The sequence below is a fragment of the Prionailurus bengalensis genome, chromosome D2, assembly GCF_016509475.1.
Source record: "Prionailurus bengalensis isolate Pbe53 chromosome D2, Fcat_Pben_1.1_paternal_pri, whole genome shotgun sequence".
In the NCBI taxonomy this organism is placed as follows: Eukaryota; Metazoa; Chordata; class Mammalia; order Carnivora; family Felidae; genus Prionailurus; species Prionailurus bengalensis.
In genome coordinates this window covers 87,084,746-87,219,908 of record NC_057351.1, presented here as the reverse complement: position 1 = coordinate 87,219,908, position 135,163 = coordinate 87,084,746, and the positions used below count along the sequence as shown (strand labels likewise).

Sequence of the window (135,163 nt, the reverse complement as noted above, 5' to 3'; positions counted from 1 at the left end):
ACGGGGGGCTCGAACCCACAGACTGCGAGATCATGACCCGAGCCGAAGTCAGACGTTCGACCGACTGAGCCACTCACGCGCCCCATGTGAGGATAGTTTTAGAATAAATGTTCACGTTGGGGCGCCTCGGGGGCTCGGTCCGTTAAGCGTCCTACTTTTCAGCTCAGGTCACGATCTCACGGTTCATGGGTTTGAGAGCCACTGTGCTGACAGCTCGGAGCCTGGAGCTGCTTCGGATTCTGTGTCTCCCTCTCTCTCTGCCCCTCCCCGGCTCGCTCGCTCTCTCTCAAAATAAATAAATGTTAAAATAAATTAAAATGAATACACATTCACTTCGATGATCTTTCTTCTGAAGCCCTGTCTCCACCTACTTGTATCTGGGGGACAGGTGTTTTCTTTCCATGGTAAACGCAGTGCCCTTGCCCTCTAGCATGACCTTGTAGTCCATCCATCATAGGACATCTAGTCTAGCCATTGTAGGACAACCCACATTCCTTAGGAACCCTTGTAGAATGTGTGTAAAGCCGATTGGCCTGAGATTCAAAGAGGCCTCAGTGGGAGACTTCTGTGTTGTCTTTTCTGTCTTGCTTGTGGATTGCAGTGCCTCGTTCAGGCTCTTCCGTGATCACTAAGGTAACTGATGGTGACTCAGATCCAGTTTGCCTTTGGTAAGACCAGCCATTTCTCCAGTAACGTTTCCTCATGGTCGGCCCTGTGTAGTAACGGAATTTGTTCCTGCTTGTCTAGTAACAATACCATGGGAACTTATCCGTATGGGCCCTTTGGTGTTTTATAAGGATGATTTTATTTGATCTCCGCAGTACCTCTATGGGTAGGATTTACTACTCACCCCTTGGCAGAAGAAGCCTAGAGAGATCAGGCTCCTTGCCGAGGACCTTACAGCCCAGAATTGGCCAAGTCAGGGTTCAGACTGCCTGGGACTCCGCAGCCCATGCCCTGCTGTGCCTCATGCCCATAACTGGTTATTGTGAACTCCTCCTGATTTTAAAAAGGTGTGCTAGTGACTTACGCACCAGCTGACGCTGAACCGTTCCGCTTTTATGTTTGAAGACTCCTGACTCTGGCCAGTTTTCGATGTTTAGCATGAGTTGATGATATTTGTATGTGCGGAACTTGTTTTCTGTCGCACAAGATTAGAGTCTCACTTGCCCAGTTGCAAATTAATATTCATTAGTTAATTAGCATATGGGTTGTGTGCTGTGTCTACTGCTCGTTTACCTCAGGCCTCGTCTTCACTAGAGCTGTTAGCACAGTCTTGTTTTTTGTAGACGGCTTTCCTCTTAGCTTTAGGAGAACATATTGTTGATGTTGTTTCAGAGCCAAAACTATGAGTGAGTTTCGGATTCACCACGACGTCAATGAGCTGCTCAGCTTGCTGCGTGTCCACGGAGGGGATGGTGCTGAGGTCTATATCGACCTGCTGCAGAAGAATAGGACCCCATATGTCACTACCACTGTATCTGCACACAGCGCCAAGGTGGGCCCCGTCCTGGTGCTGCATTGTGTGCACTGAACAAGGTGGGCCCTGTCCTGGTGCAGCGCTGTGCACTGGACAAGGTGGGCCCCGTCCTGTTGCTGCACTGTGTACACTGGGTAAGGTGAGCCCTGTCCTGGTACAGTGCTGTGTACTAGGTAAGGTGGGTCCTGTCCTGGAACAGTGCTATGCACTGGACAAGATGGGCCCCATCCTGGTGCAGTGTTGTACACTGGACAAGATGGGCCCTGTCCCTGGTACAGTTTGTGCACAAAGTTCATAAGCTTCCTGACTGAGCAGCCACAGCATTACCAGTGCAGATGGCAGACAATACTTGTCAAAGGCTTTTCTTGGACCAAGAATTCTGCTCAACTCCGTGCTTCTGATGCTTCCTCATAATGGCCCTTGTTACTCACTCTGTTGTACAAATCAATAAATGGTGGCTCAGGGAGACTGCTGGGCTGTCACCCTGACGTCAGAACCCAGGTTCTGAGTCCCCTGAGGAAGGAGACTCAGATATTCCTCTGGATGGAAAGGAAGCTTCTGTATCAACTGCATTGCAATCCCTCTAAAGCAGGTTTTCCTGTTTTTATTCAAATAGCATATAATTCAAAATTACGGATCTTCAGTACGAGATAATTTTGAAATTTGTTTTTAGAAACACTCTGTAAAGCTTGTATTATTTAAATAGCTTGATAATGGGGTGCCTGGGTGGCTCAGTCGGTGACGCGTCCGACTTCGGCTCAGGTCATGATCTTGCGGTCCGTGAGTTCAAGCCCCGCGTCGGGCTCTGTGCTGACAGCTCAGAGCCTGGAGCCTGTTTCGGATTCTGTGTCTCCCTCTCTCTCACCCTCCCCCGTTCATGCTCTGTCTCTTGCTGTCTCAAAAATAAATACACATTAAAAAAAAATTTTTTTAATAGTTTAATAATGGCACAATGATAATTAGAAAAATACACTGAACAGACAGACTGGGAACACAGAAGTGATCTTAATTTATTACAAGGGGAGCACCATAAATCAGTGAGTGAACATAACCGCTGAGCCTATCCCTGGTTCCAGAGGGAATAGAGTTAAATGCGTAAACTTAAAAAACATTTTTTTGTAATGTTCATTCACTTTTAAGAGAGAGAACACGAGCTGTGGAGGGGCAGAGAGCCCAACACAGGGCTCGAAACTCATGAACTGTGAGATCATGACCTGAGCTGAAGTTGGATGCTTAACCTACTGAGACACCCAGGCACCCCAATGCATATATATTTTTTAACGTTTATTTATTTTTGAGAGCGAGAGAAAGAGACAAAGTATGAGCAGGGGAGGGGCAAAGAGAGGGAGACAGGCTCCAGGCTCTGAGCTGTCAGCGCAGAGCCTGACACGGGGCTCAAACCCCCGGACTAAGAGACCATGACCCAAGCTGAAGTCGGACACTTAACCGACTGAGCCCCCCAGGAGCCCCTAGAGTTAAGTGTGTAAAGTGAATGCATAAACTGGTAGAAAGATCTAAATGGTCATTTCCTGATCTCAGGCTGAGGAAGCACACAGGAGGGAAATTGTGGGAGATCATGGGTAGGTTTAATGAGATGTTTTGTTGAGTTTAAGTTTTATTTCAGGGGTGTATGATTATTTAACCTACCTAATTTCACTGTTTTGGTTTTTGTGTTTAATTTTCTGGAAGATTTAAAAAAAATTGTTAACTTATTTTTGAGACAGAGAGAGGCAGAGCATGAGCAGGGGAGGGGCAGAGAGAGAGGGGGAGACACAGAATCCAAAGCAGGCTCCAGGCTCCGAGCTGTCAGCACAGAGCCCGACGCGGGGCTCGAACTCACGGACTGCGAGATCATGACCTGAGCCGAAGTCGGACGCTTAACCGGCTGAGCCACCCGGGCGCCCCTGGAAGATTTTTTAACAGTTGTTTATTATTGTCACTAAATCTTTCATGTTTATGCTTTTGAGGTTAAAATAGCAGAATTTTCTCGTACTCCAGAAGACTTTCTAAAGAAATATGATGAACTGAAATCTAAAAACACAAGGAACCTTGACCCACTGGTGTACCTGTTATCGAAACTCACGGAAGACAGAGAGGTAATGGCTGTGGACTCATCGAGAGTGTGATGCGTGCTCCTGACGGAGCTTGTGTGTGGAGCTGCTCTGATTAACTTGTTCTACGCACGTGGGTTGGCTCAGTTGCGATAACACATCGTGAGTCTGCTGTCGGACAGCACGTTTCTGCTCGCCTGCAGCACCCAGCACGGGGCTCCTCCCCTGCCTTGTGCTAGCAGCACTCTGACGTACCGCAGGGGTGTGTCGGTGGTGCATCAGGAGGAACAGTAGCTCATGTTGGCGGTGTCCCTGGGAAGTTTGACTGCGGTTACCCCTGTGGTTGGAGGGTTTTGTATTTCATAGTCTCACGCAGGGGTTTTGTCTGTTTTGAACGGGCATGTTACTTGTGACCCTAAGAAAAACACCTGGCGTCACGTCAAGGCCGGAGATGCTGTCGCACCCGAGGGCGTCTGGGGATGTGCTTGGGCCTCTCACTCGCAGGCCCAGGGTCTGGAGAAGGTTGTGGTTCCACACCAGGCATGTTTGACCGTCACACAGAGGGAAGAGCTCTAGCCACGTGCGGGACGGGAGACGGGCCGAGCGTAGAGAAAAGGCTGAGTTGGGAACAGGGTTTGGGAGTTGGGTGTCAAGCATCCAGGGATTATCTTCCTCTCTGTCTGAGGATGTGACACCTCACGGCAGAAAACACGGAGAGACTGCGGCCCACAGACTCGGGAGTTGCCGCTGCCCTCCGTGGGTGGCTGGGGTCAGGAGGGAAGGAGGGGGCCTGGCCGTGCCCAGCAGAGCACAGGCGTGTAATGTAGGGTCTCGTGTGTTTTCAGACCCTGCAGTACTTACAACAGAACGCCAAAGAGAGAGCCGAGCTCGCGGCCAGCGCTGCAGGCAGCAGCACCAGCGGCTTCAGCGGCCCCGCCACGGCCTCCAAAATCTCCATGCAGGAGCTGGAAGAGCTGAGGAAGCAGCTCGGCAGCGTGGCCACAGGCTCCACGCTGCAGCAGGTACTGCACCCGCCGTCCACGGGCCACGCCTGCTGGAGCAGGTGCGGCGATGGGTGTGTGCGAGCTAGAGAGGAACGTGGACGTGGAGGGGTTGCGGCTCGCTCCCGATGGGGACCTAGCTGCGTAGGGACGGCAGTTCTGACGCACGCTGCAGGTCAGAAACACGAGGCGCTGCGTCACCCGCACCGGCTCGCCTGTTCTGGGCTCGCGTGTCCGAGGCACTCGTGTGGGTCTTGCCCTGTATACTGTGATTCTCCGTTTCCATCCATTAGGTTTTCACAGTTTGTTTCTTAAGGTTGTGTTTTGTAGATAATTTCATCTACATCGTGTTCTATCTTCTCTGCTTACTGTTTTTCCTTGCTCTTGATTTCATGTCCTGCCCTGGTCACTTGAGGGACAGCTGTCTTCTCAGGCTATAACTTCTGTGGCTCTCAAGCTCCCTCAGAGCTGCGTCCCCACGAGGGTCTGAGCAGAGCACGTGCCTGTTGAGCACCATGGCTCTGACACATGACAGCCAGTGCCGGTGGGCGTGTCCTATCAGCACCTCCCGTGTCCCCGCACTGCCACCCTGTGTGATCGATGAGAAAATGGTCTGCGCCTGCCTCTCCCTGGCCACCTTTGAGCTGGACAGCCGGGCCACCTCGGCCTGCCCTGGTCAGCTTCTGGTGGCTGGTTCCGCAGGAGGACTGACGCTCCGGGCATATCGGGGGTCGGCCTTTCCCTGGGTGGATCTCTCCTCTACGCCCGCCCTTCTCCAGCTGGCTGTTGGGGGGGGGGGGGGTGGCCTGGTTTCCTTGACCCATCCGTGACCCATCAGGTCGTGACTAGACCTTGTGTCTCCAGGAAAAGTGACGGGGTCCGTGTGAGTTGTCCCCAGAAAGGTGCAGACTGTTGCTGGTGTTGCCGGTTTACCTGTGGGTTCTGCACAGACTGGGACCCTGACAAGAGGCTGGGTTCCCGTCACGTCCCCAGCTCCTCACACTGTGACGGGCGTGGAGACAGTCATCCGCTTCCTCATTTGCGTTCAGCGGGCGATCTCTCCAGTGCCGTATGTGTTAGCGTTAAGCGTTTGTACTAAAAGTATATATTTTTTTTGTTTTTTGAAAACACCCTCGGCAGTCTCTGGAACTGACAAGAAAGTTGCTTCGAGATAAGCAGAACAAAAAAAACTCAGGCCAGCGCCTCCCCGTCTTTCCACCGTGGGTATACGACAGACCCACCCTCCTTGGGGACTTCCTGCCTGGCTCAGGCGTCAACACGGACATGGCTGTGCCTATAGGTATGCGGTACGTCTGTTTCTGACATCTGGCGTGTGTGAGCGGCGTGGGGCACCGTTCTTCCTGTGCTTTTGTGCTCAGGAGGGCCGGGCTCTTGTGTCCTCCCTGTGTCTGCCCTCCCCCCCCCCCCCCCCCCACCCTCCTCTTCCAAGTGGTCCCATGGTTTGCTCCTGGGTCTCTTCTGATTGTTTCCCTCTCCACAGTGACCTTTTAGTTTGAAGGAATCATGCCCCTGTTGTGATCTCAGGTCTCTATCCCTAGGATGTCTCCCTGAATTTCGGCTCATGGGGCCAATTGTCTGCCGTTTGTGTCTACCGCGGGGCTCCTGACCTTCCCTCTGGTGTCCCCACTCCTCTCGTGGCGACCGGTGTCACTGTTTGTCAGGTCCTGGAGCTGGGGGTGGCCCCCGTGTTCATTTCCTTCCCGCTGCCCCAGCCTGGTCCCGGGCCCAGCCTTCACCAACCCTTCTTGCTCACACACTGTCCTGCCCTCACTGGCTTGGGCCTCTACCTCCCCAGAGTTTTCTGTGCTGAAGGAATGTTCTGGATATGCTGTATCCAGAACGTATGGTGCCATCAGCTGAATGGAGCTCATGGGCATTGAGATGCAGCTAGTGTGGCTGAGGAACAGGTGTTTTGCTTTCTTTACTTGGCCCAGGTGGCTGGTGGCACGGAGCCTCGTGTCCTGTCCCTCCTCCCTGGGGTGCTCTCCACAGTCCCAGAGCTAGCGGCTTTGAGCGGCAGGGCTGTGCCCCACGTCGCCTCTGCAGCGACTCCCCAAACCCTGGCGAGCCACAGAGACCCTGCTGGATCGTTCTCCTGGCCGCGGTTCGCGGTGCAGTGTCCCCTTTGGAGCAGTCCCTTCCTATCTCGCCTGCCTCTCAGCAGCACGGCTTGCGGTGCTGTCTCCCACACGTGGGCAGGGTGCTGGAGGGGCAGGGTGGCATCTGCCCCCTGAGGCCAAGGTCCCCTCCCTCAGGACCAGCTGACCTGGCGCTGCACCCCTTAACCCCACTGAGAGCGTGCGCCGGGGCTCTAAGTGGGGTGACGCTCAGGTTTCAAGTGAGCGGCAGCCGAGGCTGGTGGCCGTTCCCGGAAGACAGCCCTGCTCACGAGGAACGGGAGCTGTGGGTGATCTTGTCGTGACGGGGTCGTGGGGAGGAGCCAGAGCTCAGAGTGCGCCTCCGCGTGCCGGGTGACCCGGGCCACAGACGGCGGCTGCCTGCTCGGAGCCCGTGTCCTGCGTGTGTGGTGCAGCACCACCCTGAGCCGCCAGGCCCCGCTTTGGGGCACTGTGGGGCCGACACAGGCACGCGTGGGGCCGGCTGTGCGAGGCTGGGGTGGGGGGCGGCTTCGTGGAGACGCCTTTCTGCCGCTGCTGCCTCTGGCTGCCCGCGCACGGCGGTCTCTCCCGGCAGGTGTTGCTGGGGGGAGCAGTGGGGGTCGTGTCAGGGCCCGTGAGCCGAGACAGGCAGGGGGCTGCCTGGGTCAGCAGGTGTTTGGCGGGCGGCCCTGGGGATGGCTCGCGACTGTCCTTCGGTCCGCGGCGTGGCTGTGAGGGGACCGCCTCATCCTGCGCGTACCCGGTTTTAAAGTCTTTGAGGAAAATCTTTTTGTCGCGCCGCAACCCAGACTTGCTGGCCGAGACCAGTGCTGTGAGAACAGGTTACGGCAGAAGCGCTCCTTAACTCCTAACCACGTCCTTTTAAGGCCGGGCGTTCATCTGAGTGGGAGTTTTTCTCCGCCGGGGGCTTTAAGGCTGTGGCGCACCGCTCCGGGGCCAGTCAGGTCCCCGTCAGCCTGGTTCTCGCGCCCGTGAGCGCTGGAGGGCGGAGCCCCGGGGAGCCGGTGGGAGAGGGGGGTGTGTGCCGAGGAGATTCCGTCGGGAGCGGGGTCTGCGGGAGCGGGGACCCTGGACGCGAGGCCACGGCCCAGCGGTGTCCGCGGCCCGCAGGCACGCTGCCCCTGACCGCCCAGGAGTCGGCTGTGGTGGAGGACCTGCTCTACGTGCTGGTGGGTGTGGACGGCAGGTACATCACCGCCCAGCCTCTCACCGGGAGGCAGAGCCGCACCTTCCTCGTGGACCCCAACCTCGACCTGTCCATCCGGGAGCTGGTGAACAGGGTCCTCCCGGTGGCTGCCAGTTACTCCACGGTGACCAGGTGGGCGCCCGCCTTCCCAGGTGCTCCCGATCCCTGCAGCTCAGTCCTCGCGCCCCAAAAACAAAACCCCAAGAGCGCGCTTGTCTTGTCGTGACCGGGTTTCACTCCTGGCACGGTCCCGAAGGGCCTGGGGACAAGTGCAGGGGGCTGGTGTCTACGGGTTCCCTTCAAGGGTAAGAGCTTGGGTGGGGAGGGGACCCAGAGCTTGTGACATCTGATCTGAAAACTCAGCCTCACCTGCTCAGGTGCCCTCTCCCTCCTAGGTTCATTGAAGAGAAGTCTTCCTTCGAGTACGGGCAGGTGAACCACGCCCTGGCGGCCGCCATGAGGGCCCTGGTGAAGGAGTACTTGATCCTGGTCACACAGCTGGAGCAGCTGCAGAGGCAGGGCCTCCTGTCCCTGCAGAAGCTCTGGTTCTACGTCCAGCCAGCCATGCGCACCCTGGACATCCTGGCCTCCCTGGGTACGTGCCTGCCCTCCCGCCCCCGGGGACGTGCCGGCCCTCCCGCGGGAGCATCGGCAGGACCGGCATGTTGTGTGGCCAGAGCCCACGGGGCGCCGGGTGTTAGTCTGTGGCAGGAAAACTCTGGAAGCTCTTCCCGATAGGCTTTGGTTAGCGATCAGAGCGTTACGGTTTGAGTGTGTCCCACGAGAGCGGCACCTGTCCCCGGGAGACCGGAGATGAATTGAGGCCCTGGCCTCTCGTGACATGGCCTCAAGTGCCAAGGGCACCCCCTTCGCCGCACTGAGCGCCACCTCCACGTCCTTGCAGCCACCTCGGTGGATAAAGGCGAGTGTGTTGGGGGGTCAACCCTGAGCCTTCTCCACGACCGGAGCTTCAACTACACGGGGGACAGCCAGGCCCAGGAGCTGTGTCTGTACCTCACCAAGGCTGCCAGCGTGCCCTACTTCGAGATCCTGGAGAAGTGGATCTATAGAGGGATAATCAACGACCCGTACAGGTAGGGCTCGCGGGGCCTGAGGAGAACACCGGTGAGGTACGCGAGGGGCAGACGCCCACGCGAGCCCCGGGAGGCTTTATCTTGTCGAGCGGAGGGCGTCGGAGTCGCCCGGAGCGGCGGCTCCTGGCCTGAGCTTCCTTCCTTCCCAGGGGTGAGACTTGAGCGTTCCTTCTCCGCATCACGCGTTTAAATACGTAAACGGAGCTTGGGTAGCTCTCGAAGGAGTCTGTTGTGTTGAGGTAGATTTCTGAAAATACTTCAAAAATAAGTTTGTGGCTGGGGTAGTGTTTCTCTGCTAATGGTGCAAATAACAGTCTGAGGGGAGGGCCTTACAAGGAACACGATTTTATTTTTTTTTTTATTTTATTTTATTTTATTTTATTTTATTTTATTTTATTTTATTTTTTTTTTTTTTTATTTTATTTTTGTTATGTTTTTTAACGTTTATTTATGTTTGAGACAGAGAGAGACAGAGCATGAACAGGGGAGGGGCAGAGAGAGAGGGAGACACAGAATCTGAAACGGGCTCCAGGCTCTGAGCTGTCAGCACAGAGCCTGATGTGGGGCTCGAACTCACAGACCGTGAGATCATGACCTGAGCCGAAGTCGGACGCTTAACCGACTGAGCTACCCAGGCGCCCCAGGAACACGATTTTAAATTTTTTTTTTTTTTCAATGTTTGTTTATTTTTGGGACAGAGAGAGACAGAGCATGAACGGGGGAGGGGCAGAGAGAGAGGGAGACACGGAATCGGAAACAGGCTCCAGGCTCTGAGCCATCAGCCCAGAGCCTGACGCGGGGCTCGAACTCACAGACCGTGAGATCATGACCTGAGCCGAAGTCGGACGCTTAACCGACTGAGCTACCCAGGCGCCCCAGGAACACGATTTTAAAATTGTGCCTCACGCGGGGCGCCTGAGGGACTCGTCGGTTGGGCGTCCGACTCTTGGTTTCGGCTCAGGTCGTGATCCCAGGGTTTGTGAGTTCGAGCCCCGCGTCAGGCTGACAGCACAGAGCCTGCTTGAGATTCTCTCTCACCCTCTCTCTTTATTCCTCCCCTGCTCGCACTCTCCCCGTCTCTCTGTCTCTCGCATAAACTTGAAAAAACAAGTTTTAAGATCCTGCCTTGCGAGAGTGGTATCTGAAGCAGGTGTGCTGGGGTCGCGCCCCTGCTGTTGGGGCCGTGCGTTGTCCGTGTCCGTGACGGAGGGAAGTGCCGAGTTCCCCTGGGAGGGGTGGAGGTGGAGGTCCCCCTGTGGCCCCGTGGCCCCGGGTCTTCTCCGAGCCCCCGGTGGAAACAGCTGCCCCCGGGGGTGTGGGTGGGTTCACTGTTGCTCACAGCCGGGGACCGACCTGGGCGGCGGGGGGGGCGGGCTCTGGTCGGCCAGACCCCAAGAGCGTCCGCTGTGCCTGCAGCGAGTTCATGGTGGAAGAGCACGAGCTGCGCAAGGAGAAGATCCAGGAGGATTACAATGACAAGTACTGGGACCAGAGGTACACCGTCGTGCAGCACCAGATCCCCTCCTTCCTGCAGAAGATGGCAGGCAAGGTCCTCAGCACAGGTGAGCCTTGCGGCCCCGGTGCGCCTTGCGGCCCCGGTGCGCCTCTGCCTGTGGCCTTGCTGTCACGGCGCTGTTCCCGGTGGCGCCTTCCCTGCCCGGCGACCGTCCCGTCCGACTCCTGTGGCTCTGGGTGCCGTTGCTTTGTGCCCTGACCCTAGGGGTTTGTCTCAGAGACGCCTTTTCTTTGCCACTTCGCTTCTAGAATTCTGTTGTCACTGACAGGAAAGTTGCTTCCCTGCTCCCAGCTGACCCCAGACGCGGGGCTTTTCCACACCGGCATCCCGCTCTCCTGTTCTCTGTGGACACAAGCTGGGCGTCCTGTAAAGTAGCCCTCATCCCATCCCCCCGGGGTTTGTGGCGGGCTCCTTGGTTTGAGGCTCAGTCCTTTGGGGCGGCACACACATCGGCACGTACTGGGTCCTGTCTGAGCGGCTGCAAATGGGAGGCTCCCATGGCCCCCTCCTCTGGTGTGACCATTTTCGAGGACGGCTCACAGAACTCAGGGAAACGCTTTACTCTCTAAATTAGCAGTGTGTTATAACGGATGCAAGCGAACAGCCAGGTGAAGGGTCCCGTGGGGTGAGGTCTGGGCAGGTCCCGAGCATAGGGGCTGCTGTGCCTGTGGATTTGGGGTGCACCATCCCCATGTGGATGTGTACCCCTCCCTGGAAACTCTTCAGACACCTTGGTTTAGGACTTTTATGGAGGTCCCATTATGCAGGCATGATTGATGAAACGATTGACCGTTGGTGATTTATTCAGCCTTTCCCGATCCTGACCTCAGTGGGCGGTGATGACAGGGTTGGGTCCCTGGCCACCAGCCCTCACACTGAAGCTGTCTAGGGAAGCTGCCGAGAGTCCCCCGCTGGCCTGAACTCAGGTGTGGTCAGAAGGGGCTTCATGAGTAACAAAATCCCAGGAGTTTTAGGAGTTCAGCGCCAGCAACCAGGGACAGAGACCGAAGATCTGTTTCTCACTGGGTTGGTCTCATACCATGACAGGAAAACAGCCAAGGATGCAGGCCTCACTGGGCCAGTGATGCTCCTGTCACCATCACATGGACCGACGACGTACCTGACACGCTGCTGGCCAGGAACTCGGCACTTTGGTTCTGGGAGCTGTGCTGTCTGGGATGGGGTCGGAAGAGGGTTTAGAATCTCCTTCTCTGAAATATTTTTGAAATTATTTCTGTGTTCTTAGAAGATCTGGAGAGTCCAGCCTGTTCTAGCACTTAGCGCTCTGTGCTCCGTGGGTGTCAGTTGGTTGTGTTTCTCTGCCACGTGTAGAGGGTTGTAGGCTGTTCTCAACCTCTCTTTCCGGTTCTCTAGCTACTGTTTGGGTTACAGCATCCGAAGTTCAGGTCTGTGGTTTATTGTACTTATGGTGAAAATTTTAATTTGCTTTCTCCCTGTCTTTTCAGGAAAATATCTGAATGTAGTCCGAGAGTGTGGCCACGATGTCACCTGCCCGGTGGCCAAGGAGATCATCTACACTCTGAAGGAGCGGGCATACGTTGAGCAAATCGAGAAGGCTTTCAACTATGCCAGCAAGGTCCTGCTGGCCTTCCTGATGGAGGAGAAGGAGCTTGTGGCGCACCTGAGGTGTGCCGTCTGCCCTTGGCCTCCTAGCTCAGCACGTGTAACCATCGGGGGTGTCTGACCAAGGCCACGAATTAACTTTTAGTGGCTCTGTCCGGTACTTAGGTGAAAACCAGCACACTGCCAGGTTGTCCTGCCTGACAAGACAGCCTGAGAACCTTGCACGTTTGTGACCCTGCCACTGTGGTCCTAACTCCCCGAGGCCCAGCAGGGCGGCGTCTGCCTGTGTCACCTTGTCTGCAGTGACACAGCCTCCCAGTCTCGCCCCCGGCCCCACCAGCCCCTTCCAGGCAGCGTAGCCGGGCACTGAGTTCTTTGCCCCTGCCTAAGAGCTGTTTGTTTCCGTTTGTTTGAAGCTGACCGCTGGTCTCCCCTTTCTAACCTGTTTCCTGGTGTGGGGCGCTGGCAGGCCGTGTGCTTGACACGTCCTTCCTGGGCCGTGTGGCCCCTCCTGGCTTCCCCCTGCCCCCCCCCGCCGCCCCCATCGTCAAAACCGCTGGTTCTGGTGGGAGCCCTTCGCAGGCACGCAGCTCTTCCTCGTCAGACGCCTGCCTGTCTCCGAGTCCGGGCCGCTGTGCGCGTCGGCCAGTCTTCCCGACGACCTTGCGTCCGCCCGCAGGTCCATCAAGCGCTACTTCCTGATGGACCAGGGGGACTTCTTCGTGCACTTCATGGACCTCACCGAGGAGGAGCTGAAGAAGCCGGTGGACGACATCACTCCCACCCGCCTGGAGGCGCTGCTGGAGTTGGCCCTGCGCATGAGCACTGCCAACACGGACCCTTTCAAGGACGATCTCAAGGTGGGCTGGGGGTGAGGGGGCGGGGGGGAGCACCTTTCAGGCCGCTCCCCGTGTCCCGAGAGCTGGAGCAGCTGCCTGAGAAAGACATTTGAGGTAAAGACATGGGAGGAACCAACTCCTGACAGTGATACCCGCGGCCTGGGTGTGTGCACGTGGGTGTTGTATGGTACATGCAGCACAGTGACGTTTCCTTGTCTCTAGCTTTCTTTGTTACGAGGACGCACTGTGTATGGCGTACGGCACGCAAAGCGTGCGTCCGTCAGCTGTCCCGGTAAGGCTTCCGGTCGGCAGTAGGCTGTCGGTAGTCGGGGGTAGGGGAAGTCAGAAGTTGCACGTGGATTTTCAGCTGAACGGCGGGTTGGCGCCCTGACCCCCGACGTTGTTTAAGGGTCAGCTGTACTGTGTTTTCAGACCCACGTACGTTCTCTTTCAGCCTGAGCCTGGCACCTGCGGTAAAGTTGTAAACCTGGAGGGATTTAGGCCTTTCTGACTTCATAGCTTTTCATTTATATCGTCAGGTATATTTTAAATGATGTCTCTGTACGTTTGTTTTCCTACTTTGGTGGAGGAAAGACGCCTCCTTTTTGAGTGGGGGTCTCTTGGCAGGCGCTTGTTCTGCAAGCTGGGCTCGGAGACGGAGTCCACCGCAGGGACTTGCTTCTCCGGCCTGTGCTGCAGCTGGATTGGTGCCGTGGTCAGAGGACTCGACGCCATTCTCTCTGTCTTTCCAAGATTGATCTGATGCCTCATGACCTCATCACCCAGCTCCTGCGGGTTCTGGCCATCGAGACCAAGCAGGAGAAGGCGATGGTCCATGCCGACCCCACCGAGCTCACGCTGAGTGGCCTCGAGGCCTTCTCTTTCGACTACGTCGTCAAGTGGCCCCTGTCGCTGATTATCAATAGGTGAGCGTTGGTCCTTCCTGACCCTTCCAGCACTAGCTTCTCTAGACCTTACAGCAGGTCTGCCAGGAGGAAGGGACTGGATCCGCCCGGCGCCTGCCTTGTTCTGCAGAACGTCCAAGGCGCCGCCACACCCATTTGTGTCCAGGGTGGGCTGCCTGGCGCCTGGTGTCCGGAGCGCAGAACCGCTTCGGTGCCGCCGAAGCCCAGGCCGCCATCTGCCGCGAGCCTCATGAGCTCTGGTGCCGCCCAGAGGCCTACCTACGCGCCTGTCTCCTCCCGCTCCCTGCAGGAAAGCCCTGACCCGCTACCAGATGCTCTTCAGGCACATGTTCTACTGCAAGCACGTAGAGCGGCAACTCTGCAGCGTCTGGATCAGCAACAAGGCCGCCAAGCAGTGCTCCCTGCACTCCGCTAAGTGGTGCGTCTCGTCTGCGCGCACGCGCTCCCCTCTTGCAAAAAGGCAATTTGTCGCACACCTTTGTAGCTTATAGATCCGTGACATGTTTCACGTTGCGGAGCAGGGCCACTGCCGACCGCGGTGGCCACTGGCTCTGTCCCTCAGCCGTCTGTGCAGACGTGGGGGGTCGGGCCCGTTAGCGTGAGCCCTTCGAGGTTTGGGGGCGTGTGCTTCCTCCTGCTGGCTCACATGCAGCTGCTCACTGTCGGCCAGGGGTGCCCCACACACTGGTGGTGTTCGTGCCCACGTGTGGGCCCCCGTGGAGGGGCATGAGCCCGGAGCAGACGCCCTGACGACAAGGCGGGTGGCCCCCACATAATGTAGATGCCCCGACTCCCTGTCATCTGCGCTGAAACCGTCCGCTCGCTCAGGTTTGCCGGCGCCTTCACTCTGCGGCAGCGGATGCTCAACTTTGTTCAGAACATTCAGTACTACATGATGTTTGAAGTCATGGAGCCGACTTGGCACGTCCTCGAGAAGAACCTGAAGTCTGTGAGTCGTAGCTTGGCGTGTCGGAACGTTGAGGAGGCTCCAGCGGGTTCTTGAGGAGGGAGCGTAGCAGGTCAGGGGTCGGGGGTGAGAGCAGCGCCGGCCGCAGGCTGATGGGGAGGAAGCGAAGCCCTCCGCACACACGAGAGGCTTCCCTACGAGCACGGTGAGGGTGTGCGTGTGCGAGAGCAGGCGTGTTGGGGGTGATATTGTCCCTCAGAGGGCACAGGGTCATCTGAAAAATGGCGTCAGACCAGAAACGTGCAAAGCTGCACCCGAAGCCAGGCCCGCGGAGTCCCGTCTGCTTGCGAAGTCGTTCCCAGAGTGAAGGCCGGGTCCTTCTCTCCGCACAGGCGTCCAACATCGATGACGTGCTGGGCCACCACACGAGCTTCCTGGACAACTGTCTGAAGGACTGCATGCTGACCAACCCGGAGCTACTCAAGGTGTTCTCCAGGCTCATGTCCGTGTGCGTCATGTTCACCAACTGCATGCAGGTGCGGCCACCCCACAGCCCACTCGCCTCCTGCCATCTGTCTGCAGGGGTGCTGCTCTGAGTCCCCTTCCGCCGGTGTGGGCCTCTGTTCTGGGCCTTTTTCTGGACACCTGCTGTTCTCTTTGTCCGACTTGAGTTACTTGATTCAGTTACAAGCAGCTGCTCCGAAGTATTGGCACAGAATATAAGTGTTGGAAGGCAGAGGGGGTGAGGTGGGGGTTCACTGGGGCTTCAGGGCCTAGGGGGTCTGAGTCGGTGGGGCCAGTGGAGAGGGTGTGAGGTGTTGGCCAACCTCCAGAGGACAGGAGCCTGGGAACTGGTTCCTTAGACCTCTCGCGGTCACGTGGGGCTCCATCGGGGGAGAAACGTTCTTCAGTCAGTCAGTGGACCAGCCCTCGGGCGGGCGCCTGTGAGGTCACATGGGCACAGCAGACACCGCCTGGCTGTGCGGAGGCACACCCTTCACTTGGGCCAGGTGGGTTGACGCTAACAGGAGTGTTTCTTTCTGACCCCAAGAGATTTACGCAGAGCATGAAGTTGGACGGTGAGCTGGGCCGCCTGATGTTGGAGCATGGCACAATGCTGGGGCCGCCCACGGAGGCCGAGCGGGCAGAGGAGCGCACCCGCAAGGAGCTCGCCAGGAAGGTGTGCTTCGTCCGGCACCGCTGGGCCTGCAGCTTAGCAGGCGCACCTGCTGCCGCCCTTCACTCTTCTTTTGATTAAAAAAGTTTGCTTTGAATTAGATATTAAATATGAGTCCCAGAGAATCTTCTCGCTCGACTTGTCCAAACCTCAGCCCCACTGTGCTTGAGGGCAAGGCCACGGTTCCCCCAAGGGGAGGAACGCCCAGGTGTGGGCGCCCCTTGGAGGGCCTGGCACACAGCAGGCGTGGGGCTGTGGGCCCTGCCATCCTTATGGTCAGAGCCCAGCCTTAACTAGAGGGGCCTCCTTGGAGAGGATGTCGGGGCATAGGCCCTGCAGCACCAGCCCAGGCCCCTGCTCCCGGGCCCCTGGGTCCGTTCCCTCCACTGAGAGGGAGCCAGGAGAGAATGCTGCATTAGCTCGAAAACCTGAGTTGCAGAAAAAACACCCCAGGCGGGTGGGAGCAAAGCAGGGTGCCAGCTGCCCAGACTGTGTCTCTGTCCTGTGGTCTCAGGAAGCTTTATGTTGTCCTCTTTCACCTTTTATCACGCAAAAACTTGCCCAGATCCTTTCTTCTATTAGAGATAAAGGGACGGGGAAGCTGAGCTGGTGAGAGCAGTGCCGAGGCCGGGCTGGGGGTGCTCACGGTGCCCAAACTTGTCTTCTAGTACCTGGCTGAGCATGTGGACGCCCCACAGCTGGCCTCCAGCTTCGAGGCCACCATCAACAAGTTTGATAAGAATTTCTCAGCACATCTGCTTGACCTCCTGGCCCGACTGAGCCTCTATAGCACCAGTGACTGTGAGCACAGCATGGCCAGCGTCATCTCCAGGTGGGTGCGTCATCTCCAGGCGGCTTCCCGCGCGGCCACGGGCGCCCTCCTGTCCCTGCCTGATGGGACTCCCGGGTTTCCCTCGCCGGCTCCCCCTTCACCATTGCCACGCAGCCTTGGGCCACCTCAGGAAGGTGTCACTGAGGCAGGGTCTGCTCGGGTGTGAGGGTGTCTGTCCTTAGCCTCCTGTGCGTCACCCCCTGAAGTCACAGATGGGTGTGCGTAGCGGTTTGTGTTCAGAACGTGTGTGTGCGCCAGCGTGTCGGGCTGCCCCGTCAGTGCCCCCATAGCCCTAGGCTATGCACGGCAGCCGCGTCACCCCCCACCCCCTGCCCCCATTTTCAGATGGGCAGCCAGGGGGTGGCCACGGGAGGGAGGATGGGACTGGGGATGCCATTTCTGCCGTGGGCTGTGAGCACACAGTGAGGGTCGTGGCGGCACGTACTAAACCCGCCCCGTTTGGGCTCCTGGGGCTGTCTGTGCCTTGTCACTCTCGGGTGGTGGGAGGGGCCCCGTGGGGAGGGGGATCAGCAGGCCGCTCAGCCAGTTTGTGGTTCTGGGGCTGTCAGGTTCCCACTGCCCGTGAATCCTGGACACACAGCTCTTCCGAGGGGAGGCAGTGGCTCAGCTTCTTTCCAGGAGATTGAGGGGGTGTCCCTGCCTGGGAAGGTGTCCTGTGTTGGTCATCGGATGTCCTAAGGACAGGGCCTGGGATGCTTGTTGTTGTTTAATTTTCATGTGTGTTTGAGTTCTGGTGTCAGTATTGCTTGAAAAAGCGGACGGAGGCCGGATGGAGCCTGAGGCCCTCGTGTGGGTGCGTGTCCCTCGCACCTGGTGCAGAGACCACCCTTCCCCCTTTGTGGGGCGGACGGGCTGCCCCGGGGAGGGCGCCTCTGCACCTGGGGGTGCAGGAGCCCAGCCCCTCTCCTCCCGCAGACTTGACTTCAATGGCTTCTACACGGAGCGCCTGGAGCGTCTGTCTGCAGAGAGGAGCCAGAAGGCAGCGCCCCAAGTGCCCGTCCCACGGGCCCCCCCGGCATCTGCGCCCAGGGTTGCCGTCACCGCCCAGTGAGGCCAGCAGGTGTTGCAGAAGAATGAGTTCAGAAGCCATCACGTGAATGAATATTGCTGAACCACATGTGTTTGTGTGTGTCGTTACCGTTTAAATATAAAATCCGAGGGGCGTCTTGCCAAGCTGCTGTCATTGCTCAGGGCGCTAGGTTCCCTTCACAGCAGCCACCCGCACCGGGCCGGGTGCCTCCATAGGTGTGTTTGTATGAGTTCTTCTATTGAATAGGGTGAGTTTTTAAAAATGTTTTTGTTCTCAAATAAAGACAAAGTGAAGGACGCTTGGGTGGCTCGGTCCGTTAAGTACCTGACTTTGGCTCAGGTCGTGATCTCACCATTGGTGAGTTTGAGTCCCACATCAGGTGGGGACGTGTCCCAGCTCTGGGTGAGCTCGTGTCCCACTCCGGGTGAGGATGCGCCCTCTTCTCTCTCCCTCCCTCCCTCTCTCTGCCCCTCCTGGGATTCTCTCTTTTTCTCTCTTTCTCTGTCTCTGCCCCTCGCTCACTTGGGCACCTTCTTTGTCTCAAAAAAAGAAAAAAAAGGTGAAAACACGCAGCATTTGAGCAACTTCAGGATGATTATCAAGGTCTCACAGGGGACGAAATCCAAGCCTGGTGTCCAGCTGTGCACACCTGGTGTCCCAGCAATCAGCAAGGCTGGGCTCCGGGCACCAGGGGGCAGCACGGTTCTTGTCCTGCCGCCGGACTGGGCAGGAGGGTGGGGGAGTCCTGAGGAGCACCCGCTGAAGTGCAGAGTGGAACCCATAGGGCGGGTTCAGCCCTGGGTGGCAGAGCTGTGACCCCCCCACCCCACTGCTCCCCACTCCAGCCATGCTGCCCACCCGCCAAACGTCCTGTGTTGCTGTCCAGACTCGGCTCTGCCTGCCTGCTGCAGGGGGTCTTGGGGGGCAGGTGGAAGGGGCCGGAAGCAGGCTCCTGGAGGCAGGGTGGTGGGCACTCAGTCCAGCTGCTGCCTTGAAGAACAGGCACCACGGAGGGGATCCAACTCACAAGCCACAGACGGCTTTCTTGTCCAGGCCGCTGTGTGTGCGGTGGCAAATTCGCTTATTTGCCGCCAGCGTTACCAGAGCCCTGGTGTCGTGCTAACCTCTTCCCGAGCTGAGGAGCCCGCTGGCCCTGGGCTTGCCGCCCTCGTGCCCTGCCCTGAGACCCGGAAACTTTGTGTCCCCGTCCTGGGCTCTGGGCAACAGGCTTGCCCGCTACACCCTAGGGTTGCCAGTGGTGAGGGTGGGACAAGAGGAGCCTTGGCGGCAGGGGGGAGGGGGGTCCTGTGTCGGAGGAGGAGCAGACCCCTGCTGGTCTGGCTGCACATGGGTGGTGTGGTCCGCTGGCTGCGGAGCGAGTGCGTCTGCGGCAGCTCTGGGTTTTGCCTTTACGGGGACTGTTGCCTTTTAATTTTTGTTCCCAAATAATTGCACAGCTAAGGGAGAGAAGTGAGCTCACTGGGAAGGGGGGCTCACGAGCCTCCCTGATCCAGCTGTGTGTGAGCACAGGGACGGAACCCACACGTCCAGACCGTCTCTGTGTCTTGCTCTGCTCGCAGGGGCAGGGGCCCCGCCGCCACCTCTGCCCAAGATGCCTCAAAGCCCGCCCACCCCTGCTGCTTTTCCTTTCCTTTACATTTGCTCTGGGGTAACTACTGGGCTGTGAAATTTTGACCTCTGGTCTGGGACTGCCTGGGGCACCACACCCTCGCCCGAGGTTTGGACTTGCATTGATGTGCATCATTTCAGGAAGCCTGCCCGGAACGTGGCTCCAGGGCCACTGAGCTGAGGGCAAACCCTCTTGGATTAGCGGCAGATGACAGGGACAGCCCTCCCCCCACCCGCCACCGCCCGCCCGCCCCGGGGGGGGGGGGGGGGGGCAAGGTCAGCGTGGGGGCCGGCAGGGCAGGAAGTGGTACTGGGTCCCGTGTGGGCTTCTGTTCCCCAGGAAGTCCGAGGGTACATCCGCACCTGAGCACCCCCCCCCCCCCCCGCCCCAACCTCAGAGAGAGCCTTACTCAAGCCGCTGCCCCGCCAGGCTGCAGGAGGAGCCTGGGCTCCTCACCTGCACCGGGGAGGGTGCAGACTTGCAAGGAGGGGCCCGGCTTGGCCCGTTCGCGGCCCCCTTCGTTAGTGCCATCCACGTTTATGACGTTCCTCCTTGTGGACACCAGAGGCCGTTCGGGAGCCCCCCTCCTCGTGGACACCAGGGGCCCAGGAGTAGACGCCGTCCGGGCGGGGGACGGGGGCCTCCTCCCGCGGAGGCCCAAGCCCCGCCCCTCCGGCCGTCAGAGGGGCCGATAGGCTGCGGGCCGGGGGCTGGGCTCCGGGGCGGGGGAGGTCCCTTCCAGCGCAGAGCGCGGCGGCCAGACCGAGTTTCGAGCGCGGGGCCGCCCCCTGTTCGCGCTGTGTCCTGGACCTGGACCCTGGACCCCGGACCCCCGACCCCCTGTACGCTCCCTGTTCCCGCCCCGGACGCCTGTGTGCGTCCCCCATGCGCCGCCTCGGACTCCCGCTGTTCGCTCTGTGGCTGCAAGGTGAGTGCCAGGGCGAGGGGCTGTCCCCAGGGCGAGGGGCTGTCCCCTGGCCGTCTGCACCCCGCCGAGCTCTGGGAGAGACCCAGCGGTTGGGCGCTTGGAAGGGAGCCCTCAGCTCAGAGCCCTCAGGTGACAGGCGGAAACTTCAAAAGGGAACCAGGGAGAAGTAGCTTAGGGCGTGTCGCCAGCGGCGGTCCCGCCAGCGCCGGTCCCGCCAGCGCTGGTCCCGCCAAGGATTCAGGGCAAGGTGGAGAACCCCATGGCTCCCTACCCACCCCGGGGCCTTGGGGTGAGTGCCCACTCCCACCTGGACTCCCCAGCGTGGCAGGGAAGGGAGGACCGAGGAGCAATGGCCTGGGACCGGGTGTAGGTGGTAGTCTACCCCGCCCCCCCACAGGGGACCCACCTCTGGTGTGGGGAGAAGCCAAGTGTGCTACTGGCCCCAGCCCTCACCGCTGCTCCTGGGAGCTTTCTGGGCTGGGGTGCGGTGCTGTCCCAGCCCCAGGCTGGAGGGGGTCACTTCTCTGGCAGACAGGGCCCCTTTCTTCAGGAGGTTTGCGAGATAACGGTTATGGAAACACTTGGCCTAACACTTTGAGAGAGACCCAGAAAAGGGTGTGCTGGTGCTCCAATTCTGGGCCTCACCCCCACTCCCTGGGCTGTTTGTTGTCGGATACCTGGGAGCTTCTAGATCTGGGCTGGGTGAATGGCCTGCCAGGCAGGCCGGTGGGCTCCCCAGTTAGGCGCAATTATGGGAGACATTGAGATGGCAAGGAGGGCCCTTGTGCGCCCTTGGACCCAAGGGAGGGGAGGGGACGTCTAGGTCAGCCCTGGGCTCTGAGGGAGGAGCTGTCCTGGCAGCCAGGGCAGGGTCCTGTGGCCTCTGAACCCAGAACCTGACACCTTGGCCCTGGGCAGCAGAACTGGGTCTCCAAATCTCTGGTCCCTGTGCTGTTAGAGGACTCCCCCAGAGACAGAGATACAGACCCACCACAGGCCTGCTGACCCCCTTCTCTCCCACAGTGGCCGCCCCCAGTGTCCCCCTGCCCCATGTGGAACAGTACGAGGTGGTGTGGCCCCAACGTCTGCCACGACCCCGTGCTCGCCGAGCCCTGCCCTCCCACTCGGTAAGTCTCAGCCAGGGAAGCTGGCCTGGGGTCCCTCCTGTAGTTCCCAGTGGGCCCAGCCAGTTATGAAGAGGCAGCCTGTGGGGCTGAGGGCCAGGTGGGCTTCTGAGAGGGCTCACAGCCCTCCTGGGCCGCCTGGACTGCCTCCACCCCCAGGCCTCACCTTCCTACTTCCTGCCTCGCCCTGCCCTCTAGTGGGTGGGGGTGCCTTTCAGGAACCCTGCTGGCCCTGGCCACGCCCCAGTTTCACTCAAGGGCTGGATCCTCACATCCCTCCTAGGCTCGAGAGGATGGCTCACCAGAGGCGTGTTTATGGTGACGCACCTTTGTGAGGCATCTGGGGCTGGCCTGGGGTTCCCCAAGGCTGCCTGGGGGCATTCTTAAAATCCACGTGGGTGTGCCTGTGAGTGTGGAGACAGCCCTCTCCTGACCTCAGTATCCGAGGGGAAAAGCCTTCCCCCACCCTGGGCCCTCATCCCACCCTGGGGGCAGTACACCCTGGGGGCGGTTCCAAGGTCAGCGAGGTCAGCGGGCCCGGGCTCTCCCCTGGGGTGCCCCCTCATGGGCCCTGCCCCCACCTCCTCTGCTGCAGTGGTTCTAAGGGCAGCCTGGCGGGGCCATGTCTCTGTCTCCCCTCCCCCTGCTTCCTGGGGAAGGGGATCCCAGTCATTACCCTTGTGTGGACCGATGGGGAAAAAGAGATCTAGAGCCCCAACCTCGTAATACCGGCCTGACTCTGAACGACCCCGAGGCCTCCTCTGAGGGTCTTTCAGGTTTCAGCGTACTCCGGACTTGGGCAGCATCCCCACCCAGCCGAGCTCCACTGCCCCCAGGTTTGAGGGGGGGTACTCCCCTCACCCTGGACCCCTCCCTCTCCCCTGCCTCAGGACCGGTACCCGGAGAGTGTGAGCTATGTCCTTGGGGCCCAAGGGCACAACTTCACCCTGCACTTGCGGAAGAACAGGTAAGTGGAGGCCAGACCTGCAGGGTCTCAGCACGCCCACGCCGGTCCCACCCATGCCCCCAGCACCTGGTGGCTCTTTTCCAGGGAGCTGGTGGGCTCGGGCTACACGGAGACCTACAGCACGGCCAACGGCTCCCAAGTGGCGGAGCAGCCACAGAGGCAGGTACAGGCCCCTGGGCGGCGCCCCCCAAGGACGGTGGTGGGCAGAGGGAGCACAGGGCTGTGCGACTTACCCTCCCATCTCCTGCAGGATCACTGCTTCTACCAGGGCCACGTGGAGGGGCACGAGCATTCTGCCGCCAGCCTCAGCACCTGTGCCGGCCTCAGGTGGGTGGGCATTGCACACCCGAGGGGGGGGGTGTCAGCACATCAGTGCCTCAGCCCTCCCCCACGTGCCCCAGGGAGGTAAACCGAGGCCAAGGAAAGCGGGGCTTCACATGGCAGCCTTTCTGCACACGGGTGTCTGTCCTGTTAGAAGTCACGGGTCCCCTAGGCTACGCAGCTCTCCTAGGGCTGTGGGTGCTGTCCCCAGTGTACCACTTCCCTTGGGGGCCTGTGTCCTCGGGCACCAGAAGGAGGCCTTCTGTCCTGCAAGGGTTTGTCCTCCCCAGATGGGCATGGGGTGGGGGGAAATGTGCTAATTTGGAACCTGCTGGCTTCCTTCCTCCCTCAGGGGCTTTTTCCGGGCTGGCTCGACTGTCCACCTGATTGAGCCCCTGGATGGGGCCAGTGAAGAGGGGCGGCATGCGCTGTACCAGGCAGAGCACCTGCAGCAGAAGGCTGCGACCTGCGGGGTCAGCGATTCCAGCTTGGAGAAGGCCTTGGGGCCTCGGATCTCAGCAGCCTTCAGGCCCCGGGTGAGCGGGCGCCACCCCCCCCCCCCCACCAGCTTCATCATCTCCTGTCTGCTGGGGCTGTGCGTCCCCTAGACTGCAGTGTGGTCAGCTGAAGCTGAGTGAGGGTTCTGTCCACCATCCCCGTAGTCAGGGTGTCTCCGAGCAGTCCCCATGGCCAGTGGTCCTGGACCTGGCTCCACCAGCAGCTGCAGAGATAGCTCTGGTCTGCACTAGAGCCTCCTGGACGGTCCCCCCAGGAGTGAGCAGGGGCTAGTGCCAGCTCCAGGACCCTGGGACAGGGTCGGTATGTGAAGACTGGGCCTAGGTCAGCAGGGCAGTGGCTGGGGCGGCTGACCAGCTTCTTGTGCCCCCAGAACTGGCTGCTGCCCCGGGAAACCCGCTACGTGGAGCTGTACGTGGTCACGGACAGTACAGAGGTAGTGCGGGGTGGGGCGCGGGGGCGGGGGCTGGGGCAGGGGCTGGGGCAGGCCAGTGGGCTGCGTGCACCTGACGGTCTGCCGTCCTTCAGTTCCAGCTGTTGGGGAGCAGAGAGGCTGTACGCAGGCGGGTGCTGGAGGTGGTGAACCATGTGGACAAGGTGGGGGCCGCTCCCTCCCAGCTCAGTAGAAACCCTGGTTGTAGAGATGGGGGGGCACGGCCAGCAGGTGGTGGGCTGCTGGGCTAGGTGAGCAGGGAGTGGCCTCTGTGTCTTTGGCCCTTGCTGTCCCTGAGCTTGACCAAGGGGTTCTCTGCCCGAAGCTTTATCAGGAGCTCAATGTCCGTGTGGTCCTGGTGGGCCTGGAGATCTGGAACCACAGGGACGGGATTCACGTGAGCTCCCACGCCAACACCACACTGGAGAACTTCCTCACCTGGCGGGCGCAGAAACTGGCGGGGCGTTACCAGCACGACAACGCGCAGCTGATCACGTATGTGGGCAGTGGACGCAGAGAGCCGGGCCCTTGCAGCCAGGGAGGGCTGTGTGAGAACGAGGGGCACGCGGGAGGGAGGCAGCTTTCCGGGCATCCACGTCCACGCACGCCTCTTGTTTCCAGCGGGGTCGACTTCACCGGGACCACCGTGGGACTGGCCAAGGTGTCGTCCATGTGCTCCCGGGGCTCAGGGGCTGTGAACCAGGTGTGCAGGGGATCTGGCCTAGGCTTGCTGGCTTCTGGGTGGGGAGCCCGGTTCAGCGCTGGAGCAGAGTGCATGAAGGGAAGCCCCGAGGACCTAGGTCCACACGCTCGTCCCCGAGCCATCCACATGGGCTGGAACACCTGGATGGCCACCTCCCCTGGAGGATGGGTTGAAGCTTTAAGAAGCCTGGTTGGCAGGAGGCCGCGCCCAGCACCCAGCCTTACCTGGGGCAGTGGGGGTGGGGCGCGGGCAGGGGTGGAGGTGGTGCAGGCAGCACCAGCCAGCACAGCCTCTCCCCGTAGGACCACCACCAGAACCCCATCGGTGTGGCGTCCACCATGGCCCACGAGATGGGCCACAACCTGGGCATGGCCCATGACGAGAACATTCAAGGCTGCTACTGTCCCGTGCCGCGGGAAGGTGGCGGCTGCGTCATGGCGGCCAGCATCGGGTGAGGCCCGGGTCTGCCTGCGGAGCGGGGTGTCCCAGTGCCCCCCCCCGCACCCCCTGACAGAGTCACCCCCCTCCCCCAGCGTCAAGTTCCCCAGAATGTTCAGCCAGTGCAGCCGTGCCGACCTGGAGCTGTTCGTGGAGAAGCCCCGGACGGGCTGCCTGGACAACGCCCCAGACCCTGGCCGGCTGGTGGGCGACCCCGTGTGTGGGAACTGGTTCGTGGAACGTGGGGAGCAGTGTGACTGCGGCCCACCCCAGGTACACAGGCCCCCGTCTCCGTCCTGCAAGCGGGGGCGTCCACGCCTGACCCACCAGGTGCCCTGCGCGCCACAGCCATATGGCAGAAAACGCTCCTGTTCGCCGACGCCCGTCACCACCCTCAGGGGCTGCTGGGGAGGGGTCCTGGGGTCCACCTGGAGCCCGCTCTGAACTTTGCTGTGTCCGGCCCTGCCCTCCAGGACTGTCGGAACCCCTGCTGCAACGCCACCACCTGCCGGCTGGCCCACGGGGCCGAGTGCGCACAGGGCGCCTGCTGCCGGGAGTGCAGGGTGAGTGCGACACCTCCCGCCCCAGCCCGGCTGTGCCCGCAGGTCAGCGGGTGGGAAGGGCCCCGGGTACGTGCCTGCCAGCGCGGGAGGCACGGGTCTGTTTGCGGGCCTGTGTTCCCCAGGTGAGCTCTGCTCTTCTGGGCAGGTGACACCCGCCGGTGAGCTGTGCCGTCGCCCAAAGGACGCATGTGACCTTGAGGAGCACTGTGACGGCCAGCAGGCGGGGTGCCCAGAGGACGCCTTCCAGGAGAACGGCACACCCTGCCCGGGGGGCTACTGCTACAATGGAGCCTGCCCCACGCTGGCCCAGAGGTGCCAGGACCTGTGGGGGCCAGGTGAGGCAGGGGCCCCCAGGCCCACGGGCGGCCGCGGGTCCCGAGCGGGAGGACTGACCTCCTCCTGCCCCCACAGGCTCATGGGCTGCCGTGGAAACATGCTACACCTACAGCATCTCGCCCAACTGTAGGGGTGGGATCCCCCTTGGCTCCAGCAGGTGAGCGGTTGTAGCCTGACTGCCCTGGGTCCGGGACCACGGGATGTCCCTGTAAGCAGGGCTGCCCGGGGACCGGGTCAGGGGGTCCTCCAGGGGGCCCAGCCTGCCTTTCGGTGGAGTACCCGTCAGTGGACCCCACAGCCTGTCCAAGGGTTCTGGACCTCGTTTCCCGTAGCTCCCCCGGTCCTCCTAAGGGGGGTGGGGTCAGCACGCACCAGACAGGAGACCCAGCAGAGCATGGCATGTTCCTCTTGCACAGGGTCAACAGGTGTGGCGTCCTGTACTGTGAGGGGGGACAGAAACCCCCAGAGCAGAGCTCCTGCACCCTCACCTCCTCCTCGGCTGCTTGCCAGGCCCTCGTCCTGGAGGAAGGTGTTGGCTACGAGCCAGTGCCCGAAGGCACCAAGTGTGGCGAGGAGAGGGTGAGCGCCCAGAGCCCCCCTACCCCGTTTGCTGGAGGGCACATCAGCTGGCTGCAGCTTTTAGGGGTTTTGAGGGCTGTGAGCCCGGACGTGTCCCACATGGCAGTCAGGCTGCTGGACCCACATGTCCTAAACTTGTGATCCAAGGACTGTGCACAGGGACTCTGTCTTTTGTTCATGTGGTTTGTTTACCTTTCTCTTGGGCAAGTCCCCCCAAGGCACCCACCCCACCCCTAGAAGGGTGGGGCCAGTCCTCTGGCCCTGGTGGGCTGGCCGGCCAGCTGGCAGAGGGCATATACACCAAGCCTGGATGCCGGGACCACAGCCAATCTCCCCCAAAGCTCACCGGGCAGGCTGTGGGGCAGCTTCAGCCGACGTTAGAAGTTGGGGTACAGGGGCTTGAAGCAGCCCTAGAATGGCTGCCCGAGGAGACACTCCCTGCCCTCCAGATTTGCTGGAAAGGACGCTGCGAGCACCTGCAAGTTTACAGATCCAGAAACTGCTCCGCCCAGTGCAACAACCATGGGGTATGTGAGTCCACGGGACATCCCGCCACCTGCCTTTTGGGGCTGAAGGAGACTGGTAGGCGGTGCTCAAGATGAGCCCAGGTGAACAGGGGACGGGGCCAGCGCCCGGGGGGCGGTGCCAGCAGCTGAGGGACTGAGCTGGTGGGGATCTGGGCGTCCCACGTGAGCACTGAGGCCCAGGGCAGTCGTGCTGGGGAAGCTGTGGGCTGCTTGTGGTTGAAATGACCCGCTGTGAAATGTGGCTACTATGGTCAGTTCTCAGTAACCTGTGTGGTGATGCTGGGACCCAGAGCTTGAAACAAGGGGCTGGAGCGCCCCCCTCGGGGGCTCCCGTCTCAGGGAGGCCTGAGGGTGGGCCCCGAGCACGGCCCACAAGAAGCTGCCCGGCCTGCGCCTCCCGCGCATGCGGTGCTGGGAAGCAGGGCCCTCCTCTGTTGTCAGCATGTTCCCTCAGCCTTGGTCGTGGCAGCTCGTGGGTGAGCTCGGCCTGTCCTCCATCAGTGGGGGCCGCGGCAGAGCCCCTCCTGGGCCTGAGGCCTGGCCCTGACCCCCACTCACCCCCAGGTGTGCAACCACAAGGAGGAGTGCCAGTGCCACCCGGGCTGGGCACCACCCCACTGCACAGAGCTGCTGCCCTCCGTGCACACAGGTACGCCCGGCCGCCTTGGGTCCCGCATGCCTGTACAGCCTGACGGGGTCCAGGCCACATGGGCAGGGCTGACAAGGACACCATGTGCCCACAGGTCCCTCCGGGCATTGTTAGATTCAACCCCACGCTTTCTGGCCCCACAGGTCTGGGCCTGTGTGGCCACCTGGGCCCCAATGAGACAGACGAGAGGCCCATCCTAGAGGGAGGGCACAGGAGCAGTGACAGGAAGCGCTCGCCCCTTTGCTGGGTCCTCAGCCCCCTTCTGAGTCTGTGGGCCCCCACTGCCACCGTGTCTTCCTCTGCAGCAACCACTGTGCGTGTAGCCGGCCACAGCACCACCCCCTCCAGGGCCTGGCCAGACCTGGCTCATGGCACTGTGGGCCCGGGGCCAGCCACCACTAAGCCCTCCAACTCATCATCTGAGAGCCTGGAGTGCTGTTGTAATGTACTGGGTCTCTGGGCTGAGGGTCCTCAGACAGGCCCTGGGCTCTAGGGAGGGTCCCAGGGTTCTGGGTTCACTGGCCCTCCCAGCCCTCACTACCCTCTTGACGTCTGGCCTTGTGCACCCCTCCAGGGTCCAGGAGCCTCCTGATGGTCGTGCTGGTGCCTGCGGTGCTCCTGGTGGCTCTGGCCCTCCTGGCAGGTGCAGTCATCTACCGAAAGGCCTCGGGCCGCAACCCTTGGGGGTGAGCCTGCTCTGGGGTTGCAACACACACGTTGTCATGTGCAGGGAGACCTTCTGCTCACAGTTGGGTAATGCCCGCTGCTGTTTGAGGAAGAAGAAACATAGCCCTTCCTGGAGAGGGCTTTGGGGCCTCTGCCTCTCACTAGGTGGGGGGAACAGGTGATGACCTTTGGTGACAGGTGGATGGTCTGCCCCTCTGTCCCCCCACACAACCCCTCAACCCCTGCTGGCACCAGAACACGTGGGATGACGTGGGCTTGCAGAAGCCGGCCCGTACCAGCCAGGGTCCGAGCTGCCGTGGGACCTCACCCCATTTTGCTGGGTGCAGGACACGCTAGGAGCCCCTGGGTCCCTGGGTCAGACCCTGAGGCCAGGACACAGTGACCAGTCTTGCTTTCTCCCCAGGACTGCAGCACCCAAGACCGCCATTGGGCTCTCCAACCCCATGTTCCACGAGGGGCGCGGTGTGCCAGCCAAGGGTGGGGCTCCGGGCCCCCCCCACCACCCCAGCCAGCCTGCCAGGCCCGCGGTCCCCAGGGCGACCCCCAAGCAGCCGCCCCCTGCTGTAAGCACTGCATCCCGCTGTCCCCGATGGGCTTTGGAGGCCGCCCCATCCCTCACAACAGGGCTTAGAGCTGGCCCGCAGAGCAGAGGCAGGCTTTAGGGCCTGCAGTCTGAGAACCTATGTGAGCCAGTGACAGAACTGGAGCTTGAACTTGAACCTGAGACTCTTGGCCTCTGCACGGTCAGTCAGAAGGTGTTAAGGCCCAGATCCCCTCCGTTGCTGTCCACCCCCTCCGAGCCCCCTACAAGGCTGAGGAAAGGGAGCATGGGAGGCACAGCCGGGCTCAGGCCTTGCTGGGCAGCGGGGTGAGGGAGGGCCCTCCACGCACACTTTATTCTTGCTCTGGGAGGGGCGGGAACCTTGGGTCCTGCGCTGGGAGCGCAGCTGGAGGCAGGCAGCCCTCCTGTGAGACCCAGGCTACCTGTCCGTTCCCTACAGCCTCCAGCCACCACGTCCAAACCCCCCCCCACAGTTCCTGTGTATACCTGGCCGCCCCCAGACCAGGTGAGCAGCGGTGGGCCCGAGCAGCCAGGCCATCTGGGGACTGGATCTGGTGGGCGGGGATCTCAGGAGGGCTGATGGCCCAGCCCGGAGGGACAGCACGAGTGCGAGACCTGGGGCCTAGGTGGGCCGAGCTCAGGCCTAGTCTGATCGCTGCCCCTCCTTCCCACCAGCTCAGACCTGCTCCGCCTGCCAAGCCCCTCCCTGAACTGAAGCCCAAGCAGGTGAGAGCCTCCCCCAGCTACACCTGTGCCCCTCGCTTGTGGCAGGGGCTCCGTGGCCAGTGTCTGCGGTTTCTCTGCGTAAAGCCCTTGGCGTCCCTTCGGAGCTGATGTCTGGAGATGCTCTGAGATGCATAGCCGATTACTCCTTCCGCTGTGACCCCCATGTCTGTGTCTGTCCGTGGGCCTGGCAGCAGCAACCATTACTGTGGCGTGTGCTTAATGGAGATTCTTTCTCTTTGTAACTTTTTAAACTAACTTTAGACTTAGAGTAAAGCTGCAAAAATAGCCTCAGGAGGGACTTTGACAGGAAAACGGGGGCAGTTGGGACAGAAAGGTTTCTGGCCAAGGAGTGGTGATTGGGAACGGCACACCCAAGGCCTCCCCTGGGGATGGGTGACCAGTGCCCACCCCTACCTCCCCAGGCCTCCTCCTGAACCTGACCAGCACACAGATGCAAGTTTTAGTGAATTCTTGGCTTTTGAACTTCCCAAGACCCACTTTCTGGCAATTTAAGAGCTTTTCTTGGGAAACACTGGGCTGGGAGGGGTGGGGGCAGGGATGTCGAGGGAGAGGGGGAGGTGGTGATGGGCCCAGGAATGGGGTTCTGCCACGTTTGGGCTTCATGCTGCCCACGGTGGCAGCCACGGGTTGGGGGCACTCTGCAAGGTGCACAGGAGCAGGGCAGACCTGGGGAGCTTTGCACCAAGGGGCTGTCAGACGGTGTCCACCGTCTGCTGTGTCTTCAGGTTGTCAAGCCGATCTTCCCACCCCCGATGCCACCGGTCAAGCCTGGGGCTGGAGGAGCCCATCCTGGACCGCCGCCACAGGTGAGCCTCTCACACCCAGGGCTCTGGGTAGCAGGGTGAGCATCTCCCCCACCGCACTGCCCTGACACTGTCCCGACACTGTCCCTGTCTGAGGAAAGGAAAAGTTAGGGGCCGTAGATACAACATCCACTTTATACTCGGTCAGAGGGCTTTTCCCTGACCACCACTCCTACTGGCTGCGAGTCTGCCTTTCCTTCCTGTTAGTACAAGTGAGAAAGTCTAACGGCTACAAGACGTCAGCTGTCGGTCTTATGGCTTGCGGCCCTCACTGCTGTCACTGCACGGGAGCCACTGCATGTTGCATGAGCCGAGACCTGCATCTTAAATGTGAAAGGAAGTGAGATTAATTTGTGCTCCTGGCGAAGCTGGTGGATTTCGGCATCGGTTCTTTTTCCTCCTCCCAGAGCGTAGTCGGTCCCAAGGCTGCTCTGAAGCCACCGGTGCAGAGAAGGTGACTCGGGTGCCAGGCCCCGGCCGCAGCGGGGCAGATGTCCTTCATGTTGAAGGGACCGGGCCTGCCCCGCTCTCTGTCCCAGGGGCCGGGTCGCTGTGAGAACTGCTAACTGGGCCGGACTCGCTCTCCACCCCCACCCCCACCCCGCCCGCCGTGCCCCCTACCCGGATCCTCGCGCTCCCCCCACCCCCACCTCCGGGCTCCCTGCCTTCCGCCCTCGCCCTCGGAGGGGCCGGGTCCGCTGTGAGAAGTGCTAACGGAGTTGGCAGGGCCGGGACCCCGAGAGGCACCTGCGGCCCCCGCTGCTGCTCTGGAGGCCCCTGGAGCGCCTGCAACCGAAACCGCAATGAAAAGTGTGTATTTTATGACAGTTATTGATCAAGTTCTCAATGACGTGAGATTCTTATTAAATCGATGAAAGAGTGTGTGCTCAATAACGTGGAATTCAACTGGTAACACGTAAGGGCCCTGTGCTTGTTAAAATAAAATGAACACTGGAAACGGAAAACGCCAAAATTCCACCTTTTCTCCCACCCAGACTTCAGCCGGAAGTCCGCCGCCCCCAGGGTACCGGCCGGGGGGCGTGGCTGGCGACCCCACGGCCCTCCCCTTCCGGCGCCAGGCCCCTCCTGGGCGCCGTCTCCCGGCAACCGCCCCAACAGCCGGTCCCGCAGCCATGCTGGGCGCAGCCGGGCGGACCCCGCGGGCCTCGCCGCCGCCGCTGCCGCCCGGCGCCCTCCGCGGCCTCTGCGCCTGGCTGGACGGGCTCCCGCTCAGCCGTCCCAAGCGCCACTTGGCCCGGGACTTCAGCGACGGCGGTGAGAGCCGGGGAGAAGCCGGGGACAGCCGGGGGTGCGGGCAGGGGGCTTGGGGGTGCCTGGCCGGCCGTCAGCAGGCTCCCCGAAAGGAAGGAAGACACCGGAGCGGGGGGCGTGACGGGCGCCGTGGAAGGGAGGGGCAGGACGGCTGCACTGCCGGCCCCTGGAGGAGGATGCATGTGGCCGAGACGGGCCGCCTTTTGGGGGGAGGTCCCCTCGCCTTTCAGCATTCCTGGGGGAGGATGGGGGCAGCCTCAGGGTTCCCTCCAGCAGCTCCTCCGACCTCAGGCCGGCTCCTAGCCCGCCCCCCTGGGGCGCCCACACCCTGCTCCGGAGGCCCCTGTGACCGCTCCCCCAGGGCGAGGGCCCTCTCCGGTTCTCCTGCCATGGGAGACGGATGTGTAAGGAAAGGAGGGGCGCTAAGCTCTTCAGGCCAGCCCACCTTGCACCCCCTGCCCCCTCCAGTGATGCTGGCAGAGATTGTGAAGCACTTCCGCCCCCAGCTTGTGGACCTGCATAACTATGTCCCCACCTGCAACACTGACCAGAAACTCAGCAACTGGAGCATCCTCAACAGGCAGGCTTCCCGCCCCCCCTGCCTGCCCCCTCGGAGCCCCCGCCCTGCTCCGCGAGGACCCTGCCCTCGAGGCCGAGGCCGGCCTGGGTGGGCGGCCTCTCCCCTACCCTCCTGGGCTCTGGGACAAGCTCTCGGGCTGTTTCCCTGTCCGTGTGTGTCCCCCTGCCCCCTGGGGTCTGCCCATCAGCACAGACTCCCAGGGGCTTCCGGCCGAGAGGACTTGGCGCCGGCACCAGTCAGCTTGAGAGCCACTCAGCAGGGCGTCAGTCAGGCTCGTGCTGACCACACCTCTCACTTCCTGACTCCGCAGAAATTGCGGGTGGACGGCTGGCTTTGCTCCAGGCACCGGAGACACTGAAGTGAATGGGCCCCTGTCTCCATGGGGCTGGCAGTACAGTGGGGAGACAGATAAGTAAGGAGATGTAACCAGCATTAGTCGTAACGAGTGACATGAAGGACCAGGACCCTGAGAAAATGGGAGCAGAGTGAGGTGTGGGTGACCCAGGGGTGCAGTGGGGAGCAGGCTGCAGAGTCCTTTAGCCCCTGAGGCTGGACGGGGAGGGGAGCTCGGGCTTCCCCGGAGACTCTGGAGGGACTCTGGAGGCCAAGGCCACGACCTGGCTCAGACCTGGCTCAGAGCCTGGAGGGCTAGAGGGAGCACAGGGCTGAGACCTGGGCAGATTCCGCTGGGATGGGGAGGCAGGGAGAGGCCGCTGCTCAACTCCAGGGACAAAAGAGGTCGGTGGCTCTAGCAGTGTGTGGCAAGTCCCAATTCTGAGCACCTTGGAGGGGAACCAGCGGGACCTCCTCACGGGGCCCGGGGGCACTCAGCCCAGAAGGCCAGCCCTGCTGCGAGGCCCAGGCCGGGACACACCTGGCCTGACTGCTCTGGTCCCAGAGGGGACAGCTGGGGACAAGATGGCTGCTGGACTCCTCTGGGTGCAGGGCAAGAAGGGGCTTCGGTCCCAGCCTCTCCCCTCCAAGGAAAGCCAGATCCCCCGCCTGGCCCTACAGGTGCAACCCTGAGGGCTGTGGCCCCACTTCCTTCGCAGGAAAGTCTTTCACAAGCTGCGTTTGTGGGTCTCAGAGACGGATATCCGAAAGGTGGTGGCCAACACGCCGGGAGCCATCGAGCCCATCTTGTGTGCAGTGAGAGAAAAAGTGACGGATGGTGCTGCCCACCAGTGCCTGCTTGACCCGGCCGTACGTGTTGGTACCTTTGTACGGTCTCCGACCCTGCTGTGTTTGTCGTGCTGGGATGTGGCCCAGTTATCTGTCATGATAGTAAAATCAGGAACCAGGTGGTGATGAAGGCCCTGGTCCCCACGGCCCTGGCCTGCAGACCGCAGATACCTGCAGCCCTCTGGAGCCCTCAGGCCTCTTCCAGCCTCACCCACTAGGGCCATGATAACTCCCTGTGCAGAATCTCTCCCGCCCAGGCCAGCCCAGCCCAGCCCGGGCTCTCTCCACTCCTGTTTGCCACCCCCGACCCCCAGTCTGAACAAGGTCAGCCTCTCCTCGGCCTGCCCTTACCATATGACCTTTAAAATGTTTGCAGGGCCCAGGACCCTCTGGCGGGATTGCTGACAGACCACGGGCAGAGCTCACCGCCTCTCCGCACACTGGTAGTATTCCACATCCCCAGATTTGGAGAACTGAGGCCCATCAGAGCCTTCCACGAAGGGCTGCGTCAGAGATGAGTTCACACTCCGGGAGGGCAGGGGCATCCTTGCTCCCAACGCCCCCCAGGCTGCAGCTTCCCAAGGGGGGCCCGCAGCCCTGTCTACACCCCCACGCAGGTGCCGTGCCGTTCAGGGACATCCAGGCTGCATCTGGCTGAACTAGGCCAGACCGTGCCTGCATGGTGCCCTCTGGGGCTCAGTGCCCTGCCCCCACCCCACGTGCTGCCATGGGGCAGGATCTTCTGGGGGAAGGGGGGCGGACCCCAGATAAACATCTGCTTACCCCTTAGGCTTGCCGGGCCCCACGGCGCCCTCCAGTGCGAAGACCCCACAGAGTCCGAGGACTCCAGAGAAAACAGGCCGCTGTGTGTACACGGGGTAGGCCCCTGTCTCTTGACCTGTCTGCTGTTCCACCTTTACCCCACCCCCGTGCCCCCAGCCTATGGGTTAAAGGCTGGGTGTTTGCCTTCTAGTTGGGACCCAGCTGGTGGACCCTGGGGGCACCTGGACTCCAGAGTGCAGCAACTACTGGAGGAGAAGGAGCAGGCACTGGCCCTCCTGCAGGAGATGGTCAAGGTACAGGGACCTGGGTGCCCCGCGATGCCCAGATACCCCCCAGGAAGGGGAGGGACTGGTTGTAAGCGTTATAGGGAGGTGCTGCCCCCCACCCCCGCCTTCTTGAAACTTGGACTCAGTATGAAGTTTGGCAGTGCTGGGAGAACGTGCATTTAGTTTTATTGTCTAGAAACCAGCTTAATTATGGAACATTCCAAACATACCCAGAAGCGCAGAGGAGTATGGTGGACCTCCAGCCCCCTATGACTTGCCGCCCAGCCCTGCCGGTTACCAGCCCTCAGAGCCCACAGGGGCTTTGTGGACAGTCACAGGCGCCACCACCCAGAAGTGCTGGATCGCAGGCCCAGGGTCTGGGGGCACTGAGTCAGGTAGTAGGGCTGAGTCAGTGCAGGGCTGGTGGGAGGTGTGCAGGCCGCCCCAGTCGGGTCTCAGCGTGAAAGGGGCTCTCAAGAGTTGTGAAGACAGCGCAGTTCCCTAGCGGATGCCCAAATGTTGATGAGCTGTTTTCTTGAGGAAGCAGGAAGGTGATATCATCGTGCGGTTTGAGTTTGCCAAAGGGCAGCAGAGAGGGAAGTGATAAGCAGAAATGAAGCTGCTGCCGCGGTGAGGTCACCCTCGTGCCCACACCCATGGCATTGGGTGGCAAGGTGGATCCTGACTGCCGCGCTGTAGGGCGCCTGGAGGGAAGGTGGCTGCACTCGGCACGGTTGGACGCTGTCCCCGTGAGAGAGAGTAGGCTCGGGGTGGGGGGTGCGGGGGGTCCTGGGAGCAGCAGCTGTGGGGCCGGCAGGAGCCCCCCGTGTCAGCTGGAGCAGGACGTCCGTCACAGTGGACTGCGCTAGTCCGCGTGTGGCCCGGTGTCGGCGTGGGGCCACCGTGGCCAGCTGCAGGGGATGATGGCGTGCCGCGGCGTGCCGGCCCACGCTGTCCAGCGAGCAGGGAAGGGACTCGCCGGCTGAGACGCCAGCTGCCCGCCTTGACCGGCTGGAGCCATCTGTCCTTAGTTGGGGCATGGGCTGTCACGCCGTTGACCTCACTTTGGAGTTTGGGGGCAGACACGGTTTTTCACGTCCAGCTATTTCCTTTCTCTGGGCTGCTCGGGCAGGGTCTGTGCTTCCAGCAGGGAAGGTCTGTGATGTGGCTCGAGAGGGCACCCCAGGCAGGACAGCCTGGGGAGGGGGTGTGGAGCCTGGTGCTTCCTGTTGCAAGAACACGCGCCCGAGAACGTTTGCTTGGCTATTTCTTGTTTTTTCAACTTATTTATTTTTTAAGTTTTATTTATTTAAGTAACTCTGCACCCAGTGTGGGGCTCGAACTCATGAACCTGAGATCAGGAGTCACCTGTTCTGAGTGAGCCAGCCAGTCACCCTTAGGCTCTTAACACTTATTTATTTATTTATTTATTATTTATTTATTTATGAGAGAGAGAGAGAGAGAGAGAGAGCGCGCGCACACACAAGGAGGGGGGCAGGACACAGGATCCAAAGCAGGCTCTGCGCTGACAGCAGCGAGCCCCACGTGGGGCTCGAACTTATGAACCGTGAGATCATGACCTGAGCTGAAGGCAGAGCTCAGCCAGCGGAGCCCCTCAGGCGCCCCTGGCTGTTAACTTGTAGAAATAAATGTTGCACACGCTCCCCAGATGCAGTGCATACATTCGGTCAACATTAATTCCACAAGCATGCCCTGAAAACCTGCCAGGGGACCAGGCAAGGCTTTGCCGTTTGCAGAGGGGACAGGCTGGGGGGCTCCAAGAGGCCTTGCCAGCTCTGGCCAGCCGGGAGCCAGGAGTGCTCCAGAAAGGGTGAGGCAGGAAGACCAGCCCCTCCCATAACCACCCCCCTTCTTCTCACGTCCCGCCCTCCCTCACGCTGTTGCTACTGCTGGGAGCCCCCGAACGCTTGGCCACCCGGCTCTGGCACCCAGCGTGCTGCTTTCGGAGACGTGTGCTTTCCTGAAGATTTTGCAGATGAAGGTGGTCAGGCTGGAGCACCTGGTAAAGCTGAAGGACCAGCGGATTGGAGAGCTGACGAGAGCTGGGGGCGAGCCCCAGTGACCAAGAGTGGCAGCGGAGAAAGGCTCCTCCGAGAGGCTCGAGGGGCCACCCCCCCCAAGTCCACTAGACCTCGAACTTGAGCCCACACAGAACTCCCCGAGACCGGGGGTCCTTCTGCTTGTGGCTGTGCGCTGTCCAGCAGGCGCAGGGCGGGGACACCCATGTACAGAGTGCTTCAGGGGGCCTCGGCGTGTGGACGTCCACGCAGTGGAGGCCGGGGGTTCCAGCCCACCCCAGAGACCTGTTTGGATATGAAGACCTGGTCTCGTTCCCTTGAGCCCCTGAGGTGTCCTGTCCTCATTGTGTCTGTGAGCACAGAAAGTTCCGGTCTGTAGGGTGTTGCGTTGGTGTAGTGGCAGGGGAGGGGGGTGGCTGGGCCAGCCAGCAACATCCTGTGTCAGCCAAACCCAAGTCTCATGGAAGATTCTGGATCCTGTGGAAACAGCACACTGGGAAGTGTGTCCCTGGGTTCAGTCCTTTTTCTCCACGAAGGGAGCACGTGAGTGTCGGGAAGGGCCATCCGAGCCGCTGTGCAGGCACTGGGTCGGGGTGCCTTGCAGAGACCCCCAGATGGACCGACCGGTTTCTGCACTTTGCTTGGGAGAGTTTGGGGGTCAGGGTGGAGCTGGAACTTGACGCAGCATCGCTGTGGCCTTCTCCCCATGGGATAGACCCGCTTCCTCCACGTGGGGCCCTGTCCCTGGGTCGGGGACTTCGGGGCAGTACGCTGGAGGGGACAGGCAGGGGGTTGCATTGTCCCGCCGGCTTCTGGGTCCCGAGCCCCTTCGGGGACTCAGGAAGCTGCGTCAAAGCCACAAACCACCTCCAGGGTTTGAGAGTCAGCAGAGCCCTGAGTCAGACAGCCCATGCCTCCCTGAGTCAGACAGTGTGTCTCTCGGCCTCTGAAGCCACTGAAGCACGCACGGGTCCCGGCTTCAGGCTCAGAGGGTGGGTCCGAGGCTACTGTCGAGAGAACTGGGGCTAAACTGCTTAGAAGCACAACTGAGGCCAAGGATTTGCTCCCCAGCCAGGAGGCACGTGGAGACTCCTGGGTCAAGTGGTCTTGGCCAGCAACCAGGGCCCCAAGGTGGGCTGGGGCAGTGAGGGGTTGGGGGGCATACATCCAGGAGGGGAGCCGTTCTGGAAGAGCCCTCCGCTGCCAGAAGGGCCTGGGAGTGGCGGTCTCGGAGGTCTCCCGTGCAGCCTGCCCCTGGAGAACGAGGGTTTGGGGGGGTCCAGGCCTCAAGTAGTAGGGCTTCTAGACCTCAGTGTGGGGGCGTTCACAGCTCAGTTGGGGGGGGGGGCTTCTGCTCAAGGGTCCAGACCCCACCACTTGTGGGCATCTGGGCTACAGATGTCGCTTGTTCCTGGTGTCCGGCAGGAGCCAGAAAATCTGCCCAGAGATGGGGGCTCCCAGGGCCTGGAGCCTGAGTCAGGACAGGCCTAGGTGGCTTTAGACCCCAGGCCTGCTCCTGCCCGGGCCCCTGTGGGAGCCAGGATGTGTGTGTGTGGGGGGTGCTTCTGCACTCTGCTGCTTCGGGGGGACAGCGGGGGGACTGCCGATGTGCTCCAGGGCCCAGACGTGTGCGGACACGTGCTCACTCATGAGGCTGGTCCTTTGATGAAGCAGGGCTGTGTGTGTGCGTGGTCACACCCACATGCTCACTGGTAGAGGTGGCCCCAAGGGCTTGAAACGGAGATTGGAGCCGGGGGAGCGTGGCTGGAGGTGACGGTTTTGCCCTGACGGGAACCTGTCCCCCGCAGGGACCTGGGAATGGGCCCTGAGCATCTGGTGCCTGGAGGTGGGGGCCGCTTGCAGATGAGGACCCCAAACACAGGCCCAGCTTGCTGGCCTGCAGGTGGGCTTGTGGGCTGCACCTCTGCTGCAGCCTCGAGAGGGTCCGCCCCACGGCTGAGGGGAGAGGCAGGGGGCTGACCAGGGGCCAGGGGGGCACAAGGCAGGGAGACCTCTGGGTGGGGGGTGAGGGCCCCACCCTGGCTGAAGGAACAGCTCAGCCTTGTGCCACCAGTGCAGGCTGAACCACCTGAGGTGAGGGTCCGGGTTCCCAGGGGCACATCGGGTCAGATCTCTGGAGGGCCTGTGCAAGGCCCCAAGGCCACCCTCTGGCTTAGCCCAGCTCCTGGAGGGACACCCTTCCCCCACCACGTACACCCCGGACAGCAGACCTAGTGGACAGGTTGACGGGTTCCGGCAGTAGGTTCTGAGTTCCTTGCTGTGGGTGGAGCTGACTCGGGCCTGGGCCGGACAGTGATGGGGGAAGCTGTGAAGCCAGGACCTTGGGTTCCCACTCGCCCCTCCAGCCTGTGTTGGATCCTGGGCTACCATGTATGGGAAGCCCTTCCCCAGCAAAGACCCCCAAACTGGAGCTCCAGTGAGGGCACCCTTGGGGTCTCCCTCTGGTTTGGCAGCACCCATGATCTCGGGTGGCTGTGATGTCACGGGACTTCCTGTGACCAGCTTGCGTCTCTTCTGTGGGGTTGGGGTGTCGTCCAAGGTACTCCACGTGGGCCCCCAGGTCTGGAGGTGGGGTGAGGGTGGAGCCCCTGCAGAGAGCAGACCACCTGTGCCCGCTCAGGCCCTCCCCGGTGAGCTTGTGGCTGGGGGAGCAGGTGCTGGAGGTGATGGGAGGTGCCATAGGCTGCAGAGCTGGGGGCTCCCTTAGGGCCTGCGCAAAGCTGATGACAAGTGAAACATGAGGGTGCCGCTGTGGGTCCCCCCACCCCATTCTGTTTCCCCGGGCCCCTAGAGCAACCTCATGGTCAGGCCAGCACAACATAGCCCCAAGAGGCTTCTGGATCCTTCTGTGGGGAGGTAGGACCCTAGCACAGTGCCACAACTCCCTCTGAGGGTCCCCATCCCAGTTCTGGAGGCCCCCACCCAGGCCACAGGGTACTCCCCAGGGGACCACAGGGCTCTCAGCACCTGGGGTCTGAGCTGCCGGTCGGATACGGGCACACACACCTCGGGGGCTGCCGCAGAGGGCCAGCAAGATGGGACGCAGCTGTCGTGCATGGCTGTGCTGTGGGCTCCCGCCTGGGTCTGCAGCCCCGCCAGGAAGCGGAGGTGACCTGTGGCCTCACTGCCGGCTGCTCACCGTGGCTCAAGGCAACGGCCTGGATGAGCCGCAACTCCAAGGAGCCGTGTGGAAAGCCTGGCCGTGACGCCTTGATGACGAAACAGGCTGTGTGATAAACGTCATGCGTGAGTGACACCAGCCAGGTGCCGTTTCCCGTGTAGCCCTAGAAAGGACCGAGCCTGGGGTCAATTTAGGACAAAACTGGAAGCCAGGTCAGCCCCACCCTGCAGCTGCTCTGTGTCTAGTTCACGGTTTCACTGCTGAAGCAGAGAGCAGAGAACCGTCCACGCCCCCACGCGCGCAGGTGGCCTCCTGGAGGCCCAGACGCCATCAGATACCAATTCTTCCAGTTATTCCTGTGTCAGGTCAGATGCACCTGACACGGAAAGTGCTAGAACCAAGTGAGTGCCTTCGAGAAGGGATCCAAGATAACAAACGCCTTCATCTCTGTGTCCAAAGATGATGCAGAGCAAGGGGGCTTCGATGGTCTGAGTACAGAACCTCCGGCGCGTCCCCTCTCGGGGCAGGTCCCCTCCCACAGCGCCTCATGGGGCAGCGGGTTCTGGGCCCAGAGGCGGTCCGGCTGAGCCGCTCCCCTCACCAGCCCTGGAGACCCGCACACGCAGACCCAGGGTCTGGCCACGGGCTCCCAGCATTCCTAGTTGAGAGATTTAGGTCACTCCGGCTCTGTCCTGGACAAACGGTGCACACCACAAACAGTCATCTGAGAACGAACAAGAAGTTTAAAAGGAGTGCCACTGGGCGCCCCCTGCCTGGACAGCAGGAGGTAGACCGCGGGAGGGCGGAGATTCGTTTGGCAGGTCTTCCTGCGTGTGTGAAATATTTCGTAACTGTTAACACTCTTAAAGGGAAGCACCTAGGATGCACAGAGGATGCACGTGCGAACTGGAGGTCAGAAACCCACCGCACGGACAGCTGAGTGTGCAGCCGGGCGTCGCTGCGTGGCACTGACCCGCCCCTGCCTGGCGTCAGCCAAGATCGGGGGTGGCTTGAGTTTCCCCAGCCCACTTCCTCATTCATATAAAATGGGGAAGTGCAGGTTCCACTGGGCGGGGTGCCCCGCCACCTGCACTGCCCCACTCCCAGCCCCCATGGGCTGGCCCAGGGGTGCCCCCATGTGGTCAGTGTGGAGATCATGCCTTGTTGACGCTTAAAAATGGGCCATAGGCTGGTAGGGTTTGTAAACACCTGCAGCTCTGGGCTTTGTTGGCCTGCATGCCTGGCCTTCCCATCGCCTTCCCACGTCAGCCAGAGACCGGAGAGGAGAGGTCGCCGATGCCTGAAGGAGGTCGGTGGAGCGGGTGGTGGGAGCCCCCGTGTGGACAGATACCCCCACAGACTGCATGGCCTGCACTCCAGGGGAGCCCCCTGCCCACCCGCTGCCTTCTGCCTGCTCAGTGGTGTATATTTTCATAAATTTTGAAACAATGAATCCAACTTTCTCATCCTCTTGAACACAGGGTTCCTTCCCTGATGTGTTTTGTGAGTGAGTGCCAGAGGCTGGGGAGGCACTGGACAGGGTGCTGTGGGAGACACGCCTGGACGGGGCGGGGTGGGAGGGCGCAGGGGCTGCAAAGCTCCTTTTTCCTGCAAAAACCCTCTCCCTGCTGGCTCTGTTCCAGTCCAAGCCCTCCACCCGCCCCCTTGTGGCTCTGGTCCTCCAGCGGCAGAGGGGGCTGCAGGCAGGAAGGCGGGGGTACCAACCAGAAACAGAGCAGGGACCAGGAAATAATCAAAACAGGGGCATTGCAGAGGGGGTGGCCAGGGAAGCCCACTAAGACTATGAAGAAAATGTGGGCGTTGGTTAGGGTTAGCAGAGGTACGGAGGCCCCGGAGAACCGGGGTCAGGGGGCTCATGACCTATAGCCTGCGGGCGAATGGGTCACAGCTGGGCAAGCAAGAGGCTCAGCATTCTGTCAGCGTCCTTGTGACCGACCACAGGGTGTTAGGGCCTGGGGGCTGAGAGACACCTGGATGCCCCTGGTTGGACAAGGCCTGGGAAGCAGCAGCAAAGGTCTGAGCTGTCTTAAGGGAGCCAGCAGGCCCGGCTCCGAAAGAAATGTTAGCACAAGTGTCCTCAGCATCACTGATGAAGCACATTCAGAATTCCAGAAAACAGGGAAAGTGAGTGGGTGCTTTTACCAAAAGGTCATAAAGCTGTTCTCAGGCTGAATGAGAACCCCAAAGTGCAGGGCTCGCTTGGGAGGTTCAGACGTTGCACGAGCTCCTCAGGTTGTGTTTCTAAGCTGGAAAGTGGTTGCATGCGTGCCCTTCATAGCATTTAAGCACAGCTTTTTGCAGTGTTAAGTATTTTGTAACACTTAAAGAAGACTTTTATTTGTTTTCAGAAGGAGAGCACAGGTGCACTTGCTTGAGAGGGGGAGGGGCAGAGAGAGAGAGAGAGAGAGAGAGAGGGAGACAGAGAATCCCAAGCAGGCTCCCTGCTGTCAGTGCAGAGCTCCACGCAGGGCTCGAACTCATGACCCTGAGATCATGACGAGCCGAAACTGAGAATCGGGCGCTCAACCGACTGAGCCACCCAGATACCCCTTAAAAAACATTTTTAGGGAAAAAAACACCCAGGGATGCACAAAAGGTGTGGAAGTGTGAACTGACGATCAGAACACATTGTTGAACAATCTGCTTTCGTGAAACTACCTTATAAAGTTAAACTATAAAATTTAGATCAAAGCTTTAGATAACTGCAAGCAGCCAGTTAGACCAGTTGTGATGGGCTAGAGTTGCCTAGAAATGAAAGCACAAATGAACATTTAGGAAGAGAACTTGCCGGACAGCAAGCGTCCCTGTGTGAGGCCCGAGGCTGCCTGCAGACCGCCCGAGTCTCTGGGACCCCCCCCCCCCCACCGTGAGCACCGAGGAAAGCACTGGTGCTGAGCACGGGGGCCAAGTGATGCCTGGACCCAACATGGTGACCGGGGACCGCCTCGGGCCGGCACTCGGCGGTTTCTTGTCTGTGCTGCTCACGGTTTCCGTAGTAGCCACGTCTTGTTCTGTAACTGGGAAAAAATGAAAACGATGGTTCTGTTAAGCTCGCCTTGGAGACGCAGAACCCTGCCGCTGCTGCCGCCTCCCGTCTTCTCAGAGACTCTGCATTTTTTCTAGAAAAGAGAAAAATGCTCAAAGACCCATTAAACAAAGTGCTCAAAATGGTCAGGTGTGGACCTACTGCCCCGGGGCCCCACCCCACCAGGAAACACGGAGCCTTGGGGCCGGGACGTGTTTGGTGGGGTGTCCCGGAGGGTGGTCCTGCCCCAGGGGAGAGTGGGGACCCCAGGTCCAGAACCCGGCTTGTTCTCAGAGGGTCTTCGCCTCCTCCCCTCCTCCCGCGCAGTGAACTAAAGGGATACCCACCCTCTGTGCCCCTGACTTCATCCTTCAAGCCAGCCTAGTGGCTAAGAGGGCGTGTGGGGCCCTCCCTGGACACCCTCATGGAGACAGCTGCCTGGGTGTGCCGGACCCACGCCTAGAGTCCTGGATGGACCTGGTTGGCACTGTGCCACGTAGCCCACCCTGCCCCCTGCAGGCGGCCCGTGCCAGGTGGCTGGCTGATGGGTGTTGAGCCCTCCCTTGGGCTCCCGGAGGAGAGCCCACCCTTCTAGGCCGGGCCCCGGGAGAGACCAAGCAGGAGTGAGCGTCCCTCCGAAAGACCACCACAACACCTGCTTCCTGCTCCTGGGGTCCCCACCCCACTCAGGAAGGGCTCATCCTCCCACAGTCTGCCTCAAACTTTCCGATGGTCCCTTACCCCTCTACCCAACGTCCTGGTGGCCCTAGCCCTCGGCAGCTGCCCTGATCACTCCGTCTTCACGGCGTCCTCACACCCCTGTTTCACCCTTGCCCCCACCCCCCACTGTGGGGAAGAAGGCAGGGGCTCTGTTCACTTGCAATTTCAGGCCCAGAGGCCTCCGAGCCCTGGTCCTCGCTGCCCCCACACGCCCTTCACCGCCCCTCCCTCCGCAGGGTCCCCAGACCCATAGGTGCTCACATGTACTCACATGCACACCCCAAGTGTACACACGTGTGCCTGCACATGTGTAAGTGCACACTCATCCCCCCAGGCCTCTGTCCTTCCCTCCCACGGCCCATGGTCTCCTGCCCAGACTGTCTGGACTGGTCCTCTCCCCGTGACCCAGAGCCATATGGAAGAAGGCACAGGACTCCCACCCGCGTGGTCCTTACCCTGCAGCCAGGACCGACAGCCCCAGCCCCTTCCCCAGATCCAGGGGCCACTCAGCCTTTCCAGCTCCCACCCAGGCCAGGGGTCCCCGGGGAGATGGTGCCCCACAGCCCCCACCGACCCAGCCAGGCAGTTTCTCTGTTTACAAAGAGAGCAGGAAGGGGTCTCCTGGGGAGCACCTGGAGCTGGGAGACTATTGTGTCTGACCCTGGCTGGCCCTTGTTTCTGAACGCTAAGCTCACCCTACTCTTCTGGGCCTCGGTGTCCCCTCAGCAAAGTGGGGCCTAGGACCAAGGCCCCATAGGCCCAGCCGGAGCTAATGGAAGCAGCGAGTGGGTGGTCTGGGGCTGGATTCCCCAGCATTTCCAGTTCCTAGCCGACCTCCCAGACTTCCGCCGAGGGGCCTTGGGTAGAGATCCTGAGCCGGAGCCTGAGGGAGGGCATTTCCCTGTGGGTCAGCTGCCCTAGGACCCGAGGAGACAATGAGAGAATGGCAGTGGCCATTATAGGGGCAGGCTGGAAGGTGGCAGGCCCCTCTTCAAGCCCGGGGGGAGAGACCCCTTCTCAGTGGGAAAGAGGCCCCCAGCTCCCAGGTCAAGGAAATTAGTAACCGAGCTGGAGTCAAGGTGAGGAGCTGGACCTGGGCTGAGTGAGCCTGGTGTCTAGACCCAGGGGGAGGAGGTGGGAGGGGGGCGGGCCAGGTGTGTGCACGCACGTGTGCGTGTGCACATCTGTAGGACGGGCTCTGGGCTATGTGCTCAGAGGTGGGGCTGCCTGGCCAGCAGTGTCAACAAACTGGGCCGCAGTTTCTCCACGGGTGGGGGGTCCCGGAAAGGCCAAGCGTGCCTTGGGAGGGGCTGTGTGTGCAGTGGCCTTGGAGGGCAGAGGAACGTTCCCATGGCTGGGCCAGTGTTCCGATACGGCATGGGAGAGAAGAAAGAAAATATCAAGAAGCCACGATTATCTCCCCCGGGGAGGGAGTCACAGGAGCAGCCTTGAGCCCTGACGCAGGCAGGCAGGGGCCTCCCGAGCCTGGCTTAACCCTTTGCTCCCCCTCCCACCTCCTCCCGCGGGCCCATCTGTCCTCCTTGGAACCTCCGGGCATGGCCCCCACCCAGCTGGCACCCTGCACAACCTGGCCCGGAGCACAGGTTCTGGGGACCCAGCCCGCACGGGTGGCTTCCTAGGGGGTGCCCAGGGTCACGGGAGCCCCCAGCAGAGATCACACTCAGGAGACCCCGAGCCCAGGCGGCCCCAGGAGCGCAGGAGTCTCTGCCCTGGTGCCTCTCCCAGCCCAGGGCTGAGGGTGGAGACCCACACTGGCTTCCTGTGTAGCCCACCATTCGAGCCCTCATCCGGCCGTAAACGGGTTTAGGACACCCAGCTCAACGCCAAGCCAGATGAACGAAAACGACCCATGGTGACGATGTCCTCTGCCCTGCGGAGCTGCACCGCGTGTATCTTTCCCCACACCTCTGTGGAAGGACATTCTGGTTCTAGGGGCATTGGCCCCCTTCCTCCTGGCACACACCTGGGGTAGAGTTGCCACTTCGCAGGCACATAACGTTTAACCTCCAGAGGGGTTGGCCATTTTCAGCACCTCCACTGACAGGTGGGGAAACCGAGGCCAGGGGAGGCAGCCGGCCCAGCTCACTATGAGGCCACAGTCCAGGCTTCAGCTGTTCCTCTGTGGAGGGGCTGTGAACGCTGCCTGGCACCGGCTGGAGCTCTCCAGTGGATAATAACCCAGGAACTGCAGTGAATCCAAACAAGCACAGGGCAGCCTGGGGTGGGGGCAGGCTGGGTGTGTGGGCAGGCTGGGGGTAAGGGCAGTCTGGGGTGAGGGCAGGCCCGGGTGCAGGACAGGCCAGGGTGCAGAACAGAACAGGGGTGCGGGCAGGCTGGGGTGGGTGCAGGCTGGGTGTGTGGGCAGGCTGGGGGTGCGGGCAGGCTGGAGGTGAGGGCAGGCTGGGGTGGGGCAGGTCGGGGTTCAGGGCAGGCTGGAGGGCAGGGCAGAACAGGGGTGCAGGAAGGCTGGGGGTGAGGGCAGGCCGCGGTGCAGGCCTGGCCTGGGTGCAGAGCAGAACAGGGGTGTGGGCAGGCTGAGGTGGGTGCAGGCTGAGGGTGAAAGCTGGCTGTGGTGGGCAGGCCAGGGTGCAGGGTAGGCTTGGGCGCTGGGCAGAACAGGCGTGCAGGCAAGTGGGGGTTGATGGTAGGCCGGGGTGCAGGGCAGCTGAGGCTGAGGTCTCTGTGTCCCACAGACCAGCAGGTTACCCTCTCTGGGAATAGACTGGGAGAATCCAGCAAGGGTTAACACTAGGCTGACCTCTGGGGGCTGGAAGCGTGGTCTGAGCTGAGCAGACGGCAGTGGGAGCGCCCCCCACCCCCAGAATACAGCACAGGGAGGGAGCGTGAAGTCTTGAAGGCCAACCCTTATCGCCCCTCAGCTCAGTGCCAAGCACGTCCTCCAGGGACAACAGGGATGTTTTCTGTCTTATAGGCAAAGGGAGGCCCGGGCCCAGTGTGTCTGGTGTCACAGGGGACTCTTGGGGTCTACAGTGCCCAGGGTTTGACTGGACCTGGCAAAGGGCACTGCCCCAGGTCCTAGGAACCACGACACTGTGCCCAGGACGGCATGGACTCCAAGGAGCTGGCAAAGGGAAGGCTTCCTGGTGGTGGTGGCTGCCTAAAGGGCCCAGGAGGGCTCTGAAGAACACACATGACTTGCAGCCCTGTCCTTTACCTGGTGTCCCTGGAATCCAGCCTCAGCGTCTGCCCATCGGGTACTGTCCTCACCACTTGAGGAGCGGACTGTGCCTGGCGTGCCGAAAAGCCTGACCTGGGGTCCCCTGGCCGGGCAGGAGCCAGGCTGGGCGGCCCAGGGTGCAGGGAGGGGCCGGCTGGGCAGCCCAGGACAGGGCGGGCAGGTGGGGTACGCTTGTCGGGCAGTGCACGGCCCCAGCATTCGCCTGCGGGGACCCTCCTGACAGCTCCCACCAGGCTATCTCTCCATCCATTCCTTCACCTCCCGGAGCCCCCAAACACACGTGTGAGGGATGCTGAGACCCAAGTGTCGGGCTGTCCAGGGGCCACGGTCAGCTGGGCTGGCTGGAACTGGAGCCCCCACAGAGCATCCGGCTCCCCACAGCGGGCGGCGGTGGGGGGCTCCTGGGCACAGCATCTGCCCCGTCACCGAGTCCCCGCCAGCTCCCTGTGGCTTTCCGGAGACACAGACAGTGGACCTGACCCCTCCCCCCAGCTAGTGAGAGATCAGACACCCCACCATCAGGACAAACCCTTTGGCTCCTTGGAACCCCAATTGGAGGGAAGGTGGCTTGGGGGGTCATGAGGTGACTGGAGGGGGCCGTGGACACCCAGCTGTAGGCAGGTTAAGGCGTCCTTGCCTGACAATGTCTATTTATACCTTTCTGGACCTTTATAGGGCTTTATAATTAGCAGGCATTGATTTATAACCAAGAAAACAAGTCTGAGAAACAAAGTGGCAAAGTCCCGATGTTTTGGACCTGGGCAGGGTCTGTCCCGACCCCCGCCGCCTCTGTCTCCCTGTCTGTCTGTCTCTGTCCCTTGCCTCTTGCCTCCTCCTCTCCTGAAGACCCACTTCCAGGAGCCCAAGGTCAAGGGTGACAGTGGTTTCTCCGAAGCCCTGGGGCAGGTCTGAAGGGGGAATTTGACCCCGGGTCACAGAGCAGGACCCTGGAAAGTTTCACAGAAAACAGTGGCTGGGAGAGATGGCCCCTGAGTCACCACTGGGCTGGGGGGCCAGCGGCGAGGAGGGGCTTCACCCATCAGCCCCAGACTCAACAGGCGCTCCCGCTCCAGCCGGCGTGAGCAGCTGTGGAAGGGTTCCTCCCTAAGGTTCCCCCACCCCGGCCTCCTCTCAGCAGAGGATGGGGGCCGACACCTGCTTTGCCTCCTCATCACGGGCTCATCACGGGCTCATCACGGGCTCACGGAGCATCCGTCCCCCACCACCCACTGCTGGCCTCTGCGCCTCTGTGCCCATCAGCCCGCGGCCGAGGCCTGGGGCCCGCCAGCATGGGGGAAACCATACCCTCCAGAGGCCAGGGGTCTGCAGCTGTTCAGGCCCACCTCTCGGTCCAGGCCACCGTGGGGTGAGTCGGCAGGGCCCACACATGTCCACGGGACGCTGATGACTGTGCTCACGTGGGGCTGCTGTCCTGTACCCCCTGTGCCCACCGCGGGGTCCTGTCTCTGCCCACCCAGCGGCCAGTCCAGCTAGAGGTTCATGGGAGTCAGCCTCCACCCCCACCCTACAGTCGGGGAGAGCCTGGGGCTGCTGTGTGCGCACAGACACCCGCCTGGACACGTGCACACACACAGACACACACATCACCCCTCTCCTAGGCAGGTGCCCCCGGGCCAAGGATCTGAGAGCAGGGCAGTTCAGCTCCTGCCACGTGAAAGTATGTCCCCAGTCAGTGCCTGCCCAAGTTGGGGGACAGCTGCATCCACAGGGGCGAGTGTCCACCACTCTGTTCACAGAGCTTGCTGACTGTGGGGAGGGACAGATGTGGCAGCCTGGGTCTGAAACGGACACTCTTCTGGTCCCCACCTGTTCCCCAGGGGAACCTATGGTCCCCTGCCCTCCCCTCGGGCCCTGTGGTGTCAACATTACAAGTGCACGTGTCTCTGTCCTTGGTCAGCGGTCCCCTGGGCCATGTCCCTCGCCTGTGTCTGCATTCTCGCCCCCCCCCCCCCAACCCCACCACTGCAGAGCTCTGCCTTCTCCAGTCACCCCCCGGGGGCTCAGGAGCAGAGCTGAGCACACATCAGGTGTGTGGGGCCCTGGGAGAGCTGACCCACCTGACCCTCTGGAACTTGGTGCCCAGGGCCTGGGGAGGTGGGGGGAGGGGTGTGCACAGTGAGGCCCTGGGCAGGGAGGGAGGGAGAGGGGAGAGCCGTGCGTTTTCCGGGCCCTGACGCAAGCAGTAGCTCTTTGGCAGATAAGTACCGGCCAGGGCTGGCCCGGCCCCAGGTCCCGAGCCAGCAGCCCCTGGGCCCCGTGGGCCTCGCCGCCCTCCCGCCCGCCCGCCCGCCCGGCTCAGCAATGCACTCAGAGAAGGTCTTTGTGCCCCAATCTCGCAGGTGCGGGGGTGGGAACGGGGTCCTTGGCTCAGCTCGGCCTGTGACTACATGTGACAGCGGCTGCTGTGTGCCCTGCCCCAAGGTCTCTGCCTCACATAAAAGGGGCAGGCCGGCTGGCCGGGGCAGAGTCAGCAGAGGGGCTTTCCTCCTGCTCCATGCCTCTGCTGCCCACTCCGGCCGCCCAGGACTGGCTAGCTCCCCGACCCTCGTCCAGGACCCTCGCCCACGACCGTCGTCAGGACTCTCACCCAAGACCCTCGCCAGGACCCTCGCCAGGACCCTCGCCCGGGACCCTCGCCAGGACCCTCTCCAGGACCCTCTCGAGCTGCTCGCTGTTCCTTTTTCCTATGCATATACTTCTTTGAGGGTCAGGCCTAAAGAGGTGTAAGGCATGGGAAAATGGGGCAGCGAGGTCCTCCCCCACCGTGGAGCTGCCGCCCTCCTTCTTCCCTGGGGGACAAGAAGCCTGGGTAACGTTGGCTTTCATGTGCGCCCTCGAGGTGTCCGGTGTCCGGACCATGTGGTCAGGTCCTGCCCCTGGCTGACATCTGCCCCCAGGGCTCAGGACGCCTTCTGCAGAGGATGCCATGGTGATTTCTGCTTCCTACCCCTTCGTTATAGTTTTGTAATCATGGGTGTGCGTTGATTTTCTGGCCAGAAATGTCAATAAAACTAATTTCGCGTGAACTTAGTGTGACGTAGTTCTGACAATCAGAGTTTAAATCAAAGCTGCCACGGCCACACAGCAAGTGGGGTGGGGGCACGAAGAAGCTGCGGCGGCCTTGAAGGAACTGAGTGAGAAATCGTGGATGTGAAGGGAGTGAAATGGCTCCCAGGCTGGGAGGGTGCAGCCGCCTTTCTGAAAACCGGGGCCAGCCGGGCAGGCGTCCCCAGGGTGCCTGGGAGCAGATGGCGGGGTGGGTGGGCCAGACCTCACCCGCCACTGGCCCCGCGGGTCAGGGTGGGGGCCCTCGTCCCAGGAGCCTGTGGTCTCAACTTCCTGCTGTAGCAAAATGGACAGAAGCCCTGCTGAGCGGAGAGCTTAAACAGTGATTGTTGGCCTTTGTCAGCTAATCGGCCCAGCAATTACAGGCGCCCCTTTATCAGCCGTGGACTGGGCTGGCCTGTCCCTAATCTCATTTGGTTGTCCTTCCCTCCAGGACCACGGCCTCCTGGGAAGGGATGGGCTGGGTGGGTGGCAAGGCAGGGCAGCCTCCAGGAGACCCTCCCAGTGCCCGCTGCCCCTCCCCCCCACAACGGTGCTCGTCCCTGTAGGTGGGGGTGGGGCACTGGGGGCTGGCTCCTGGTTCCACTCTGTGTGGAAGCAGCAGACAGGGCTCAGCTTCTGGGCACAGGGAAGGGGGTCCCTCAGCATCGTCGCAGCTAGGGGTGGGGTCTTTGGCTGACTGGGGGTCACACGCTTCACCCCAGCCCTGGGGTGGGGGCCCCTGTCGACAGCATGGAACGGAGTGGGCTGCTCCTTGCGCAGGGAGGACGGTCCACTGGGAGGTGGGGCAGAGCCATCCAGGTCCGGCCGGCTGAGGAGCCCCCTGAGGCAGTCCCGGGGCCAGGACTGAGGCTGGAGAGGCCCTCAGAAGTGCCCACCAACAGGTCCTCAGTCCTGGGGACCTTTTCCCCCCGGGCAGTGGGGAGGGGTTCCGGGGACCCCTCCCAGTGCCTTCCTTGGGGAAGGGGTTTCTGTTCACCTGTTCCCTTGCCGCTTGCAGATTTCTGCAGAGCTGGACCTGAGGGCACTGCTGGGCGAGGAGGGACTCCTGGGGACAGCCCCTCCTCTTGCCCCGGGCGCCGTGAGATGGGATGTGCTGGACAGTCAGAGAGCTGCATGTTTTCACCCCTGTGGGAGTGCGGGGGCTGCACTGGTACAGCAAGCCCATGACTTCCGCTCTGCCTTCAGGGTTGTGGGGGTGGCCCGACTGAGAGCCCCCACCCCTGGGGCCCACCACCTCTGGTCTGGGCATGCCCCCAATCCAGCCACTTGCTGTGGTTTTAGACGGAGAAGTTCTCAGGGACAGAAGCCCCATGTCCACGGACGCACCACCCGGCTCCACAGCCAAGATGTTGCGTCTGTGCTCTGTTGTGTTGCCCTTGAACCCCGTGAGTGAGAGTTGCAGACACGGGACCCACAGATCATCACTGTCCCTCACCTGGTCATGTCAGCAGAGACGGGTGGGCCACCCCAGCCAGTCCTGGCACACTGGAGGCCTCCCTGCCTCACAGCCGTGTTCATGCGGCTCTAACCAGGGTTCACCTGGATAGCCGGGTCTCCCTGCCCCTCTAACAAGGGACTTCGGAGAAGCCCCGGCTGATGTCCGTTTTCTATCAACAGGAATTTAGGTTTTTGGCAAGACTATTTCATAGGTGCTAGAGTGTCTGAGCCACAGGGGGTGGAGCCCCTGCCCTTCTGAGAGGCCACGCCTCTGTGGGAGAGGGCTTAGGAAGCATGTGTCCTTCTGTCCACATCCCCGAGCCCATGGGGACTACTAGTCACGAAAGCCATTCGGGTTACAGGCAAGACCAGGCAAAGGGGTGTCCACTGCTCAGAAGTGAGCCGACGTTTCAAACATGTGATGCCCCAAGCTGGGCGAGTGGATCCTGGGCACAGAGGAGACAGCAGACCCACCTGGTCACACAGAACACAGAGCACACAGGACACCGAACACACAGGTCACACAGGACACAGAACACGGGACAGAGGACACAGAACCCACAGGACACAGAAGTCACTCAGGACACAGAACACACAGGTCACAGGACACAGAACACAAAGGACACAAACCATAGAAAACACACCGTGACTCAGTTTCCCCTGGAACAGCGGGCAATTTGGAAGTAACAAGGTAAGAAGACACTCAAGTTTTAGGGGTGTCGAAAGCAGCAGGTGGGTTTGAACCAGAGGTTAAGACAAATGAAAACACGAGCCTGAACAGCGTGTTTAAGTCCTGACCACAAGAAATCCTGGGTGGACAGCATGACAGGATGGCAGACGTCCCACTGCTGCACAGCAACCCCCAGGAGGGACACAGAGTCCCTACGGGATGGTTCGGTCCACCGGCGCTTATAACTGGCCCGTGGCTTTGCCGCCCCTGCCAGAGTTGGTTCTGGTGCCTGGGCTTCCGCTGCTGAGATTGGGTGGAGAAACTCTGGGCCGAGAACCCGCCTAGACAGCAAGCGGGGCCCTCGGGCTTCAGCCTCCTTCCTTGCAGGCGCCCAGGAGGCCAGATTGCAGCCCGGCCTGGCCACAGGGACCGCAGAGGGCTGAGCCCCGAGCCAGATGAGACACAGGTCTGGACACGCCGTGAAGAGCAGAGCAGCACACAGCACGGTGCCCTGAAAGACGTGGCCACGGAGGGACCTTCCACGCGGCAGTGGGCAGAGCCACCATGCCTGTTCCCTTCTGGCTTCCCACTTTGGGGTCACTGTTAACACGGAACCCAAACCCCAAGGTGATAAAAACAAACATCTTCACTTGGCCCGAATCCCTCCGTGGTTTCCATGGTTACACCCAAAGCTTATGATCATACAGCACAAGAAAGTATCCATCCTGACTTCTGAGATTTTATTTTTAAGTACTCTCCACACCCAACGTGGGGCTCGAACTCACAACCCCAAGACCAAGAATCACAGGCCCCACCGACTGAGGCAGCCGGGTGCCCATCTTTATTTTCCCAACACTTTCCATTGAATAAATTACCGCTGTATCATATGCTACAAGCCTGACACTTGGCGAGTCCACTTTTGGCACTGGATTCTGTTGGCTGACCCATCGTGTGTGGTTCCTAAACTGAACCTGCAGTAGTTTTCAACGAGGGAGTGGCTGTAAGAGGTCCTAAGGAAGGTCAGGGTTCCAGGTCCCACCTGTGGAGACACAAGGCTCACGCCAGATGTCACGGTGACAGCAACCACTGGTGAGTGTCTCTCCAGGGAGATACCGGGCACAGTTCTGCACACACCTACTGTGTCTGTGGCGGTGGCGGTGTGTGACACGTTCCAGCTGCAGGCCTCTGGGCCACCATGCTTCCTCAGAAGGCATCCTTGGTCTGGGGCAAGGCACACAGGCCCCACGGACCCCTGGACAAAGCTGGGCCCAGTGTGTGCACCAGGCCCCCAGGGTCTGGGAGGCAGCACACTGGAGGCTGTCTGCTGCACGAGGCCCACGTCAAGGCCAGGGAGGCTTGTTCCACTTGGCAGAGGTCCCAGAAGGAGCCAGGGGGCCGTCCCAGAGCCAGAGGCCCAAGCGGGGAAGCCCAAGGGTACAGTGGCGGTAAGCTACTGGCCAGGGCAGAGAGTGGCGGGCAGAAAGCCACTGGCGTATAGAGCGTTCTGGAGAAAGGGCAGCTCAGCTGAGAGTCCTGGAGCTGATGCTTGTGCTTCATGCGGCGGTTCTGAAACCAGGTTTTTATCTGTGGGGGAAACTAGATCAGAACAAGGGCGAGAACAGCCACCGCCCTGGCCCATGCGTCCCGGGCCCCTCACCTGCACTTGGGTGAACCCCCCTCACCTGCACTTCCGAGAGCCGCATCTCCCGGGCCAGCTTCCGGCGCTCCAGGGGGCCCAGGTAGCGTTGGTGCTGGAAGGCGCTCTCCAGGGTGCTGACCTGCTCCGCCGTGAAGGCCGTGCGGACCCGGGGCGCCCGCCCGCTGTCGGCCTCCTTCCTCACCCCTGAGGAAGGACAGAAGGCACTGAATCCTTTAGGATAAAAGTGCCACCCACGTGGGACCTGCTCCCCTCGCTCGGAAGTGCCCCAAGCTCTGTGGCCACAGGGACGAGAGGAAAGTCTGGGCCCTCCTCCTTCACTTTCACTGCTCTGCTGTCCCTCGCAGTCCTTGCACAAATGTGGATGAGGGGGCAGCCCCTCCTCCCCTCCCAGCTCAAATGTGGGAGGGTGGCCAGGATGGGAATACTGGAGAAAGAGGATTCTGGAATGGAACAGCGGTTCTGATGCAGCCCCTCACCCTTCCACTGGGGCACGTGGTCACTTCCAGAAAGGGAGCCTCACACATCCTTCCGGAAAGCAGTTCCTCTGGCTGCTCACAAGGAACCTGAACCCAGTCGGCCGTAAGGGCTTGGGGCCGTGGTCACAAGACCCCCAGTCTCCCCTGCCACCAACCATGCGTCCGTGGCCAGTCTGTGTCTATCTAAATCGGCGGTGGCAGATGGCACTAAGTACCCTGTGTGGTGAGGAGGGTCACCTGTCTTTTCTCAACACGTTTGGCCAGAATGTCAGATTTTACCAAGTCACTCTGAACACATACCCGGAGAGTGCAACAAGACGAGACACGCTTTGCTTTGGAGGTGGGGGTGGGGAGAGTGGAACTAGTCAGTGTGAAAGATTTGATGATTTGGTTGGCTTTTTTGAAGTGGGGGCGGCTGATTGCAGAAAATAAATTTAAAATTTCACTTCATGGAAGTATAAAATTTTTCCATAGGATTATCTAAACTTTTTCAAAAATGAAGGGCGCTCAGTCAGTTAAGAGTCCGACTTCAGCTCAGGTCACGATCTCATGGTTCTCGAGTTCACTCTGTGCTGACAGCTCGGAGCCCGGAGCCTGCTTCTGATGCTGTGTCTCCCTCTCTCTCTGCCCCTCCCACACTTGTGCTCCCTCTCTTTGTCTCAAAAATAAAAACATTAAAAAAAATTTTTAAACCTTTTCAAAAATGAAAACTTACAGATAATATCAACCCCACTTTGACTAGGCAGGGCTTTAAACTTAAAAGCAATGATAAAGTCACAAAGACTGAAAGAACAAACCAGGTTTCCTGAGCAAATGACAAAGGGTTAGACCAGGTTTAGGAAGCCACCAAAACCTCCAGGAGCCAAGCCACAGAGGCACTGGAATCCCTGTGAACCGAAGTGCCAGGGCTGTCCCCGACCCAAACCTGCAGGGGCTCCAGGCTACCTGTGAACAGAGTCAACTCTGCACGAGGCACCCAGCTTTGAGGGGAGAACCACAACGACCCCTCTGAACCCGGCCGGTTTCATTTAAGACGTGCGTCCAGAGCCCTGTGACTCGGGTAGAACTGCCCCGCCCCCCCAGACTTGCTGCAGAACTAGAAAGTCAGTTGCACAAAGGCACCAATGTCGCAGTCAGGGCTCACAGGACAGGAGTTGCAGCAGCGGTGGGACACAGTCCACAGGCAGTCAGGCCAGGAAGAGGCCAGGGGGTCAGCCCTTCTAGGAGGTGGGGGAAGAAGAGGAGCCCCCGGGACTTGAGGAGGGAAAACCCCCGTTGCGGCTTTCGCCTCCGAGAGGAAGCGCTTACTTGCCAGGGGGAGTCAGGTGGAACCTCAAATCCCAGCCCCCACCTCCAGCCCCAGTACCCAGGATGTGGTGGGGTGTGTTAGGGCCTCCCTCCTCCCGAACGCTCCAGGCTCCCGTCCCAGTCTGGGAAGAGGGGAGCACCCGCCCCACCCACCCCACACCTACCAGCTGCAGGTGTCCCTGGCGCAGACACTTCCGAGGGCTTCACCTCCTCCACGCCCACGGTCTGGGGGACCTCCCCGCTGCTGGACACCCTGGCCGGAGCAGACAGGCTCCCCCAGGAGAGTTCAGCAGGCCTGAAGGTGTGTGCCGGCCCCACGTGGCTGCTCCGGGAAAGCCAGTCCACTGAGCCAAAGCTGGATGGCTTGAAGCCACTGGGCAGGGTAGAGGAAGGAGACATGGCTGTAGGGGACAGACTGTGGGGGTGAGGCGCAGGGTCTTCCGAGGGTTTAGCAGGGCTGAGCTGCATTTATGAGCTCAGGAGGAGGGAGTGGCAAGCAGGTTTGCAAAGACCGCTCCAATCCTCCCCCCAGCCCAGATAAGTAGCACCTAATTGCTTCCAATTCAGAGGCACAAAGAAGGCCATTCACACCTCCCCCGGCTCCGAGATGTCTGGGCAGGGGCGGGGCTGTGTCCACCAGTTCGGGAACTGGTGCAGGTTGGGGACTTGTCACATCTTTTCATCTCCCCCCCCCGCCCCCCCCAACCCCTCGGCTGGCCTAGGCTTGGGGACGGTGACGATGGCCCCCCTCGCAGCCTAGCACTCCTGCCGGAGGCTTGTCCTCTCCCGAGGTTGGCCCTCCAACCCGCCCCTTGGATCTGCAGTGCCAAAGGTGACAGGTGTGCACACCTGAGGGAGAGGGTGCTTCAGGTAGGGGGAGTCAGCATTACTGCTCCCAGGGCCGGGTGGGCTCCCAGGCCAGGAGTCCCCTGCCTCTGGCTGTCTGGGTGGGATCCCGGAAGGGGACTGTGACCAGGCGGCGGGGCGCGTAGGGCTGCCCGGGGAAAACCCTCCGGTTCCAGTTGGCCTTTCCCTCTCAAATTGTACTCGGCGGCCCCCCCACAACCCCATTTCGCCCCAGGCTTCACTTTGGGGCCCTTGAGCTGGATTCCAGTGACAGGAAGGAGGGGCGTCTGCCCGCCGAGGGCATGGAGGACCCTGCGGGGAAGGACGGGGGGAGCCACTGCCCTCCACTGCAGCGCTGTCCCCACGGTGGCCGATGCAGGCCCCGAGCTCCGGGAGGGTGCAGGAGTGACTGGGCTTCACAGGCCTCCCCCGCGGGTGCTCCAGCGAACCTGCCGGGGCCCTTCGGGGTCATGGACCCCGTCCACCTTCCTCTCCCCCCGCACCCCCCCCCCCAACGCGTCTGTCTCCAGGACACGACCCCAAGCACCAGCCCGAGCCGCGTTCAGGGCGACCCGGGGCAGCGCGGCGGGAGCACCGACAAGCGGCGTGGTGGCCCTAGCCCACAGGCCGGCCTCCTGGGGGCGCCGGCGCCAGCCTGGGCGGGACCGCCAGCCTCTACGCCCTCCCCGCCCTGCAGGATCAAAGGCCCCTGGGGCCTCTCGGGGATTAACACCCCCAGCCCCGCCTCCCGAGCCCCCCCCCGCCCCCGGCCGGGCTGGGGGTGCGGGGGCGGGGGCTGGGGAGACTCCCGCGGGCACAGCGGGAACCGGCAGGCGCTGACCCCGGCCCGCGAAGGGTCAGAGGAGGAACCGCGACGCGCCAGCGGCAGTGAGCCGTCCCGCTACCTGGGGACAGAGGCCCCGCAGGTGGGGGCCCGCACCGCTCACGGGGGCGGCGCCACACAAACCCGACAAAGGGAGACACCCCTCCCCCCCAAGACTGCTCAGGCTGCGCGGAACTGGCCCCAGAAGCACCTCGAGAGAAAGAGGAACGCTCGTGGGGAATTCGTGTGCGGTGCGCCCACAAGCGTTAATTGATGAGATGCCAGAATTCGCGCACGCCACCCCGAAAGAGCGCCACACCTTTGCAAACCCAGTTTTCTCGTCTTCATTTCCAGTCTTTCAGGTCCCCACCCCCCAGCTCTGCTGGGCGAGTCCTCACTAAGGGGACCCTCCTGCCCACCCATTCCCAGCTCCGGGCTTACACCTTCCCCTACCTGAACCGCCGCCCCCCCCCCCCCCCAGCCCCCGCCGCTGCCAGCTGTGCCCGCGGTGGACCCTTCCTCCAGCACCTCCCTGGGCTCAGGCCCCCTCTCCCCTCATCCGGAGCTTGGTGGTGCTTCTCCCCTCCCCGCGGCCGTCGGGGTTCCCCTTCTCCCTGGCATCTCGAGCCAGTGACGAATGTGTCACCCTAACCTCAGCTTCCTCACTCTGGGGCTGCAGGCCCTGTCCCTGCGCTGGTTCGGGGACCTACGTCCCCGGGTCTGCTGCCCCTCTGCCGTCCTCCGCCGCCTCCCTCCGAGGCTCGCGATCAGACGCGAAGCGGCCTTGGCTCTGACCGCTGACCTCGCCACTGAATCCCGCACCTGCTCGCCTCGGAGACGGGGCTCCCCGCGCGGAGTCCAGTCTATCACTCCAAAGTCCTGGCAGCCCCGCCCCCAACTCGCGTCCAAAGTCCCCATCCCCCTGACCGGACATTCCTGGCCTCAGCCCCCGGCCTGGGCTCCGGGTCCACTGTGTCCCGCCGCCCAGACGCCTCCGCCCCGCCCCGCGCCGCAAAGGCCAACCCGGACGCGCGGCCGACGGAGGCCGGCCCCGCCCAAGACCCCCTTCTCCACGCCATTAGCAAGTGGGGCGGGCGGCGCGGGGTGACGCCGGCTAGTCCATTGCGGCCGCAACGCTGCCCTTCCGGTCCCCAGACTCACTCCAGCGCCGCGTGGCCACCCTAGCCTCTCGGGGAAACCAGAGCCACACCGCGCGGCCCGCCCGCCACGCCCCCACGTCGGATCACCCACGGGGCGGCTCCTCCCCTTCCCTCTCCACCCCTCCCCCTCCTTTTGCCCCCCCAGACTTCCCTCGACGGCCCCCTGCCCTTCAGACTCCCCTTCGGCCGGCCTCCCTTCCCGTGGGAGCCCCCTGACTTCCCTGTTTGTGCTTCGGGCGGAAAGAACCCAGGTGTGAGCGTGGGGCACTCAGCTGGGTAATAGTCTGGGAAGAGAGCAGAGTGGGTGGGGAGTGGGATTCCCAGGCTGCAGGTGTGATGAGGCAGAGGCCCCCTCCCCCTCCCCTCCCCTGCCCACCTTGGTGGAGAAGCGAGTTAGTGTCAGGGCCAAAGGACGCCGGACCTTCCAGCTCTGTTTACAAAGGCAGGTGGGAGGGGGACGCGGGAGTTCGGAGAACCGCAGGGTTGATACAGGTAACTCTCTGGTAGAAGATATAACCAGAAAACCAGGCGGGGTTAATCAGGTTCCATTGCATCAAAAGGAAGTGAGACCTACTGTTGATCCCTTTAGGGATCTGACGTTTTTGGGGAGGCCGGAAAGGCCCTTGAGGGACTATGTCAGAACCGAGGGCTCAGAGAATAAGGGAAGGAATGGAGTGTCCACCGGGTGTCCTGAAGGTGAAAGAAATTAGACTCACTGTATAGGCAGGAAAACCCGCTAGAAGGAACAGTGGCTTGTCGCATGTGGGTAAATGGCCAATGCTTGCACCCCAAGCAGACTCCCTACCTACTGGTGCTGGGCTGCATCTGGGTGTGAGGCCTGGGAAGAAGACCAGGACCGTCAGACTCAGGTCCGTGCCTGGGACCCAGCAGGGCTTGGGTCTGGGCCAGGTGAAGAAGGGAGTCTCACGCTGGCAGAGCCATGGGTGAAGCGGAAGAACAAAAAACATGTTAGGATTTCTCTAGATTCAGATAGCAAATGACCGTTCTGGGAGGCACTAGCACACGGATGTGAAGAGTGAGCTGCCTTGCTGGGCATCATGGGAAACAAGGTGAGAGACTGGCAGGGGAGACTTCTGTAATATTGGACTCACTGTTGGATTCAAATGCACTTGTTTGATAGATTTGACAAGTGTCTGGGGGAGCTTGGCTGCCGCAACAGGGCACCACAGACTGGGGGCTTAAAAGGACATTTCTTTCTCTGGCAGCGGGAGGTCCAAGATCAGGGTGTGGTGTGGTGGGGTTCTGGTGAGGGCACCTCCTGGCAAGCTGATGGCCACTCCCTTGCTGTCCTGTCTCAGAAAGCACCAATCCCAACGACGGGGCGCCGTCCTCAGGACTGAGTCCTGTCCCAAAGGCCCCGTCTCCTGACACCATCACACTGGGGGTTAGAATTTCAACATACACATTTTGGGGACACAAACATCCAGTCCATAATACAGAACAATATGGCTTCTAACAGAACAATTTAGCAGCAGAACCGGTGTGGAAGGTTAAGTAGCAGCCAGTACTATGGTCAAAGTGGCCGGCCTCCAGGGTGCAAAACCGGAGGAAGAAATCACAGACACTGAACCTGGAAAGAAAGGGGGAATTAGGCCTCTGGTAAGACTGAAGGAATATAGGAGTTTATCTTATCTCATTATAAATCATATGAAGGATAAACCAATTTACCAAAATCTTAGATATGTGTTCTTTGCGAAAAAAATGATAGGTCAAGATCACTCAGCCCTGTTTGCTTTGACTTGGAAAAAGATGCAGGTTTCAGAGCCCCCGCAGAGTCCAAAAGCAGCAGGTTTGAGAATGTTCCAAAGATCAATGTAATTAGGGACACAAGCATGGAAGAGACAAGAATCTGGACGGACAGACAATGACAGTCAAGAAGATGACAATTTCTTATTTTTTAAAAAAATTTTCATTTGTTTTTTTTGATTTACATCCAAGTTAGTTCACATATAGTGCAACAATGATTTCAGGGGTAGATTCCTTACTGCCCCTTACCCATTTAGCCCATCCCCCCTCCCACACCCCCACCAGCAACCCTCTGTTTGTTCTCCATGTTTAAGAGTCTCTTGTGTTTTGTCCCCCTCCCTGTTTTTTTTTTTTTAATTTTTTTTTTTCCAACGTTTATTTATTTTTGAGACAGAGAGAGACAGAGCATGAATGGGGGAGGGGCAGAGAGAGAGGGAGACACAGAATCGGAAACAGGCTCCAGGCTCCGAGCCATCGGCCCAGAGCCTGACGCGGGGCTCGAACTCCCGGACCGCGAGATCGTGACCTGGCTGAAGTCGGACGCTTAACCGACTGCGCCACCCAGGCGCCCCTCCCCCTCCCTGTTTTTATATTATTTTTGCTTCCCTTCCCTTACGTCCACCTGTTTTTTATCTTGAAGCCCTCATATGAGTGAAGTCATATATTTGTTTTTCTCTAATTTTGCTCAGCATAATATCTAGTTCCATCCACGTAGTCGCAAATGGCAATTTTCATTCCTTTTGGTCGCCGAGTAATACTCCACTGTATATATATGCCACGTCTTCTTTATCCATTCATCCATCGATGGACATTTGGGCTCTTTCCATACTTTGGCTATTGTGGATAGCGCTGCTATAAACATTGGGGTGCATGTGCCCGAGAAGACAGCAATTTCAAACATGAAGTTACAAAGGAAGTTTACCTCTGTTAAATTTTTTATTTTTATTCATTGATTGATTTTGAGAGAAAGAAAGCACGAGTCAGGGAGGGGCAGAGAGAAGACAGAATCCCAAGCAAGCTCCAAGCTCAGCTCAGCCCGACTCGGGGTTCAGTCCCAGCCACCGTGAGATCATGACCTGAGCCGAAATCAAGAGTAGGACACTTAACTGACTGAGCCACCCAGGCGCCCCAAGTTTGTTTTTTTAACTGTTACTTTTTAAAAAATGTTTATTTTGAGAGAGAGCGCGCAGGGGAGGGGCAGAGAGCCAGAGGGAGGGTAAGAATCCCAAGCAGGCTCCCCCGGTGTGGGACTCCCATCTCAGGAACTGTGAGATCGTGATCTGAGCCGAAATCAAGAGTAGGGCACTTAACTCACTGAGCCACCCACGTGCCCCAACCTCTGTTAAGTTTTGAGGCACAACTGGACATCAGAGAGAGTGCAGGTACCAGAGCTAATTACAGATAAGGAGTGTCGAGCTATTCGGGAGTACAAAAGCTGCCCCGCACATTGATAGGGTTATTTGCCTACTTGTAGAAAAATGCATTTAACATTGAGGTGTTCTCTTGTAAGCAACAGATTGATCACCAGATAAAGGTTACTTCACAAGGCCCTGGACAGCACTGGTCCTTGACGGATCAGCAAGATGTGAAAACACTCCTTCTGGTTCCAGCCCCAGAATGCAAAGGTGCTGGGCTGGGCTGGGCTGGGTGGGCGGCCCTGCAGCTGGGCGGAGAGGACCCTCAGCCACAGAGGTTCTTCGGCTGAACTGAGGAAGGACACAGGCGATGTGCACAATCCCTGGCCCGCAGGGCAGCACAGAACAGAACGGCACGACGGGGAGCTCCACACTAGACGGGTGGGTCGCCCAGGCAAGGAGGCAGTTGGGCACGACAGTCACTCTGGCACCTGCCAGAATGTGCGCTGTAAGAATGGTCATTGAAGGTGCACACTGCACAGCCACTCGGGTGGCTACTATAAAAACAATCTCTGCGTCAGCGAGGATGCAGAGAAACTGGAACACTTGTACGCGGTTGGCGGGAATGTGAAACAGTGCAGCCATGTGGACAACAGTACGGAGATTCCTCAACAGACTAAAAACAGAGGGGCACCTCATTGGCTCAGGCGGTTGAGCATCCGGCTTCGGCTCAGGTCACGATTTCGTGGGTTTGAGCCCCGCATGGGGTGAGCTTGAGCACGGAGCCTGCGTGGGATTCTCTCTCTCTCTCGCTCTCTCTCTGCCCCTCCCCTGCTCATGTTCTCTCTCTCTCTCTCAATAACAAAAAAAAAAAAAATTAAAATTAAAAGAGAAATGAAGGGTATGAATCTGCTGTCCAGGGCCCCTAGGGAGAGGGCACTAATCTGAGGAGTAGTCCTAGGAGACCCTGCTGGAGACACTGCCCTGTGCTCGTGGTCAGGCCCAGGGAATGGCCAGTGAAAGCATCGCCACTGTGGCGTGTCTGTCCCACGTGCCCAGAACCAAGCATAAGACACGCACATCACAGAACAGGGTGCGGACACGCCTCACCTCACTGACCCACAATATAGCCCCGGACGAAGGGGAGGGACAGCGAGAAGGGATTTGGGAATCTTTGGGGCATCCACAACAGCAGGTTTAAGGAACAGAGAACCCGGCCAAGCAGCTGGGTTGAGCCCAGGAAACATGAACAGCCCAAACTCCCCTCCCTAGGCTGGAAGACACGGAAGATGGGCAGAGAAGGAACGTTCAGGTTCCTTACTCCAGCACGAGGGGCCTGAGGAGGCCATGGGATGCACCCCATTTGTAAGGTGGGCAGTAAGGCAGATGGGTTTTCCGAGGTGCCTTCAAGCCTCTCAAACTCGATGACCTCCACAGATTTCTTTCAGCCACAAAATAGCCTTCCTCCAGGGCAGAGGGTCCCCGGGCATCACCCCCACCCCGGGAGGCTGACATATTTGCCCCAGCCTGTGGTTCTGACCTTCCAGCGGGAGGTGGCCTGTGGGGTGGGGGGGTAGGTCTGCAAGCTGGAATCACCCCATAGCAGGTTTTTGGCAGCCTAGACACTCTCAGGGATCATAGCATAGACAGCATCGTGAAGCAGAAGAAAGTGTGTCTTAAGTGAGGTGACGCTTTGAGTCACTTCTACAGTTTTGGTCTCACAGAGCCCCCGGGATCTGCCATAAATGTACAGCCCACGGGTGGGCTCAGCTTCTGGGGTCTGGGAGACCACTCCTGCTCCCATTTGGGGATCTCTGCAGGCCAAGGGTCCAACTGGGGTCTCTTCTCCAAAGATTCCTGAAAAGGGCTTGGGGGAAGGGCTTTATCCCCCACCCCCACCCCAAGCCCCAGGTACTGCTGGAACCTTGGAACACAGGGCCAGCAAGAACACCTATTTAGCTTTGTGGCCTCGGGGCAATCACTTGTCCCTGAAAAGAACCCCTACTTGGTGGAACTGTATTGTTATGCTGGCCAGTTGCCTCGGGCTACTTCCTTATCTCCCCAGGGCAGGAGCACCTCCCGGCCCACCCAGTTCCCATTCGTTGGATCCACCGAAAGAGGGTGGGGCTCAGTTACTATTTGGAAAATGCTCCCAGGGCGGTTTTGGTCAAGTCCTCTCAAATCTGCAGGACGTGGTCCTCGGCCAAAGTCTCAGAGCCTGGGCTACCCAGAGCAGTCACTTCCCCGGGGACAAAAGGAGCCCCTCTCCTGGTATGCGTTGGCTGTCCTGTTCCCAGCTGCCTCTAAGGAGTCCTGCTTTCCAGAACCCAGCCGGAAGGTTTAGGCCTGACTGGGGTCGGGGTGGGGCTCTGAGCACACCCCACCGGCAGCTCTGGTCAGGCTGGGGGAGCGTGCCCACAGTGGAGGAGACCCTCTAATGCCCACCCCCAGTGGCTCAGGCAGAGTCCGGTCACTGCTATTTTCCCTGGGGGTCCAATCTCCCCCCTGGTCCCGCTCAGTTGGGCTCCCAGGGAGGGCAGAAAATGCTCGCCCACCAAGGCTAGGCTGGTGCAAAGTTCTAGCGGGCAGGGTCTGGGAGGCTCCGGGGAAAGCCAGTGTTACAAGGACCCCAACTTCCCATTCGATGTGCCCTTGCCTCCTAGGGAAGGTCCTAGTCAGCATCCCAGCACGCCCCAAGGCACAGGCAGCCCAGGCCCTCCACCCCCCACCCCACAGGGAGACATTTTAACCTTATCAGGCCGTATTAGTAGGGACCACTCCTATCTAACACAAGACGTGCACGCGTTCACAGAATTATATCGGAAAAAAACAATCTTTTTATTGAACATACCTAGACTTGGAGGAGGGGAGGGCCGCAGGATGGGGTCAGGGCGGAGGGAACGTGATCGTACAGAAAGGATCGGGGCAGCCAGGCCTCAATCTCGCGGGTCGGCCAGGACGCCTCGCTCGGCGGCGGCGCTGCCTAAGATGAAGCCGACGGCCAGGGACACGGTCTGGTCGAAGGAGCCGCGCAGCTGCTCCACGTGCTGGTTCAGGGTCAGCAGCTGGTCGCGCAGAGGACCCAAGATGGCCACGATGTCGCCCAGGTGCCCCAGGGTCTGCAGAAGGGCGGCGTTCAGCGACGGGGGCGCGGACTGCGGGGGCGCGTGGTTTTCGGGGCGGCCGGACGGAGAGTCGGGGTCCTCCCGGGCGGGGTCTAGGGCCGGCGGCGGCGGGGATGCCGCGGCGCGGAAAGGCGCGTGGTCCTCGGGGCGGCCGGGCGCGGCGGCAACCGTGGAGAACGCCGTCGGGGAGCCGGGAGCGCGCGGTGCGTCTGCAGACTTGGGCGGCGTCGGGCTGAACCTCAGCGTCCAGGCAGGGTCTGCGTCGGGGTCGCGGGTGGCGGGCGGCGGCGGAACGTCTGGAACGCGGAGGGGGCGTCGGGCCGGGCTCCGGGGGCTCCACGGCCGCGGCTCTTAAGCCCAGGGGCCCCTGCTGCCGCCCCGGCTCCCCCACCCGCCCCCGCTCCCCCACCCGCCCCCGCTTACCCGGTCCCGCGGACGAGAGGTGTGCGGCGGCGGCCGCCCTGCGGCCGCGCGGGGGGCGCCCGGGCCCCGGGGAACGGCGGCGGCCGCGGCGGTGCCCGTTGTCGCCCAGCAGCCCCATGAGCTCGCGGATCTGCGCATCGAATGGCCCGGACGGCTGGCCCTGGGCGTCGCGGAGCTTGTCCTTGAGGAACTTGTAGCGGCGGCGGCACTGCGCGGGCGTGCGCCGCACCTGCTGGCGGGCCAGCGCGGCCGACACGCGGCGGTAGGTGGGCAGCGCCTGGCGGCGGTCGAGCAGCAGCGCGCGCCACACGGTGGGCTGCAGCAGCGTGCCCAGCAGCAGCTCCGTCTCGCGGGCGCTCCAGGGCGTGCGCTGCGCCGAGCCCGGGGACACGGGCGACCCGGGGAGCCCGAGGGACGCGGGGGACGCGGGCGCCGCCAGCGCGCCGGGCGAGGCGGGCCGCCGGGGCGGTGTCCCCGGGGCGCCCCCGGCCGGCCGCGGCTCGGGGTCGGGGCTGGCCGGCGACGCCGGCGCGGGGGGCGCGGGCGGCGGCGGCCGCCGCGGCCGGAGCAGCATCCCGGGGCCGGCGGGGCGCGTGGGGTCGGGGCCGCGGCCCGAGAGAGGCCGCCTGCACGGGATCAGAGGGTGCACGCTCGCCGGAGAAGGCGCGGGAGCCGGAGCCCGAGCGAGAGCCGTAGCGGGTCTACGCCGTCCGCCCCCGCGCGCCCCGCCCCGTCCCGCCCCGCCCCCACCCAGCCAGCCGACTTCAACTTGGGCCGGCCCGGGCCCTGGCTAGGAACAGCCCGACAAACCACAGAGGCTCTACTTTTTAAACTCTGGAGTTGACGAACAAACGGATACGGCAGCTTGCCCGAGACGCGCAAGGTCCGATTCGTTTTTACGCATGTGCCGTGCCCTTTCACCGCCGCGCAGACCTAGCCGTGGAACATTCCAGCTCCCAAAGGCGCCCCCGCGCCCCTCCCATTTGCCTCAGGCGCGTCCCCGCCGGTAGTTCGCAGAGGCGCTGGTGTTTGGGCCCCGCCCCCACCTGCCGTGGTTCTGGTGTGAGCACCGAGGTGTGGTCGCCGCTGCGTGCAGCCAGCTCAGGGCAGGATCTGCTGAGTTATGACCAGAGCTCAGAATTGGTGTCATAATTCATTCCCTCTCTCTCTCTCTCTCTCTCTCTCTCTCTCACACACACACACTTCACAGGAAAAAACTGCTTTATTCTAATAACTACCCTTAACATCAGATTAATAGAGAGTATTGAGCATTTCCTCCTGCAACTAGGAAGAAGACAAGGATGCCCCAGCATCACTGGTTCTATTTAACATCATTCTGGAAGTGTAGCCAGAGCAATAAGGCAAGAAAAAGGAGTAAGGTTTATAAAATTGGAAAGGAAGAAGTAAAACCATCATTATTTTCAGGTGATATGATTGTAAATGTAGGAAATACAAAATGATCTGCAACCACATTATTAGAATTAGTAAATGAGTTTAGCAAGGTCATTGAGTACAACAATAAACAAAAATCAATTGTATTTCCATATACTAGCTATAGTCGTTTTTACAACTTTTTCGTTTGGGGTAATTGGTGGCACAGAAGGGACTGGAGACCCTGTGCCCCTCCCCCCCCCCCCAGAGGAGCGTCTCGTGGGACCATGGCACCTTTGTCAAAGCCGAGGAATTCACGTTGGCAGGACACCATTGACTGAGCCACAGACTTGACTTGGGTCTTAGCAGGTGTCCCAGAAACGAGCCTGTTCTGTCCCAGGACCCGGTCCAGGGCACCGCACCGCGTGGGGTCGTCCCGCCTCCTCTGTCCCCTCTGGACCCTGACAGTTTCCCCCTCTTGTTGTCCATGTTCTGGACACTTTGAGGAGACTGCTCGGTGCTTTGTGGGTGTCCTTCACCTTGGGTTTGTCGGATGCCTTCTCATGATGAGCCCGGGCTTGTGGGCGTTTGGGAAGAAGGCAGACGTTGCCGGGGTGCCCGTCACCTCTCCACCGTCCGGTCACCAAGTGCACCCCTCGCGTGGGGGTGAGCGGGCTGCCCTTTGAGGGGGGTGGCCACGTGTTGTTTGGGGCTCTCCTGTAATTCTTCCTTATCAGTGGACTCGTGCCGTCCTGCATGACGGGGTGCCGTCCCATGCCATCGGCTGGAGGCGCCCGGATCGCCCCAGCTCTCTTCCTCTTTCCCTCTCGTCCTGTGTCCTTCTGACATGCCCCCCATCCCTGGTACTTCTCTGCTTTGTGCCGCTGCCAGAGACTTCTGATCATCTTGTGCTTTCCCCGCTCCAGCCCTAGAATCAAGCAATTTGCCATTTCTCCAAAAACCTGTGGTTCCTTCTTTTGGGGAGAGTGGTATCTGGAATCCAAGACCTGGAGATGGGTGTGCCTGCTGCTACTGGGGTGTCACTGCTTCCCAGCCACTGGGTCTCGGTGGGGAGTAGTCCCCCCCCCCCCCCCTGCCCAGGGTATGTTTGTTGATGTCTGGAGATGTTGGCTGTCACAACTTGGGGGCTGCTGCTGGCATGTAGGGGGTAGAGACCAGAGGTGCTGGGAAACACCCCACAGTGCACAGGGTGGCCCATCCAGCGCATCAGTGGGGCTGTGACTGGGCTGTGTGCTGGCCCCGTGGAGGGTGAGTTAGGAAGCATGTGTATGTGCACCCGCCCACGTGTCCACACCTGGCCTCCCCACTGGCTTTGCTGCAACTTCTTTCTCTGACAGCGGGAGGCCCCAGCTCCCTTATCTACAGCTTACGGATTTATGGATCAACCCTACTGTGCAAGGGAAGCAGCTTTAGGATTGCTGAGCCGAGTTCCCGGGAGAAGTCAGTCCATCGACTGGGGTGCAGGCCTAATATGGTCTTTGGCCTCGCAGTTTCCTTTCAAAACGCTGTTTTCCAGGGAGACTTAGGTCAGCCCCCCAAAGGGGTGGGAGGCAGCTGAAGACACCGGGGCAGCTCCAGGCACAGTGTGCCCGTGCGAATCCCTCCCGCCTTTAGAGCGAGCTTCAGACAGCAGTAGGAGCCACGGCAGACAACCCCAAACCACCCGTCTGGAGGCTAATGCCGGTGGGTGGGCCAGCTGACGGGGTCCTCTTTCACAGAGCAGACGACCACCTCGGCGCGGGGAGCCGTCTGCCCCTCAGCACGCGACAAGGAGCTGCGTCATGCGCCACGGCATAAGCGTTGACTCTGAGCAGTGGCCGGCGCTGGCCCTGTTTGGTTATGCCGCCGATTCCGTGGTCAGAGCTAGGACGAGGGTTCGGGTGGGCTGCTGGGCGTTCCCTTGGGACTGGGGCAGGCGGGTGTGGCACCGTTTCCGGGGCCCTGGCCTGGCTGTTTGGGGCCCCACAGGCCTCTAAGCGGCATGTGCTGGTGCCCGGGCGGCTCCGGGGCCGGCTGGCCGGACGTCTCTCCCGTCTCCGCTCCGTCCGCTCAGGACTGCTGCCTTGGGCCTGCTCCAGCATGGTGGTCTCGGGGTACTCAAACGTTGCCCGTGGTGGGGCCTTTCCCCAGAGCACGGATACACCGGGCCAGCCTTCACCGGCATAGGAGTGGACTGCCCAGGGTGGGGACCTGGGAAGCATGGCTCGCTTGGGGGCCTAAGGGGTCACTGGTTGTCAATTGTCCTAAAGGAAAACCTGCTGATTTGATTAGACCCAGTGCAGTGGAAGGAGATCCCGGTCCTCCTGTCTCAGGGGGGAAGAGAGACCAGGGTTTAGTGATTTTAAGGTGGGTAAGGACCCAAACCACCCACCCACCCACCCGTGACCGGGACACTGGGACCCACCCGTGCAGCCACCGTGCACGGTAACGTGACTCTAACAGGACGCTCTTGCCAGGCGGGGGACTTTACCCTTTATTACAGGGACTCCCCGGGTGGCTTTTCCACAGAAAACAACCATGTTTGTCCCCAAATTCTTCGAACCCCTGGTCTCCTGCCCCTCCTTTCGCGGTGTCTGGCAGGACCCCTCCCGGCGGCAAGCAAGCCTCAAGGAACATCCCTGTCTTGCCCTGGTGAGGGAGGACCCGGCCGTCCTGCCCTCAGGCTCAGGGTGAGGCCGGCAGCCTTCGGGTGGGGACCGGCTGGGGACGCCCAGTCCATGGCAGAACGAGCTTTGGTGGCTCACCTAATCTGAGTGGTTCGCAGGCAAACGCCTCCTATGGCAACGGAGAGGCCGCGCGCTCATGGGCCCAGCAGTTCTGGGATTCCGCTCTGGTGGGGCTGGAATTAAACGAGTTGGCAGACCTGGCCCTTCTCCGTGCCACCCAAGGACATACTGGCTGTGGCCGGGACTTCTCGTCCCCTGGTGCCTTCGCGAGCACCCCTGAAGTTGTCTTCGTCCGGCCACGGAGGAGCCCACGTGACTCCCGGTGCGAGTGTCAGTCTGGAGACAAGCCGTACGGAAGCCATCTTGGTAGAAATGACTTTATTTAGAAATCTGTACCAGTGACATTTGGGCGACATGCAGACGATCGTGCTTAAGCTGAAAGCCCAGTCACTTCCCCGTGAACAGACTGTTACGGTTGGAATGTTTATTTGCGCCAGACCCGCAGTTTCAGGCTCTGTGACACCACCTTTGTTAAATTCAGAATCTGAAAATGTAAGTGTTGTTTGGTAGAACATAATCCTCATATAAAAGCCAGAAAAAAACCCGAACTTGCGTGGCGGGGAGTGCCGAGTTCCTCTTATATTCCGTTTAAGCAGGACCTACGTGTCGCAAATGAGTTTGTGTGGGAAACACATCTTGACATTACAAACTCTGTATTTTATCACAAGTAACTGTTTCCCCAGAAATACTAACAGCTGGCTGTTCTAAAGAATCTCCAATTCTGAGACTCTAGAGAACAGCCTTGGGTCTTGCAACGATGTGCAACCTAAGATCGGTGGCGCCTGGGACGGTGCCAGGGGGCCTGATCTCCCCGTGTGGGGGCCGTGACCGCACCTTCCTGCTCCCTGTACACCTGGCCGAGGGGGTCTTCTGGCCGCTGAGCAAATGCTCAACACCAGCTGTTTGGAATCCAAGCCTCGGGGAAGAGCTTGGTTCCATCCAGGCGGCGAACGTCACCTCCCCCGCGGTTCTGACGGAGCGCTAGCGAAGGCAAGCTGTGAGAGCCCGGGCGCAGGCGTGTGCAGCGCATGCTGGCTGCTGGCGGCAGATGGACCTGGGCCACAGGCCTGAGGCCCCCAGATGGGGCTGGGGGAGGCTCTCAGGGCCCCCGAGGCCTTGAGTCGGCTTTGGAGCTGCTGTTTGTATCCTGTGTGCTTTGCTAGGAAGCAGAGCCTCGAGGGCCTCACCAGGAACTGTCCTAAGGGGTGGAGGTTGGGCAGGGGCCGCGGGCACTTGGGGGGCTGCCGGTGTGGAGCCGTGAGGTGCTCCCTCACCAGCAACCAGAGGCGGGGCTGCCTGCTGGGGCAAGGGCCGCAAAACTCAGGCACCCCCACTTGGCAGGAATGGGGGTGAGCTGAGCTGGGCCCCTAAAGGGGAGGTCTGGAAGGAGGTGGTCAGGGGAAGGGGGGTGTGGGGGAGGTCTGGGGGTAGGAAGGGGGAATTTGGGTGTGGGGGAGGTCTGGGGGTGGGGAGGGAGAATTTGGGAGGTCAGGGGGTGGGGAGAGGGAGGTCTGGGTGGAAGATGGGTATAGGTGTGAGGTGTCGGGGCGGGGGACGTCTGGGATGTGGGAGGAGATCTGGGGGAGGTCTGGGTGGAAGGGAGGGGGATGTTGCGTGTGGGGGGAGGTCTGGGGGTGAGGAGGAGGAGGAGTTGGGGGGATGGTCTGGGGTTGGGGAGGGGGTATTTGTGGGGGTAGTAGGCCTGGGGTGGGGAGTGGGAGGTTGGGAGACAGGGGTAGGTGTGAGGTATGGGGGAGGTCTGGGGGTGGGGAGGGGGGTTTTGTGGGGTGGGAGGACGCCTGAGGGTAGGAGTGTGGGCCCAGGCTGGGGCTTGGGCCACTGGGAAGGAAGCCTCAGGGCCCCAGGGGAAGGTTTCGGACACCCCTGGAGCCTATGGTTGGCACGGGGGTCAGAGGTCAGTTTGGTCCTTGGTTGCTGGGCAGACATAAGCCGGACTCAAGAAAACAATGCTCTGAGTCAGGGTGGGTGGCTGTGGGGTTTTGGGGGGGCGGGATCCCTGGAGAGTTGGCAGAGAGCGGTTTATCTCTAAGAAGTATAAATGGGTATGTGGCTCCCGGGGAGTTTACTTATTCTATTTTTGTGTTAATTTTAAAATATAGTTTTAAACTAGCAGCAATACCCCAACCTCCACCAGACCCCCATCCTCTCCCTCTCGGCAAGGCCCTCGAGCCTCCACCCCCCAGAGCCCCCCGGGCATGCACCCCGATGCCGCGGCTGGGCCCTGGCTCCTGCACTGGGGGTCCCCCGTCCGGGGCAGCAGACGCTGGGCCGCACGGACTTCCTGGGCCTGGACGGCAAGCGGGCGGCTCTTTTCTGCCCCAGTCCTGTCCCCGATTTGGCATTCTCATCACATCCACCGTCCCGTTACTGGAACGTGGCTTTCATTCTCCGTAACTTGTCCTGGATCTTGCGGGAGTGCTTCTCGCTGGTGATCTGGTGGAAGGAGGCCCTGTTGTCGGCCGCCAATGTGGAGATGTCGGCCCCGCTAAAGCGGGCGATTCTTTGCTTGAGGTAGGACTGCAGCTTGTGGTCGGGGGCAAACGTGTAGGGGTTTTCCTGGAACGCGTGGACCTGACTCACCACCTTGGCTATGTTCCTGTGTTGGGGAGAAGCGAACCGTTAGTTCGCACGAGGCCGTGGCTTGGGAGTTCCCGGCGCGTCACCGGAAACGTCTAACCCAGACCTCTTCTGGTATCAGCTCTGGGTGAGTTTCCGTATTTATTCTGACAGCCAAACCTCGTTTCGTTACTCAGGCCTGTTTGTCTACCCGCGCTCCCATCCGTCCCTCTGTCCATCCGTCCACTTTTCGTCCCACAAACATTTACTGAACGTCTGTGTCGGGTCTGGTCAGTGCTGAGGGTTCCGACGTGAATAGACCCCAGTGTCAGCCATCGCAGAGGAGAAACGGGAGGTAGGGAGATGCAGGGGCCACTGGGCACATGCTCCCCCCAGCTCTGTGTTCAGGGACATCACCTGACAGCTCAAGAGCCACCACCGTGGGGGCATTTACACCCCGGGGCTTGGCTGACACTGTGGAGCGGGGCTTGCCTCCCCTCAGAGCTGCAAGTTGAACAGAGGCCACACAGCCCCGGAGGTGGGGGTGGGGGTCGTCCAGGAAGGGGGGAAGCCGTGGGCTCCACACACGTCTTCCCGTCGCGACTGTGGACGGAGATGGTCCAGTGTGGGGGACCAGGCTCTTGGATCCAGACATACGATAGAGTTAAGAAGAGGCCTCATTAGGTCTCATCCCCTGTGCCTTCTGGGTCGTGGCCTGCCATTCTGCTGACACGGATTCACGTGCACTGTGGTGTCTCTTAAGCACTTTTTAAGTTGGTGACCGAAAGGAGGCCTTGCACATAGCAGGTTGGAACCGCTGGGCTCCAAGGCCCCTGGGCCGTGCCTGCTGAGGCCAGCCCTCCACCCTGAGTGCAGCTGGACTGTGGTCTGACCAGCTTCCACCTGACTGTGCACGTGGCTGGTGTGGAGAAGAGACGGGAGGAGAGCAGGGTGGGTGTGAGGCTGGGGGGGTTGTGTGGGGGTGGGTGGGTGCAGGCCCACTGGAGAAGGGCTGGCCCGGTCCTGAGACATGCGGGGGCGTCTTGGAGGAGGCCTGGAGCTCCCAGGAGGGGTGGGCTGGAGGCCGGGCTTCTCCGGGCATGCTCGCATCCTCCGAGGCAGAAATAAGCAATGGCCCGCTTTGGCTGGGACCGCCGCGGTGGCTTTCACAAGCGGCCCCCGGTCTGTACCTCCCAGGCATGCCGAGCGCCCAGGGGTGTCGGGCAGGGGAACCACGGCCCCGCAGGAGCGGGCTGTGTAGACAGCTCTAGCGCGAGAGGCCCATGGGGCCGTGGGGAGCAAGGCCCTCACCTGAGCTTGCTCCATCTGTGGGCCCCGTTAGTCATGGTGAAGCCCCCCGTCTCCAGCTGCTGGATGTGCATGGCCAGGAGGCGCGCCGAGGGCAGAGTGGGCTGGGCCCGGAAGCGCCGTCCTTCCATAAGACACAGGCTGTCGCTCTTCAGGAAGACCTGGGGGCCCAGCCGGGGGCGTGGGCAGGGGGAGACAGGTGAGAGTCAGTCCAGGGCCCTCAGCTCAGCCAATCCCCTGCATGGGGCTGCACAGCACTGATTTACATCCAATCCAAAGCGTGCCTGGGATGACTGGACGGGGGTCGGCGGTGCGGATGTCTGAGACTGGCAGACACGGGGGACCCGGACATCCAGCAGAAAGCCGCACGCGTCCCACCATCGTTTCCTAACCTACTCTCTGCCGGGCTCCAGAAAACAGACAGGTGACCCAGCTGCCCAAGTGACAATAAGACCCAGGCCGGCCGGCTTCAGGGACCTGTTTCCCGCGTCAACCGAGGACACGCAGCAGCCCTCCCGCCCTGCAGGGGGCCGGGCCCGGGGTGGGGGCCGCGGGGCCTCTGCTCCTGCAGCCGCATCTGGGGAAATGCCCACCGTTCCAGCGCTTCCTCGTTTCTGATCTCATGAGGCAGGTGCCTCTGTACTTGGGGAGAAGCACCAAGGCCAGAGGGCCAGCTCAGCTCAGTCTGGTCCTCTGGGCACCTGTACCCTGGGCACTGGCCCCTCGGTCTCTGCCCAGCTGAGTGGCAGAGGCCTCACGGGGAGGCGTGCAAGACCAGGCTAGCCGGGCTGCTCCACGCATGACTCCGAGGGGGCCGTGTGGCCTGGGGGCCACGACGCAGACTCTGCCCGGTGAGCCCCGCGGAGGTGCACACGGTGCGTCCTTAGGGGAAGCCCCAGGTGGACAGAAGCTGCTAGAAGCTCAGGCACAGCACCAGTACCTCCACGGCTTTCAGCTCTTCCATGACCTCTGCTATCTTCGCGGGTAGAATTCTCCAGGCCTAAAAGAAAAGCACAGTGAACCCCCGTGGCCGTGCCGGTGCCCACACGCCCGCCCCTGGCCAGCGCCCCCCGGAGGTGACTCACGGGGGACTGCCTCACTGCGAGGTGCTCCAGGCCGCCCAGGATCTGCATGGCTGTCGCAAAGTTCCTTTGCTCGTAGCAAGACTTCGCGATCAGCAAAAATTTGGACAGTAAATTCACCTGCAACTGAAACCAGAAAATGACACATTCGGTGTGTTCCGGGTTAAGACGAGCCGGTAGACAGCATCTGAGGACCCGTTAGAGTAACCCAGCACCACGGCACACAGGACAGGAGGCCCACCACCCGTGTGGGGAGGAGGCAGGTGGGCTCAGGTCTCAGAGGATGGCTGTGAGGGGCAGGAGGACGCTCATGACTCGGAAACACAAAACGAAAAGGCAAGCACCCAGTAGGCACGAAGATGTGAAAAGAAGTCAGCCTCCCTTCTCCAAAGCAAAATCTCTCCCAGGACAAACCTCTGCTCTAGGAGTGAGACACACGGGGCAGGGGGCACAGCTTTAGGACCCAGAAGGGCACCCCGGAGCCGATGCATCTCGTGGCCAAGAGCAGCTTCTCATCTGCGTGGCGCGACTCCACTGCAGGAAGGGCTTCAGCGCCTGACCAGGGGGTGGGTCCACGGGCCCCACTGCTCCTCTGCGGGTGGCCAGTCAGCAGATTTGGCAAATTCACCAGATTTGATAGGAACGCCCGGTGGGATTCTCATTCCTAACCGCGTGTGCCGTTTCAGAGGCCTGAGGTCCTGGGTTCATGGACCCACAGATAGCGCTTGGATTTCACACAATTCCAGAGGCTTCTAGAAGATTCTAGAGAATTCAGCTGACCCCTCATTTCAGAGCTGCCTCACCCTATAAACTGTCACCAGGGCCAGGGCCATCCTTTAGGCGGGAACAGTTGCCTGCCTGTGGGTCCCAACCACATGTCTTTCCACTGGACTTGACCTTGTCTGCGGTGATTCTGATGCCATCGAAGGTCACACAGATGGGCCCCTGGAGCTCATCCACCATGGTGGCCTCCCAGCTGTCTGGCCTGAGTGCTTCTTAAAGAGTCTTGGAAAACATTTACTCGCTCATACTTTTTAAGTTGACGTCCCACTTTTTTCTTCATATATTTAAACAGATGCAAAATAGGGGTGCCTGGGTGGTTCCGTCAGTTGTGTCCAACTCTTGATTTCGGCTCAGATTTGTGGGATTGAGCTCGGTGCCAGACTCTGCTCTGACAACGTGGAGTCTGCTTGGGCTTCTCTCTCTGCCCCTTCCCTGCTTGCGTGTGTGTGCTCTCTCTCAAAAATAAGTAAGTGTTTAAATAGATGTGAAGTATGTAATTTCCAGCACTTTCAGATAAAACTGTTCCATCACATTTTTGTTTTTAAAAAAATGTGGTAAAAAATATGCAGTAGAAAATTTACTCTTGTAAGCACTCTTAATAGAGCTCCGCAGCGTTAGTGACACTGGGTTGTGTCACAGATCTCTAGAGCTTTCTTCTGGTAAAACTGAGGCCACAACTGTCAAACAGCTACCCCCATCTCCTGCCCCCACCTTTCTACCTTCTGTCTGTGTGGCTGGAACCCCCCCAGAGATCTCCTAGAGCGGAATCACAGCATTTGCTTTCTGGAACTGGCTTATTCCCTGAGCATGACGTGCTCCAGGCTCAGCCATGCCAGAGCCTGTATCATGACTTTATTCCTTTTTTTTTTTTTAAATGTTTATTTATTTTTGAGACAGAGAGAGACAGAGCATGAATGGGGGAGGGTCAGAGAGAGGGAGACAGAGAATCTGAAACAGGCTCCAGGCTCTGAGCTGTCAGCACAGAGCCCGACGCGGGGCTCGTACTTGTGAACCACAAGATCATGACCTGAGCCGAAGTTGGACACTTAACCGACTGAGCCACCCAGGCGCCCCGACTTTATTCCCTTTTAAGGCTGAATACTATTCCATAGTGTGGATAGGCCACATTTTGTCTACCCGCTTGTCCGTGGATGGACCTTTGGGTTGCTTCTTTCTCTTGGCTGTTGTATTCTATCACTTGGAAAATTACCTGAAGAAGTCAAAATGCGGTTTTGCCTTCAAACCCACCATTATTCTCCGAAAAAGAGTCAACAAGTTTTTCTTGAAGGTGACAAACTCCACACCGTTTCTTGTTCTTCACCTCGTACTTCCATTCCGTTTTCCCCAGCGCGTCACGTGTGTGGGACGTATGCAGTCCCCAGGGCCCCGCTGCATTCTCTGCCTCAGAATTTGAATGTCGACAGTTTCCTGTGACCACAGTTGGCAAATGGAGAAGCCAGTCTTCTGGATTGTTCTGACATTACGGTAAATAACACACAACAAGTGAAACAACGCATACGTCGGAACGTGACAAACACTTTTGTCGAAGGTTCGCGTGCAGTTTCCTTGGAAACACGTCCCCCGATGAGCCGCAGAGGCTCTTGGCCCCGGTGGTTCCTGCATGCGGCTGAGTACTGCCCATTTGAATGATTCTGTCTTTTGCTTGTGGGGACACAGGGCCCGTTCGCGACAACAGGAGGCGTTCTGCCCCAGTGACACCATGGTCCCTACTGTCCTTCCAGGCTGGGTGCCCGGGTGTGCGCCCAGAGATCCGCTCCATCGTGCTGACCGCCGGGCCCGCAGAGGTGTCGTGCCGCTCCGTGTGGGCCTGCTGGGCAGGCACCCGCAGACTCGGGACACCGAGCTCACCTTCTCTCTCAGGCTGGGAGGGGGCCTTCGTCCCTCTTTTTGGGGACTCACATAGGGATAATCCTGGGAGGGCCGTGGAGTGGCTGTGGATTGTCCTTGGACCTGTCCTTGGAAGTCCTCGTGAGGACTAACCACACAGGCCCCTGTTTGAAGACCTGGTTTAGGGAAGCTACGTTCCGATGTCACGGTATTTGTAACGTCGTGGATTAGAACAAACCGGGTAAGCCCAGGCTCCCTGTTCCCACATCTTGGAGAAGTGAGGGCTAATAAATCTCTAAAGTGCGAAAATTCTCCCCTAAGGGGGAAAATGTGGAGAACTCTGCACTTGCTAACGGGTCTTGGGTTGCCCTGTGGGTTTTGGGGTCCGGGGGACGCAGAGAAATATTAAAAAAAGAAAAGAAATCGCAGACAGGTGCTGGAACAGACTTTTCTGTGCTTTGCCATGTGATGGGGGGGGGGGATGGTGGCCCCTGTGGGCTTGGGGGTGGCTCCGGGGGCAGAACGATGGCGTCCCCCACCCCTGAGCTCCCCTGTCGTGCTCAGCCCAGGGACAGCGGTGATGGGGATCTCGCAGGAGGAGCCCTACGTTTGGGCCAGAGTTTGCCCTCAGGTTGCTGCCGCCTGCGAAGTGGTGGGAATCCGCCCACGGGAGGAGCCCTTGTGGTCCCAACCTCATGCCTCAGCATGCCAGTGTGGCAGTTCAAGTGGGCAGGACTCGGCGATGCCCCGTGCCAGGGCTGGCCTCAGGTGGCAGGAAAGCGGAGGCCTTCGGGACGCACCGGGGCCCGGGGACTCCGTCCTCCCCCAGCCCCTCGTGAGTGAGTGGGAACCCGGAGGGAGGCGCCGGCTCTGAGGCAGGTGACTGTCCCTCCTGGCCTGCCTGGTGCACTGCCGGAAGCAGGTGGGTTAGTTCAGGCTGAGAGACTGGCCGTCAGGGGGAAGGCCGGCGGGGCGAAGAAGGGGCCCTAGAACGGCAAGACCTTCACCTTGACTGGACCGCTGACCCGTTTTGTTTATCCCACGAACCTGCTGAGAACACACACACTGTACTGGCTGCGGGGCTGTGACAGGAACCAAGCTGGTCCCCACCCTCGAAAAGTTCAGGTTAGTGGGAAGGCCGGGAGTCACAGTTCCCAGCCCTGCGGCTGCGTATGTGAGTGTGAGAGGGAGGGAGTGTGAGTGTGTGAGGGGGTACGTGTGTGAGGGAGTGCATTTGTGTAAGACTGCACGTGCACGTGTGACACTGTAGGTGTGCACAGGCACACGTGTGGAAGTTGCACGGACGAGGGGCCACCACGGCGCTCAGAGCCGGTGCGCATTTGCGGTGTTAAGGTCGGGATGTGACAGACGGTGCCCGGCGGGCGAGGCGGGTGGTGTGCCTGATGCTGTCGACAGAGGCTGTGACACGGCTCTCACCCTTGCTCGGGCGGAGTCTGAGGCTGCCCCATGCGCGGAGAACGGACGACTGGGGCCCCCCCGCAAGGCGCCGCGCCCCTGCGGCTACACCCTGGCCCTCCTGTGAGACGGGCACCCACCTTGGAGGTGTGGCTGGTCACGATTTCAGCGGCCACCCAGGTGCTGACGTCGTCCGCACTTCTCAGAAGCTGCAGCAGGTACTTGTCCTGGACGTAGTTGGGCAGAAATAAGCTGCACGTCTTGGCGGTCGGAGGCTCGGAGGAGCTGGCCCTGGAAGAGACAGGCGTGTGCATGCCGGCGAGGACGTGCGGCCGCGGCCCTGCCCGGGCCCCCGGGGCCGCAGGGGGCTCTCCGGACCCGGGTGGGGCCAGCAGGATGGGCTCTGCGGAGCGGGGAGCGTCTGGCTCCGAGGACGTTTGTGACATCGGCGTCTCCCTTTGGCCAAGAGTGTCCACGAGACACTCAGGGGAAGCCCCCAAGCCCCTGCCACCAGCCATCTGTCTGTCTCAGAGCTCTGGGGTGACGCCCCGCAGGTGCACACTCACTTGGGGATGGCCACGCTTTTGTCCATGACGCCCAGGGCCCGGGAGTTTAAGAAGTGGACGGGATGGCACTTTTGAAACAATTCCTGTCGGAGACAAGGACGCAGATGTTCAGGGCACCTTTCCCAGGGGCCTCGTGGACAAGGCAGCATCTCTGGGGGCCTCTTTGCCCAGCCGTGGTGACAGCAGGTAGGATCACTGGGTCACCATCACCACCTTCACTCGCCAAGTCACTTGGGGCCCAGGATGGCGGGACACCTGGGGGCGGGGCTCAGGGCGCCAGGAGGGAGGAGGCCCACAGGGCGCCCTCTAGCGCTCGCGAGGCGGGAGTGTCAGGGACGCGGGCGCCAGTGGGCAGGGGGAGGGGTGGGAGTAGGAGCAGAGTCCGAGCCTTTCCAGAGCGCAGCCCCGCCCGCCAAGTTCACTGCCCTCCGCACGTCCGCCCAGCAACTCCAGAGAGCCAGCGAGGGCCCCCGCGTCCCTCCCCGTGGCGTCCCTGCGCCAGGCTGGCCGGCCCCGTCACCTGCTGCAGCAGCGTCAGCTGGGAGAAGAGCTGGTGGGTGCTGTACTCCGTCAGGAAGTAGGGCCCCTTCTCATTGGCCTTGGCATAGGGGCCGTAGAAGTCCTCGAAGAAGCAGGGCTTGGGCAGGGCGGACGCGATGGTGTACTGGCGCTCCTTGTGGTGGGGCAGCGCCAGCCCGTTGCCCCGGGACAGCCTCCAGGGGAAGCTCTGCAGGGCGAGGTCAGAAGGTGCTAAAGGGGCGGGAGGAGGAGCCCGGAGGGGAGGGGGTGGGGGTGGGGAGGACCAGGAGGGCTCCAGGCCCTTGCTCAGAGAGAGAGAGAGAGCCGCAGAGCCAATCTCTGCCACCCACCGCTCTGGGACACCTGTCCTGGTCATTTCAGCAGGTCCCCCCGTGAAGAAGTGTGGCGCCGTACCCATATATTATGGGCAGGTCCCTTCAGACCCGGCCCCCGTCCTAGGCCATTTCCTGGCAATGATTTGTTCCACTCATCAGGAATGTGAGGTCATCTGAGCACCTGGCCGGGGCTCCTGCACTGTCCTCGTCCAGGGCGAGGACGGGCGGGAAGTGCCAGCCTCACAGGGCCGCGCGTGTGTCTGTACGTGTGTCCACACGTGTGAGTGCACAAGCGCGTGTGTGAATGTGTGTATGCATGCGTGCGTGCACTGCGTTCTCTGGGCTGTGCTGCCTCTGCCCCAGGAGACCCCCCCCCGTCCCCCCAGTCCGGGAAAGGCCCCCACCTTCCGGGAGATGCCGTCTTCCGAGAGCCTCTTACAGAGGGCGTTGAGAGGCCTGGTGTCCTCCTCTGCCTCCTTGGGGCCCTCCAGGTCTGTGCCACGTGAGGTGCCCTCGGCCCGCCGGTCAGTGCCCACCTCCAGGAGGCCCAGCAGGTGCTCTGCAGAGCCATCCAGGGGCAGGATCTGGGCAGAAGCACAGGGTGGTCACTCGTCACCCAGACAGGGCTGGTGGCTCTCACCCCGAGTCCTGCCCACGGGCATGCGGGGGCTGCCCTGGTGCCGGCTCTGGCCGCACTCACCTTGGAAGAGAGGAAGTCCTCCAGCCTGCCTAGGAGCCCGGAGTTCCGAGTGAAGTCCACGGTGTAGCAGTCTTCCAGCCAGGCCTGCAGGAGGCAGAAGCTTCGCTTGTAGATCTTGGTGAAGGTCGAGGTGGGGTCCTGGTGAGCCCTGGAGGCAGACGGCAGAGACCTAAGCTTTACCGGGTCTGTCTGCTGCTGGGGGTCACGCACTGCCCAGCAGGGGGGTGTGAGTGGGGTCTGAACGTGGCTCTGCCTTCGAGGGGTGTTTCAGCCCTATCTCGCCCGTGTCAGGGGACAAAAGAGAGAGGCCGTGGCCGCATAGCTGGGCCTCGGGCTCGGCGACTCGGGACAGGGGCCTGCTGCCTGTCCGCCAGCCTTGCCTGGCGCCAGTCCTGAGGCACCTGTCACCCCTGCAGCTCGGGCTGAGATGCCAGGGGTCTGGCACACGGTGTGAGCACACGCCACGAGAGGCAGAGTGGGGGCCTGGCTCCACATGTTCAGGAGTAAGGGGTACGGAGGTGTCCCCTGCGAGTCCCCGCCCCAAGGAGGGAGGTGATGGCTGATGGGCCAGGCAGGCGCAGGGAGCCTGTGGTGACGACAGGCCAGGTCAGAGAACAGGCCAGAACAAGTCCATACATCCTTCACTGACTGCAGTCCTGGGCTGCCTATGCGCTGCTGCTGAGGAGGGCTGAGGGCCTGCAGGACAGCACCCCCCGCCCCCCGTGCCCGCACCCAGGCCACCTGCCCCTGCCCCCACACAGGCCATCCCCTCCCTGCCTCCTCCATTAGCATCAGTGGTCTCTTTCGGCCACTCTCCCCTCCTTTAAACCCCCCCCCCCTTTTTTTTTTTTAATGTTTATTTATCTTAGAGAGAGAGAGACAGAGCGTGAGCGGGCGAGGGGCAGAGAGACAGGGAGACGCAGAATCCCAAGCAGGCTCCAGGCTCTGAGCTGTGAGCGCAGAGCTCGAACTCAAGAACTGCGAGATCAGGACCTGAGCCGGACCTGAGCCGGAGTCTGATACTTAACCGACTGAGCCACCCAGGTGCCCCAGCCACTCTCCCCTCCTGCTGCTCCCTCCCTTCTCTGGGCGCCTCGTCCCCTCGCACCCTCCCTCCTGCTCTGCCTTCTCCGGCCAGGCACAGCCATCATCCTGGCCAGGGTCGGCAGGGCCCCCCTGGCCCTTCACAGCCATTGACAAGGCGCCACGGGGTCCACCGTGCGCCTGTGTGGCGCCTCGTGGGCCGGGCCGTACCTGGACAGGGTGCTGTTGATGCGGTCCAGCAGGAAGTGCAGGAAGTCGTGGGGTGTGCAGAAGTAGCGGAAGGTGTACAGGAACTGCTGCACGTAGCCCTCCAGGAAGGCGTCGCTGGGGCGGAGAGGAGGTGCTCAGAACACCGGCAAGGCCAAGGCTCGGCCCCGCCCGCCCGCCTCCTAGCTCCATCCCCGGCCGGGCAGGCAGCTCCTCCCAGGAGACCTTACCTGTGCTTCAGGTAAGCGGGGAGGGAGGGCCCGGCTCCCCACAGCCCCCGTTAGCAGTTCTGAGGTAGATGTGAGAGAGAGAGCGTGTGAACGTGCGTGAGCGAGAAGGCGTGTGAGTTCCGCGTGTGTGAGCACGTAGATATGCGCGGCCCTTGCCAGGAGAAGCACTTGGAGAAGTAAAAGGTGCGTGCGGGTATTGGTAACGTTAGGGACTCCCAACCATTTCTGGCGGGAGGACCTTCTTTAACATCGAGTTTTAAGGCACCCTCGCTATCTGCTTCTAGAACCTGTTTGGGGGGACTCGTGTGCGCAGGCAGTGACCCCCGCCCCCAAACTGGAAGTCCCTACATTAGAAAGGAGAGCTGCTCGTCGTGCCCCAAAGTTCTCAGTTTCTTCAGGGCAAAACCAGGTAGGTGAGGGAATGAGTGTCCCCCGCCCGCAGGGGTGCCCCAGGGAGCCCCAGGGCAGGCGACAACCATGCAGGTCAGTGACTGAGTCCCAGAAAGAAAGGTGCAGGGGTCCTGGCAAGGCGTCCGGAAGGGGCTTCGGGGGTGGAGGCCTGGTGTCTGGAGGGTGAGGGAGCCTAGCCACCTGGTCACCCTGGGGCTCCTGGGAGCTGGGGGTGCTGCGGCCGGGGTCAGGTCCAGCCTGCCCCACGAAGGGGGTGCCTACGGGGTCTGAGCAAGGGCTCTCCCCTTGTTGGAGGTGCTGTGCACGCACATACACAGCACGCCGCGTAATACCCCTCAACACACACATGCACACCCCCCAAGCACACACACACCCCCCCCACACATGCACACATGCACGTCTCCTGTATTTGCACAGCCCGCCCTCATCGGGCGCGTGGTCAGGGCTGGTCGGAGGACCCCCGCCAGGGGAAGTCTCCCAGCACAGTCGGGTACAGCCCACCTCGGGAGAACACGGGAAGAGGCTGCCATCCTGGGAGGCCCAGGGCGCCTCTGCTCTCAGGGTACTTCCCTCGTCCCCTGACAGCCCCAGTGTCCCCTGCTGACACCTGACTATCAGTTCTGGGACCACCACAGCCTTCAGCTCAAAGAGGGCCCCGGGAGCCCCCAAGTGTGTCACGGGCCCCCCAAAGCCAGAACCGGGGGAGGCCTCCACCATTGTCTGGGAAGGTAGTCTGTACCCAGCCCTGACCTGCTGGCCCCCGTGGCGTCGGCCGGGCCATCGGGTCAAGGGAACCTGCCAGGAGGCCCTGTGCCTGTACCAGGGGGACACGTGGCTGTGCCGATGGACGGGGCGGGCACAAGGGAGGAGGGGCGGGGGCGGCCGGGGATCCCTGTGAGCCTGGGTGTGAGTGGACTGGTCCTCCATGCTGCAGGGTGAACGCGCCCCTGTGCACGGATCAGTCAGAGTGTCTGAGGCACCAGTGCAGGGCTCTGCTGAGAGGCGGCAGCTGCAGAAATAGTTCAATGAGTGGCTGGGACCAACCGCACTGGCAGTCCCTGGGAAGCCACACGATTAATTAAGGGGTGTTTTGACCCGGCAAAGCGGATGGAATCCAGGCAGGTCTCTGAGGCTCCCGTGTGTGTTTAAATTCAGAAGTCCCCTGGGCTGTTAACTGTGCATCCCACATCCCCTGTCTCTCTTCCAAGGCACCTGCCCCGGCACAGCTGAGACCCAGACGCCCAGGTCTACAGGTGCACGTCCAGCCAAGAGCCTGGCAAAGGAGGCCAGCGGCAGCTGACACGAGGCAGCTTAAAGTTCTGATTCAAAATTTCCTAAATCAAAAGAAGTGCCAACCCATCTCCGATGAGGCAAAGACTTTCACCTCATTCGCCTTCTGGGGGCCTGTTTCTTTGTTTCCATCTCCCTCCTGCTTTCAAAAGGCACGCAGGGGCCCAGGGGAGCCCACAGTCCCCCCCACCCCCCCAGGGGCCGGGGGCTGCACCTGGAGTAGAGGTAGGCCATGAGCCCCAGGGGCGTGCCGGCCTGCAGGACGCGGGCCTTCCTCTGCCTGCCGCCGCGCGGGTGCTTGCTGACGTTGTAGAAGATGAGGGACGAGGACTCGTCCAGGGGGCTGAAATCCAGCGTGTCGCAGTGGGCCGCCGAGATGTTCACGATCACGGGCAGGGCGCAGGGCTCCAGGCCCCACCGCTCGGCGTACATGACCTGTGTGTGGGGTGGGGAGCTAGCTGCCTCTGGTTGACCTGCTGCCACCGGGTGCTTGCAGGACATGGGTGCTGAGTCACTCTGCATGGCTGTGGCTTCTCAAAAATCGCGGCACGTTTTCATGATTTTTTTTTTTCCCCCAGGGACTGATTTCCCGGGTATCCACAAGAGCATGAAGGCCTCTTGAGGGAAGGGGAAAGATGGGAGGGGCAGGGACGGGAGGGGGCAGATATGGGAGGGACAGGGATGGGAAGGGCAGGGGTGGGAGGGGCAGAGATGGGGGAGAGATGGGAGGGGGCAGGGGTGGGAGGGGCTGAGATGAGGGAGAGATGGGAGGGGCAGAGATGGGGGAGAGATGGGAGGCGGCAGGGATGGGAGGGGGCAGATATGGGAGGGACAGGGATGGGAGGGGCAGGGGTGGGAGGGGCAGAGACGCAGGGGGACTTGCCTGCAGATACTTCTTGACCAGTCCAAGGAACTGCACCTTGCACTTCATTTCTTCTAGCTGCCCTTTCAGTTTGGACAACATGGTCTTCACCTCGGAACCTGGGGGCAGGCAGAGGTGGCACAAAGTGGTCCCCTGAGCTCCCCGGGGGGGGGGGGGGCTTTGTCCAACTCTGTGCTCTGGCATGTGGACACGCAACACTACCTTTGTTTCGCTTCTCTTTCTGTAAGAGCTTCTGGTAGAACTTCAGAGTCTTCCGGTAGTTTCTTTTCTCTATCATGAGCTGCTGCTCCAGCTCCTAGTGAGGAAAGAGCCCGTGAGCCCAGGCGACCGCCCTCCTCCCTCTGCAGGAGGTGCTGGCGGCCCAGGCTCCGCTCACAACAGGCTTTCCGTCTGTTGTCTCGAAAGCAACTGCTCAGCAAGGTCTACACAAGATGCACACACGGAAAACACGTTAGCATGCAGGGACACACATGTGAATCATGTGGAAGTTCTTGGGAGGAAAGCTGTCAAACAGCCACAGAAGGACTATCTGTGCCCGCGAGCTGGGATGTGAGGCCTTGTGCAAGGCCGAGTGCAAGGACACTAGGAAATGTGAAGGGAAACCGCGCTGAAACAGCGGGGGGGAGGCCAGCAAGGGAGCTCTCAGCCCACGGCCCGGTGAAGTAAAGACGCAGCAAGGACCTTGCAGGTGGATACACTTCACCACCCCGCTGGAGGAAGGAAGGTTTCCTCCTGTCCTGGCAACAGCCCAGCCAGTGAGAGGTAGTCATGGCCTAGCCAATGAGAAACTGCCAGAGCCCAACGAAGGCGGGACTGCCATAACCCGGCCAATGAGGGGCTGCCACAGCCCAGCCAATGAGAGACAGGGATTCCACTGAGCCACTTAAAGAAAATTACAGACCGCCAGGTCCCCAGCAGCCCCCGGGATGCCCGCAGAGGAGGGGGTTGGCGGACAGGGTCCACAGCTTGGGCCTCGCCCTATCCCTTTGCGACCCAGGCCCTGCCTCCTGGCCTTGGCTCCACCCCTGACACCTGCCCTGGCCCACGGAGGGTCTGTCCTTCTGGAGCGTTCTCCAGATACTACTTCCGGCCGGTTGGGAGGGCGCCTGGCGCATGCCTACCGCCTTCCTGGTCCTGGGAGGGGCCGGAGGGGGGGCACTTGCGGCCCGGGGAGGTCCCTGCACCCATGCGACCCCGCACTTCGGCCCCGCTGTCCGGGGGACCCCAGCACGGAGTCCCTGCCACAGACTCGGGGCGACTGGCCCCAGTTCCTGCCGCGGCCCCTCGGCCACCCCTGCGTGGGGACAGTGGCCTGGACGTGTGGACGCTGCCGCCTGCGGACCGTCCAGAGGGCCGCGGTGCCAGCGGAAGTTCCGCTGGGTCATGTGTCACTGCCCACCAGGGAGCCCAGCGACAGAGGCCCCAGCTCCCTCCAGGAGAATTTGCATCTTCAGGGAGAGGAGGCGCATCCTCCTGGGAGGGTCCACAAGGGTGCTCGCTCGGAGGGGCAGTATCCCTGGCTCTGTCCTCCAGGGCAGACAGTCTGGGTTCTTCTCTTACCCAGAGGGGGCAGGAAAGGCCACAGGGCAGGCCCGCTCAGGGCAGGGAATGTTGGAAAGGACCAGAATCCAAATGTGGCCCCTCCCTTCAAGGAGGGAGCTGACAGATACAGCCTGGCCCACTGCCCCCACCTGGCCAAGCCCAGGGCTGAGGGGGGATGTGACAGTGGAGCAGTGAGGGGTCCGGAAACCAGGCAGGTCCCTGGGAGCTGGCCTTGAGCATGGGTCTCCAGCTGGGGCTGTGGGTTTACTTTTCCTGTGGTGGGTACAGTGAGGGACCAGACTAGGGCCGGGGACCAGTGAAAGGTAGGCGTTGGCTCAGGGAGGTCTCAGACTCCCTGGGAAATAACTTCCTGTTAACAGGGTTCAAGGTGGCCCCAGAGCCCTGAAGCGGCCACACTGACAAGAACCTTAATCTGAAAGTCAAATACACTGTGGTCTTCACTTGGGGACATCTAAGCACCTCAAACCCAAAGAAGCTTTCCCCTGATCTTATCTAACTACAACTATGGACTTTGCTTTATTGCAGCATTTATGTCTGTATGATTTTGTAAAATAAAAAATGCAGGTGATCTTTTAATTTAAATACTTGAATCCCTTCTCTCTGGTGGTTTTACTGAAAGGAGGTTCACGTGGCTGTCTTCTTCACGCTGCTCCGATAACAACGGGGTGGCAACAGCCACAGCAGAGGGTAGGAGCCTCTAGGCCCAGGGCAGCCGGGGGGCAGGGGCCGTGCCTGGTGTTGGGAGTGTGGTGCAAACACAACCACATGGCCCTGCCACATCTCCGTTGGTAAATCAGATCCCCCATGGCCTCTGAGTGCAAGCTGCCGAGGGCAGGGGAGGAGTCACGCATGGGGAGGAGGTCAATCTAGACCTCGAGGGAGACCCTCGAGGGCAGGGGAGGAAGCTGCCGTTGCACCGTTTGGCTGGGCCTGTGTTTGAGCAGAGCGTGGGATTTGACACCACGTGGCCCCGGGTCCAAATCTTCCTCCCCTACTTGACAGCTGGAGGCCCTGGTCACCAGCCGCCAGGGTGCGGAGGAGAACAGGCCCCCAGGGTACACGGGGGCAGGACTGAAGTGCGCCTCCGACGTGGGAGCCACTGGCCGTGTGTGGCAGCTCTTCTATTTCAGTGGTATGAAAATGTCAATTCCTCGGTCACGTGGGCCACACCTCAAGCGCTCAGTTAGCCACACATGGCTGGTGGCTGCCCTGATGGATGGTGCAGATCTGGAACATTTCATCGTTGATGGCACAAATCTCCACACAGCGGCAAATGCAGGCGGCCCCGCAGAACTGTGTTCGCGGAGGACTCCTCCTCTGCCTTCTGGGTGTAGGGACCTGAGTGTCTCTGCCCTCCATGCATGCTTCTCTGTGACCTTGGCTTTCTGATGATGCAGTGGCCCCTGCCGGAGAGGGGAAGGATGGCCTCGGCCCCGTGTTCCAGGGCTCCCCTCCTCTTGCGTGGCTCAGAACAGCCATGGGGAGAGCACCCTCTGAGGCCACCCTGCATGAGGCCCTGTCCAGCCCTGTCGCCCCCTTGCATGCTTGTCCAGATGCTGATAAGATCCCTTCTCCTGGAGCAGCTTTGTGGGCACTGGGGCCGATGGGTCACACACCTGCCAGAACGGAGTTCACGCGGTCTCGTCCCAGGTGAGCGTCTCGGCAACCTCAGGTTTTAAGGTTGGGTGTGAAGTTTGTCAGTAACACCTCTCACGCTACTGAACTACAGACTGGTTCTTTGGAAAGGACCATTTTGATTGATTTTAAACTAAATCTATGTGAATTAAAATTCATGCAGAACGGGATGATGGAGAAGAAACATGGGAGCCGGGCAGCACGGCCATGGCCACACTTGGCAGAAGCAGAAGGCGTCCTGGACCGCGGGCTGAGCGGGTCTGGCTGCATCTAAATAAAACACCCAGGATCATTCGAGGTTAGGCGTTTCCCCTGGCCGAACCCAAGTGAGGGTTTTTTTCATCACACACCATGGTCCTTGATTTACACAGGCCTGAAAGCTGGCCAGTGCTGGGGAGGAGACAAAACCACAGTCGGAAGGAAGCTGGAAAAGCCAGAACTTGTAGGCAAAGAGAGAAAAGAGGGATTGAAAGGGCGGGCCTACGCCGGCCGACTCCATCTTGTTCTGTGTCCTCCACCTTGAGTGACAATGTCCCCGACATGACCCCTTTTCCGGGAAAATCGCAGAAACCTCAGACCACGCCTCCTCCCCTTGAGTAACCTCCCGCTCACCCGTTCAAACTTCCCGATCAAAACACGCCCGGCCACCTGCGTAACAGGACTCCGACCCTTGCCCAGCCAATTGGCCCAGGCCACGACCCTTCCCCAGCCAATCGGCTGAGGCCACAGCCATCACCTCACCAACTGCCCCTACACCCCTATAAAACTTTTGTGCTTTTGAAACTCGCTCTCTCTCCCCGGCATCTCACCCCTGCGTCGGTGCAGGTAGGGGATTGAGCTTGAGCTAGCTCGAGTAAAGGCTCTTTGCTTTTGCATCGGACTCGGCTCCCTGGTGGTCTTTGGGGATCACGAATTCTGGGCATAACAGGATGAACCGAGATCAGCACCATTCACCTCACCACTGAAAGCAAAGCCCGTTTTAACAGCAGGCGAAGGGCAACAAAGGACCTCTGCGCTGTGTGTGCCACCTCGGAGATGCTGCGGCCACGCGGAAGGCGGGCTCCCGGCCCCCACTCGCGGCACGTGCTGGGGCGCCAGTCGGCACGCACTGGGTGTGCAGGTGCTGCTGTGCGGTCAGGAACAGACAGAGGGAACATGATGCCCTCTGGTTGACCCCCCACCCCAACGCCTGACCTGTTGCACACTCGCTCTGTTTGGGCAGCAAATGTGGAAGTGTGTCTAATGGTTGTTTTATACCCTTCGAGTTTGTCTGGGGCTCCTGTTTTGAAACAGACACGGTGGCTCTCAGAGCGAAACGTGAAACCGGCGGCCTGATCCAGCCCACCCACGATGCAGACAAGGGCACAGGAAACTCACCTGGCGGCATTCGGGTTCCAGCAGAGACGCCTTCCCGGGCGAGCAGGAACAGAAGGGAAAACACGTCACTCCACAGCTTCCCTCAAACTGCCTGCTTCCTGCAGACCGTCCCCCGCGGGAGCCGCCCGCCGAGGACCGCGGGACCGGGCCCCACTCTCAGTGGTGGCAGGCCCGGGGAGCCTCGTCCCCACCACAGGGTCATGGTCCGGATAAGAACGGACGCGGGCGCCAGCAGCCTCCTGGGCTGAGCACGTCTCCGAGCCCACTTTCAAGAACAGTCTGCGCACGGTGCATGGGTCACCCACGCTCGCCAGGGGGTGCATCTCCCTGCAAGGGGCCACCACCCCGAAGACAACACAGAATTGAGGACAGGGCCCTGTCAGCCTGGGCCAGGCACTCGCACAGGTGAGAGCCACCCTCTGTGGCCCTGAGCTCAAGGGGCTGGAAACAGGGCAGCCGGTCCATAGCCGCCCAGCAGGCGTGACCTGTGATGTCAGAGGACATGACTTGTGACCGCAGAAGGTGACCTCCGACACAGGCGGCACAGCTGGACTTCTCATCCCCCCGTCCCCACAGCTGTCGGGGGAGTCGGTGTGGGCACCGCGAGCCGCCCTGGCTGCCACCCTTGTCCCCCGGGTCAGTGGGGCTCCTGGCTCGCGGTCCCGCTGTGGCCAGGGTGGTGGGACGGTGGTGGGTTGGGCTTGAGGGGCGGGCGAAGGGGGCTCCCCAGGGATGCTGCCCGTGTCTTCTCTGTCACTCAGAGCTTCACCTATGGTGACATCTGCAGGTGTCAGTTCAGGTCCCCGGGACCAATGGTCGTCGCTCCCCTTTTTTTCTCAACTAATTTTAAAATTTTTATTTAGAAATTTTTTTGTGACAAAATAAACATAACATAAAAGTTACCATTTTAACAAATTTTCATCGAGCTGTTCCGTGGCATCCAGTGTGCTCACCCCCCCATCCCCAGGACTGTCCCATCCTGGAAGATCTGTCCCCCATCAGACATCAGGTCCCCGTCCCCTCCCCCATCCCTGGCGCCCACTGTCCTCTCTCTGTGGCTGTGAACGTGATGGCTCCGGGGACCTTGTGAGGGTGGAGTCACACCAGGCCTGTCCTTTTGTCTCTGGCTTCTGTCACTGGGCATCATGCCCTTGGGGCTCCTCCGCGCGTGACGGGTGTCTCCCTCCCGCGAGGCTGGGGGACGTCCCACTGTGTGCATATCGTACATCTTCTTTATCCGCTCATCCGCTGATGGACACTTGGGCGGCTCGCACCTGCTGGCTCCTGGGAACACCGAGCGCACGCGTCCCCTCGAGACCCCGCCTTCGGCTGTTCCGGGTGCACAGATGTGGGGCTGCTGACCCACTGATAATTCTGTGCTTAGGTTTTGGAGGGATCGCCAGCGTTTTCCGCGGCGGCAGCGTCATTTTACGTTCCCGCCAGCCGTGCGCAAGGGTTCCAGCTTCTCCTCATCTTCCCAACACGTGTTCTTTTCTTTCTTTTCCAAGTTCTGGTACCGGCCACCCTACTGTGTGTGAGGTGGTGCCTCGCTGTGGTTTTGATTCGCTTTTCCCTCACGACTCCCGACGCCGGGCAACCTTTTCGTGAGCTTGGCTATTTGTGTGTTTTCTTCGGAGCGATGTCTGTGCAAGTCCGTCGCCCGTTGTTCGGTGCTTGTGGAGTCCTCTGTGTTCCCCACGTACTCTGGGGCCCGAGCCTTTCTCAGGCGTGGGATTCGTAACTGTTTTCCCCGGTCTGTTGGTGGCGTCCTCTGATGCGCAGGTTTTCGTCTTGATCACGTCCAGTGAATCTATTTTTACTTCTGTTGCCTGCGATCTTGGTGTCGTGTCCAAGAAATCATCTCCAAGTCCAGCGTCACCCAGCTCCTCCCCTGTGTTCCTCCATGGGTTTTAGCTCTTGTGCTTCGGTCTCCGATGTTCTGGCCAATTTTTGAAAGTGCCGTATGGTCCAGGCCCGACCGCTCCTTTGTGCAGCTGGACACCTGTCTTCCCAGCGCCATTCGCTGTGTGGACTGCCCTCTGCCCTCTGCCCGCTGGCCGGGCCTGGCGGCCTGTCAGCACTCGCGTCGGCGGGGACTTGTTTCGGGCTCCCCATCCTGCCCCACGGGCCTGTGCGTCTGTTCCGTGCCGAGACCACACGGTGGGGACGGTGGCAGCTTTGTGACAAGTTCTGAAACCAGAGGTGCGAATCCTCCACTTTTGTTCTTCTTTGTCGCGATCGTTTTGGCTGTTTGAGCTCCCTTGAGATTCCACGTGAACTTAAGGGTGGGTTTTCGATTTCTTCCAGAAGCACCGTTGGGTCCTTGCTCTCCTTTCGGGTCAGCCACCTGTCTCAGTGCGGACGTGTGGGTACGCGCCACTTCGAGTCAGAAAACACACCCGCGTGCTTCCTTTAGTTTCTCAGACTGCTGCCGCTCCGGGCACCGGAGCTCTGTAGCTGCTTCCTCTGACTTTGGACGTCTCCCGTCTCGTTTCGTCATCTCCTTACTTTCTGGCACGAGATGCCCCAGCTCCTCTTCACACGTCCCGGGGTCGGTGACTTCCCCCCGGAGCCCTGGTCCCTCTGACTGGAGGACAGTGTGCTCACTGCTGCTTCTGGGCCCTATCAGCAACACAGCTGGGAAGTGTGCACGCGTGAGTGTTCCGTGAAGCGTGTTTGTTCCTCACCGCCTCCCAGCGCTCACGGTCTCTGGGTTCTTCTCATGGGGACGAGCATTGGGACGCTCAGGATCCTGCGTCAGGGGAAGCTGTTCCACTCTTGGTGGCGAGGCCTATGCTCGTCTTGGGGTGCCATGAGCCGTGACCCCGTCGCTGGTGCCCGCTCTGTTCTCTCACCACCTGTGCAAGCCCCGTACCCTCCGTTTCCCACGACCGGGAGTCTGATGTGGCCCACAGACGTGCTGGCACCTTCTGCCCCTTGTAGGCTGTTCACTTTCTATTTCTGGGAAAGGCCCCCGCGGGTACAGAACCAGGGCTGCCGGGGCGAGAACATCCAGCAGCTCCGAGGGCAAATACACGGTACAGAAAAGGAAGTGTGAGCGAGGACTGCAGGCCCCCCAGTGGAAGGAAGGGGGCCGTCGGGCCTGGGAGCCGTCCCCTCTGCCCGCGGCACTGGACTCCCAACACAGTGGCGTGAAGCTTCCGTGTGGTCCCAGAGGAGGGCGCCCTACATGGGGGCCGCCCTGCGCACCGGGTCCCCACGGGAGGCCCCCAGCGCGCGAGGCCAGGCCTCCGAGTCTGTTGCCTGAGGCGGCACATGCAGGGCCTGCGGCACGACGCCGGGAGGAACGGCACGGCTCCACAGGGCACGGCCGCCGTCCACACGTGCGCCAGGACCAGGCAGGGCCCGTCCTCTGTCTAGCGCAGGGCTGAGCAGTGCAGCCAAGTTGAGGCAGTGGCCGGAGGCCAACGAGGCGAAAACACCTGGGAAAGGTTCCGATGGTGCCGTGAGGGCCGGGGCGACGCAACGTTTCTGGGCCTTGTGCTTGGAGGCCAGAGGAGGTGAGTCAAGCAGGGGCGGGTAGAGGCGCCAGGGCAGGATGCTTGAGCACTGACGGTTCCTTCCCGTCTGCTCTGCTGGGTGGGGGGGGGGGGGGTGGGGGGTCGCACCTTGTGCGCCTCCGTGGGAGCCCCTGGTCCCGGGGGGAGGCTACAGCCCAGGTCAGAGCGGCTGGTTATGGGGAACCTCGGGTCCCGATCTCTGGGGCGCTGCCCTCACCTAAGAACTTGCCTGGCCTGGCCACTCTCAGGTTTGTGCCCTCCTGTCACCCTGCTGACTCGGGAGGAGCCTGGGCTGCCCTGACCAGGATAGCATGGGGGGAGGGGTGGGCTGCTCACGAGAGAAGCTCAGGCCGGGCCAGATGGAGCCCGGGGCCGGCCTGAATGGACTGCCATGGGCAAGGTGTCTACGGCACTTTCCTCATCGCGGTGGGTGCGCTGCCCAAGGGGCAGGAGGCTGCCTGGGGGGAGGGAGCTGCACCTGCCCGGCCCGCCAGAGACACGGCCCGAACCCAACTGTGGTCGCCCTCACGAGGTCCTCTCCCGCCACGCGTGGACCACTTGCCCAGCTCACAAAGAGACAGAAGCCATTTCCTACCCCAGATGTGGAGGGGATGCCCAGGCCAGAGGGGGGCGCTGGTGGTGGCCATGGTGGGGGCCATGGAATGGGGCACGGGGAGGGGCTCTGTGCACACCATGCCCACTACCTGCCGCCACGCGGGGCTTGCACCCCCTCCCCCAGCACCGGGCAGCGGCCCAGGACTCACCGGGCTCTGGGCGTCGGCATCCATGGCCCCACCGGCTTTCTGCCTTGCCAACTCCTGCACGTAGCTGTAGACGTCGGCGCCGAAGCAGTCGGCCTCGTAGAAGGCACTGCACCAGCCGGGGCTGCAGCTCTGGAGGTCCGCCGGGCCGGGGTTCACAGCCAGGCTGCCGTCCTTGGGCCGGGGCAGCCGGGCCACTGCCTCGGGGCCCCCACCCTGCTGCCCGTGCTCTCCGGCTTCCGGCTGCTGTTCCCGCTCGGCTTTGACAGACTTCTGAGGCCGGAATCCCACCTCAAAGTTACCCCGTGAGAGCTCGTCTGCGTCCACGTCGGACAGTGGTGGGGGCGGGCAGGGGGCTCGGCTGACGCGAGCGGTGGCCGGTTTCTCCTTCCCTGCACAGGAGAGGAAGGCCACCCTCGAAAATGCAGCTCGAGCGGCAGGGTCATCACCAACTCTTTACAGAGAAGCTGATTGCGCTCAGACGAGCCCCTCGAGATGGCAGGGTGCCCCCCTGAAGAGGGTTCTGAGGGTTCAGGGCAGGGGTCCTGCCTCCCAGGAGGATCCCTCAGATCCCCTCCCAACACGGGCTGTCCCGGGGTGGGGGAGGAGACCCCTGGGTCGTGAGCTGCTTGTGTGTAGATGAGGAGGAACCAGACTGGATGGAAGGCCAGCAGGGCGCTGGGGGCCCGGTGGGCGCCCTCACTTTGCTCTCAAACTTCCTGGAGTGCGCACGTGGAGAAGGGTGGGGTGAGGTGCCTGTGCTCGCCACCCGCTCCGACGGCCATGACATGTGTGATCACAGTCACGCAGCCTGACTCCTACAGCCATGCCCCACTCCCACGGTATCCGTGAAATTACACAGATTTCCGGCATCCTGCAGCCTGTGCTAACAATCCAGGAAAATAACCCTCAGACTCTCTAACTGGCACATGTTTCCAGGAAAGAAGCAAAGATTTGTCCCATCACCAGGCTGCTGGCCAGCGATTCCAGGAAGCAGAATGTGACCACCCGGCCCCCAGTGCACTGGGCTCCTGTGTGCCACCCACCTGCGGGCGTGGGAGAGCCCCCCTTCCTGGCACAAGGTCCCCAGCTGGCAAGCCCTGCTCTGGGTGCCTTTGAGAGGACACTGGGGTACCCCGGGGCAAAGGGAAGCCTCTCCTGGAATTACCCAGCCACGCCAAGAGAGTCAACGTGGACCCCGCCATGGAGAGTTCTTGCCCCGATGGAGCCCGTGTCTTACCTGCCCCGTGCAACGACGGCCTTTTGCTGGACAGTGAGCAGCCACTTGGAGCGCTAGTCCCGTCACCCTGGGGCTGCGACACGGCCTCCTCTGAAGCGCTGCCATCAGAGGGAAGGATGCTTCAGATGCCCCTGTGGCCCGGCCCGTCAGCCTCCCACGACGCCACAGCTTCCCTGCACTGCTTTCCAGCAGGAGTCTCTGGGCGGATGTGCAGAAGCCCCCAGAGCTCACCCCACGTAAACACACCTGGGCTGTGGTGGGGGCCCACCGGTGACCTGGCCCTCCCCCCTCACCCCCCCCCCCGCCCAACACACACCACTTAGCAGAGGCCCCACCCAGCTTCCCGAGGACACCCTGACTGCGGGCCACAGACTGTCACAGAGCACCCTCCTTCCAGAACAATTAAGGGGCCCAAATGATTGGCACAGGGCTTTCTGGAGGTCAGTGCTGTGAGAATGCGGGGCGTTGGCGGCCTGCGGGCCTGTGAGTGTTGGGACCCGGGGGGGGGGGCAGGCACCGATTCGGGGTGTTCAGCGGTGTTGACCTGTCTGCACGGGGCAGGCAGTGAACACCGCAGGGCGGTCCCACGGCTCCCACTGCCTGGTGCAGTCACGGGGACGGGGGCGGGGAGGGCTGTGGGTGTGCCTGGGGCTCAGGGACTGGGTGTCGGGGCATCGGGCCTCTCCAGGCACCCCCCACATCGCTGTGGACAGCCCTCCAGGAGGGGGTGGGCCTGCCCCGGCAGAAGAGCAGCAGGACAGTCTCTGAAGGGGCGGGGGGGCGGGGGGGCGGGGGGACAGCACAGGGAGGGTCCCCATCCACCTGCTGTCACCCAGCACTGACCCGTTCCCTGGGGGGCGTCCTCCCCTCCGGGCCCCGGGTCACTCCGCCTCCTCGGGCCGGTACCTGAGCAGGGGCTGTGCCTCCCACACTCTCTCTCCCTGCCCATAGGAGCCCGGCGCCCGCAGGGTGGGCTGCAGGCCCGGCAAGGGGGACCCGGGTGGACAGCCGAGTCTGGGGAGGGCGGGGAGCTGGAGCCCAGGGGGGTGGGAGGGGACGCAGGGAAGGCAGCCCAGGGCTTAGAGGAGGCGGAACAGGGCCCCAGGGTGGGGGACTCACTTCTCCGGGGGCGATGCCCTCCCGTTCACCACGTGGAAGAGATTGTGCAGCAACTGTTCCCCCCAGTACAGGTCACAGAACTTCTCCGAAATGGCCCCACAGAACGTGGCGTAGGTGAGGTCTTTCAGGGCGTAAATGTATTCCCCTGGGTTTGCAAAATGACAGCGGCCAGTTACCACGTGGGAGAGCACCTTCTGTGCTCCCCGCTCTCCAGGGCGGAAGGAGCTGGCAGGGGGCCGGGCGGGGGCGCCAGGGCTCTAAGTCCCTCTTCCTGCCTAAGACTCTGCTGCCGGCCGAATCCTGGGGGGCTCAGCTCTGCCCCATGAGCTCTTGGTGCAGATGGATGAGTGGGGGGCCCCCTCTTTGTGACGACCCCAGTTCCCCCTTCACACGGGCCCCCTACAGTGTACCGCGTCCCCCCATGGCCTCTCCCTGGTCCTGGGGCTGCTCCGGGGAGCCCTGTGGTCCCCCCCGTGATACCCATGATCAGAGCCTCCAGCCCGTTGTCCAAGTAGCCGTCAAAGGCAAACTCCTCCTGGATGAGGCGCATGGCCTCCTGCAGCGACGGACAGGCCGTCCTCTTCGGGAGGGGTGAGGCGTCCACACTGGGCGGACAGAGCTTGTGGTCTGCTGGCAGGGGCCGCTCGCGGTGACTGTCTGGGGCCTGGTCATCCTGCTCTGGGACCGAGGTGCCCTTGGGGCTGTCTGGACTCGCCTTGGCCAGGGAGGGGTCCCTCGGGGCTGACGGGGGACCCCCCGGCTCCTGGCCTGGGCCCTCAGTGGCCTTGCTCCTGGGCGGCTTGGCTGGGTGACCCAGGTCATGGCGGGCTGCACTGGACCCTGGGGGCCGAGGCCTGAGGCCCTCGGAAGAGGCTCCAGGCAGGGCTACTGGGTCTGGCCCTTGCTCCGTGGGGGGCACCTGTGCCTTCAGGGGTGGGACAGCCGTAGAAGATGCGGGCATCGCTGGTGAAGCCTCCTCCGGCGGGCTGGCCGGGGCAGGGGGAGGGGTGCAGGGGTTCCCCTGGCCCGTGTCTCTCGGCACGGACTCTCTGAGAGGCTCTGGGGCTGCTCCCTGTGGTCCGGCACCCGGTACCAGCTGGTCAGGAATCTGCTGGCTGGGGACGGCTCCATGGGTCTCGGGAGCCTGCTTCGCAGCGCCCTCCCGGTCCCTGAGAGCACAGAGAGAAGGAGAGAGCACTGAGGAAGGGCTCGGGGACCCCGCCAGCTCCGGGGTGGGGTTGCTCACCTGGCATCACCTGCATCTGGTGCCAGTACAATGGGCTTGAAGTGTGTGGCTGCCGAGGTGAAGGCGGCTGGCAGGGAGGCAGCCGCTTCGCAGCAGGAGGGTTGAGTGGGCACGGGCCCCTGCACTGCCACCAGCCTGGTGTCCCCGCCGACCTGAACAAAGCCTGGGGACAGACTCCGCGTGAGTGCGGGTCCCGAGATGCCCTGGAGCAGCTCCCACCTCTGCCATAAGGTGAGCTGGCTCCTCCTCGCCCCCGCGGGTGCTGCACTCCTCCCCACCGCGGGGCTCCAAGGGGACTTTGACAGGCCTGAGGCTGCCGGGGTCAAGGGTGGCGGAGCTGGGAGCCACGGAGAAGGCCACGGACGGGAGGAGGGGGTCTTCTTTGTGCTGCAGGATGGGGGTTATCACCCAGACATGACAGGCAGGCTGGGGGGAGGACAGGGCAGGACAGGAGCTGGGCAGCGGCACGTGGATGTGGACACAGGAGCGTGACAGGGCCGTCAGACCAGAGGTGGACAGCCAGGCCGCCAGGAGGTCCTGGACACCCTGCTCCGGGGCCCCATGGTGGCTGCCTGTGGGTGTCCGCTCAGGGCTGGGGGGTCAGCAGTGGGGGTAGCCGTGGCGTCGGGGGCAGGAAGGGCCAGGCCCTGGCGGCTCACCTGAGCTGGGCCCGGGAGGCGGCATCGCACTGGGGTTCAGCTCCACCACCGAGAGAGCGTTCTGGAGGCCGATGGTCTCCTCCTCCTGGTCAACCTGAGGCAGAAGAACAGGATGGCCCCAGTCAAGGTGAGTCCAGGGGCCCGGCGGTCCCGAGTGGACGCCGTGGAGCGCTCCCCGACTTTTCAGCGGAGCTCTGAGCTGGCACTGGCTCACACACTGGACTTGCTTCTCTCTCTATTTATTTTTCAGATTTTATTTTTCAGTTATGTCTACACCCAGTGTGGGGCTCAAATGCACAACCCTGAGATCAAGAGTCCCCTCCTCCCCCGACTGAGCCAGCCGGGTGCCCCCTGGTTTGCTTCTCTTTCCAATGGGAGCCTTGGGGGCGCTTGCTTCCTAATTCAACAAAGTGTGGATAGGGTTCTAGGGCACCATCGCTGCGGGGGAGTGTGTGTGCCTGTCTGCCATCCACGGGGCCCGCCGGGTCCGCAGGCCCAGGAGGCTGACAGCCACCTGTGCCTAAGGGTCACTGTGGGGTATGCCCCCCCCTTCCTAAACTCGCTCTCCACCCGCACAGTAAACAGCAAGAACAAGCATCCTCGTCTCCCCAGGGCCCGGGCCCCAGCACAGAACCGAGGGGGCTTCACATACACTCTGCAGGGCACTGTCTTACCTTGCAGGTGGACGCCCTCAGGTGGGCTAAAATCTTCCTGCTGTCCATGCCTCGCTGAAGGAGGTAAGTGTTGCATATCTGAAAGAAGGAGCCCCGTGTCCGGCATCTGGGAGGCCGCAGGCCGGGCCCACGTCACTCCAAACGTAGAGGGGAGCACGCCTTGGACAGGAGCCCTTGAGAGAGTGCACAGCGGCAGGGAGGAGGGCCTGGGGGCTTCGTGTACAGGAAGCAGACCCCAGCCTCGGGCAGCCGGGGATGAAATTCTGCAGCCCCACGTAGAAGGAATAAAGGCTGAACAGAAATGCCCCCCACCCCTTGCTGAGGGGCTGCCTCAGCGCCGGAGAGGAGGGCACAATGACACATGACCTTTCCAGCCTGTCCCTCTAAAGACTTCAAGAACAGGTGATGCTACAGAACCACAGAGGAGTTAGGGGCAGACCAGTCAGCTCCCACATGCACAGACAGCAAACCCCAAAACTGCAACCTAAAAAAACAGGCAAGAGAAAACTTCTGTAGACATTTCCAATTAACTGCAATTTGACCCAGGCAGGCCCGAGTCCTCGGTGACCTTGACAACAAGGCAGTGGCTGCTTGCAGGACAAATGTGGATGGGGCCCAGGCAGGTTTGAAGCCAGCTGTCTGTCCCCGCATCTGTGCGTGTGCCCCGCCTGTGCGTGCACAAGAAGAAACGCTCTGGGATGGGGGGTGGACCTTGAAAATGCAGCTGACCGCTGGGAACCGACTCTACAAGCTCAAACATTCTGATATTTGGGGAAAGAATGTCACTGATGAGAACGTCTACTTTTCATCTGGGGTCATGGACGGTATTGACAGTGAAGATGAAGAAAGATAAAGATTCTTTTTTAAGCTACCGTGTAAGCACCTTCCCTCCCCCCGAACACCTATATCATTTCCTAATTGCTGGCGGGAACCCCAACCAAGTCCTGCACAGAGGCTGGCCAGCCAGAGCGCGGCTTGGGGCGGCCGAAGTCAGGGACGGCCCCGACCCCTTCGGGCCCCTGCCTGGAAAATCTCAGTTTGTTCGAGCCAATGCCAGGCAGAGGCTATGCCCTCCTGCCTTAGAGCAATTACTATCAAAGGTCACGGCTGTGAACCCCTCCTCTGCCCCTGTGGGGCGAATGTGACTCTCACGACCCAGGACGGTCTTGTTCAGGGGTTTATGCCTGATCCCCCGAAGCTCGACCGTCAGGAAGGGTGGGTCCCAGCTCCCAGCGTCCGTGTGCTGGTGCTGACCCGCCCCGGGGCAGTTTCCTCTTGTGTCCCCACTCTCCCCGTAACCTCCAGCCGCCTCCGTGCAGATCTGGAGTAGAGCGCAACTCCTTCCCCTGCCGGCCGTCCCCCGGCTGTCTGTCTGTCTGTGGCTGCTGGGTAGCGTGTCTGGGCATCGTAGCTGATGTCTGAGTATCTCTCTTTGACACAGGGCTCCTCCTCACTTGGTGAAGCAGGGCAGTCGGGGCAGAGGAGGCCGGCACAGGGCTTCTCCCTCCACAGGGTGGCCTTCCTGTGGCCTCTCCGTCACTGAGACAGTGGCCCAGTTCCCCCTCTGGCGTCCAGCTCTTGCTGGCAGACGCGGGCACTGTTGGGAGGGTCAGGATCCGGCCCCATCAGGCCCCCGCCCAGTCTGGAGAGACCAGAGGGAAGGCCGAGAGACCCTCAGAGGAGCTGTGGGAAGTCGGTTGTTGGGGAGAAGCCTCTGTCCCGTCTGGCAGGGCATGAGGGCAGGGGTCGGGCTGGCCCCAGGACGTTCCTCACCCACCCTGGCCCGGCGAACCCACGGAGACAATGGGGTGGTCCAGGGGTGAGCAGCAGACATCATCTACCGCCTGTTCGCAAATGAAACCCATGGCCGTCTGTCCAGTGCCCACTCTTCCTGGAAACAAGAACCTGGGTCCCCTGTCGGCCATCGCTCAGGCTCTGGACTGTGAGCCGGGGTCCCGACCGCAGTGTGCTTACCTTGATGGCCTCTGCCGCACACGGCCGCTCCTGGGCGCTGCGTCTAGCCATGTCCAAGAGGAGGGTCTTGAGCCTGCGAGGCAGGGCCAGCTTGTGGTCTCGGGGAACACTGAACTTGGCTGCCGTCCACAGGACCGCAGCCACACAGTACACGGAGGCCTGGGGGCGGGGGAGGGAAAGGCCAGCCCTGCTCAGCAGCACGTCCCCACCCGGGGGCCCCCCAAGGGCACCCGGGGCGCCAGCAGGACGGTGGCTCTGATCCGCGCCCCCGGTTCGCACCTCCTCGGAGCTTGGAGGTCCGCCAGACCCTGAGTCAGATCCCTGGGGGAGCGGGGACTGGCCTGGGAACCTGCGTGCTTACCAAGTACTCCCGGGTCATCACCCTCAGGTGTGAGCAGCCAAGACCTGAGGCCTCCGTGGGACCCTCCCACCTTCCGCTGTCCTCGGGCAGCTGGAGGCCGCGGCTCGGGGTTCAGAGGCCAGGAGCCCCCCAAACCAGCAGTGGGCTGCTATTTAGCAGCAGGTTCTCTGAGCAACAGCACCTTCCTCGGGCACCTGGGTGGCTCAGGCGGTTAAGTCCGGACTCTCTCAAAAGTAAATAAACGTTAAAAAAAATACCCGCGTCTACACACATCAGTTTACTCTAAACGTTCCTGATGCAAATGATGGGAAGCACCCAGTTTAAAAAAGAGGGTAAGGTGTGATACTCTTTTTCGTCAGCTGCAGAGAGCCAAGGGGTGTCACGGGACGTGGGCACTGATTTTCCAGCTCTTGTCCCGGAAGTCACACAGGTGGCCCGACAGGCGTGCCAGCTTCGTTTTCTTTTAACTCAACGGGCGGGATGAGAGCGACCCGAGGAAGGCCCGGTGCGAGCTTCGCTGCTGTAAGCCGGCCGCTGTCCCGCCACCAGCAGTTCTGGAGGGTCACGGCAGGCGCGGAGCACCTCTGCGTTCAGTTGCATCGTTAACGTTTCCTCCATCCCCTCGTTAAGTCTATGCAGCTGACCAGACCGCATGTGCCGATCTCCCCAGTGTGGACGCTCCCACGAGGCCACCTTCAAGCTGCTCAAGTGGTGCCAGTGCGCGGGGGCAGGGGCAGTGCCAGCGGTGCCCGCCAGGAGCGCTCCCGCCGCCAGGAGCACAGGCCACTGTGCACGACAGTCACGCACGAATGAAATTATCAGCTGTAGATACTTATGAACGTTTTTAAAAAGCTAAACCTCTAATTTTGAGATAATTATGCATTCACATACAGTTGTAAGAAACAGTCCAGAGAGACTGTGTACCCCGGACCAGTTCTGCATGATAGTCACATCTTGCAAAGCTGCAGGACAACGTCCCAGCCAGGACGAGGCATCCACATGATCAAGGTACAGAGCGCTTCCTGCATGAGGCAGGGCAACAGCCCTCAGCCGCGTGTACTTAATCCCTGGCAACTACTCATCTGTTCTCTGTTTCTTTAATTGTGCCATTTCACATAAAGGGAATTACACAATATGTGACCTTTCGGGATTGGCTTTTAATTAAGTGGAGATCCTTCCAGGTTGCTGCCTTATCAATACCCCGTTGCTCTGACCGCTGGGTAGCAATCCGTGGTGTGGAGGACCACAGCCAGTTTTACCATTCGCCCCAGACAGACATCCGGGTTGTTTCCAGTTTGGGGCTATTCTGAGTACAGCTGCCGTGGTCGTTCGTGTGCGTGATTCTGTGCGGACGTTTCGTTTCTCCAGGATAAGCACCCGGGAAGGCAGTTTCTGGGCTGCAGGGCGGTCAAAGAATCTGCCGAGCTGTCTCCCGAAGGGCTGTGCCCACCACGATGAGCGAGAGCCCCGCGCGCGGCCCCACATTCTGGCCGTCACGCGTGTGGTTGGTGTTGGGTTGTCGCCATTCCAGCCGGGGCCCAGGGGCCGCTTCCTGGTTTGCAATCCCAGGTGCCACAGGAGGTCGAACACCTTCCACATGCTCCTTAACCACACGCTGTCTTCTTCCGTGAGGGTCTGCACAGACCTTGGGCCCACTTTTTAAGCGGGTTGTTTGCTTTTTTACTGCTGAGTTTTAAGAGCTCTTTGTGTGTGCTTTGCAAATATTTTCTACCGGTCCCTGGCTTGTCTTTTCACTCTCAATAATATGTTTTGTGGAGCAGAAGTTTGAAATTTTACTGAAGTCTAACATCAATTTTCTCTTTCATGGATCATGATTTTGTGTTGCGCCCAGAAGTTGTTGCCAGATTTCTCCGTTATTTTCTAGGAGTTTTATGGTTTTGCATTTTGCATTTAGGTCTGTGATCCATTTTGAGTTAATGTTTGTGAAAGGTGCAAGGTCTCTGTCTAGATTCTCTTTTTTTTTTTTTTTTGCACGCGGACTTCCAGTTGTCCCAGCGCCATTTGTTAAAGAGACTGTCCTTCCTCCACTGAATTGCCTTTGCTCCTTTGTCACAGACCAGTTGACTCTATTTGTGTGTGTCTATTTCTGGGCCCTCTATTCTGTTCCATTTATTTGTCTGTTCTTTTGCCAACACCACCCTGGCTCGACCATTATTGCTCTACGGTAAGTTTTAAAATTGGGTATTGTCAGTTTTCTGACTTTCTTCTTCTCCCTCAATATTTGCTGGCTGTTCTGGGTCTTTTATCTCTCCATACATACTTTAAAATCAGATTGTTGATATCCATGAGTAACTTGCTGGAATTTTGATTGAAATTGCATTTGATTTATACATCAGATTTGGAAGAACTGATATCTTAACAGTATTGAATATTCCTATCCATGAATATGGAATGTCTCTCTATGTAGGCTTTTCTTCCATTAGGGTTTTGCAGTTTTCCGTATAGATCTTATACATATTTTGTTAGATTTATATATAAGTAATTTTTTTTGGTATGAATGTAGATTGCATTGTGCTTGTAATTCCAAAATCCAGTTGTGCACTGGTGGTAAACAGTAAAGCAACCGACTTTTGCATATTAACCTGCTATCCTGAAACCTTGCTATAGTTGCTTATTAGGGGTGCCTGGGGGTCTTAGTCAGTTAAGCATCCAACACTCCGTTTTGGCTCAGGTCGTGATCTCATGGTTTGTGGGTTCAAGCCCTGCATCTGTCAGTGCAGAGCCTGTTTAGGATTCTCCCCTGCCTCTCGCTCTGTCAATATAAATAAATAAATAAACTTAAAAAATTGTTTATTAGTTCCAGGAGATTTTTGTTGATTCTTTGGGATTTTCTAAATAGGCAATCATGTCACTCGTGAACAAAGACAGTTTTATTTCTTCCTCTCAATCTGTACACATTTTCTTTTCTTGTCTTACTCCATTAGCTAGGAATCCCAGTATGATGTTGAATAGGAGTGGTAAGAATGACATTCTTGAGTTTTCCCCAATCTTAGGGGGGAAGCATCTAGTTTCCTCACCATTAATTATGTGAGCTGTAGGTTTTAGTAGATGTTTTTTATCAAGTTGAGGAAGTTTCCCTCCATTCCTAGGTTGCTGAGAGCTTGCATCCTGAATGTGTAGTGAATTTCATCAATAGCTTAGCGTCTATTGACACAAACACAAATTTTCTTCTTTAGCCCATTGATGTGATGTGTTAAATTAACTGATTTTCCATTGTTGAGTCAGCCTTTCAGGCATGGAATAAATCCCACTTGGTCAGTTTTTAATTTTGATGAAGTTCATTTTGCCCACTTTTCCTTTTGTGAAAAATGTAAGGATACTGCTTCTGGTGTCAAGGATAAAAGCTCTCTGCCTGGCTCTCCATCCCAGAGGTTTTCTTGGATTTCTTTTGTCAGCATTTTGTAGTGTTCAGCATTCAGTCCTGTGTGTACTTGGTTAGATTACATGTAAGTATTTCAATTTTTGAGTGATTGTACATTTACATAAAGTTTGTATCTTAATTAAATTTATATTTATATGTATATTTCAGCTAGGACAATAGAAGAAATGATTTATTGTACACATGTTACATTCTGAGTACAGGATTAGTCCTGAAAATCACAGGTCCAGGGCAAAGGACCAAAAGGGACTGTTTTTGTATGAGCAAGGTGGGTCTCTCAAAGGTGGTTGTTGCGCTCAGAAGACGATGGGTGTTTCTAGATCCATTTGTTTCTGAAACAAGATCTAGAAAGTAGGTGTTCAGCCCAGTAATCGTGCCAGGGTCCCTGGCCTCTGGCTTTCCTTGTTTCCCCTCCCGTAGCTTCCATGGGTGCACAAGTTAGTGGTTTACTTGAACTTCTGCCTCATTGTTCTTCTTTTATGCTTCAGCCTGTGCATTTACTTCTTCCTCCACTTGGTTCATGGCCTGGAGGTTTCTGAGATGGTGCTAGTGCTGAGAGCACGCACTGTATTTTTAATTTTGGAGTCTGCATGTTCATTGCTAATATATAGCAATACAACTTATTTTTGAATGTTTATCTTATATCAGAACTCGCTTATTAATTCTAGGAGTCCTTGGGTAGATTCCGTGAGTTTCCTTGGAATTTTCCACATAGACAGGTCTTCTGCGAATGGTATTATTTCTTCTTCCTGGCCTTTATGCTTCCTACATGCTTTTTTTTTTTTTTATTATTATTGTAGTGGCTACCGCTTCCAGCAGTATGTTGAGTAGGAGCAGTGAGAGTGGAAATCCTTGCTTTGTTCCCAGTCGTGGGGAAAGCATTTAGTCTTTCCCCATTGAGTATGATGTTAGCTATAGGGTGTGTGTGTGTGTGCGTGCATGTGTGTGTAGATGCTTTTTATTAAGCTGAGAAAGTTTCTTCTACGTGTATTTTTCTCAGGTTTTTGTTGTTGTTATTATGAATGGGTGTTGAATTTTGCCAAATGGTTTTTCTGCATCAATTAATGTGATTATGGGATTTTTCTTTTTTTAGCTGGTTAATATGTTGGACTAATTGATTTTCAAATACCAAACCAGCCCTTTATCCCTAGAATACCCCCCCCCACTTTGTCATGGTGCATAGTTTTTATATATTGCTGAATTCTAGCTGCATATTTTGTTAAGGATTTTTGCCTTTATGTTCATGAGAGATGTTGCTGTGTGTGTGTGTACAGATGCCTCTATCTATCTATCTATCTATCATCTATCTATCTACATTGACAGTATATATATTAGCTTAATTAAATATATTGGGAAGTGTTTTCTCTTTTTTTCTTTTCTGGAAAATATTGCGTAGAAATGGTAGTAATTTTTCTTTAAACATTGAGTAGAACTCCCCCGTGAAACTGCTGGGCCCAAAGATTTATTTTCTGAGAACTTTAAAAGTACAAATTCAATTTCCTCAATAGTCAAGAGCTGTTCAAAGATCTATTTCATATTGAATGCATTGTGGTAGTGTATGATTTCTGAAGAACTGGCCCATTTCATCTAAGTTGTCGAATTTGTGTGTGTAGACTTATCTGTGGTATTCCATTATTCTTTCGATGCCTGAAGGGCTTGTCGGGGAATCCTCTGTGTCATTCCTGATATTAGTAATTTGTGTCTTCTTTTTATTGTTGTCAGTTTTGCTGCAAGTCTTCACATTTTGTTGGTCTTTACCAAGAACCACCTCTTCACTTCACTGTTTTCTCTATTGTTATTCCATTTTCATTGATTTCTGCTCTCGTCTTCATGACTTCCTTCCTCTGCTCTGGGTCTGTGTTGCTCTTCTTCTAGGTTCTTGAGGAGCTTAGATTACTGACTTGAGCGTTTACCTCTTTTCTCACATATGCAATTAGTGCTACGAATTTCCCTCTTAGCCCTGCTTTGGCTGTGTCCCACAGTGTCAACATTGGCATCTGTTGATTGTCTTTTTTCATTAGGTTTGAATCTCCCTGGTTCTTGGTGTGGCAAGTGACTTTTGGTTGAAACCTGGACATTTTCATGTTGTAAGCCTCTAGATCTTATTTAACTTGTTTTGCCTGACTTTCTCTGACAGCACTGTCCGGAAAAGGAGACACCATCTTGTTATTGCCAAGTGGGGGCACAGTCCATGTTCTGTATTTGGCCTCAACTGACACCTGAGGAGGGGGCTCCTCTTTGCTGCTGGAAGGGGTGGGAATCCTGGCTCCCCGTTGGGCCTCCGGTGTCACACCTCTGGCCGGGAGGGGTGGGAGGGCATCCTTTCTGCTCCTCACCTGCCTCCACTCCCAGCACGAGGTAGGGGTGGCCTTGTTGCCGCTGGGTGACGGTGGGAGTTCCAGCTCTCCGTGAGGCCTCCTTTGGCAACACTCGGCCTCGAGGGGCATTTGCTACTGCGGGGGGTTGGGTGCAGTCGTGGGGGTCCAGGCTCCCCACATACATGCTCTTCACCAGCTTAATGGGCAGGGGTCCCTGGAATAGACTGGTGGGGGTGCTCAGCCTGGGTAGGCCCGCCTGGGTTGGCCCGCCCCTCTCCTCACCCCTTCCTCTGGCTCGAGTGCGGTGCCTTTGCCTCCACGCATGAGGCAGAGAGAAGGAGCAGGTCCCTTACCGCTGTGCCCTCCTCACCCCGAGGCCCCGGCCAGGCTGCCTTCTGCTCTCTGCCTTGCACACTTCTCACGTTTGTTTTAGGGATGCGGGGTTTCTAGCTGTACTTAGTCGGGGAGTAGGGAGTGGAGTTCTACCTTGGTTTTGAATATAATTTACTTAATTTAAAGTTTGTATAATTTAATTTTTATTTCATTTTGTTATTATTTTTTAAAGTGGGCTCCATGCCCAACGTGGGGCTTGAACGCACCACCCCAAGATCAAGAGTCACATGCTCCACCGACTGAGCCAGCCGGGCGCCCCGTAAGTGTGTACAATTTAATTTTTAATAACACTCTGTTTAACAAGTGCCTTGTAAATATTCCTGAAAGTTCAGCCCTGGGCTCTCTTGAGCCAACACATACCGCCCAGAGCTGTCCATGCAGAAGCCCCGCCCCTGCCACCCTGGGGAGGCACCTGCTGGGTGGACGCTGCCCAGGCCAGGAGAGCCAGGGCTGGGGAGGCGACTCCTGCACTGGGGGAGGGCTCCCTGACTCCCCCTGAGTCCCGGTGAGGGGCCCATGCCTCACCCCCAACCCCAGCTCTCTGGGCAGAAGGGGGCGCCACTGAGGGTGTGGGGCAGGAGGCCCTGGGAAGGGACGGGAAGGCCCCAGTTACCTTCTCCGTCACCAGCTCTTGGTCTGCAACTTCAGGAGCCAGAAAAAACGTGTCGTAAGTGCCTGAGAGAGAAAGGCCCAAGCTCTTAGTTTCCCTTTCAGCCTTGGGGGTCTGTGGTGGAGCACAGCTCCTGAGGGTGTCCCCGCGTACGCACCATTGGCAGGGGGTGGGCCGAAGAGAACGGCCCCGTCCTCGGCCACCAGCACGGAGTCCAGGCACAGGTATGCTGCAAGAGAAGGTGGGGTCAGGGTGGCCAGACTCACCGTGGGGACCCGGCTCTCCCGGAAAACCCGCAGTGGTGTGCTCAGGGTGGGGCAGCTCCCCCCCAGCCCGCAGCACCCCGCCCCTGCCCCCAGTCTCCAGGGAGCACAGCACAGGGGCCAGGGGCTGGACAGGGCCCGGGGAGGGCTCTTCGAGGCTGCCCCGGGCACATCAAGCTGGGAACTGCAAGCAGCTCAAGGAAGAGGAGGGACACGGGGGGCGGGACATGTCCCAGCACCCAGCGCTGTCCCCCTGAGGGGCCCCCGTCGAGGCTGCACCCCCAAGGCCTGGGGGTCACAGGACCGGACAGCAGACTTTCTCCTCATCGCCCTCCCCAGGACCTGGTAATCTCAAGGGCTGTCGGCCACCACGCTGTCCGGGAGGGCTGTGCTTCAGGGGGCTGCGGATCGGGGTAGTGTCTGAAATCCCCCCCTCTCCCTGGCCAACGTTGCTTCCTTGGGGACAGTGTCGCCCCATTGAGGGGATGTGGGCCATCCACACAGCTCACACTCTGCCCTAGGCCCCTCCGGTTCTGAGACCAGAGCAGACATGTCCAGGGCACCGCTGGCTCACAGTGGGGACACAGCCGCCTGGCCCCAGGCCGGCCCCATGGCCCACGTGCTCCTCTTGGTCTTGGCCCTGGAACACATCGGGGGGCGGGCTGAACACGGAACCGCGGGGCAGAACTTCACCTGGGTGCTCGCTGTGTGCACGCAGAGCACTGAGACACGCGTGGGACAGAGCCCAGAGCTCATACTCCTTGAAGGGCCGGCCCAGCTGGCACAGGAGGTCCTGCAGGGAGATGCCCTGGTGGGGAGAAGTCACATCTCAGTGAGAGTGGATACGTGGGGTCAGCTCGGCCCACCGCTGGGGGAGGGAACTGGGCGGGAACCACCTCGAATCAGGGTGGGATGTGCCTCCCACACAGTGCACTCCTGACCAAGTGGGCCAAGTCCCTGCATGGACACAAGGGGGGAGGGCGTGAAGGATCAGAACCCCGTGCCCCTGGTGGCGATGTCAGACAGTGCAGCCGTGTGGACAACGGTGTGGCGGGTCCTCAAGATTAAACACAGAATCACCACATGATCGGGCGATCCCACTTCCGGGCGCCCCCCCCCCCGCCGAACTGAAAGCGGGGCCTCAGACAGACACCCCCGTGTCCACGGCAGCAGATTCACAGGAGCCCACAGGTGGAAGGGACCCGAGTGTCCACCGTGGACGAGCGGGTAAACGCAGCGGTCCGTCCACACGGCACGACGTCCCCTGGCCTCGTGGGAGGGAGACACCTGCCATGGGGCAGATGAGCCCTGAGGGCGCGATGCCCAGTGACAGAAGCTGGACACAAAAAGACAGGCCCAGTGTGACTGCACCCTCGCGAGGTCCCCAGAGCCATCACGTTCACAGACACAGAGGGCGGATGGTGGGCGCCAGGGGCGGGGAGGGGATGGGGACCTGATCGGGGACAGACCTTCGGTTTGGGGGAATGGGAGAGTCCTGGGGATGGAGGGTGGGAGTGGCCGCCTGCGGGATGACCGTGCTGGGTGCTCCAGACCGCATGCTCAACGGGCGAGAGGGCAAAGTTTATGTGACACGAGCTTTGCTTCACCCCCGTCCCTGCTACACACGGAAAAGTCCTGGAGTCAGAACGCACTCCGCTGGAAGGTAGTTCGCCACTTCGAGGCCACGGGAAGAGCTAGGACCACAGCCTCCACACTTGGGGCACAGAAGTGCACGCTCTAGGGAAGGTTCCAGAGGCAGTGTCTCCACCCTTGACCCCGCTCCACGCGGGGTGCAGCCGCCTTGCTCCTTCTAGCCCCGTTTCTGCAGTGCCTGGCTGGCGGCCCATGTTCCGGGAGCGGTGCACCCCAAGCCTCCTGCTACATGTGGGGATTGAAGCAGCCAGCTCTGAACCCTGTCCACGCTCCGCAGTGGAGATCTGGGTGCCCTGATGCCTGGGGCGGGGGGAGGTCTGCGTGGCCCTGGTCCCACGGGGCCTCTGGGGCAGGGAAGCCTAGTGGTCAAGACAGTAGCTGGGCTCCCAGTCAGCCCTGCCCCTCAGTGGCTGCCCGCCCTCCAAGAGGGCGCATGGCCACTCTGTGCCTCAGTTTACCCATCTGGAAGGCGGGCCGTTGTGAGGCTGTTGGGCATGGGAAGGTGAGCCAAGTCCAGGGCTAAGGTGTGTGACTGGGAGTTCTCTCTGCACAAGCTGGTGTGGAGGTCGGGTGGACGCAGGAGGCCAGTGGAGGCCGTGTGAGCTGAGTGGAGACACATGCATGTGCACGTTAAGCACGTGTCAGTGCACTGGGGTCGTCAGGACAGACATTTGCCTTATGGTAACTATGTTTTTTATGTAAATTACCCTCAGGTCCTTACCAGGATATGAATACAAATATAAATCACAGACTGTTGACCTTTTGTCCTTTGGGTCAACAGAGCGTGGTGGGAAACATGGCCTTTGGTGCCCTGGTGAGGGCCCAGCGCTGCCCTGCAGCACACTGGCCCCCCAGGTGGCTTTGCCTGAGGACCTCATGGGGACAGAGTGTTGGGGAGGGACCTGCTGAGCCCAGGTGTCACCACACAGAAGGGCTTAGGGCCGCAGGCCCCTCGGAGCACCTGTGGTTCAACTAAACACAGTGCAAACTCCCAGAACGGAGATGCCTGTCCGTCTCAGCAGATGGGGTGCAGCCACCAGGCCTGGGAGACCCCAGCTGCCCTGGGAGATCCCGTCCTGACAGCTGCACAGAACCCCAGCATCGATGAAGATCTGAGGGCGCAGGGCGCCACGCTTGACCCGTGAGCAACCCCAACTCGTGGTGTTAGTGCCTGACGTTGAAAACAAGCCTCATAGGGGCGCCTGGGTGGCCTGGTCGGTTAAGCGTCCGACTTCGGCTCAGGTCATGATCTCACGGTCCGTGAGTTCGAGCCCTGCGTCGGGCTCTGTGCTGACAGCTCAGAGCCTGGAACCTGTTTCAGATTCTGTGTCTCCCTCTCTCTCTGCCCCTCCCCTGTTCATGCTCTGTCTCTCTCTGTCTCAAAAATAAATAAACGTTAAAAAAAAAAAAAAAAGAAAACAAGCCTCAGAGGGAGTGCCAGGGTTTGGGGGCGGGGCCCCAGGGCTGGGGGGGTGGAGCGCCAGGGCTGGGGGCGGGGTCCCAGAGGTGGATGCCCCTTCTGGGCCTGATGCTGCCCCGCCTCCCCCTGCGGAGGCAGCTCCCTGCGCATTGTTTGCGTAAGAAGATGTGGTCTGATAGGCACGATGGAATACTCCTCGGCCACCAACAAGAATGAAATCTTGCCGTTTGCAATGATGGTTTAGTTAGAGGGTATGACACCAAGCGAGAGAAGTCGGTCAAAGACAGATACCCTATGGTTTCACGCGTGTGAAACTTGGGAAACAAACAGATGAACAGAGGGGCAGTGGGGCGAGAAGACAAGAGAATGAAACAAATCACAAGAGACTTAAATACGGAGAACAAACCGAAGGTTGATGGAGGGAGGTGGGTGGGGGATGGGCTGGATGGTGACGGGCATTAAGGAGGGCGCTGTCTGGAGTGAGCACTGGGTGAATCACTGGGTTCTACTCCTGAAACCCACGTTGCACTGCATGCTAACCAACTAAAATTTAAATTAAAGAAGATTAAAGAGCATTACCCCCCAGGCAGGGGTGTGCCTCTTTGGTGAATGGGCCGGGTGCTGCGTGCTGGGTGAAGCCAGGTGAGGCCTGGGCGTGTGGGGTGCTCTGTGGGACGCCCCCCCGCACCCCCAGGGGGGCCACAGGGGAGGCTCTGACCTGGCGTCACACCTGGGGCCACACTTGGGGCAGGGGGAGGCCGTAGTCACAGCTTCCGTCAGAACCCAGGTAGCTTGCATACAGCTTGCACATTCCTGAGCAGGGGTGAAGGCTCACTCCCTTCCTTGTGGTAAAGGACCAGCAGTGGGTGTGTGTGCCGTGTGCTGCCCCCCCACCCCGCAGGGCTCCGCGGGACGGGAACCGTGTCACCCACCTGCTCTGTGGCTGTGCTAGCCGGCTCCCCAGCTCCGTCCAGAATCCCCTCCTCAGCCCTGCAAGTCCCGGGTTCTCGGCCTGCATCTCCAGGGGCCTTGGGTGGGGGCGCGGGGCTTTCCTCCGTGGGGCCCCAGCCCGGCGCCCCAGACGCCCCGTCCCCACCTCTGCCGGCGCCTCCGGGTCCTCCCTGCCGGATCTCGGGATCCTGCTCTGGCCGCAGTCTGGCCGAGGGCTGTGTCTTGTAGCTGGAAAGGCCATTCATCCCCTCCAGAAAGGCCTTCCTGGGGTCTGGAGGGAAGAGCTCCGATGGGGGCAGCTGGGGGCCCAGCGTCAGGCAGAGGGCGCTGGCCTCCGGGCCGTCGGGCAGGAGCCTGGGGAACGTCTGCACTTTCCTCAGGCAGCTCCTCTCCGGGTCACCCAGGGGGCGCTGGGCGTCCAAGACGAGGCTGGCCAGCCGCTCTCCGTTTCTCACGGGGGCCGACAGTAGGGGCTTGGAAGGCAGGGCCGCGGGCTGCTCCGGGGCGCCGTGGGCTTCGTGGGCGGGGCGCTGGGCCGGGCCCTCTGGGTCCGCGGTGCGGCCCCCGGGCTGCTTTCTGGGCCCTGTGCTTCCTGTCGCCGGCCTCCCGCTGCAGGAGCTCTCGCTGACATCTGGGCAAAAGCAAGGAGATTGCTGTGGGGGACGCGGCCAGTGACCCTGCGGGTCACCAGAGGGGATGGGGATTCCTCTCCTGCACTCCTGGGTCCCCCACTGCTCCCCCCCCACACGTGTCACCATCTGTGTGTGCGTGTGTATACGCCTCCCCGTCTTCATCCACCTCCTTGATCACAAAACCCAGCTGATTCTAAATACCGAGGCTCCAGAGGGTCCGGGCCACGTCCCCAGCCTCCTTGAGCCCCCTCAGGGTTTTCCCAAGGTCATCCAAGCATCTTGTCCAAAGAGCCTTGGCTTTCTGGCACAATTACACAGGGATGTTCCCCGAAGGAAGACACTGAATCTGGCTGCAACCCTGCCCTGTCCTGGTGCACAATGTCCCCCACACGTGTCTGTGTCTATGTGAACCACACTAGAGACACACGGCCCCTTTTGTGGCCTGCAGCCCGCGTGGTGGTGACCACTCTCTGCTTTGCTGTTGGAGCCACGCCTCAGGCCCGTGGTCCCCGGTGCGGCGGGTCCCTCCGGCCACACGTGCCTCCCCCGAGGGCCCTCCAGGCTCCTCGCTGCAGGCACAGGGCAGAGCGATGCGGGCATTTGTTCGGAAGGCCACCTGAGACCGTGCCAGAGTCTCACGTGAGCCGAGAAAGTCCCAGGTGCTTCAGCAACAGCTTCCATAGCAGAGAAGCAACGGGCCTCAGAGACACTGCGTGGTGTTGGCAAACGGAAACGAAGAGTGAAATGTCCCCGTGTCCAGGGACTGACCTGCCCACAGACTAGGACAGAGACAAGAGGCCTAATACCGGTCACTTCTCACCAGGACCTGGGTTTTCACCCCCAGCCGCACGGGGGTCTGCAAAGCGTGCACAAAGTGACTGAGAGGGTGAGTGTGTACGTGTCGATCTGCGTGCACGTTTGCACAACGGGTTTGTATGTGTGGGAGAGTGCTGTCTTTGTGCACAAGTGTGCATGCTTGTGTACGAGGATGAAGGGGTGTATGACTTTGCACTTTCATGCGTGTTAATGTGAGTGTGAACACGTGTGCTTGTGGGGCACACGTGGTCTGTTTGCATGTGTACACGTGGGTGTTTCATGGTATGAGAGTACAGAGGTGTGAACACGTGTGTGGTCTGTGCTGAGACCTGTGCACGTTCACAGGCACGTATGTGAGTGGGTACGTGCAGGCGTGCGCCCGTGTGCGTGACCATCTGTGCGCATGTGCGCGTACGTGTGTGCGTGTGCTTACCTTGAAATGCTCCGAAAGACTCAATGGAGAGCACCCTCCTCCCGACGGCCGAGAGGCTCCGGCACAGGCGGCAGGAGGACGTGAAAAGCATCTTCTTTTCACACAGCGCTATGATGCTCTGCAGACACGCGTGTGAGCGCCTCAGCCGGGACCGCTCACCACGAGGAAGCCCTGTGGCCGACAGCCCGCCCGCCCGCCCGCCCGCCACGTCTACTTTCTGGCATAAAAACACCCTGTGTCCCGGGATTACGGGAAACCAGGAGATTCTGTTTAGCCCACAGAATTATAAGCCACGCCTCTTCATAATAACAATGCATAATAAGAAATCAAGTTCTTGTTTAAGCAAAATGCAATGCCACCGAACCCCAGGGGGAGAGCCCGTATGACAGAGGGGCGAGGTATGGGGACAGGAGGGTCCTGTGGGTGTGTGCTGGGGCATCGGGGCCGTGGGGAGGGTCTCAGGTCTCGGCCTGGAGCGCGGGGATGGCCGACGAGTCTTTACCTGGAGGTCTGGCCGGTCCCTGGGGTTCTCTGCCTGCATCTGGCTCAGTAAGGCCTCCAGGTCCTGGCTCAGCCTGGGCTCGGGCTCAGGCTCGGGCTCGGCCACATACTCGAGGGCCGCCTTCAGCGTGGCCCCCAGAGAGTAGATGTGAGCCTGCGGCACCAAAGAGCCTGTCGGTGCCGTGGAGCGTGGCTTGTCCCCACACGGCCTCTGCTCTTCTGGCCAGGAACGGGTGTTTTCGGGGACCACGCCTGCTCTGTAGGGCCGGCACAAGCACGGCCAAGGCAGCGCCTCCCCCCACCACGGGGCCCCAGGCGGGTGGGTGTGGGGTCTGTGCTGGCCTGGTTGCGCCCACCGGTGCCTCTCCCGGGCTCCCGGCCCACCCCAGCGCCACCCAGGGTGCACAGATGCTAGGGTCCCACCTGTGAAGGCTGCCGTGTCTCTGAAGGGCGGAGTCTTCTATTTTTAAACCTGCGTTTCTCTAATTGTGAATGAGACTGAGCATCGCTGGGCACGGTTTTAACTTTTCCTCTTTCTGCCCACTCGTGGACTCCCTACCTCCACCGCGTCGTGGCCTGTTTGGGGTGCACCCTTGGCGCACTGGGGATCGGACTCCTGGTCTGTGTGCCACACATATGTTCTCTCCACTTGTCACTTAGCTTTTGACGCGGTTCGTGCAGTTTTTGACATTCAAAACTTCCTTTTGTTTTAAGTTTTTACTTTTATTTAAGTAGTCTCCATACCTAAGGTGGGGCTCGAACTCACGACCCCGAGACCGAGAGTCGCACGGTCCTCCAACTGAGCCAGCCACGCGCCCCTTGACATTCATAATGTCTAAGGTTTAATTTGTGAAATCAGACACTTTTTCTTCAGCTGCTTCTTAGGAGGAAGCTCCCTAACCCGAGATGATAAAGACAGCTTGCTTTTGTTTCCTCCAATACTTTTATAATTTTTACACACCCAGCTCTGATCCATTTGAAGTGTGCTGGCGTGCTGCAGGGTCTGGGCTTCTTTCCCTCCTGGTAGAGAGCACCCCCTGGCACCATTTAAAGAAGATCCCACCCTCTGCTGCTGAGCCACTGCCCGTCCCGCTGGCTCCCCTGGGACCCTGAGAACCAGCTGGCCTCTCCTCCTGTCCTCCTGTCCAGATGGTGCTATTTAAATTGTAGTAGCTTCAGAGTGTATTTTCACGTCCTGAGGACAAGTCGTCATTCTTTTTTTTTCTTAAAAAGTTTGATTATTTTCACACTTGTCAGGTTTTAGAAAACAAATATAAGTTCCCCTATTCCCATTGAGAAAACAAACTAAAAACAGTTGGGATTTTATTGTAATTGCACTGACATCGCAGAATTCTTATAAGATAAAATGCTTAGGATGTCACCAAGATGGCCACCAACATGTCCCCAGGGCCTGTTCCTCAACAGCAATTCAACCTCCGTCCATGGCCAAGAGCCTCTCTGTGGGGGCTGTGGGAGCCAGCGTCTCGCACCAAGGGAACCTGGAGGGAGTGTCGCCCACCTGTGTGTCAGGTAATAGGCAAGACAGACCTCGGTCCTGGCTGTGGACCCTAGTGCTGGACTAACCGGGAAAAAAAGACAAGACTCGAATTAACAGAATCGGAAGGGAAAGAGGAGACATTACAAGTAACACCACAGAAATCCACAGGATCCTAAGAGACTAGTACGAACAACTGCATGGCAACAAATCGGATGACCTAGAAAAAAGTGGATAAATTCCTAGAAACATAAAACACACCAAGACAGAACCATGAAGAAATCGAAAATCTGGACAGACCGTTACTAGAAAAGAGATTGAATCTGTAATCAAAGACCTCTCAACAAAGAAAAGCCCAGGACCAGATGGTTTCCCTAATGAACGCTACCAAATATTTAAAGAAGAATTAATACCAATCCTTCTTAAATTCTTCCAGAAAATTAAAGACAAGGGAACACTTGCAAACTCATTTTGTGAGGCCAACACTACTCTGATGCCAATGCCAGATAAGGAACCAAAAGAAAACTATAGGCCAATATCCCTGATGAACATAGATGTATAAATTCTCAGCAAAATGTCAGCAAACTGAATTCAACAACAATCATAAGGATCACGCACCATGGTCAAGTGGGATTTGTCCCAGGGTTGCAAGGGTGGTTCAACACCTGCACATCAGCCAACTTGATGACGACATTAGTAGAATGAAGGATGACAATTGTACGACCACCTCAGTAGGTGCAGCAAAAGCATTTGACAAAATTCATCATCTTTCATGATGAAAACTCTCAAGAGACTGAGTGGGGAAGAAACATATCTCAACATAACAAAGGCCGCATGTGACAAGCCTCCAGCTAGCATCACACTCAACGGTGACAGGTTGAGTGAACGGTGACAGGTTCACTCAACCTCTGATCCTCTAAGATCAGAGCAAGACAAGGGTGCCCACTGTCCCCTCTCCTAGGCAACACAGCCCTGGAAGTCCCAGACAGAGCAATCAGGCAAGAAAAAGAAATAAAATACATCCAGATCAGAAGAGAAGAGGCAAAACTGTCTCTGTTTGCACACAATATAATCCTACATACAGAAGAGCCTACCGAGTCCACCAGAACCCTGTTAGAAGGATCAACAATTCCGTAAAGCTGCAGGACACAAAATCCATATGCAGAAGCCAGTTATATTTTGTCCACTAACAACGAAATATAGGAAAATAAATACAGAAAACAATCCCATTCACAATAGCATCAAAAACATAATTAAGAATAAATCTAACCAGGGGTGCCTGGGTGGCTCAGTCGGTTAAGCGTCCGACTTTGGCTCCGGTCATGATCTCGCGGTCCGTGGGTTCGAGCTCCGCATCGGGCTCTGTGCTGACAGCTCGGAGCCTGGAGCCTGCTTCGGATTCTGTGTCTCCCTCTCTCTGACCCTCCCCTGTTCATGCTCTGTCTCTCTCTGTCTCAAAAATAAAGGTTAAAAAAAAAAAAGAATAAATCTAACCAAAGAAGTGAAAACTTTGTACATTTAAAAGTTTAAGACTTTGGGGCACCTGGGTGGCTCAGTCGGTTGAGCGTCCGACTTTGGCTCAGGTCATGATTTCACAGTTTGTGAGTTCAAGCTCCGCATCAGGCTCTGTGCTGACAGCTCGGAGCCTGGGGCCTGCTTTGGATTCTGTGTCTCTCTCCACCCCTCCTCCACTCACGCTCTTTCCCTCTCTCTCCCTCTCTCTCAAAAATAAATAAACATTAAAAAAATTTAAAAAAAGTTTAAGAAAAAAAAAGTTTGGTGAAAGAAATTAAAGAAGACACAAATAAATGGGAAGAGACGCCATATTCACGGGCTGGAAGAATTAGTATTGTTAAATGTTTGTATTGGTATTGTTAGTATTTTTAGAATTAGTATTGTTAAATATTTGTCCATACTACCCAAAGTCATCTATAGATTGAATGCAATCCCTATCAAAATTCTGATGGCACTTTTCACAGAAATAGAAAGAAATAGACCCCTAAATAGCCAAAGCAATCCTGAGAAAGAAGAATAAAGCCGGAGGCATCACATGTCCTGATTTCAAAGCTATGGCAGCCCAAACAGCATGGTACTGGAATAAAAACAGACACACAGACCAATGGAACCGAATTGAGAGTCCAGAAATAAACTCAAGTCTACACAGTCAACCAATATTTGACAAGGGAGCCAGTAATACTCAATGCGGAAAGGACAATCTCTTCAATAAATGTTGGGCAACTGGATAATCACCTGCAGAACAAAGAAGCTGGACTATCTTGCACCACTTACAAAAATGGACAAAAATGAAGTCAAAATGGATTAAATATTTTAAAAAATTTTAAAGTTTTTTTTTTTATTTGAGCTTTTGAAATTAAAATAGCAATGCAATCTCACTGGAACGATTGGAACATTATTGCACAAAGATGTATAAAAGCAAAGATAATTGATCACCTTTCCTCCAATGCTATTTCAGTGATAACAGTGTGATATGCATCCTTGTTCACACATATGAGAAAAAAAATTAAAATAGGCAGAATCTCAGGCAAAACCAGAGAATCCCAAAGTGCTTGAGACTTTTCAGCAAGATCAAAGCCGACCAGAATTACCTTCTTTGTTTTTAAATTTTTTCAAACATTTATTCATTTTTGAGAGACAGAGAGACAGAGTGTGAGCAGGAGAGGGGCAGAGAGAGAGGGAGACACAGAATCCAAAGCAGCTCTAGGCTCTGAGCTGTCAGCACAGAGCCCGACACAGGGCTCCAACCAACAATCTGTGAGATCATGACCTGAGCTGAAGTCGGACGCTTAATGAACTGAATCACCTAGGTGCCCCCAGAATTATCTTCTTTGGATTGAATCTTAATATAGAAAGATCTAGACTGAAGGCTTGGGGCTAGAGTCAGGCAGAGGTCACAAAAGGGCACCAAGAGAAGCAGACCTTGAGGATTTAGTTCTAGACAATTCGCCCTGAGCAGAATCCTAGATGCTATACATTTGGATTTCTCAATTTTGAGTTTCTTAACCAAGCTTCACAGAAGGAGGCATATGGTGACATGGCAATCAGTGACTGTCATGTATGCTTACGACAGCTCTTACCACCAAAGTGTATTTAATATGATGTTTTTGCGGGCATGGTTATATTGTGCAAAAATTCCAAATTCAAGAAGAGAAGACACATGATCCTGACTGTCAGAGCACAGGAAGAGAAGTCATGGACCAAGGGGCGGATGAACAATTAAACAATCAGCAGAATGAACCAAGGACTTAATAGCGGTGTGTGCAGAGTGGTGTGGGAGGAGGGTCTGGTTCAGGTGTATTTTTGGACAAGATGGGCCTGGAGAGGAACATGCAGCGACCTCTGCCTAGTGCCTTTGCCTAGGGAGGTGCTGGAAGGAAAACTAATTTCTCATGCAGAGATACATTTCAGTATGAATCCCATGGAGCATGATCCCACGATGCCCAAGTTATCTCTTTGGGGCTTTTGACTTACAATGTGCTATCCAAATTGTGAGATCACAAATACCATGAAAGCTACAAAATGTACCTGTCTACTCCATGGGAGAATTTGAGGAAATAACCCTTCTTTCTTCCCTTCCCTTCCTATCTATCTATCTATCTATCTATCTAATCTATCTATCATCATCATCTCCTATCTATTCATCAATGATTCATCTATTTATATAATCCTATGTATGTATGTGTATACAAAAAATGGATTAAAGACTTAACATAAGACCCCAAGCCATAACATTCCTAGAAGAAAACACAGGGAAGAAGCTCTGAGACATTGGTCTTGGCAATGAGTTTTTGGATGCGACACCAAAGCACAAGCAACAAAAGAAAAAACAAATAAGTGGGATGACAGCAAATAACAAGCTTCTGAAGAGTGAAGGGAACAGTCAACATAATGAAAAGACAACCTACAGAAAGGGAGAAAATATTTGTAAGCCACCTGCCTCATAGGCAGTTCATATCCAAAATATATGAGGAGCTCAGACGAGTCAACAGCAAGGAAACAATCTGATTAAAAAAACGGGCAGAGGGACTGAATGGAGGTTTTCCCAAAGAAGACACCCGGATGGCCGACAGGTGCCTGAGAAGATGCTCGCCATCACTCACCATCAGGGAAATGCAAATCAAAACCACACCTGTTAGGATGGCTACTGAGAAGACAAGGGGTGATATGTGTTGGTGTGGATGTGGTGCTGGTGGGAATGCAAACTGGTGCAGCCAATGTGGAAAACAGCACGGCGGTTCCTCAAAAATTAAACACCGGATAACCCTATCATCCAGCCATCCCACTTCTGGGTACATGTCCAAAGGACGTGAAATCAGGCAATCGAAGAGCTGTGTGCACCCCATGCTCACGCAGCTTTGCTTACAAAAGCCAAGAAGTGGAAGCAGCCTGTCTGTGTTTGGAAGAATCAGCAAAGAAAGGAGCATCATTCAGCCACAGGAAAGGATGGCCCGTGAAGGCATTAGTCTGTGTGAGATAAGTCTGACAGAGGAGGACAAATGCCGGGTGCTCTTACTTCTATGTGGAATCTAAAAAAGCCAGACTCACAGAAACAGAGAGTGGAGTAGAGGTTGCCAAGGGCTGGGGGTAGGGGAAACAGGGAGATGTTGGAGACAGGACCGAAACTCACGCTTATAAGATGTGCAGGTTCCTGGCATCTAATGTGCAGCTTGGTGACTACAGTGAACAACATTGTATTATACACTTGAAGGTTGTTAAGAGAGTAGATGCTAAGTGTTCTCACAACCAAAAAAATGGTAATGACGTGATGGAGGTGTTAGCTAACCCTATTAGTAGCGTGGATCATTTTGCAAAATACAAATGTATTAAGTCATTAGTTTGTACGCAAACTTGCGCAACGTCATACGTCAGTTACGCCTCCCAAAAGCTGGGGCAAACTTAGATGCAGGGATAGGGTCTGTCTCCTCCTTTCTCGCATCCTATTTTCTTACCTTTGGAAAAGCGGTTCACTTTACATTTCTATCCTTCCTGCTATATTTACTCCGGACTTTCTGTAGTTGTTGTTGCTGTTATAAATGAAACATTTTCCATTTCATCTCTAACCAGTAATCACCAATACAAAGAGAAGCTACTTAGTTTTTGGGGATGTATCTTGTTTCCACCTGGCCTCTGAAACCTCTTATTCTGTCATTTTCCACTGAAGCCGCTTAGACTTCAGGCCCACAAACTTGCTCTCTACAGACAAGGCAATCCTGTCCCCTGACCTCACACACCAATCAGCGTTGGCATCCCGCTGCCTGCTTGGGCCTCCATGTACATGGCTGAGCTGCACTGATGACTCCCAAATCCATCCACTCTCCCCATGCCCAAAGCTGGGCCGCTGGGCCTCTACCCCACCTCTCACAGAAGACATTGGAACTCCCAGCCCTGGTCCCCAAGAAGAGGGCAGCCTTCTCTCTCTGCTCACACACTGACCATGGCGATCACACCCCGGGGCCCCTGCCTGGGGTCCCACCCAGCCAGTGTCCAGGGCTTCCTGAAGGGGCCAAACTTAAGTCAAGGGGCTTCAAGGACTCGGGCAGATGGTTGTTTTAGGGACCTTGCTGGTTGCTAATGCTTGGGGTAGAAGGAGAGGCAAACCCTATGAGGCCCTACCTGTAGGACTCCAGCCGGGACTATGAGCTGTGGGGGTGCAGTTCTGCGCACCACCCTCATCACAGCTCTGAGAATAAAACCTGTCTCTGTGCCTGCAAGGCCAGGGTATCTGCTTCTGCCTTTACCACTCCCTATTTCCCTTCAGGAACACTGGCACCCATCTATCCAACCACCTGTCTGTGGTCATCCATCTACCCACCCACACATCCATCCATCCATCCATCCATCTATACATCTATCCATGCATCCACCCACCCACCCACCCAAACATCCATCCATCCACTCATCCATCATTCCATATCTTTTAGTTTGACAATAACTCAGCAAATAAACTTCTTATTGGTTGTTGGATGACGCTGTCCACGACATGCTGGCCAATATCAGCATCTTTGCCACTCAAGCATTTTTGCACATTTCCTTCGGTCTTGGAAGCCCCTCCCAGGTCTCAATCTGGTGAACCCTACTCACCCTTCAGGTTCCAACCTGAATATCACTTTCTCATAGAGTGGCCTCCAGGGACTTTTGACCTGGCTGGGGACCCTGTCATCTCCTTGAAAGGCCCCATTCTCCTCTCTCAGGACCCAGCCCACTGCCTACATCAAGTCTATCCCCTGTGAAAGACCATGACTCCCATGAGGCAGGAGCCCATCTGTTCTGTTCACTGTGAGGCCTGACATACATGTCTGTGGACAAATGGCAGTGGGCAGTAATAGTGGGTGGCGGATGTTGAGGTCATCCTGGCTAGGCTCCACTGGAACCCGAACATACTCAGGGTGATAAGGTCCAGAGAAGACTCCTGTAGCAGTCGGGGGCTTGCCTGGGGCAGGCCTTGAATGTTGGCCATGGGTCATAGTTTTAGCTTTTGGAAACTAGCTCATCTCTGGGGTTTCCTGAGCAAGGGTTGAGATGTTCAGAGGATGGTCCCAGGAGGGCCAGCTTCCATGCATCTTGGGTTTTAGGGAGACTGAAGGGTCAGCCCAGCAGTGGGTGGGTGGTGGGGTAGGGTCACAAGGGGGAATTCAGTATGAGGACTTGAGGACTGCTACCTATCTTTGTCCTCTCTCTGGGGCGGATGTGGGGGCAAGACCAGGCCGGCAGGGGCTGGTGGGCAGCAGCATGAGCTGTGCCAACTAGAGGTCTGGAAGGCGTGCGGTGGGCAAGAGGATGGACTCAGTCTTGACATGGCCAGCAAGTGGTCCAACGGGCTGCACCCGTGCGATAGTGCAGAGACACAGAGGTCAGGGCCAGAGGCGTCTTGGTGTCAACAGCAGCAGTGGTGCTAAGAAAACACTTTTGCCACCGTGCTTCCTGTGGCCAGGGGGTTGCCACCCCAGGACGCAGGCAGGAACAGGTGCCTGGGCAGACCTGACGAGCCCACGTGACACGTGCAGTTATTCCTGGGGTCTCCAGATGTGATGCTTAGGGATGTTCTGACAGCCCCAGGAACAGGCACCAGCATGAAGCTAATACAGGAGTAGAACAGAGACCCTGGATTCACAGGGCTGATGGGGGATGCATGGGTCCATGCAAACACTGGGACCAAGGCATCAGTGTACTCTGCAGGCCCCTTTCACGTGTCATGTAAGAAGGATTGTTTGCTCCATGGACGGAAAAACAAAGAAAATCACCCATCGCCCATTGGGAATTAAGATAACTCAGAAAACAAGACTTTTCATTATAGGAAGATTCTAGAGATGTGAAGCATTTAAGACTTGGGAACCCTGCTTGTCACTGTGGACAGGCTGGGTTGTGGACTCTATCATGGACCCACCTGGCCCTGCACCCCATAGGGTGCTGCCATGCTTGTGACATGTGTGTTTCTGTATGTGTATTACACCTCAAAAAAAGGCAGAAAAAACTCAACCCGTTCTTGTTGCCAAACAACTCATAGGCTAAAGAAGAAATCCCAGTGGGAATTAAAAGAAATACTTAGAAGTAGAAAATACTGCAGATGCTACAAGGCAAAGCTTGCAGGATGCAGCTAAACCCATGTTTTGAGGGAAATTTATAGCCTTGGATATAAATGTTCATATTAGAAAGGAAGATAGGCTGAAGACAGACGAGCTGAGTGTCCAACTTATTTTAGGGAAGGAATACTTACCAAACTCAAAACAAGGAAGAAAGAATGGAAAGTAGAGCAGAATCAGTCGAAAAAGAAAATGAAACCACATCGGGAAAGATCATGTGGTATAAAGTGGGCTCTTTGAAAGAACTAACAAAGTAAAACCCCCCAGTGCGACTGACAAGTGCAAGGGAAGAGAATTTAAATTATCCAGTGTCCCACAGACAGTGCAGGGACTAAGAAGGGACACTATCTACAACCAAACGCCGATGACTTAAAAAACAATTAAAAATGGGTACATTTCAGAAATATTCAGCTTACCAGAGAGCTGATTCAATGAGAAATACAAAACAGATGGACCCTGTAACTGTTAAAAATTGAGCAGCACTGAAAGAACTTCCTTCAAAGGGAACAGGTGGCCCCATAAGTAAGTGGGACCAGCCCTCCAGGAGCAGTGCGCCCTGTCGTTACATAAACTCTCCCAGGCAGGGGCAGGGGCGCTCGCACAAACTGAGAGGGCCCTGCCCCCAGTACCAGTCGGAAACGGCACAAAACCCCAGAGTAAGCACCAGCAGATCCAATGCGACAGTGCACCAAGAAGATAAGACAGCTGGCCTGGTTTCTCTAAGCAGGAAAGGATGAATTGACATTAGAAAATAAATGCGTAAGTATTAAAAATCTCAATGATCAGTTCAAAGGGTGCAGAAACATTTTCGTAAAACCTAAGGTACATTCGTGATAGGACATGGCACAGAGGGCAGGCACGTAGCAAACGCCACCCTGGCTTTTCCCCCCAGAAGGGGAGAAACAGCACTTTCTGAGCCCCGTGTCCCTGAGGCAGGATGCGGGCCCGCTACACTGTGCTACCTGGCACCTTGCTGCGGCTCCTGTGGGCACAGAGCAGGATGAGAAGGGAGACGTGATGCAAAACCTTTGCACAGGCTGGTGACCTGGTCAGTTAGACAGAAAAGCTAAAGAATCTGTAAGTTATGGGAAATAACGAAAGAGTTTAGCAAGGTGGATGGACACAAGATTGAGATAATAAGTGAATTGCGTTTCCAAAGACTAGCAACAAACAAGCAGAAAAACGCAATGACAAGATGACCCTCAATTTAGAATAGAAGCAGAAAATATCCAGTTCCAGAGCATAAACTAATAAGTGATATTCAAGACTCCTACAGTGAAAAAATGTTACTGAGATCTAAATAAATGAAAAGGAAGAAGTGTTCATGGAGAAGAACTTATAATGACTGAATTCTCCCCAAAGTGATGGACAGATTCAATAGAGGTGTTTTTTTAATGTTTATTTATTTATTTTGAGAGAGAGAGAGTGGGGGGGGGGTGGTAGAGAGAGAGGGAGAGAGAATCCCAAGCAGGCTCCGTGCTGTCATCACAGAGCCCAACGTGGGGCTTGATCCCACGAACAGCGAGATCGTGACCTGAGCCGAAACCAAGAGTTGGACACCCAACCGACTGAGCCCCCCAGACGCCCTTGATTCAGCAGAGGATTTTGTGGACCCTGACAGCTAATTCTCAGATTGACGTGCAAGAGTGAAGGCTGAGCAGAGTCAGAACACTTGAAAAACAACAGGAGCGGGTGCCCAGCCGGGAGGGCTGGGTCTGGGGCAGGGGCCGGGAGCACGGAGCCGGGAAGCCCACCCTGCTGTCCAGAGCTGGGTGCACAGCCGCTGTGGCCAGCATCGGGGTTGGCAGGTCCAGGAGCGGGTATCCACAGGGAAACGCATGAAACTGGGCCCTTACCTCAGCTACAGAAAGAAGTCAATTATGTAGAAATTATGAGCACGTCCCTGTTAGACCTTGGGGGTGGCGAGGTTTCTTAAGGGTACAACAAGTACTAACAATGAGAGAAAACATGAATAAATTTGACTATATTGAGGCTGAGAGGAGATTACACTAAGGCAGGAGACCTGCAAGGGGCCCCTCCTGGGGCGAACGGTTTTCAGGGTGACTGGGTCATGCTCTTTGCCGCCTCCGTGTCGTGTGGTCCGAGCGCACCCTGGACCCTCCGGGGTACACCCGCGGTGCCATCGCGACAGGCCGCACGCTGCCGTGGAAACCACGCTGGCTTCCACAGAGCAGGGCGCCACGGGGCTTGCAGATGTGTGAAACAGCCCCACTCTTCTCACTGTTTTCTTGGGAAAATGCTGCTATTGCTAATAGAAATACGTCCTGTGTGTCAACAGGCAGCGGTTAAATGCTATTTTTAAGTGAATTACTAGGTAACCGCTTCCCACGTCTCAGCCCTGGTCTACACCACGGACCGGTAGGCGTAACCCGCACAAACAGAAGCTCTCTGGCTCTGGCTGCTCTGAGATTTGCAGGGGCGTAAAGGGGTCCCGAGAGCCAGAGAGGCTGAGAGCCGCTCGCTGCCTTAAAGACGGTGTGAAGACAAGTTACAGACGAGACCTTTACGGTCCCGGCAAGACGGTGAGACTCTGAAGAAAAGCACGAGGAGGCGGGCCCGCGGGCGGCCGGAGCGCACATGTGGCCGCCGCGTCGCTGGGCTCAGGCCCCGGAGGAGCTGCGGCCCGGACCCACGGAGAAGGCGCAGCGCGGGCGGAGAGGCTCGCTGCTTCACAGGGGTGACAACGACAGCGCGCGTGGTCCGACGAGTCTTCGCGGAAGTGCGTAAAAGGAAGTTCCAGAGGATGGCACGCATCGCAGCTGATGCTCGTTTTAGAACGTTAAAAACAGCGCGAACGGAAAGATACCGCTTTTAGGCACAGAACCGCGAGGGGACACGGAAGGCGTGCAGGAGCCCGGCCGGCGGAGCGGGGGCGGGGGCGGAGGACATCACTACTTTCTGGGCTTTAGTGTCGTGTCCGGTCCGGTTCGAAAGATGCAGTGAAGGGGCGCCCGGGGGGCTCAGTCAGTTCAGCATCTGACTCCAGCTCAGGTCATGACCTCGAAGTCCGTGCGTTCGAGCCCCGCGTCAGGCTCTGTGCTGACACCTCAGAGTCTAGAGCTGCTTCTGATTCTGTGTCTCCCTCTTTCTCTGCCCCTCCCCTGTTCCTTCTTTCTATCTATCTCTCAAAATAAAATAAAATAAAATAAAATAAAATAAAATAAACATTAAAGATGCAGTGAAAAGGCAGGAGCCTGTGCACAGACCAGGGACGGGAACGGCCACAAACAGAAGGGCACGCGGGCCTGGTGCTGACCCTTCAGGGAAGCCAGGGACCTGACCCACCAGCGACTCGGGCCTGCGTCCTGCTGCCAGCGGAGCTGGGACAAGGGCCTCTCAGCGAGGGGCTGGGTTCCAGCTTATTTTAAAGGAAAATTGAGCATAGGAGGAGCCAATCCTAAAACTCTCGTTTGGGGGTGAAAACGTAACCTAATGTCACTAAGCTAATGTGTTTTCATCTACAGTTTTGAGTTTGTAACTAAACACTTACTTGTTAACAAGTGATTTCGTTTTCTCCACTGTCTTAGGGGCCAGGGCTCTGCAGAAAGCTGGGCTCTCCAGCCCTTCCTTTGTGCCCGACCCGGATCTCCCGCACCTGCACACAGCAGGGCCCCGGGGTCCATTCTAAGGATCGGGGGGGGGGGCCGGGGGGCCTTGGTGATGCTGGCCCACAGCAGCCTGCTGTGGCTGCTGCTCCCGCTGGGGACTGATGCTTCAGAGGCCACGTGTTTCCTCTGGGTGCCACGACCCACCCTCCGCTAATTCTCCCCGAGAAACTGTGACTCCCCGCCAGCCGCCACTGCCAGTTCCAGACGCTTTTAGCAAGTTAAATCTAGTAAATTCGCACTCGGGAGACATACTCTACAGCTGTCATGACAAGCGCACATCCAGACAGCAAGCCATCACCAGAGCTGAGCTGCCCCATCGGGACCCTGAGTCTGACAAAGGTGGGTGTCCCAAGAAAGCCCCCCGACCCTGCACAGAGGTGCCTCAGCCCCAGCGGCCTGGCCACCCACCTCAAAGGTGTTCCCGGTCACATCGAACTCCGGGGGAACAAAGGCACCCTCGGGGTCATCTGGGGACGGAAGAGAGAAGGCTCTGGTCACACGCCCACAATGCCCAGGGTGAAGAGAGACCCGCCAGCCCGGAGGGAGGCGCGTCGCCTCCTGCTTCCTGGGGGCCGATGGCTCTCTCCCGACCCCCTTCTGTCCCCGCGTCCCTGAGGAAACAGCGGTTGAGAGGGAAAACCTCACTCTTCACTGTTAAGTGTGGGGAAACGGTCCCAAGAGCACAGTGGCGGGGAGGGGAGGCCACGGGAACACTGGAGGCAGATGTCAGGTGGCCTCCTGTGCCCGCTACGATGCCCTCTGCACGTGCACTCCCTGTGGGCCAGCAGGACCGGATGCCTCGGAGCTGGCAGCCCCCGGCTCGTCCCTGCGGGGACCACGTGAACCGTGCACGAGGGCCCTCCCGCCTCCTTCTCCCTCAGCGGTCCTCGGGGCTGGAGATCCCACCAGGGGACCAGGGAGGCCTGGGCTCTGTTGCTCCGGGCCAGCCCAGGCCGCCCGTGTCCACACTGTGCCCCAAAGCTACCTTCCGCGGCCCACCCCTGCCGCCCCGCCCCAGGCTCACCGCTGAGCAGCTCCATGAAGCACACGTTCCCGCTGGTGTTGAAAGCCAGGGTGTCGGGCGTGATGCAGAGGGTCTGGAAGATGGCCGCGTGGGCAACGCTCCTCATGGACAGGCTGCACTCCAGGCACACGGCCCACGCTTCCTGCTCGCTGAGGCCGCTGTCCCGCAGCGACAGGATGTCGGCCAGGGACACGTTCTCCTGCCAAGACAGGCCGCGGCTGAGACGGGTCCGGGGACGGGCCCAGGCCGCCATAGGGCCCCCTCCCCAGGGAAGGCCCGGCACCCCCACGTCGAGACCGATTCCAGGGAAGCAGACAGCACGCGGCGACGTTTCACTTTACGTCAGAAGCAGGGTTGTAGGCAAAGGCTTTTTAAGGAAAAACAACAAACCCAGAATGTCACCCAGCCCACTGTCCCCTGTGGCCAGAAGCCACAGAGTATTTGGCAAAATGACCAGCATATCATTGGGAACAGGTGTTACTCCTGCGGTCGGGACCTAGTTCTTTGTCCCAGAATTTCTGGCCGCCCCACAGCCCCCTGGTGGAGGCACCCGGCCCACAGGCTCACCACCCGTGGCTCGGTGGGCACGCCGAGGGCTTTCAGGTCATAAGCAAGACGTGGGCACCGGTGGAGACGAGCCGACGTGTACAAATGCACGGTGTGCGGGAAGCCCGTAGCAGAGCAGGTGCTCCAGGCAGTGCACGGAGGACCCAGGTCAAGGGGCTTTCTCTTGCAGGCCAGACCCCAGGCCTCCCTGTGCTGGGCTCAGCGTTCACATCCGACTAGACTCCGCTGTGACTACGTCACCAGCACGCACACACGCACTCCGAATGTATGCACGTCGGACACCCGCACGCTGTCAGACACGCACACACCTCCCTTGTGCACGCACGCACGTGGGTTTACACCAACATGTGCACTCACATGCACACATGCAAATCACACATGTACCAACACGCTCATAAAATGAGTTGATGTGTCCTCAGTGGTCAGGCATATGCCACACAGTCTCACACACGCTCAGATACCCATACTTTCACTTAAATGCACACTTGTGCAATCCCGAGTCACACACCCCCACACACATTCACACATACGCTATACACACCCTCACACGTGCACAACATACCTGTATGCACACACTCAGACCCATACGTGCACCCTGAGTGTGCACACACACACTGCCACACGTCAGACACCTTGGATCTCGAGGCCCTAATCTGGCCTGCTGTTCAATGCCCTAGTCACCTCTGTGCGTCTGTGGGACTGTGTTCCACTGGCCCTCGGGAGGGAGGAGCTCAGGGAGCCAGGCTGGGAGCTGGAGCCTGCGGGAAGCATGTGTGTGGGGTCAGGAGAGGAGGTGGAGGGTGGGGGAGATGGTGTAGAAGAGAGACGGAGCCCCCTCCTTCTCCAGCCTCAGCTGGCCACCCCTCCCAGCATACCGGAGTGTTCTCCCCGTGTGGCCAAGCCCTCCAGGCCTGGAAAGTCTCCTAGCTCCTGCCCTTGAATTTCCCCCGTTTGTATTGCAAGGAATCCCCACAACCACAGACAAAGGGGACAAAGAGCTTAAGCCAAGAAAGAGAAAGAGAAAGAAGGAAAGAAAGAAAGACAGAAAAAAAGAAAGAAAGAAAGAAAAAGAATAAAGGAAAGAAGAAAGGAAAGAAAAACAAAAAAGAAAGAGAAAGGGGGAAAGAAAGAGAAAGAAAGAAACAAAGAAAGAAAAAGAAAGAAAGAAAGAAAGAAAGAAAGAAAGGAAGAAAGAAGAAAGAAAAATCAGGGACTGGCCCCCATGGGCACCTTGGCCAAACCTCTGGGGTTCAGCAGTGTGGGTGACAGGAGGGGACCCGGGCCTGGGCTGCCTGTGCCCACGTGAGTTGGCACATCCCACCATCTGCTTCCTCCTCAGAGCTCAGCACAGGCCTCCACGTCACTCCCCGGGCCCTTCCAGCTCTTTCTGTGGGGTAGATGGATGAGGGAAGGGCAGCCAGCCCATCGGAAGCTGGTTCAAGAAGACGGGGCCACGGGGTTCACCCACATCCAAGTCAGAGCTGCCAGCCAGGTTCCAGAAATGCGTGCAGCCCTGTGATGAAGGTGGTTTGGGAGTTTTCAAAGGAGAACGAGGGCACAAAGCAGAGCACAGGATTAGACTCGGGCGTGGAGGAGGCTGGCAAACCGGAAAATCTGAATTTCCCAGCCTCTGAGGTCCACGGATGAAAGGTCTGTCTGATCTGGCTCAGTCTAGGGCCCTCGCTGCAGCACGTGGGCTCCCCAGGACGCAGGAGAGCCCAGTGATGCTCGTGGGGCCTCGTTAAAGAGGCGTCTTGGCAGTGTGTACGTGCACACACAGCACACACGCGTGCACACGCACATGCACGTGACCACACAAGTAGACACAAGCTAACCAACAACCCAAAGCCTGGGTTTACGCTCCTGAGGAGAACGAAGCCCACGGTGCGAGCGTGAGCCGGTCCCCACCGCAGGCACCTTGTTGACGCTGTGCTCGCGGTGTCTGCACAGGCTGCAGGCACCAGCTTGTGCGGGTGTTGACTGAATGTGCCGCCGGGAGAAGGGAGCCCAGGTCGGGTGCTCCCCGGGGGCATCTCACGGCCCAGAGCCTGACTTCCTGTTCGGGTCGAGGGCCCCCCGCCCAGCTGGAAGATGCCCCGTGAGCGGGGAGGCCCCTAACCCCCAGTGCCTGTTCACGGTGGGAGCATCTAAACGGTGGGGGGCGGATTCTCTGTGCGACTTTACGGGGTGGATTCCGTGGGTCATTGCTTCCGGCACACGGCGGAAGCTGCCACTCGCGGACAAGATGCCCTCAGCCCCTCCAAAGCCCAGCTGTTGCAACGGGAAGGCACGATTCAGCTGACACACGGTTCCAGGGCGGGGCTGAGATGTGCCGCTGGTTCCGATACACCAGAACGGTGGCGGGGGGGGTCACCAAGTGCTGGGGGACCCTGACCCATGGCCTCCCTGGTCACCTGTCCTCTGGGGCCTGCCACCCACCCTTCCGTTCCGCCTGCTCCGGCCCTGGCTGTTGGAATGACCCTCCCTTGCCTGAATCCACGGCCCAAGGAGGGCAGAAGGGCTGAGGCTTGGCTAATGGGCCGGGCAGGGGTGAGAGACGGGGAAGCCCGTGCCAGCCGCTCTGCTCCCTCAGCGCACGTCCCCACCAGCCCCCCAGCCACCTTGACAGACAAGAGCCACGTGGGCGTCCTGCACGTCTGTGCCCATCTCCAGGTCCTGTGGGCTCTGAGCCTTGCTGCCAGGTGGGCCCGGATCCGGATACCACGGGCCCCAGGGCAGGACTCACGGCTCCACTGGCCGCGGCAACGTTTCAGAAGGAGGTGACGGGCTGGGAACAGAAACACCGGCCGCAGCTCCCACTGATGCCTGTCTGTAGTCCCCCGTCCAGCGCAGCCACAGACCCGCACCCGTGAGGGTCTGTGACAGGCCGGAGGGTTCGTGGCCTCCCACACCGCAGCTGTCCCCTGCCATTGCCAGCGTGACCTGACCTTGTCGCTGCTGGGCAGCCTCTGGTGGCTCTACCTCTCGGGTACAGACCCAGACTTCAGCGCAGGCCCAGAGGTTCTTCAAAACCCAGTAGAGCCCACAGGGCCTGGAACCCCACCCCTCACTGTTGGCCAGCAAGGTGCTGCCTCGGCTGTGAGCAGGCCTGTGAGCTGTCCTTCCCTAGCGATTGTGCAGACACAAACCCTGTCTTGTCCAGGCTGGGAGGAGGAGTGCTCCTCAGGGAGGCTGGTCCCCAGGGAAGCCCCTCGCCAGCCACAGGGCAGGGCTGGCTTCCCACCTGACCACCCTTGTCTGGTTATAGCAAAGTGGGTCCATCCAGGAGCTTCTGTGCCTCGAAGACCCCCCCACCCCATCAGAGATAACCCTGTGAGTCGGGGTTATGTGGGGACCCACAGGGACCGTGGATGGTTATTGTCCATTTCAAACATACTCTCGTATGTTACTTTTCTCAACCCTGGAGCATCGTGATGGGAACCCCCAACAGAAACCCAAATCATTGCTGAGGACACTTGTGGACAATCTCGGGGCCTGCTGGCAGCTTGGAGGAAGCTGGGGAGGTCTGCATAGTACCCCGTTGGGGGTGCTTGCCCTAAAGCACCCCCCTCCAACTCCGGACTGTCACCCAGCACGAAGCTCTCCTCACCTCCCCAGTCGCCTGCTGCTCTGTGTCGTCTGGGTGGGGTCATCACGTGGACCCGGAGGGCCCAGTGGGAATATCTGCTTCTTCACAGGGCACCCACAGCTGTGGGTGCCTCCAGGCAGCACAGGCTGCCCCCCACCCACCTTCACATCCCTGGGCCCAGCCTGGCGCCCAGTGCATGGATGCTGGGGAGATGCTCACAGAACCCGGAAGGGATAGGAAAGCCCCCTACACCGCAGGGAAGTCTAGAAACCCGGAGATGCCCTGCCCCGGTGCCAACTTCACCTCCAAGTCTGCCCTGTCCTTGTCCCCTGGAGGCTCCTGAAGGCGACATCACCTGCCTCCAGAAGGCCTGGCATCTGCCCCTCCGGCAGCCGCTGCTCTGCCTGGTCCCTCATCCTGACCTTTGCTGTGACCAGTGCAGCGGGACAGGTGGGGTGACAGTCCCCAGGGCCTCAGGCCCGCTCACCACGGGCCTGGGTGGTTTGCAGCTGAGAGAACCCTCCGGGGCACACACCCAGAGTGGAAGCGCTGGGACACTGCCACCAGCAAGGGGTCTGCCACCATGCCTGTCCCTGCTGACGTGGCCACCGTACAGTCTTTCAGTTCTTGCCATCTAGCCCTCGCGGACAGGTGTTCACGGCGGTGTATTCTGCGTTCCTTGATATTGATGAAGCCAAACATTTTTCATGTGTTCACTGGCCATTTGGATTTTCCTTGGGGTTACAACCAGGGAAGGACATTCCCTGGGGCTCGTGGGGAGTCCTGGCCTGTCGTGCAGTCTGCTGTTATAATCAGCTATAAAAATGGTAATTCCCATGTCTTGTGCAGTCTGTCCATGTCCTGGGTCTGGCACCCGCCACCCCTCCATGGGTGAGAAGATGCCCGTGTCTTCTCTGTCCTGGCTCTTTCCGGGGTTTCCGTCAGTATGGGTGATGTTGCAGTCTGGCTACCCCCTCACCTTACACGGGATGGCTTTTCAGGTGCAACCTGACGCCATAATGTTAGCAGGTGCAGTCACACGACTCTGATGGGGACTGAAACCCTTCAACACCAACCGAGTTGAATGTATGCAGGAAGCATAAAGTCTGGGTCAGGTGTGTTCACAGGCCCAGGACATCGGTCTGGCTCCAAGGCTTGAGCTGGACAGGCCTCCTATTTTACGGGAGCATGCCCAAAGACAGTGCCTGTCTCCCCCAAAAGGTGAAAGAAGTTTGAAGGGCTCATCTGAGCTTTCCCAACGGATGCCAGCTTTCCCAGTGGCATCCCACTTCATCTGGAGGCCTCGGTCACAGGACGATGGGAACCCCGCAGCCGTATGCCCTGTGCACAGCTAGGGGGCTGCTCCAACCCAGAGGGGCACCAGGGAACCCTCCAACCCAGCGAAGGCAGCAGGGCCACGGGGATACAGACCGTGGGCGGGGATCCGGCTCTGGCTCTGAATCCTGGCTCGGCTGTTGTTTGTTTGGTCGTGCCACAGGGCACGAAGGAGGCCCTAAGAGGATGGGGTCGCTGATGCAAAGAGCCACTTTCTCCATCTGCTTTGGATGGTGACTTAGGAGGTGAGTCTTCTAACAGACACACTGAAACGTGTCCTCTGGGGGAGATTTTGAAGGCTGTGGGCTGGGCGCACCCTTTCTTTTTGCATCAAAGCCATGGAAATGCCCAGAGGTTTATTTATTCTCTAGCTTTCCCTCTCTGCAGCCTTGTCTCTCACCAAATCCAGGCCACCATGGCGGGGGGGGGGGGGCACACCAACCCTCGGGTCCGGCCTCAGCGGCTCTTGGCAGGCCAGCCACGGTGTTCCCACGGCAGGCTCAGCTCCCCAGAAGGACAGGGCCACCATGTCATGAACCCTGCCCTTAACAGCCAGCCTTCTTGCAAAAGTGTGTGTGGGGGGATGGCAGGCAGAAGGCAGAGGGCCCTAGGGGCTGTGGCTAGGTCCTTAGGAACCCCCTTATCTGCTCTAGGAGGGTGGTGGCCGTGTCTAACTCTTGGCTACCAGTCTCGCCCACGTGGGCACTGGAGGGTCCTCATCAGCAACATGCCGGTTACAGCCCGTTCCGTGGATGGTTGCATGATGCCAGGATCCCTCCACAGTGAGCATAGAAGCCCAGGGATTGGGGCATCTGCCTGCTTGGAGGCTTGGAAGGCCCTCCTTTGCCAAGACCCCAGAGCCTTGGGTCTTCCTGGGAGTGGCTGCCTTCTCGGGGGGCCACCTATCACATGGAGGGACCCGGCTTGTTGATTTGGCCCCAGGCCTCAGCCTGCGGGTGCTGTGGGGAAGCAAGAAGTGCAGGCAAATTGGTTCTGTGGGCACCTGTCCAGTTAATGACCAGAAGCTCTATGTGGCAGAGACTGCTGGTCCCTCTGAGCCTTGGGAGGGGGGATGCTTCGGGACTCCGGATGCTGGGCGGAGGCCTCTGCTGTTCTGTGTGCAGGCAGCAGCCCTCAGTCCCGGGGGCTCCCCCGCCCCCCCCCCCCCAGCTCCTGAGCAGGCCGGCCTGATTGCGCTCTGCTGGCCAGTGCCTCCCACTGACCTCCTAGGGTGCCGGCAGGGAGGAGGACAGTGCTCCACACCCTCCCGCTCACGACGCCCCACCCCACACTCATCCATCCAACGTTTATAATCAGGAGCCCCCACCCTCACCGCGGAAGGACCCAACTTCTTCAGTGACCACCCACCCACTGCTGTCCCGTGGGGCTGACATTCCAAGGGTCCTGTCCTCTCAAAGCGAAAATGTTAAGGCCGACGGGGCGTTGCTGAGAGCGGCCTCCAAGACCTGGGCCAGGGGCAGGGGTCCTGGGAGCGGGGGCACGCTCCCTCGGACTCTCCCTAGGAGCAGGTGGGGGGAGGCGGGGCCCACCGCGCCCGGGCTCACCTCGTCCTCCGGCAGAGTGGGGAGCGGCTCGAAGTCGTAGCCCGCTAGGTCCTTGCCGTCCTCCTCGTACAAATCCGCCACGGCCGCGTCCATGGCCTGCATCGTGCGGACGCGCGGGGGGCGCCTCGGACTCGGCCAGCGCTGGGGCCTCGCGCTCCGGCCGGCGCCCCTGCCCCGCCGCGCCCGTCCGGCCTGGGCCTTCCCGCGGGCCCTGCGCCCGGCTCCGCGCGCGGCCGGGCTCGGGCTCCGGTTTGGACTCCGGCTCCGCGCGCGGCCGGGCTCGGGCTTCGGTTTGGACTCCGGCTCCGGCTCCGGCTACGCGCGCCCAGCCGCCATGGCAACGCGCCCGCCCCCCGCGGCCCCGCCCTCGGCGCGCCGCCCGCGCGCCTGCCGCAGTGTCACCCGAGCGGGGGACGGGGTGTCCGGGAGGAACCGGGGGGCCCGGCACTCGCCAGGCCGGGCTCACTTTGGCGGGCGCTTGGGCGCGACTGGGGTCTGCGCGCTCTCGGGGACTCTGTTCCTCGGGGACGCTGGCTGCTTCTGCAGCTGCACGGAGCCGGCGGCCTGTGCGCGGCCGGCACCGTTTGGGGCGGGGCCTCTCGTGTGGCCGGCGTCCTCAGCGACGCCACCGCAGGCTGCTGCCTGGGTCTGCGCCCACCTGGGGCCCCGAGGTCGAGGGCCGTGGCCCACTCCCAGGAGGGTTCTGGGTGGGACGTGGACCCTCCGCCCGCCCCCCCCCCCTTTCCTCCCCCCGCCGCCCAGGGGCGCGGCTGCCGCAGTCCCCGCCGGGGGTGGCGGCTGCGGAGGCGCGCGGTTGTTGGGGGGGGGGGAGGGGA

The 135,163-nt window shown here is 59.3% G+C and overlaps 6 protein-coding genes across 11 annotated transcripts in view; 3 read left to right on the top strand and 3 right to left on the bottom strand.

The window, feature by feature from the left end:
* Positions 1 to 18,082, top strand: part of TUBGCP2 (tubulin gamma complex associated protein 2) — a 20,092-nt gene extending 2,010 nt beyond the window's left edge. Inside the window, exons 2-18 of one of the 3 annotated variants that reach the window (XM_043597953.1) lie at positions 1,339 to 1,498; positions 3,448 to 3,576; positions 4,377 to 4,553; positions 5,673 to 5,832; positions 7,784 to 7,991; positions 8,255 to 8,454; positions 8,764 to 8,953; positions 10,370 to 10,515; positions 11,936 to 12,116; positions 12,733 to 12,913; positions 13,646 to 13,818; positions 14,108 to 14,236; positions 14,647 to 14,767; positions 15,118 to 15,261; positions 15,777 to 15,905; positions 16,571 to 16,734; positions 17,671 to 18,082. In XM_043597953.1, the coding sequence (XP_043453888.1) occupies positions 1,349 to 1,498; positions 3,448 to 3,576; positions 4,377 to 4,553; positions 5,673 to 5,832; positions 7,784 to 7,991; positions 8,255 to 8,454; positions 8,764 to 8,953; positions 10,370 to 10,515; positions 11,936 to 12,116; positions 12,733 to 12,913; positions 13,646 to 13,818; positions 14,108 to 14,236; positions 14,647 to 14,767; positions 15,118 to 15,261; positions 15,777 to 15,905; positions 16,571 to 16,734; positions 17,671 to 17,806 (2,718 nt within the window). In that variant the 5' untranslated portion in view covers positions 1,339 to 1,348 and the 3' untranslated portion in view covers positions 17,807 to 18,082. Of the gene's footprint in view, positions 1 to 1,338; positions 1,499 to 3,447; positions 3,577 to 4,376; positions 4,554 to 5,672; positions 5,833 to 7,783; positions 7,992 to 8,254; positions 8,455 to 8,763; positions 8,954 to 10,369; positions 10,516 to 11,935; positions 12,117 to 12,732; positions 12,914 to 13,645; positions 13,819 to 14,107; positions 14,237 to 14,646; positions 14,768 to 15,117; positions 15,262 to 15,776; positions 15,906 to 16,570; positions 16,735 to 17,670 lie in introns of those variants that run through there. The other 2 variants (XM_043597955.1, XM_043597954.1) reach the window with 2 other exon arrangements.
* A 1,932-nt stretch (positions 18,083 to 20,014) lies between these two features.
* ADAM8 (ADAM metallopeptidase domain 8) lies at positions 20,015 to 31,263 on the top strand. Of its 4 annotated transcripts, XM_043597959.1 has the most exons (25): positions 20,033 to 20,343; positions 21,367 to 21,470; positions 22,358 to 22,434; positions 22,519 to 22,597; positions 22,685 to 22,761; positions 23,108 to 23,291; positions 23,645 to 23,707; positions 23,800 to 23,868; positions 24,030 to 24,199; positions 24,326 to 24,407; positions 24,710 to 24,858; positions 24,941 to 25,118; positions 25,319 to 25,408; positions 25,554 to 25,743; positions 25,820 to 25,901; positions 26,161 to 26,323; positions 26,773 to 26,850; positions 27,415 to 27,499; positions 27,805 to 27,939; positions 28,074 to 28,185; positions 28,590 to 28,749; positions 29,188 to 29,253; positions 29,424 to 29,474; positions 30,221 to 30,301; positions 30,706 to 31,263. In XM_043597959.1, exons 1-25 carry the CDS (start codon positions 20,301 to 20,303, stop codon positions 30,754 to 30,756), a joined length of 2,619 nt encoding a protein of 872 aa, XP_043453894.1. In that variant the 5' UTR covers positions 20,033 to 20,300; the 3' UTR covers positions 30,757 to 31,263. The 4 variants fall into 4 exon arrangements, with proteins under 4 accessions (XP_043453893.1, XP_043453894.1, XP_043453892.1 ...); XM_043597957.1 differs by lacking the exon at positions 27,805 to 27,939 and having other exon boundaries at positions 20,035 to 20,343; positions 30,506 to 31,263; XM_043597956.1 differs by lacking the exon at positions 27,805 to 27,939 and having other exon boundaries at positions 20,038 to 20,343.
* Positions 31,264 to 31,385: 122 nt separating this feature from the next.
* Positions 31,386 to 36,741, top strand: LOC122493413 (sperm flagellar protein 1-like). The gene is made up of 7 exons (XM_043597962.1): positions 31,386 to 31,573; positions 32,039 to 32,150; positions 33,203 to 33,353; positions 33,709 to 33,775; positions 34,123 to 34,210; positions 34,306 to 34,408; positions 36,369 to 36,741. The coding sequence occupies exons 1-7, from the start codon at positions 31,432 to 31,434 to the stop codon at positions 36,462 to 36,464; spliced, it is 759 nt and encodes a 252-aa protein (XP_043453897.1). The 5' UTR covers positions 31,386 to 31,431; the 3' UTR covers positions 36,465 to 36,741.
* Positions 36,742 to 52,474: 15,733 nt separating this feature from the next.
* VENTX (VENT homeobox) lies at positions 52,475 to 55,827 on the bottom strand. Its single transcript, XM_043598181.1, has 3 exons — positions 55,354 to 55,827; positions 53,428 to 53,588; positions 52,475 to 53,329 (listed from the first exon to the last, which is right to left on the bottom strand). Exons 1-3 carry the CDS (start codon positions 55,655 to 55,657, stop codon positions 52,949 to 52,951), a joined length of 846 nt encoding a protein of 281 aa, XP_043454116.1. The 5' UTR covers positions 55,658 to 55,827; the 3' UTR covers positions 52,475 to 52,948.
* An 8,133-nt stretch (positions 55,828 to 63,960) lies between these two features.
* Positions 63,961 to 65,262, bottom strand: UTF1 (undifferentiated embryonic cell transcription factor 1). The gene is made up of 2 exons (XM_043598180.1): positions 64,689 to 65,262; positions 63,961 to 64,561 (listed from the first exon to the last, which is right to left on the bottom strand). Exons 1-2 carry the CDS (start codon positions 65,260 to 65,262, stop codon positions 64,077 to 64,079), a joined length of 1,059 nt encoding a protein of 352 aa, XP_043454115.1. The 3' UTR covers positions 63,961 to 64,076.
* Positions 65,263 to 69,109: 3,847 nt separating this feature from the next.
* KNDC1 (kinase non-catalytic C-lobe domain containing 1) lies at positions 69,110 to 134,525 on the bottom strand. Its single transcript, XM_043597952.1, has 31 exons — positions 134,328 to 134,525; positions 127,272 to 127,470; positions 126,656 to 126,714; positions 113,527 to 113,679; positions 113,025 to 113,142; positions 111,125 to 111,774; positions 107,813 to 107,927; positions 107,014 to 107,085; positions 106,860 to 106,921; positions 99,775 to 99,933; positions 97,801 to 97,878; positions 97,127 to 97,220; positions 96,468 to 96,630; positions 95,702 to 96,390; positions 95,222 to 95,366; positions 94,103 to 94,200; positions 92,866 to 93,254; positions 88,581 to 88,610; positions 84,207 to 84,300; positions 84,006 to 84,103; positions 83,337 to 83,557; positions 81,195 to 81,308; positions 79,941 to 80,088; positions 79,645 to 79,824; positions 78,907 to 79,113; positions 78,387 to 78,469; positions 77,961 to 78,111; positions 73,777 to 73,899; positions 73,632 to 73,691; positions 72,695 to 72,852; positions 69,110 to 71,423 (listed from the first exon to the last, which is right to left on the bottom strand). Exons 1-31 carry the CDS (start codon positions 134,427 to 134,429, stop codon positions 71,192 to 71,194), a joined length of 5,244 nt encoding a protein of 1,747 aa, XP_043453887.1. The 5' UTR covers positions 134,430 to 134,525; the 3' UTR covers positions 69,110 to 71,191.
* Positions 134,526 to 135,163: the final 638 nt, after the last annotated feature.

Bases quoted from the DNA above. Each gene is read 5' to 3' on its own strand.
- ADAM8 (XM_043597959.1), top strand. From the start codon at position 20,301: ATGCGCCGCCTCGGACTCCCGCTGTTCGCTCTGTGGCTGCAAG. The intron at 25,119-25,318 runs GTACACAGGCCC...CCTGCCCTCCAG, and splicing joins GTGACTGCGGCCCACCCCAG to GACTGTCGGAACCCCTGCTG. The intron at 27,940-28,073 runs GTAATGTACTGG...GCACCCCTCCAG, and splicing joins TGAGAGCCTGGAGTGCTGTT to GGTCCAGGAGCCTCCTGATG.
- UTF1 (XM_043598180.1), bottom strand. From the start codon at position 65,262: ATGCTGCTCCGGCCGCGGCGGCCGCCGCCGCCCGCGCCCCCCGCGCCG. The intron at 64,562-64,688 runs GTAAGCGGGGGC...TCCGCGTTCCAG, and splicing joins CCTCTCGTCCGCGGGACCGG to ACGTTCCGCCGCCGCCCGCC.
- VENTX (XM_043598181.1), bottom strand. From the start codon at position 55,657: ATGCAGCTCAGCCCTGCTAAACCCTCGGAAGACCCTGCGCCTCACCCC. The intron at 53,589-55,353 runs GTAGGTGTGGGG...GTCCTTCCTCAG, and splicing joins GCCAGGGACACCTGCAGCTG to GGGTGAGGAAGGAGGCCGAC. The intron at 53,330-53,427 runs GTGAGGGGGGTT...TTTCCCCCACAG, and splicing joins TGCGGCTCTCGGAAGTGCAG to ATAAAAACCTGGTTTCAGAA.
- LOC122493413 (XM_043597962.1), top strand. From the start codon at position 31,432: ATGCTGGGCGCAGCCGGGCGGACCCCGCGGGCCTCGCCGCCGCCGCTG. The intron at 31,574-32,038 runs GTGAGAGCCGGG...TGCCCCCTCCAG, and splicing joins CCGGGACTTCAGCGACGGCG to TGATGCTGGCAGAGATTGTG. The intron at 33,776-34,122 runs GTAGTATTCCAC...CTTACCCCTTAG, and splicing joins CACCGCCTCTCCGCACACTG to GCTTGCCGGGCCCCACGGCG.
- KNDC1 (XM_043597952.1), bottom strand. From the start codon at position 134,429: ATGCAGGCCATGGACGCGGCCGTGGCGGATTTGTACGAGGAGGACGGC. The intron at 113,680-126,655 runs GTGGGTGGCCAG...TTGGTGCCGCAG, and splicing joins TGACCGGGAACACCTTTGAG to GCTCACATCTACTCTCTGGG. The intron at 107,928-111,124 runs GTGGGTGACACG...TCTCCCCACCAG, and splicing joins CTAGCACAGCCACAGAGCAG to GGCATCTCCCTGCAGGACCT.